Below are 127,077 nucleotides of genomic sequence, written 5' to 3'. Positions count from 1 at the left end.
CGGCTCCACCCCGTGTTGTTCGTCGTCATCTTGCTGTGGATGTAGAGGTTCCTCCGGGAGTGGCGCACGTGGAATGTCAGGCCGCCGGCGCGCGCGAACTGCCTCTGCTGGCCCCGCCCGCTCTCAACGAAGAGCTCACCGCGGAACAGATGGATCCAAAGAACCCAATGCACCTCAATCCCCAGGTACCCCTCGCAGACGGCGACGAAGACCGCCGCCTGCGAGATGGCATTGGGGCAGAAATTGTGCAGCTCCGCTCCGTAATGATCGCACAATGCCCGCATAAACCTGCTGACAGGGACGCCGAAGCCTCGCTCGTGGAGGCGTACGAAGCTCACGACGTAGCCTTGCGGGGGCTTCGACTCGGTCTCGTCCGGGTGCGGGGAGATCCACGCCGGCGCCCCTGAGTTGGTGATCCGTGGCAGCAGTCGGTCGGCCACCAACTGCTCCAGGACCGCCACGGTGGCGGAGGATTTCCCCCATGGCAAAGGCTCCTGGATGTCCGACATGTCTTCAGTCCGAGGGGGAATGCGGGAGAAAAGGCTTTGAAATGGCTATGGTGCGCTTTCTCTCCCTCTCCTTCCTCTTCCTCCTTTCGCTCTTGGCTACGGTCTCAGAAAGCAGGGGAGGCGGAGAAGGCGAAGCGGGGTGAAGGCAAATGGTCAGGTAAGCCCAAACAACTCATTTCTTTTTGTTTTATTTCACCACGACGGGCGCGGCCGCAACCACGGCCCAAATCTACCGCATTGAATGCGGTAGATTTTGCTATCACCGACGGATGGGCCCCACGACCGTGGAGTCTCCCATGCGCGCACACGACAATAAATGCGGCACGGTAACCGGTGGGCGCGGCGCGACTGTTGCGCTATCCCATCCGTCAGCCGCCGCTCATGCCGCTTCGCTTACCCGAGGCGGACGCCTGAAAAGACGCGCCCACACCGTGCCACCTAAATCGGCCACGTCGCCCGCTACCGGCGGAAGACCCGCGTGCGCGTGGCTCGCGGCTCTGCGACGTTTTCAGACCACGACGGAATATTCCTTCATAGGGGTCTCTCTACCCTCGAAGGAATCGCATTTCGAGGCCTTACTGCTCAGGGGGTCGAAGCCTGGCCCTTCAGGGGGTTTGACAGGCGCCCCAGATCACCAGAGTCAGGGACTGCGGGGATGTGCCGTACAAGCTACCCTCGAGTGCGGAGTTCGAGACATCCTACACAGTGTTCAAGGCCAGTCGAGGGTGCCTAGAAGGGGGATCCCATCGAGGGAGAGCATCGAGCCCTCGAACCCTACCGAATGGGTTCGAGCCCCGCCTAGCGAACCCTCGCGAGCGCTTTATGAGACGTGTCTATGGACCACGAGCCGACCCCTATCAAATGGAGCACGGACGTCCGCTTGAACATCCCGCTAATAGCTCACTGAAGCAGCCATAGCTCGCGGCCCGGGCATGGGTAGCATGGTGCGCTTCACCCCTCCTCCCTGCGGAAGGGCGACGAGGGTCGTAGTCGAAGTCGAAGGTTTCCCCTGAACGCCTTCACACGGGCCTAGGCTCGGGGGCTCCTCGCACACCACGGTTCAAAACCACACCCTCGAAAAAATCGACAACATCACTTATGAAGCTCCATGCGTAAACCGAACCCGCCGCTATTATTAGCGTACGTTCCCCTAACGGCTAAAGCTGAACGCCAGATCCCTGTACCAGCACCGAGAGTGCCGAGGCCGGCTAAAAAAGTGCCGATGCCGGCTGAAAAAGACGCTGGACGGCCATCCCAGTAAAGCTACCCAACGGGAAAACGTTTATAGCCCTTGGACGAGCACAAACTCTCCTCCAAGGCCTCGGGGGCTACACCCGCGGGTGCGCTGACGCGCCCCCGCGAAGGTGACTTCACACATTCGAGGGTCGTAACTCTATGTACACCCCTATACCCTCGGTAATCCTCCCCGCAGAGGGGAAAGGTGACTTTATTGCTCAAATGCAAGAAAAGATTACAAAGGGTCACCGGCGCGAAGCCATCGAAAGATACAAACACGTTGCCACCTACGTGGCAATTTTCCCAGTCTTGGGGAGGAGCGAGCGACGAAGAAAGGCACCGAGCCCCTAGCTGACGCAGCAGTGAGGCTGCTAGGGATGCGAGAAGCGGCCCCCAGACCTCACGGGTCCAGCGGGACGCTCTCCTCGCAAGCCTTCTTCTGGCGTCTCCTCCACCGAAGACCATGCGGGGGGTCGAGCTGGCGGACAGCGCCCTCCGCACCGTCTCCCCGAGAGCAACCTTGTCGCCGGGGGGGGGGGGGACGATGCGAAAAACAGCCGCCGGACCTGGCGCCAGCGCCCCGGTCAGGCGTCTCCATCCCCCTTCAGGCTAGGGGACATCACGGAAGCATGACCCCACGAGCCCAATGCTCTTCTGCCGATCCCACTGAACCTGAGGGATGGAGCGCACGCCCACTCCGGTCTTCCCCAACCGCTCACAAGCATCCTTCTAGCGCCAAAAGCCTAAAAAAGCCAGGCCACCCCATCTGGGGGCCGGTCACAAAAGGGCAGAGAAAACATTACAAAATTAGGGTGATACTGGAAGAAAGAGTCGGGAGGCTGGAGAAGAAGGGAAACCCCACGACCCCTATTTATAGCTGCGCCAGGCACAAAGCTTCAAGCTTATCAAAGAGCGGAGGCCTGTATCGCCCGTGACGAAGCGGCGCTCCACGAGCAAAGGATGTCCTCGGTCCCCGCGTCGAGACACGACCGAACGAAATAAAGCGGAGCTGAGCCCCTGAATGCTAAGCGGTGCAGCATCGGCTCTGGCCGGAAGCCCTCGAACGGCGCGCCGTAAAGCAACCAGGAACGCCGGGGCCAAGGCCCTACGTACGGGCCAGCGCGACGGGAGCACCAGCTGCCAAGCAGCGGGCGCTACCATCGCCCTGGCCCCCCTCAGCGCGCGGACACGTCTTGTCCTTCAAACAAACAAACAAAGAGGCGCGCGCCTCGAAGCACTCCCCCCTCGGGCATACTACCCCGACTGGCGTGTTGTCACATCTGCTGGGCTGGCGCTTTGGCGCGCCTGGTGGGTGTGCGACATTGACTGATCACGTCGAAAGGGAAATCACCCTTTGGCCGAATCCATTGACTTGACCAAAGCCTCGGGGGCTACTGTCGGGTGCCACAATTAGGGACACCCTAATCGGGGTACTAAGACCGTTTTTAAAAAACACAAATGCCTGTTAAATCAACTAGGCCCACGGCCTCCTTCCAATCCGGAAGAAAGGAAAAGACTCAATAAAGCCCAGCACGCGGCCCATTCACATCCCCCTCGAACCCGCGGAACGATCTCCGCCTCGCTCGAGGGTCCCTCCCGGGCCCGCTGGACAATCTCCGCCTCGCTCGAGGGTAGCGGACCTACCCTTGAGCGGATGATTCATTCTACGCCTCGCTCGAGGCCCCCCCTGGGGACCCTCGACCGCGCAACGCACTTCCGCCTCGCTCGAGGGTAGCGGATCTACCCTCGAGCGGGTAACTCATCTCCGCCTCGCTCGAGGCCGTCTCTCGGCACAAGGGACAAACGGCCCCGCCGCCCAACCGCCCGCCATACGAAGGCATTAAAGGCCAGCCACTCCGCCATGGCTCAAAGGACGGGCGGCATCAGACCGCCATTCCCACAGTAGATGTGACCGGGGTCCCATCCGCTGACCCTAGTCATCATTCCACCATCCCGGACGCTGTAGCAGCGCCTTGGGACCTGCGACACGGGACAAGACAGGCTCGGTACAACTCCCGCCGACCTTCCGGACCCGCCCCCCACTGAGGAAGGGGTCCGGCGATGGCACGTGTCCCCCGGACCTTCTAGTGTGCACACCCGCACTCCGACAGGGGGTCCGGGGCCGACTCACGACATTACTTCCGCCAAGGCACTGCAGGACGACCGGCGCCGTCCCCGCGGGACCAAGGACGAAATCCAGGACAACAGCAACGTGCGCCGCTGTCACAGAACAATCTAAATAATACCGATCAAGTGCACTAATTAACCATTTAACTTAAACCACCACTACTGCACTTCACCAGTACACTCAGACTGCCTGCTTTAACCAGGATCGATTGCACAGGAACTCTCGTCAAAAGACGAGCACAGGTGATTACAAGCAACAAAAGTTTTCAAACATAACTTGTAACCAGAGTTAAACAACAGTCTCCAAATTAATTTACAATAAAGTTTTACAAGCCAAGGTTACAATTCGAATACAGAGTTCAAACGCAGCGGAAATACAAATAGGTTTGAAACAAGCTTCAAAATACAATACGATAAATAACGTCGATGACCGAAAGACGAACTTCACATCTTGCCCACTGATGTGAGGCTCACCTGCCTTCACTTCACGGAGAAGACGGAACCCACTCGACCGTCCAACCTGGAGGAAGAGGCTGACCACTCCAGGACGCACTAATTTCCTCGAAGTTCTCCGGAATACAACCTGCTCAGAAGGGTTACAACCAAACCCTGAGTATTCTAATACTCAGCAAGGCTTACCCGTCTATGGGTATACTTAGCCCATTACCTAGACATGCATAGCTCTTTGGCTCTGGGTTATTTTGCTAAAAAGCTACTAAAACTGGATCCTTACTTTCGATATTTTAGCTCCAATTGTGTTGATAGCTAGAAACTAGGTTTGCCTAATTCTCTAGAGCACACATGGTTAATCATATTATCTTTTCAAGAATATCAACAAACGTCCAACTTTTCTCTTTCTGTCCTTTCAATCCTTACTACGATGTGACGGTGGAGGGGTAGGGCGGCCACGGAACGGGGCGGCGCGATGCTCAGCGGGATAGGGCGGGGCCAGGGCGCGCGGCAGCATGGCGTAGGGCCGCGCGGACGGGGCCCGCGGCGGGCGGCGGCGGCGGCAGTCGCGGCGACGGCGGCGGCGGCCGTGTTCTGGCACTGGCGATGCACGAAGCAAAGGGGAAAAAGGCCGGGGAGCACGAGTGACTCACCACGAACCCATTCTTGGGGTCGATTCGTGCGGAGGGTGGTCGGAGAAGCGGATCGACGCGAGGGAGGCGGAGCTCGGGTTGCCTCCAATGGCGGCCGGCGGTAGGGCTAGGGTTTTCGGTCAACTCGGCCAGGGAGGAGCTCGGGTGAGGGGCGGGGATGGTGGAGGAGGTAGTGAGGGAGCTCGGGGCGCGAGGAATCGAGAGAGGATCGAGCAGGGGCGACGGACTTCGGCCGGCGAGAGCGAGTGGCGCGAGCTCGGTCGAGCTCTGCTCGAGGAGGAAGAAAGGGCCAAGTGAGGAAGCGAAGATGGACTTGGACGCCGGGGCAAGGATAAGATTGTGGTGCACGACGAGACGGCGGCGACACGGACGCCTAGGATGGCCGGCACGTGGGCACGGCGTCGATCACGGCGTGTCACGCAGCGAACAGGGGAGGAGATGGAGCAAGGGCAATCCTGTAAATAGCTCAAAGTTTCAAATTCCAGTTGGTAAATTTAATTTTTCCTCTTGTTCTTGAACTCAAATGAAAAACTTTTGAATACGAAAGTTGTTCAAAATTTTGAGATCTTCAACTTTTGTTTCTGTCACTTTTTCATTTGAGCAATGGTTTGAAAGATAAAATTTAAACTTGGGTGCATTTGCAAATGTCCTGTTCAAAACAAAATTAAAGATTTTCTTTAAATTTCGTGATGAAACTTGAATTTTGGCCAAAATGAAAGTTGCAGAGGAAGAAAAGTTCTACAACATTGATGTTGGGCAAAAGTTGATTTAGAATTCGGATTAGGGAGAAAAACAAGATCGAACGTAGCTAAGTCGAAAGTTACTATGCGAACTCGATTAGCGCTAAAGACGATGATTAACCATGATTAGCGATTAAGCACAATGTTAGCATCGAAATTAACACCGGGGTGTTACAGCCTTCCCCCTTTAAAGGAATCTCGTCCCGAGATTCACACGCGTAAGTGACCGATAAGGAGGAAAGATGTCCGTTAACTCAGAATATTAGCACTATCCAAAAATTACCTTCCCCAACTGTCTTACCTTCGGAAACTTTCTTGGGGGTAGCGCATTCAGCATGAACTATCTCTTCCTGATGGTACCAAGTGCCGGACTTGTTTCTATCGCATTGCTTATTTGACCTCTGACCTTGGGTAGGTGGTTCGTACTGTGCAGCTAACATCCGAAGTAGATGTCTTGAGTCACCTCCCGACCTACGAACATCGGATAGTATCCTTGTCCAGTTTAGATTATTAGAGGTACTAGCCGAATTCGGTGGATCTTTCCAAGTAGATGAACGGCAATCTCTGATAAAATGGCCGTATTCGCCACACTTGAAACAAGGTTGACACCCGGTGCAACGACATTTCTTCTTTGACCTCATTGATCTCCGAACAGGTGAACGAGTTCTTGCTCTTATGGCTGGGTCGACATCAGTAGTACTCCTAGCTTGCCTCCTACCACGTGGAAGGAATTCTGTGCATGTAATTTCCCATCCACTCAAGTCTATGCTTCCTGCACTGAGCTTGGGAGTCCGACAATCTACCTGGTGATCTTTAAATCCCATCGGAAATTGCGATGGTGGCATTAAGGAGTCCGAATCAACATTCTGCGTCTTTTCTTGCTTCCAATTTATTTCCGGTCTGGGGTTAGTATATTCTTCAAGTACTTCGCTGTGCTGACTTTTCTTTTCTTTGGAGCTGCTTCGTAGACAAGGGCGGTTGTACATCTTGCAACAGTGGCAAGGCTCAAATTGCCTCATTGGTGCTTCGGTTATCACGACGTCGGAGGGTAGAAGGTTGATGTGCCCCTGACCAGGGTACTTCCTACTACTTCCCGCTGCATACTCCATTATTCACCTAAGAAACAGAATAAAGTGGAGACATCTTTAGCAGTAGGACAACTTCTATTTCAGGAGGAACCACACAAACCCAATACACATAAAAAGCTACACACAGCACTGCATACACGAGTTTCTAGCCCAAATTAAGCAAGGTGATTTAGGGAACTCAAGATTACACATGCAGTCCAAAACCAGAATTTTTTTACTAAGGTGAAAGGAACTTCTGCCTTGCATGTAGCTAAGGACGCCTCCTGACGACGATGATTGCTTTTAAGTGAACACCCGAACTCAATTCTTACACAGCTCCTCATCTAAAACGGTTGGTGCAGTCCCGTAAAGCTTTTCAGTCCAGCAGGGAAGAAGTTAACAAAACAAGGTATGGCGATAAGACGAAGTGATCATATTCTCACTGGGCTGAGATCACTACGAGAGGAAAAAGATGTCGGTGAGATTCATCACGAAGCTTACGAATGTCAAATATGAGGATAACACAAAAGAATGGTTTAGGAGGAGATTTTTGAACATCCTTGCTCAGGATTTATTACTTGAAGCAGTTGCACGATACTATTTGTAAAACATTTTTTTTTTGCCAATGCAATCAAGAAATGATATCAAAAATATTCCAACTCAGAGTGTAAATACTCGATAACCATGATAATGATGCACCCATGAAATGTATGATTGCAATAGTGGTGCAATGCAACAATGGGATGTTCCATGCACAATTGAAATGGTGCATGTGATATGATGCAATTGCCATGATGCATACACCATGATGCAAAGATGGCATTGCTCTTTGTTGTATGCACATAAAGAGATGTATAAAGCATGATGCATACACATATGAGTTGATGATTGACACATGCAACACGCGCCTTATGACCATTCCCTCACGACTAACCTTGCGTTAACCCTATATCCTTGAGTAAGGATTAAAAGTTAAGACACTAGTAAGGGTTGCACAAGAAGGGATTGAGGTGAGTTACGTCACATATACCGAGACACCAGCGCGCTCCTAGTGGCTCAATCATGTGGCTGCAGCACACATGAGACCCTAGGTTCCGTCGCGGCATCAGGGTTATATAACGAAACACAACCGCAAGAGAAATCGATAGTAGCAACCCAACAGTGCCAACAGCAAGATAAATTAACGAAACCGAAGACACCCGAAGTGTACTCGGACGCATACCCGTTAGTCAATCTATGGATTATCGACGATGATGCAATACCATGCACTGACCAATGACGTGATGCATGATTGTTGCAAGGACTATATTCAAACAGTTATTTCGTCATGAACCTTTTTAATTTATCCAAAACTACTGAGCAAGAATGGAATGTACAAGGTTCCGGTATTTGAATCAAAATAGCCAACAATATAGATTACGACATCAATGATAGGCCGGTCATTGAACGATGGATTGAAGGACTTTGTTGGCAAATTCAAGGCTTAGCCACGAAAAGGAACAGTGATTTTGTTGAAATAGGTCCAAGACATGGATCAAGAGGTTGACTTGAATGACAAGCTAAGATTTACTGGAAAGGTTCTCACATGATCCAAAGCCACTGAGAAAGATCTTCTCAACCAAGGTCGGACTAGTAGATTGTATAGGTCTCACTACTAACAACACAAAATCTAGGTGAACCTTTAGGTAAAAGCATCACATTTTAGCAAACGACACGGCAAGCATGATAATCAATCAAACTCAAGATTATGCCAAGATGCATGCACGTTCTATCGTTTCTCACCCAAGCAAGTACCAATTATGGTATACGAATACGACTAGTGGCACAATTACGTACTCTCCCTATATATACCAGTCGTTCCTACGATCAAGGATTCATAACGTGCTTACGTAGTTAGTGTTCCTGCAAACAAACCAAAACAACAAGAGAGAGATATAAATATCCATTTCTGGACCCTTCGTGCCAGCACACACGAACGGCCCCCATGTGCCCTACGCCACACGGGTAACGCATATGCAGTTTCCCACATATTCACACACACATTACCATCCACTATAGAGATGGCACCCAAACGTTCGACGCTGAATGGGCAGCGCTGCATACGTCATAACAACGTATTCACTTCCCGTACACTCGCCTTACGGGACATCCAAGGGTAGACGTGTCCCAAGGGTCACGGTCATGGCCAACCGCATGACAGGTTTACATCTCGTAACATTGCCTTACGAGATGGCCGTGATCACAATCACACGGTAAGAAATCCGCACTCCATATCAGGCGGCAGATAGCGACAGGCTCATTTGAATTGAGCCTTATCACCTCCTCGTATGCTCATCATACGGGACCCGCGCACGTATGAAACACGTGGGCTATTCTAAGGACTACCAGAATGCTTACCTTGCTTACCTCAGCGTAGGTGCGTCGTTACAGAATAGTAGTTGTGCACAAAAGTAAGGTTTAACGAGAAGTAAATGCTGGAAGTGCTGGAATGAATAGATACTTAGATGCCTCCTAACTTATAACACATAATTAGGGCATACGAACTATCTATCCTATTCCTTAGCGCATCTAGCGTCAACTTTTCGAAAAACCCAAAAGTTTTGCAGTTAAGCACTCAAGTAATCACCCCCCAGTGCAATTAGCTCTGATGCCAGCTGTCACAGAACAGTCTAAATAATACCGATCAAGTGCACTAATTAACCATTTAACTTAAACCACCACTACTGCACTTCACCAGTACACTCAGACTGCCTGCTTTAACCAGGATCGATTGCACAGGAACTCTCGTCAAAAGACGAGCACAGGTGATTACAAGCAACAAAAGTTTTCAAACATAACTTGTAACCAGAGTTAAACAACAGTCTCCAAATTAATTTACAATAAAGTTTTACAAGCCAAGGTTACAATTCGAATACAGAGTTCAAACGCAGCGGAAATACAAATAGGTTTGAAACAAGCTTCAAAATACAATACGATAAATAACGTCGATGACCGAAAGACGAACTTCACATCTTGCCCACTGATGTGAGGCTCACCTGCCTTCACTTCACGGAGAAGACGGAACCCACTCGACCGTCCAACCTGGAGGAAGAGGCTGACCACTCCAGGACGCACTAATTTCCTCGAAGTTCTCCGGAATACAACCTGCTCAGAAGGGTTACAACCAAACCCTGAGTATTCTAATACTCAGCAAGGCTTACCCGTCTATGGGTATACTTAGCCCATTACCTAGACATGCATAGCTCTTTGGCTCTGGGTTATTTTGCTAAAAAGCTACTAAAACTGGATCCTTACTTTCGATATTTTAGCTCCAATTGTGTTGATAGCTAGAAACTAGGTTTGCCTAATTCTCTAGAGCACACATGGTTAATCATATTATCTTTTCAAGAATATCAACAAACGTCCAACTTTTCTCTTTCTGTCCTTTCAATCCTTACTACGATGTGACGGTGGAGGGGCAGGGCGGCCACGGAACGGGGCGGCGCGATGCTCAGCGGGATAGGGCGGGGCCAGGGCGCGCGGCAGCATGGCGTAGGGCCGCGCGGACGGGGCCCGCGGCGGGCGGCGGCGGCGGCAGTCGCGGCGACGGCGGCGGCGGCCGTGTTCTGGCACTGGCGATGCACGAAGCAAAGGGGAAAAAGGCCGGGGAGCACGAGTGACTCACCACGAACCCATTCTTGGGGTCGATTCGAGCGGAGGGTGGTCGGAGAAGCGGATCGACGCGAGGGAGGCGGAGCTCGGGTTGCCTCCAATGGCGGCCGGCGGTAGGGCTAGGGTTTTCGGTCAACTCGGCCAGGGAGGAGCTCGGGTGAGGGGCGGGGATGGTGGAGGAGGTAGTGAGGGAGCTCGGGGCGCGAGGAATCGAGAGAGGATCGAGCAGGGGCGACGGACTTCGGCCGGCGAGAGCGAGTGGCGCGAGCTCGGTCGAGCTCTGCTCGAGGAGGAAGAAAGGGCCAAGTGAGGAAGCGAAGATGGACTTGGACGCCGGGGCAAGGATAAGATTGTGGTGCACGACGAGACGGCGGCGACACGGACGCCTAGGATGGCCGGCACATGGGCACGGCGTCGATCACGGCGTGTCACGCAGCGAACAGGGGAGGAGATGGAGCAAGGGCAATCCTGTAAATAGCTCAAAGTTTCAAATTCCAGTTGGTAAATTTAATTTTTCCTCTTGTTCTTGAACTCAAATGAAAAACTTTTGAATACGAAAGTTGTTCAAAATTTTGAGATCTTCAACTTTTGTTTCTGGCACTTTTTCATTTGAGCAATGGTTTGAAAGATAAAATTTAAACTTGGGTGCATTTGCAAATGTCCTGTTCAAAACAAAATTAAAGATTTTCTTTAAATTTCGTGATGAAACTTGAATTTTGGCCAAAATGAAAGTTGCAGAGGAAGAAAAGTTCTACAACATTGATGTTGGGCAAAAGTTGATTTAGAATTCGGATTAGGGAGAAAAACAAGATCGAACGTAGCTAAGTCGAAAGTTACTATGCGAACTCGATTAGCGCTAAAGACGATGATTAACCATGATTAGCGATTAAGCACAATGTTAGCATCGAAATTAACACCGGGGTGTTACAGCCGCCTTCCCACAGTGCACTTCCTACAGTGTTCGACCACTGTACCCGCGATTCGGGAGAAAACGACGACTTCCGCGCCCTACACTCGTGTACGCCGCCCCCTCCTTTTAACTATAAAAGGAGGCGGCGGACCCCCTTTAAGGGGGGCTGGGCTCATCTGGACGCGAGACTCTAGCCGGCTGGTCTCTCTGGTTTCTATCTCCCAAGAGAACTCTCAGCACTACTGATCACTCATCTCAACCGACTCCACTCCTAGCAGAGACTTGGGAGCTCCCCTCCCTGTCTCGCCTCGCTTGTTTCCCCTACTACAAGCACCCCGGGTGCAAGATAATACAGTGCCCTCGCACACCCCCTTTGCTGGACGTACGGCCTCGCGGCCGGAACCAGGATAAAACTGTGTGTTACTGTGATTGCCTCTTGCATCATCATCTGGGACGAGGAAACACGCAGCATTTACTAGTTGGGATCCAGGCTCCCGGGTCGGGACACCGATAGCTCGCGAGCCGGCTCGGGCTCGGAGCGGCTCGGCTCGGAGCGGCTCGCGAGCCTGGAACGAGCCGAGCCGAGCCTCTTTTCTCGGCTCGCTAAAATACCGAGCCGAGCCGAGCTAGCTCGCTTTGGCTCGCGAGCTGGCTCGTGAGCTGAGCCACCTATGGACCACTTGTCAATTGTCATGTAATTTAAAATGTTTTCTCTTCATTTTACCTTGTTGTGGCTATGGTACTATTAAAATCTTTATGTGGTACTGTTAAAATCTTGATGTGGTTGCACTCTTGTATGTGATCTGTGAATCTGTGAACTGTGATGCAAATATGCAATAACTAGCTGTGGCTCGCGAGCCGGCTCGAGCCGGCTCGCGAGCCGATAACGAGCCGAGCCGAGCCGAGCCTCTTTCAACGGCTCGTGAAATTACCGAGCCGAGCCAGGCTCGCCTCGCTGGATGACCGAGCCGCGGCGAGCCGAGCCGAGCCTGGCTCGGCTCGGCTCGTTTCCAGCCCTAACGATGGGTGATCCACGTGTCAATCCACTCATGGAAATGACACCAATGGTTATGCGTGTCATCACCAGCGTACTTTTGCAAACAAGAAACGATTCAAAATTAATAAAAATAATAAAAGCATATTTACAAATTAATCTATACCTGTGATGTTGCACCTCTTTTTTGGACTTCCTCGATATTCTTGCAACACCAATATCTCTGGCCAAAAGTCTCGTAATCACGAGATATGTTCGGAACACAACGCATTTGGCAATAGCAGTCTGGTGGCTCTACACCTTTCGGCCATACCTTGCAATCTGTAATACATCTATTGGGATCGTTAGGAGAGGGTCCTAAATTAGCCTCCATTTCCCGACGGAAAGCTGCCCGGGAGAATGAGGAGCTCATAGCTGTTTGGTTGGGCTAATTAAAAAATGTGGAAACTGAATTGCAAGTCTGTGCTCTCAGGAACCACAAGGTGCTCTTTTATAGACGCAGGGCTGCTTGCATGTCCAAGCACTTTGAACACAGATATTATCTCTCACTGCTCCACTGTCGTCCATGGTTCTGCACTCACACGCTCCACAGTGCGCACTCATTCCACTAAAAACAACAACAGGACCTCTCACTGCTCGTACCATCAGTACTCGCACGCTCCACAGCGTTCACCGCTACCACTTTAAACACGGATTATTGCATCACCTACTCATCGCATCGCCCACTTTAAACTCATCGTACTGTCACTGCATCGACCTACTCGTGATTATTGCACTGCCCTGACACATCCCATCGCCCGGAACACTACACGGTACCGGCGTAATCGTCACAATGTTAACCATAGGAATTACATCATAATACAACGTTAATGAAACACACAACAGAAATGCAGTGGCATGGCAGAACCCGTTGCAACTACGGTAAACAGATTCTGATCTAAGCTAACATGCCTTAGGTAATTTAAAAAAACCCAACAAATACAACGATGCAGCATGTCACTTGGACTAGGTAGTCCTAATAGCCGTACCCCCACGTAGCAAACTTCATTGAGCCTTCTCCGCAGTATCCACCCAATGCAGGTTGCGCAGGCGGTGGTGCCGGAGGGGCAGGGCCCTTGTTCTTGTGACAAGGGCAGTTGCAATAAGGAATAGTGCAAGGTTCATCTTGTGAAGCGGCAGCATTGCTGGTATCATCATCTTCATCGTCTTTGTTACCCTCGCTCACTTCCTCGTAATGGTTCACCTTGCACTCCAGATCAAAGATCTTTATCTGGAGGTACTCGATGAACTTCTGAACTGAATCAATTGGTGCAGGATCGACCCACCTGGTAAACCCACAGTTTTCTGGAGCATCTGAAGACTGCAAAATAAATTTCATGTAAGGTGTCTCAATGAAGATAAAGAAATAAAACAACCGAGCATTACCCATGCGTGTGGGCATTTGAAGAAACGCCGACCGCAAATTAACAACTGGTCTTAGACGTACCTAAATCATGTATTGGACGACGAAGAGACGAAGATCCAGCGCCGTAGGGATCCATCGACGGAAACAGCGACGAGCCGGGCGCTACACGAATAAGAAGTACAAGTTAATGAATAAAGTTTTACATGATATGGTATTGTAAGTGACACGAGGTTAGAGTACGATTTACCTGCCGAGTACAAATGTGCCGGTCGCGGCACGTACGTGGGCCGAACTGCAGAAGCCGAAGGTGTCGCCATCGTGTCAGGTGGCGGTGGCGGTGGCGGTGGACCTGACTGTGCCGTGGGTGCAGACCGTCGTGACGATGGACCGGTGACAGGAACCGGCCCCGAACTGCGAGGTGGGAGGAAGGTGCCGTCCTCACGACAGGTCACGGCTCGTCGGAATCGCTTGCACATATCGACGATCTTCTGCAGCGTGCTCTGGTGCTGGGCAGGCGTCATGTCATGGTACTGGCCCTTACTCGACGAAGCCTCGGACTCAATCGCTCGTATGACATCGTACTGTACCGAGAAAGTAGTAACATCATATGCAACCAGTTTTTTTTACTGCAAAATCAATCAGAGAAACGTACCGCTATGGCGAAGTTCTGGTCTCGAACTACGGGGTACGTCTCCGACACCCTTGTGGCCTCGATCGGAGCCTCTGGTGGAACGTGCACGACACGTGTGCGCGTCCTCGGCAGGTACCACCGTAGGTAGTCCACGAACGCCTCGTCGCTGTGCGGCCGATCCTCGAAAACGACGTCGTCGAGGGCCGCGGCCCAAGAGTCGACGTAAGGACGGATCTTGTCGGCCCACCGCGAGCCTAGTGGCTGACCCTGCCATGTCCACCTATAATAGAAAGCTTGAGCGATTCAATGCTAAATGGTAGGTTAAAAAAATGATGAATTATTAACAGAACTATTTATTCGGTACCTGTGGACGTGGGCCTCCACTGAGTGCACAATCGGGACCGGGGTCTGCTGGTAGAGACCGAACTGCCTCATAACCCGGTGAACGTGGTACTCCTCGACGTGGATGTCGTAAAGGATCGGCTTCCTCGTCATCCAGTACTCGTGATCTCGCAGGCATAAGGACGAAAGACCGCTCGGTGCCCGGGCGTAAATGTCGGCTGCAGACCTGCAGTGTACGGAGTCCACCTCACGTCCGTGTCCACAAGAGCGTCAAACTGTCCAACGAAGTCGTGGTACGACTTCCTCGTCTGCACGCCGACCCAAGAAGGCTGCATAATGAAAAAATAAGTTAACCGCTAAATCGTACATTTGTGCATGCATGTAACAATAAGTAAAAGAAACGATGTAACGTACCCTCCTGAGGCACCACAACGAACCCATCGTAGGTCCGTCGACGTCGTCGTGGTCTGCGGACAGCCGGACGTACGGCTCGAAGTCCATCTCTGGCCTACTGACGGGAAAACGCTCGTAAGACCAGAGCTGTAACAGTAGAGGACACCCAACAAAAATGGGCTCCTCTGCTGAGACCTTCGTCACGCTCGTGCAAAGACCCCTGTAACTCGCAGCCAAAACAGCAGAACCCCAGCTGAACTGTGGCATCTCGTGAAGTGGAGCGTCAGCTATCGACCTCGCCAAAGGAATGAGCTGTTTGGGGCACGAGTCACCCTGCGAGCTGCAGAACATGACCCAGCCGAACAGCCATAGTAAGTAGGCCTCGAAGTGCCTGGCAACTGTAAAGTCATTTGCGTCTGCCCTCATGTAGTCCACCTTCAAAATGGTACGAGTCGTCAATGCAAATACGTATCAATATAAGTACGGAAAGAATCAATATTTTTGTACTCACACTAAACTGTAGAAGCCACCTCTTTGTAGGTCCATGTGCGTGGTTCGCAGGCAAGGGCCGGTACGGCAACGCTAGCTCGTTGCGCTGAACCCCGGCGAACCGAGCCAAAAGGTCGTCGCGCCACGAGAGTCCCACGTCCTTTGCACCCACAGCTCGTCCAGCACACAGCAAGCCTAGAAGCATCGCCACGTCCTGAAGAGTAGGGGTCATCTCACCGACCGGGAGGTGAAACGTGTGCATCTCCGGATGCCATCGGTCAAGAAGTGCCGCGAGGAGGGACATGTCGAACTGGAACCGTGGAGCCCTGTCCCTAGGTCGACGTGCAGGGTCCGCCATATCTCCCTCCACAAGTCGCGCAATCGGGAGAAGACCTGAAGCGCGTAACCTGCATCGCGAAAATGAAAATCAAGTTAGAACAAAAGGTTAAGGAAATAATTAAAATATGTGACAAATGTAACCCGTACCTAGGAACCCAGCAACGGTGAATCGACATCGTCAACATGGGCACACGAGCCCGAAACGTCCCTAAGCTGATGCCACAGACCGCAGACATGTACGACCGGTGGCGCTTGTCGACGAGAGCATCTAGCAACTCAGGGGTAGCTCCTTCCTCGTGCGCCATACCTGTATAATGAGATTTATTACAAATAATTTCATAACATAAATAATAATATTAAGCACAATAACATTAACGTAAAAAATACTAAATAAAATTTCAGAACATAAATTAAGTAATACAACAAATTTTTAATAAAATACTAAATAAAACATAACGTAATAAACTTATAAATGATGCACAACAAATTACATATTATATAACTTCAATTTCCAATTACAGCAATAAAGTTGAACATACATTTGCGCCACATATTACAACAAATATTCGTACGCCAAGACGAAATCAGTTTACGACATATTAGCTCTTAATATTACATAATTTAACATCGAACATGATTCAATAGCGAATGACACAAATGACAATCGTCATCGATCACATAAGGCCATCGTTGTTAGGACGGCAGCCACGACGACCCGTTGCCTGCGGTGCCGGATTTGGAGCAGCTTCTGATGGGCCCGCTCCATCTGTGCGGCCACCATAACTCAATGACGTACAATACTTGTACGTATGACCCGTCTCATGGCACTTCGAGCAGAGGCGGACATCTCGACCAGGCTCCGATCGATCCATGTTATTTCTAATGCGTTTCTTCTTGCGTCGGCCCACCCCTTGAAACATTTCTGTATCTGGATCCGGAATGTAAGTTGCATTGTGTCCAGGATCAGTTATGAAGTCTCCAAGGATGCGAAACCCATATATCTCGTACCTCCAAGTCATCCAAATAGTTTCCTTCATGAAGTAATTTAAGACATACATACGAGCCTGTAGTCCACCAGCTTCAAAACAGTCAGCAATGACATGTGTGCACGGCAGGTGCATCAGCTTTGGCTTATGACATGAGCAAATACAAGCATCAGGACGGAGAACACACTCCTGCACATGCTTCTCATGCCGGCCCCCATTCGGCCTTTGTCCCTACACATCACCTCATACCGATGTTCCATAGAGCCAACTGGAGTCACCCGATGTAAACGGGCCTTTTTGAAAGCTTCCTCCATATGCTCCGTAACCTTGTATCCGTAAACTTTGCGATTATCGACCATATCTTTCTGTGCCACAGCGTAACGGTCCCTGAAGTACTCGCAAGTGCGATACAAGAAGAACTCCACAATCCCAACAAGTGGCAATGATCTTACACCACGCAACACCCAATTGTATACCTCCGCTAGGTTCGTAGTCATTAAACCGTACCTAGCACCTCCTTCATCAAATAGTAAAGCCCATTTCTCTTTTGGTTCGTGCTCAATCCACTCAGAGAATGTCTTAATTGCCCTTCTCCTTTTGCGCCTGACATTCAGACCGTCCAAGCCCACATCTTCAAGCGAGACCTGGTCGTCGTCCTCTGTATTGACAGATCTCTTCGCTAGCTCCGCCGTTTGCTTTTTTGTTAGCTCATCCAATTTTTTCCATAGGAAGTTGAATTTCCTTTCCTGATTCTGGCTGCATAACCGTTTGAATAGCTTCATAAGGATTTTGTTCTTGAACTGGGTATGAAAGTTTGCCCCCATATGCCTCATACACCACCTACTCTTTAGGTCCGGCCAAAGTGCAGTCCTACTACGCTCAGTAGAACCATTCTGTATGTCATCGATTGCTTGTAATATACCCTTGTGCCAATCATGAATCAAACACACGTTCTCTACATCTTTGACAATCATCTGCTTCACCCTCTGCAAAAACCAATACCAAGTATCCCCTGATTCTTTCTCCACAAGGGCAATTGCCAAAGGCAATAATTGTCTGTTATCATCAGCTGCAACAGCTATGAGGATTGTGCCTTTATACTTTCCTGTCAAAAATGTCCCATCTATACAAATGACTGGCCGGTAGTGCAGAAACACCTCAATGCAAGCGCCCAAGGCCAAGAACGACCGTTGGAGTACCTGCTTTCCAGGCTTCTGGGCACATGGATACGTTTTCAAGTCGTAGTAGCTACCAGGATTTCTAAGACATATAGTGTGCAGCAATGCCGGCATATTGTGATACGAAGCTTCATACGTCCCCCACCTCATCTGCAGCGCTTTCTGTTTCGCTCTGTAAGCTTTGTTGTAGCTAATTTTATATTTAAACTCCTTCTCAACAGCACAATGATTGACTTAGGTTCATGACTAGGATTGTCCACGATCAAAGGGTACATGTAGTTAGCTATGAAACCTGCACTGAGGTTGCGGTGCTGTGGTTCTAATTGCTCAAGCAGGCATGTGTGCTCCACAATTTTTTTGACCTCCCAGAAATCCTGTCACTTGCCCATAGAAGCATACACCCTGAAAGGACATTCACTTCTCACACAACACACGTCATATGTTCTCGGACTGCTCTTGACAACTTTGAACTGTCTTTGCAAAGAGAGAGTCGACCAACGTTTTATAGCTTCCTTCATGTTGTCACTGTTGGCATACACCGAACCGATGTATACCTCATTTTGCCTGTACTCCCAAGGCACCGCTTCACCTTCATTTACACTTAATTTTGAAAAATCATAACCGGACCGGTTGTGTGGGACATGATAATCTCCGTCATCATCATCATCATCATCATCATCATCATCATCATCCGAGGAGTCATCATTCATTACATTGTGCTGTTCTTCACCCTCCCTCTGAAACTCTTCAACTATCTCTGGAATGTTTTTCCCTTCATCAGCCTGACTAGTTGCTTGACGAGGTTCGTGTGCAGCATGTCTATCATCTTCTAAAATCTCGAGTTCACCACCTTCTTCATGAGATTCATGCATCGTCTCAGTTTCTTCCGATACTATATATCCCTGGCCTTCATGATCCCCGCCCGCTTCAGTTCTAAAACTAGTCTTCTCGAATGCTTGAACAAACAACACAAGCGGTAAGCCTCGGCTACTACTTATATTGACATAGTTCCTCCAGTTTTGCGTCCCTTCAAGCGGCAATAGCTCCCAAAATACTGGTTCTCTTCGACTGACCACTGCCATGACAGAGATCTCATGTTCATCTCGACTAAGTCCGAAAGCTTTAAATAGCCAATTGAATATTGAAATCCATGTCCTCTCTCTAGCTCGGGGTATTTTTTTTGTGATCGAGCTAAACTCTGACAAATCTACCCCTTCAGGACCATATCTAACTTCACCTGACCCATAGAACAATTGAAAATACAAATCATCTGACATGTCTGCCAATATTTACGACAATAATTACTCTTCCTTAGAATTTAATCAACGCTCAAAAATAATTCTGCTATTTTTACATATATTTTCATTATTTCTCTACAATTTTTATTACTGACAACAATTTCTATTTTTCTATAATATAATATTAATTAATAATATTTTTATGAGACAAATATGTATGTTTGAACTCATTAATATTTTCAATTATATTCTTATGTAAACTAATATTTTCAATTGCATGTTGTAGATTTTGTATCGTAATAATTTATTTTCGAATCACTAATATTTCTACACATAAAAAAACAATTTCTACACAAGAAACTATATTCAAATAATTACACGCTAAAAACTATTTCTACACATAAACTTTATTCAAAAACACTAATATTACTAATTCTAATGTACCAACTATTATTACTAAAATTAAATTTTAAAATATACCTGCGATCCGAGTGGCGAGCGCCGCCTCGGTGCGGCGGCCGAGAGAGCGCTCCGAGCCGCGCCACCGGCAAAGCCCGGCGCGCGTGCGGGAGCCGCGCGGGGGCGGGCGTGAGCGCGGGCACCGGGGCGGGCGGGCGGCGGCGCGGGGCAGCGCGCGGGCGGGCGGCTGCGCGGGCGGAGCCGGCGGGCGGCGGCGCTGGCGGCGGCGTGGGCGGAGCGAGCGGGCGGCGGCGCTGGGGGAGCGGGCACGCGCGGTTTAATACGTCGGACCTTACCGCCGGTTGAAACGGCGGTAGGTGGAACCTACCGCCGGATCATCCGGCGGTAGGTTCCACCTACCGCCGTTTCAACCGGCGGTAAGGTCCGGCCCACCACGGCCCACGGCGGAACGATCCTACCGCCGGTAACAACCTTCCGCCGGATGAACCGGCGGCTGGGTGACATTTTTGAAAAAAAAGCATGAAATATATTTTTGATAAATCGAAAAAAAATATAAAAATAAAAAAACTCGAAACATTGGAAGCGCGGCCCCGTCAGGTCCGGCCCATCTAACAACTAAGCACAAACAACAGATACGGCCCTTCGTCTTTAGCATGGCCGAGGCCTGGCAGAGCACCGCTGCAGGCCCAAACACTCCTCCCTCTGTGTTCTCCGCTCGCCGATAATGGCGCACGGCCTCGCCGGCGGCGTTGGATTCGGACCCCTCCGCTGCTGCCCCTCCGCGTCCTCCTCCCCCACCACCGTTCGACCCACCCTGGACGCTCTTCCTCGTCGAAGCCTACGGGTGCGCGCCTCTGCCTCCCCTCCACCGGCGGCGCCGGCCATCGAGGTCCGCGACGTCGGGCTCTCGGTGACGACGCGGCGGGGGAGGGTGTTGCCGGTGCTCAAAGGCTGCTCCCTCCAAGTACCTCCCGGGCAGCTCTGGATGCTCCTCGGCCCCAACGGTTGTGGCAAGTCCACCCTGCTCAAGGTTTTTACTCCGAACCAGGAGACAACATCCTTTTTTTTTTTGCATCCATTGTGTTCATAGACGAATGTGAATTGGGCTCAGAACTGAGTCTCTGCGATTTGCATTAAGCGATAGGTTACCCGGATTGCATATCTGCGTTGGACAATAAAACATGGAATGACTTAGTTGTCTTTAATTTTAAACGAATAGATTTGTGTGCAGTGCCCAATTTACTTGGCAGATAAGAATATGATATGTCTCGATATAATTTTTTTTCTCAATGATAAAGTTTAATAAATCCTTGGTCACGAATGTCAGGAGTTTTGTCTTCACGCTGACAATTTGAACATCACTTTTGAAGTGTGATGCTTCGTCACAAGGCCAGAAAAGGGCATCGAATACTGGAGCAAAGAACTGCAGTCAGGCAGAGTTTTGTACCCGTTTTTTTGTGCTAGAATATAGTTTCCTTGACTTCATTATAAATTAAGGAAAAGGAACTGCTACAAGAGTTGGTTTTACAAGATACCCTTATTTTCTTGTCTTTGTGAAGTTGTTAGCTACCTGTATTGTGCTCGTTCCTAATTACTTCTTCTGTTTATTTTTAGTTGGCATATTGGTATTTTATAAAATCAGAACTTCATAAATTCTGATAAACAATGAGTGAAATCGCACATGCTTAGTGTATAAAGTTATATGAATAGATTTAGATTTCAAATATCTTTCAATATGGCATTGGTTTATAGCCATTGACGATATATTAAGAGCAATTGGTCGTCAAAGTATACCTCTAAAGACTTAATATGCCTACTAAAATGAACGAAAAAAGTAGTAGGTAATGAAACTTTGCCAGTTGGTTCATTAATTTCCTATTAGTGTCACTGGGAATAAATGCTGACAACATGTTTTTCCAGGTTTTAGCAGGTTTTCTAAATCCATCAGCTGGTACAGTGTATATAAATAGGCCATGCAGCTATGTCTTCCAAAATCCTGATCATCAGGTGGTAACTTTTATTCTGCTTGTAGTTTTCTACTAAAATGTTGTCACACTAACTTAAAGGAATCTGAAATAGTGCGGACACAATTACTCGCAGTCGTGTAACATCTATTGATTTTGATTTCAGTGTAGCCAGTATCAGCCTATGTGTTAATTCTGAGTAGCTGTTGGTTATTATATTTTGTATGGACGAGTAAATAAATTATGTCTGATGCTTGTAATTAAACATGTAATCATGTGGCTGAGAACTGTGAACTGTCAGATACACGGATAAAGTGTCAAATAGAAAACTTTTGCATGCATATCCTGCTGGAGCACCAAAATTAACACAATGCCCAGTTGTCTGCAATAAGATACGTACTTGGAGCTTTAATTTTTAGCACTAGTGAATCATGCAAACTGTTGATAACATGACAAGGTCACGGGTAAGAAGTCTTCATGATAGACATATCGTTTAAACATGCAGACAAGTAGGTGTCATCACTTGTAAATCTAGTTCTGTGTTCTTTTTTTATTTGGAACATGATCGCTCAATGCATACACGGGAATCAAATAAGTTCTAGGTTGTACGAAAGACATTTCTAGACTGCTGTGTCATGCCTTCATAAGCAACAACAGTGACTTTCTTAGTTTTTGCTTGCTGTTGAGTTGTATCCTTTGGATGCAGGTTGTGATGCCTACAGTGGACTCTGATGTCGCATTTGGTCTTGGTAAACTCAACCTTCCATTAAATGAAGTCAGGTCAAGGGTTTCAAAATCTTTGGATGCTGTCGGGATGTTGAGCTACTCTCAAGTAGGCAGCTGAAATCCATCTTTTAAATTATAATCCAATGTCCTACAAGGTTCATAAACATCCTTCACCAAAAACAGAGACCAATCCAAACCCTGAGTGGTGGGCAGAAACAGAGAGTTGCAATAGCAGGTGCTTTAGCTGAAGCATCCAAAGTATTACTGCTGGACGAACTGACAACATTCTTAGATGAACATGACCAGGTACTAACCTTCATTTTCTGCTTTTTATGCTGCAGTGAGTGCTACATTGCTATCTCCATCTTCTTTCTGGTACTTTGGCGTTTGTCATCATGCCTTATGTAAAATACGGCTACTTGCACTGTAACTTTTTATGCCAAAGCCTCTGATGAAAAAAATTTACGTTTGTAAATCATTTTTTCTGTTTATGATATGCAGTTAGTGCAGTTCTACTACTACAATTTACAATGAGTGATCTAATCTCCATTTTCTGCAATTGCAGATGGGTGTGATAAAGGCGGTAAGGAACTCTGTGGCTGCTGATGGGGAGGCCGCCGCATTATGGGTGACTCATCGGCTGGAAGAATTGAAATACGCTGATGGTGCTATTTATATGGAAGATGGCCAGATAATCATTCAAGGGGATGTTGCTACCTTATCGAGTTTTATAAAGAAAAAACAGGCACGCTACTTTGGCCATTTTGAGCTCTGATCCCCAAAGCTGTTGAGGAACTTCCTCCTTGTACGAATCGACTGGAGTAATTGCAAAAGAACTTATGCTGTTAGTTATCAAATGTAGTTTTTGCTGGACTCCTGGAACATTGGTTTTAGGCATCTGCACGAGTTTCACTACAGGAATGTGGCTTGGTCCACTTTGCAGGCCTGTGTCTTAGTAAGGCCTGGGAAAAGCCTGGTCCCTTTTGTGCCAGGAATCGCTGGGCAAGCAGTAAGGCAGTACAGCCTGAAAACAGGGTCAGGCTCAGCTGGGCTCCTATTCTGTTACAATGTAGAAACAATGCAAATATAAAAATAAAGCCAAAGTCATAAGTACAGATTGAATTAAAAATCGTCAAAGCTGCCAATGATCCAAATATCCAATAAACCAACACAAAGCAGTACTGCATCGAATATCGTTCCTCCGTTGAAGCATGTCAAGAAGCACATACGAAGTGACGAATCTTCAGCAGACACGCTCTCCACGTAGCAAATTCGCTACAACAACAAATTAGGCATCTAAACGATATACTAGGTGTTTGATCATTTGGCGAGCACCCCCGGCATCGGGATGTGCTCTAGCATCAGCTGCTCATGTCAAGAAGTCAATGCACACACACCATATGTCAGAGGGGTGAACTGTCAAACGTGACCATACAGTGCCTGAAGAACTGAAACATGGCAAGGTCTGAAGAACTCTGAAATCATGCCCGCTCAGGTGCACCGCTACACAATCTACCCGGACCCTGCAACAAGGCCGTGCCTTGAGCAAGTGTGAAATTTGAGAGCGTATTTCTATTTCAGCTACCATGCTTATCGTTATCGTACAGAGAGAAAAACAGAGCCCCAAGATCAAGATGACCATACCCAACCGTGAGAGCAGAAGCACTTCTAGTTTTTGGACGGTGGATAATGCGGCCGGTGGAACTCAGAGTGTACTTAATCGTTTACATCTTGTAACAGTTTGTTTCCGAAGCACGCGCGGAGCCGGAGAGGAAAAAGACTGAGCTACAAGACCAAGATCAACTGTGCCATGTGATAAACTCATGACATGACACAATTCGATGCAATGCAACTTAAAAAGTCCAAATTCTCACTTTCTGCAACATCTTTCATGGGGTTCTCTCAGTACCATACATTACATTCTGTTAGGCAGAAATGAAACGATTGTAAAAACAGGGGCATGGAATTTGAGCACATCAGATAAAAAATCGTCAACAATACGCCGGATTGAACAACGATCCAATAATCCAACACAACACAAAGTAGCAAATCACCAGCTACAAAGTAGCTAATCATCAAATACATTACTTTCATGTCATTACACCAATGATCCAATAATCCAACACAACACAAAGTAGCAAATCACCAGCAACTTTTGTTCTTTGAACAAGTCAGGATTGTTAACTGCTCAAAAAAAAAGTCAGGATTGTTAAATTTAACCAAGGTACAATTACAAACCCAGAGGAAGCTCATCGGAATTGCAGAAGCTTACGCTGTCCACGCTCAAAATCAGCAGTCAGAGCAGTTCGCTATCTCAAGTTACAACTACAGATCATCAGGCAGTTAAACGAACGATCTACGTGTTTGATCATGCTGCTGGCACCATCGGAGATGGGGTCTTCTCTCCAGCATCAGCCGCCCCTGAGAAGAAGTCGAAATCGGGCAGCAAATCACTGAGAGAGAACATGAAGTTCCACTCATCGCCGCCGTCCACCAGCGCAGGCAGGTCCTGATCCGCCGACGACACCGCCGCCGACAATGCGCCGCTCGACCCGTCTTCCGTCCACCCAGAAGGATCCCCGTTGCCAGCGTCCACCACCGCCGCCACGGGAAGAGTGCCGACGGGCTCTGGCTGCGGCAGTGCCGGCGGGTACTCGCCGGCGAACGGAGCACCGGCCTCTGCCGCCGCCGCCACGGGAAGAGTGCCGATGGGCTCGGGCTGCAGCTGTGCCGGCGGGTACTCGCCGGCGAACGGAGCACCGGCCTCTGCCGCCGCGGGAAGGGTGGCGGCGCGTGCCGCGGCGTGGTACTCCTCCCCCGCCTCCTCGTCGTCGCTGCCCCAGTCGAGCTCACTCCTCTTGCGCTTCTGGGCGTTCCTGCCGTGGCCGCTCAAGCGGATGCGGTACACCCTCTGCGGCGACGCGGCGAGGCTGGGCGGCGCGGTGATGGAGTACTCGTGCATGACCCAGCCCGTGCTGCCCTTGACGTCGTCCTCGTGGAAGTTGAGCGCGTACTTCCGCCACTCGATCTCCTCGCCGCCCACGCGCACGCGCTGCCTCTCGCCGTCGCCGCCCTTGGCGCCCTTTCTCCTGCCCTGGCCCTGCCAGGTCCCGCCGCCCGCGCAGCTCCGCTTCTGGCGGCTGCCCCTGCCGTTCATGGCCTGCCCCGCCGCGAAGAAGAAGGCGTCCCGCTTCCGCCCGTGCTTCTCCAGGAGGAACCGCGGCGGCGCGCTCAGCGGATCATCCTCGACGATGTCGCCGACGGGGAGGGGCTGGCCCCGGATGCGACGGAGGAGGTAGTAGACGATGACCTCCTGGTCCGTGGGCACGAAGCGGAAGCCTGGTGGAAGAGCCGGCTTGGAAGCCATGGACGCTGATGCCTGCGCGTTCGCAGCCGGGAACTGTGACAAGGTACGGGGGATCGGAGGAGGATTGGGTGATTATATATACGCAGAGAACAGGAGCAGGAGTCGAGTTGGAGTCGGATTTTCCGCGCCGCTCGGCGGCCCGTGAAGTCGGAGTCGGAGCAATCAATGGTCCGTGAAGTCGGAGTCGGAGCAGTCACCGCGGAACGGGACGACGCGGAACGCCGCTAGGGCGCAGGGTTGTCGGATAGTTCTCCCTTGCTTCCCTCGCCCGTCCAGGGCTCGGTGAACGAAGTCGGACTCACATCAGATTCGGATACGACCTCTTCTACTTCCCTCGCCCGTCGCTCGTGCTCGTGCGTTTCATTCACCTAATCAACATCCATCAGCCTGATCGCCCCGACGAACGATGCCTACTCCGTCGGGCGTCGGGTGCTACGACTACAAGATCCTCACATGGATCGAGGCCACGCTGCAGCTTATCGGGCTCTTCAAGCTGAAGGAGGTGCTCGTGTTCGTGTACTATGATAACAACAATAGAAACCGTGAATGAATGTGAGAAGAACGAATCAAATTGATATGACGGTTATTGTAAACTGATGTGAATAATGGCGGATCTACGGGGAGCTGCGGGGGCTCAAGGCCCCCTACCCCAAGATTAATGGATACCCGCTAAGCTCTTCCTCTATTTTGGAGAAGAAACAATGAAGACAAAAGGGGGGAAGAGAAATGAGAAAGAAGAAGATAAAGAAGATGAGCTCCATCTTCGTATGTTATTAGCTGGATTCGCTCCTGGATGTGAATGAATGTAGGCAATTGTAGTTTTATGAATTCAAAATATTGAAATGTCACTTAATGTTTCCTGCATGATTTGAAAGGTCACTGAATACTTTTCATAATGACCATACTCCCAGAATGTTATGACCGAACATATTTACGGGCTTGCAAAATGCTTAGTGACAACGGTCGGCGAGATTGTTTTAAAAGGTGGAATTGGGCTGTTTATGGGCCGCACAGAGGTTGACTTGCTAGTTCCGTTCGGTGGCTCGTAAACCAATGTTGCTGTGAGTTGTAACTGCCACGCGTCTTAGATTTTTCCAGCTCGTAATAATGATAGTATAAAAGGATTGCTCTCACTTCTGCCTCATAAAAAAAAATCTGATGTGGAGGTATAAGAGCTAGCTCACTCATCCTTATTCCTTGTTCAGGAGATCTTGGAGCTGAAATCATTCAGCCCAGTGAAGACTCTCGCCAAGTGTGCTCTCGAACATTGGGTCCTTCCAGACCACTCAACTGAACACTTCGGAAATGTTTTGGTGTGATAAAAAAGAGTTTAATTTGTCCATGTTGGCTCATCATACTCGTCGGCCGGCACTCATCATCAGTCAGTCGGAGCGTAGGAAAGGCCCAACAGTGAGCAAGGTCCAGTAGGTGAGGCCGTGCATGTGGGTTGCCTACATGTTCGGCCCAAGTAACTAAGAATCTATGAGCTGCACTGCAAGCAAAAAGACAACCGTGGAGATCCTCTCGCCATCTCGTCGTGTGGGCTGCCGATTATTGCATCAGACATCAGGCGCACACTCACATTGACACACGAAGCAAGGAATCAACCTACTCATCGGAAGCATTCGAGAGAGACATCATCATGCCACTCCACTGGATTACCTGTGGAAAACGAGGCGGCTTTACCCTTGTGCGGTCGCTTGAGACCCAAGTCTGCGTCGATGACACTCCGGCGGAAAGCGCAAACCACCCCAAGCCCCCGAGCCCCATTTGATTTAATAGCACTAGGTACTGTAGTTAACTTTGACAATTAATTATAAGTATTAAATAAAGACACTTTACAAAATTAACTCATAATTCTTGTGCTATTTTGCGAGACGAATCTAATAAAGACTTTGACCGCACGATTAGAGGATGTTTACTGTAGCCAATAATAAATTAATTAGTCCCATTAAATTCATCGCGAAAAATTATACCCATCCGTGAAAAAAATTTATAAAAAATTTTTATTTAATACTCTGTGCATACAAGATCCCTCACACCCACCCCACCCACCCCCAACTCCACACCCCTGCTCGAATCCCATCATCACATCTCTTGCTCTTCGAGTTCCCTACCCAACAGTCAGGGCGGGTCCTCGTAGCGCTTCCATTCCAGGTTCCAGCCTTCCAGGTGCTTTCGTTCCGGGGCGCGCGGACAGCAGCGTCGGTTCCTGCAGTCGGCGAACTACTAGTTTATTATCGTGCCAGATTCCTTGTGCCCGGTGCTGACACTCGGCAGGCGTTGAATCTGCGATCACATCTGCGATCCGCGCTGCTCGCCTCCCTCCCGTCTCGCCATCCCCATCCCCAACTGGCTGCTGCTCTGACAGCACCCGGGTTTGTTTAATCGCCCTCTCCTAATCCTAACGTGCAAAGTCAAAGCACCTGAACGAGACGCGCCGGCCGTACACGCAGCCGTCGGCGTCGAGGATCGGACGGCTCCGGCGCCGGCGAGGGGGACGGACGAGCCCAGTTGTGCCCCGCACGCACGCTGCAGACCTGCAGTTGCCGCACTGGCGCCGCGGCCAGAGTGACCGACCACCCATCCCTATCGGGTTTTCCCTCGCTTCCACGCCACCCACAGTCCTGCTGCCCAGGTAGGTGGTAGGCTGCCACTCCCGCCGCCAGCCAACGGACTCGCGGCGGCAAATCCTATCCCCGTTGAGGGCGGTGGTGGATCGCCGATCGCGGCCGTTGCCGTCGGAATTTCGCCCGGAGAGCGACGGCCTCCTCCTCCAGGGCATCCAGCCAGCCACTTGCCGGGGGCAGATCTTTCGAGCGGGAATCCGAAGCGCGCTGGCTGCGACGTTACGTCCCCCCGTTGCCTGGGCGCGCCCCCCGCCCGTGCCGGTCGCCCCGCGCCACAAACACCGTGTTCGGCTGGTGGGGTGGGGGGCTGCTTCCGTCTGCTGCTGCCGTGCTGCTCGCTGCTGCTGGTTGCTGCCGCCGCCGCCAAGAGCAGCCCCCACCCCACCGCAAAGAGGGAACCCACCACCACGCTGACACCGCCGTGCCTGACCCTGATCCTGACCCGGGCCCCACGCTCCCCTCCCCCCACCACCACGGCACCCACCAGCTTAACTCCCCAGTCCGCGGCTGACACCTCACCGTCCCCGCGCGCGCGCACGCACACCCCACACGAGCCGATCCCCGTGACCCCCCTCTCTGGCCTCTCCTCACACTCGCAGCGGCAGTCCAGCCGTGAGCCGTGCCGTGCCGTGCGTGCCGACTACCAGCGAGCAATCCGCCGCGGGGGAGTCCGATTGAGGCCACCCAGGCGGGGGCCGCGCGGCCGACCGGCTCTCACCCGGCGCCGCGCCGACGCCTCCTCTCCGGATCCCGATCTGCGCGGCCGCGTGGGTGCGTCAGGGGATGGAGGAGGGGCGGCAGGAGCATGAGGAGGCGGAGGCGGAGGGGGTGGAGGGCTGCCCGTGCGGCGAGGGCCGGGACCAGTTCGACCGCCTCCACGACGCGGTGCTGCTCGACGTCCTCAACCGCATCGGCGACGTCAAGGCGCTGGGCCGCTGCGCCCTCGTCTCGCGCCGCTTCCACGCGCTCGTCCCGCTCGTCGACTCCGTCTTCGTCCGCGTCGACTGCGTCATCCCCGACGACCCGCCGCCCTCCGCGTCCGCGGGCCCCGGCTCCCCGCAGCAGCAGCACCCCCACCACCAGGCGCCGGCGGCCGCGCGCGGCCGCGGCGCGCTCGCGCCCTTCGCGCGCGTCCTGCTCGGCGGCATCGCCAGGCCCATCCACGCGCTCGGCCAGATCCTCTCCCCCGCCGCGGCCGCCGTCTCCAGGCGCGCCGAGCCGCCGCCCGCCTCCCCGCCCGCGCCCGCCGCGGACGTCTCCCACCACTCGCCCTCCGAGGTGCTCCGCTCCTTCAAGGAGCTGCGCCGCCTCCACATCGAGCTGCCCACGGGCGAGCTCGGCATCGAAGACGGCGTGCTCCTCAAGTGGAAAGCCGATTTCGGGTCCACCCTTGGCCGCTGCGTCATCCTCGGCGCCTCGTCGGTCACGTCCAAGCCGACGTCGCCGTTGGCGCAGCCCGAAACCGCTGCTGACGACAGCACGGCCGCCTCTCCCGATTCCAACAGGGAGACTGAAGAGCTGGGGAGCGTACCTGAGTCGCTCTATACCAATGGAGGCCTCAAGCTTCGCGTCGTCTGGACCATCAGCTCGCTGATTGCTGCGTCGGCGAGGCATTACTTGCTGCAGCCGATAATTTCTAATCATGCAACTCTGGAGAGCTTGAACCTCACTGATGCTGACGGACAGGGGGTGCTCACCATGGACAAGAGGCAGCTTCAGGAGCTGCGAGTGCGGCCAGTCTCGGCATCAGCTAGCTCGCATCGCACACTCATGCCGGCACTCAGCATGCGACTGCACTACGCGCCGCTAATTAAGTTGCCTTGTGGAACGCTGCTGAAGGGTGCGACGCTGGTGGCGATCAGACCAAGCGAAGATGCCCTGAGAGAGGGTCAAGGGGTTGGGGCTGCTGGTTCTGTTGGTACATGTTGGATTTCAGAGGCCTTTGAGGAGCCATATCGGACTGCCGCAAAGGTGCTTCTCAAGAGAAGCCCATATTGCCTTGAAATGAACTCGTTCTGACCACCAGGGATTCAGTTCAAGAGAGTTATACCCTTCTTGCAGGTAAAATGCCACTTTGAAGTTCTAAATATGATAAATTGGTTGAATTTCTGCCAAGAAACTGAGAGATTGCTGATGTGCTTGTATTATATTATCTAAAACAAATCTTGTTTTTGTTAAGTGGTAGCACATGAGGATAATTGTCGCCAAAAATAGAACTGATAAGGTACGAATGCTGTTTTTCAAATTTGGAAACATAATACTAAAAATGAAAGTGATAAACTACAAAGGTGAGTTGGTTAGGCATTAGATTGGAGATTGTAGCATACATTCCTGAAATGCTGCAGTTCTGGATTTGTTAGCTATAAAGTATTGGTTTTTCATTTTAATCATGTTGGTGGTTTCCATTGCATTCTTTGATTGCGTAAACTTCACAATTGGGTTTTTATTCCCATCTTTCATGAACCAAACAAAACTGTGAGCACATTGCTGAAACCCTCACTTGTGGCTCTCTGTTGTCAAACCAATTTGCATTTTCATGTGTGGTGTTATTGTGTTAAACCTAACATCAACCAATTATGATTGATGATCAGTTTTCCTGAATTATGTTGGAGGCCAACTCTGTAGACCCTATTTAATTCTTGGGCTGAACTGAGGTTACCCTATTTCCTTGGCCGCTTGATCGGTCAGTCATTTGTAGTAGTTTTATGAGGAAACCTGTTATGTGATACAATTAGCATTGGAGAGTCATGCCAGATTAAGTGGCCTCCTATTCTGACATGTCTATTTTAGTCCTTTCTTTTTCATACTAGCACGGGAAACCTTCTCAGCAAGGGGCTAGGTTGGTTATGCTTTGATTCCTGGATGATTAGTCATGTTGTTAGTGTCACTGAAGATGATTTTTTTTGGTGCGTGTATTCAGAGTTTATGGACAGAGATGTCATTTGCCTGGTTATGTAAAAAACTGTTACATGTGCTTATAAGCTATACTGTAGTAGCTTCATTTCCATGTGTAAAAACCCGTGCATCATGACTGGATTGAGTTTAAAGTTACTAGTCATGTGTTGGAAGTGATTAAACAACCCTTACCATAATCATGTTTGTTACTAATGTTGACTGAGGAATGTTCCTAATTACCACGAGGGCATGTTTACAATTGATAGCACATGCAATTCTTGTTAAAAATACCTTTGCGCGTTAGACTAAAACTCTATTATTTAACTTTTGGTATTAAGGTTGCTGAGTGTTGCACTGAACTCCCTTTCATCTTTGTTTTCAGGATGGTGGGATGCTTTTTGGATGAATATAGGAGTATTTATAATTCAGTGCAGGAACCGGACAAATACGATCTCCATCTGGTGATTCTGATTCCAGTGTCGTGGTAACTTTGCTTACCTGTAAGTATATATATACATGTCTGTGTTGGGTTACTACAGGCGAAATGGAATGCCATTCGAGTGGAATCTACAGCAATGTACTAAGAAGAGAAGCAATGGAATGTTCCTCACTTGAGCTTGGTGCATGGTGCTCCTAGGCCAAGCTAACATTACGCTTTCCTCAAGGAAGCCCCCAAAGATTTCGTTATTATCAGCACCTTTTTTTTTGTTTAAATCTTGTGGGGTCATGCTTTTGGCACTGTATCAATTATAGACCAGAATATACAGCCCTTTTCAAAGAAGTTAGCCCTGCTGTCCGTTTCTAAGCGTTCTGTGTGCGCGACTACCTTTCATTCTGGCTGATTTTGGATATAGGAATATTTGCAAATTTGCCACTGTATATAAAGAAAAAAGCAATAATGCCTCTAGAATGGCATTTTTGCAATCTTGACTGTCAGGTGTTGCTATGCTGGGATTCAAGGTTTTCTCTCTTGTTTTTAGAAGCCAAATGAATGGCATCTCCTGATGCCAAATAGCTATGTGGTGTCAAAAGTTGCTAGGATGTTCTATAACAATATATTCGATAAATAACAGTCAGAAATACTGAGGTGTTATAAACGCAAATGTAATCTGACCAGAGGGATCGGATACGGGATCAGTTATTGCAGCATTTCTTTGTTCTCGTCGCGGTTCGATGAAGAAGCTCGTTGGCGGTTAAGTGGTTTATGCTGTGTTTAGTTCGCAAAAAAGTTGGATTTTGGTACTGTAGCATATTTCGTTGTTATTTGGTAATTAATGTGCAATCATGTATTATTAGACTTAAAAGATTTGTCTCGTATGAAACAGTTAAACTATGTAATTAGTTATTTTTTTCAACTACCTTTAATGCTTCATGCATGTGTCCGAAGATTCGAGGTGACGCGTACTGTAGGAAATTTTTTTAGAACTAAACAGGGCCTTAATGTTTTGTTTACTGCTATACTGTATTAGCATCTTGTCTCGTAAAATGATAAGCCTATTGTCTTTTCTGTCACAATTTGGCACTGTCAAACTTTCAGACATAACAAGTGTTCGCTATATCTCAGACACAACCAACCATGATCAATCTCATCCACGTTACCTCAGGTAAAAAAAATTCGGCAGCAATTACAAAAGAAAGGTATTACTAAAACTAATTACTACAAAGCGAGATCCTGCTCTCTGAGAGAATTACATATATAACCATAAGTAAATGCCTCGTAGCTTTTAAACTAATCTTTGGTTTCCTTTGTTGGGCCTAGTACTACTTGTTTCATGTTTCGTTGTTTCCTGGGCTGTCTTTCGGCCTCCGTATGCTATCTCACCGAAATATTGCTGAATTGGGCCAGCTAGCCGAGGCACTTGGATTAAGAGAAACTCTTGATCCCGCGAATCACGCAGGGTCCCGCGATCGCGCAGCTGTCCATGCATATCGAATCGCTCTGGTCTATATAATCTCTGCCTCTCTGTTTAGTATGGAAATATATTTTCAAAACAATGGCAACACATTTTTTTTACCCGTACAAATATCAAGGCCCCGCAGCAACTGCTCCCGCCCAACTAACCCATCTCTCCACTCTCGTTTAGTCGATCGATCGATAGTCAACATGAGGGGCGGCGGCGGCGGCGTTGGCCTGGCTTACCTGATTCCCATCCTGTCCATCGTCCTTATTTGGTGCGGAGCAATGCCTATGCAGTGTACGGCCTATACATACATCTATAATCTTATTATCATCATTATATTGCCCTCGTCATGCATCGTCTTGTGCTTTCTCAATAACCTTGCTTGTCATTATGTACGCGCGCGTATTACATACCTCTTCTGACAAAAATAAACTGTTGAATCAGGTCGTCTTCTTCCACATGAGGCGGTACAAGGAAGCTACTACTCAAACGACACAATTTCAGGTGCTTCTGCCGTCAACTACACATCAAGAGACAATGTCAACTCCACATCAAGAGGCGATGACAGTAAGGTCTACTTGAAATTTTGCACCGAGGATTTTTGTAAGTTGAAACTATGCTACTGCTGCCAGCTGATGAGTCAACCGGGCCATATTACTTGTTACGGCACGAGGGATGATTGCACGGCGATGTGCCCTGCGTGCAACCCTAAGTGCCCGCCATAGCTGGAGATCAGAGATCGGCCGACGAATGCCACCTTGTAGGGGTCACATGATAAATGACCTTAAACATTGTTGCACTGTTGCTCGTTTCGGCTTATTATAATAAACTAGTTGAATACCCCGCGCGTTGCTGCGGGATTTCAGGGCAAAAATGTTGAAGTTGAGTGTGTTGAAAAGATAGAGTTATGAAGTTGCAGCCAATTTTAGCATTGCAGATATATGGCATGTTTGTATATAAGAAATGCTTAAATATGGAAGTCGATGTACATATAAGAAGTTCTATAAGTCGATGTGCATAAACCGATAAAAAGAGGAACCATAATAGTTATGATAAGGATACGTAAATTTTATTCCGGGAGGAAATGGAAATATCCGCATCATTTTGTGAAGCAAGAGATTGGACTTTGTATTGACTCTCTTGAATAACTGAAGTTTCTGGATTTTTTTTAAAAAAATTAAGTGTGAGCAACGCAATTGTGTGAAATATTGATAATCGGAAAGAATATATTTTGTTTAATAGTTTTATTAGTACCTATGTTTCATTGGACCAATGTAGATATTTTGAATTGGTTATGGATTCTCCACCATCGTGATCTGTATTACTGTAGTATAATAGGATGTTAGGAATGGGTGTGACAAAAATGCATGAGGGATGTCAGCACTTACATTATTTTTTTTTTAACATTTCATTGCTAATTCTATCATAAAAATTGTTCATATGGCAATATAAAACCAAGTAAAAAGGTAAGAAATCTTAGTGGGTTGCGGAAGGCCAAGATAGGAGCTTTCATTCAGATCCAATGGTTGAAATAAAATGATGATGTGGCTTCACCACAAGTGAGAGAAATAGCTATTAATGACTCTTAGTGGGTTGCACTTATATAAGATATATAGATATTTAGCGTTGCTCTTACCGGCTTGTTTTCAATCAATATATAGTAGGATAGATCCCATGCACCGTACCTCTGCCCAAGGGGAATAAAAATGGGGAAATTCCCTGCAAGGCCCTCAAACAAATCACGCTTCCTTCTATGGCCCTGCAAAATTGCAACTTCCTTATTTGACCCTGATTTCATTTTCCTTCCCTTCCATGGCCCTGCCGTTACATCTGCAGTTAACTCCCAGTTAAGTGACTATGAAAAGACAATAGTACCCCTGGCGCACAAACAACAGATATTGAGATCTCATGGAGAACAGATATTGGAGATGTACAACACGATATTATGCAGCAAATTCTCCACATTTTTAACACACTAGATTCACGTACAATATAATAGATTCACATAATAATGTAAATCACATAGTCAACATACTAATGAGTTCACAGCCACATTTCTTACGTGAGTTCACATATAGTAGGTGCAGACACCTAACAATAGATACTGCATGACATGCATGTTCACATACAGCTCCACAAAACGAGTTCAACAAGTCCAGAATATGGTAAATCACAAACTGAGCTTTCTTTTGCTTCTTGTGCTCATTGCAGGGCTGCAAGAATCAACTTTTTTGCTTCTTGTGCCCATTGCAGGGCTTTCAAATGACACATCGTTCTTCTTTCCTTTGTCTTTAGTTTGCTTCTTGGCTTTGGGCTTCATGAGCTTTCCCTTATCTTTAGCCTTGTTAGCTAGCTTGTTCCCTTTTTCTTTGGCTGCAACAAGTGGATTTCCCCTAGCCATGGGAAACTCAGAGCTAATGGGCTCAGGCTGGTTTGTACTACCTGCACTACCTGCTGACTTGGATCTATATATGTATAACAAATAAAAATTATCAAGTGTTGTAGATAAAATAAGACTGATTTGTATTCAAGGCTGATTGCAGCAAAATAAAATACATCAGAATTAGAAGCATATATTACCTGATTGAGCCTCCAGAATCTAATGTACCTTTTCTAATTTTCTTCTTAGTTGTAGGTTGCACACTTTGGCTATTGGAAACAAAGAGAGATAATTAGATGAATATTAAGATGCACATAAAAAGATTGTGAAAGAGAGAACCTTGGTGGAAAAGTCATAGAGGATGCTGGTGCTTCACCATCAAAAAGTACTATGCTTTCCTCAGTTGATGCCTTAGTAGTCTTTCTCTTCTTCTTTGGTGGTCCTCTACAGAAGTATGGGGTAAACAAAGGTGTCATTTTTAGTCTAGAAATTGGTTTCATGTTAGCCCAATACTAAAACAAAGTATAGTTTATTACCTCACAGCCAGCAGAGCTGCAATATCCTCTGGGTTGCCCTTCTTGCAACTTGGCCAGTGATACCCATAACCTTTACAGATAGGACATTTGTGCTGTCCTTTCTTTGTCTTCTCCGTACAACCTTTGTATCTTTCTGTCTTTCTCCTACCAGCTGTGGCCTTTAACAAGGGTGGATGCATGAAAAACCCATGGCAATATTAAGGCCACTGTGACTTGTCCTCCATAGCTGGGATTAGTTGAGCATAAGCTAATCTAAATTTTTCAACTGAGTAATACATATCCACATGGTTCTCTAGAGGCACATTGCTAAGTGAGGTAATGAATGCAATAGCATGTTTGCAAGGAATGCCAGAAATTTGCCATTGTCTACAAGAACATGTCTTCTCATGTAAGTTCACCACAAACCTAAAGCCACTACCTCCCAATGCAGTAACTTCAGCAACATGTTCAGAGCATTCTATAACCTCTAAGTTTAGTTCTCTACTCTTCTCATTCAAATGCTTAATAATGTGGGGCAGGATCAAGCCTTCGAACTGTCTAGAGATTTTCCTCCTGTGGTTCCATTTCACTATGAGCATTTGCCTAAGCTTGTCTAACAAGTCATCCAAATTCATGGCTTGTGCTCTTTAATTCAGTTATTAAAACACTCAGCCAAGTTGTTGGTCACATAATCTACCTTGCATATGGTTGAGAATTGACTCCGTGTCCACAACTTAGTATGGCAAGTTCTTAGATATACAGTGCAGCTCATGCTCCTAGATGAAGCATGCAGCCTCCAGGGACACTTATCTTCAACTTTCCTTGAACAATATACCGTGCATCTATGCGGTGCACTCTTGACAGTATTATACTCAAATTCATGTTTGATTGCATGCTAAGATAGTGCCACCTTGAATTCATACATATTCGGATAACTGGAGCCTACTATCATTGGAGGGTCTTCTTTGTCATAGGTAATGGGTTCCCCATGAGCTGCTCCAACAAACTCCTCATCATCCTCACTAACCTCATCGTCATCCTCATCCTCATGCTCATCCTCATCCTCGGGAACATAGTCCTGTTTTTTGTTACAAGCAACGACAGTGAGATCAAGTACAGGTTTGATCTTTAGATACAGACCCTCCTCATCAACACCAACATGTTCATTCTCGGTGATTGGGTTTTTTGTAGAAGTTTCCTCATTTGCTTGTGTGCTGCTGCTAGGTATGGTTGGCTCAGGCTCAGAAAATTGATTGCCATTACTAGGATAACCCTCCCACTCAATGATAGGCTCATAGCATCCTGATGGATCACTATATGCAATGAACATGTGCACGCCCTTGCTGTCAATATGTTTCTGAAACATTAACATCAACTCTTGGTCGGTATTAACTACTGGGAAGCTTTTCAAATCTGCATCGTAGTACTGAACATGTGCTACTTCTAGATAACCTGGTGGATACATATCTGTGATCTCATCGACTAAGTCTTTCAAATTTGTTGTATCACTGTCAACAAACCTTGTCAAAGCAAAAACAACGGACATCCTTTCGGACCTTTTTTGGATTGCCAAGAAGCTTAATTTCCAACAAATAAGTTGATTTTGGATCCATCCTGTCAATTATATTATCCTACACACACGAGCAATACTAATATTTCCTAAACCCTAGAAAACGCATGCAGATCTGTCACGAATAGAGGAGATTTACCTTGCCAAAAAGGCTGCCGCCGAGCTCCTGCGCGCGCGAGCCCCTGCGCGCCTGCTCCTGCGCACCTGCGGCGGGAGGCACGCGGCCGCCGCGAGGCGTTGCGCGCGCCCCCCTTGGCGCCTCCGCCGCGTGCGCAGCCCTGGGGTGGGCTCCTCCGCGCGTGCCCCTGGGGAGCCCTCCGCCGCGCCCCTGGGGAGGGCCCCTCCGCGCGCCGCCTCCTGGGGAGAGCCCCTCCGTGTGCCGCCGCTTGGGGAGCTGCTCCTCCGCGCGCCACCTGGAGGCCACGGGAGAGGACGAGGGGCTCACGGGATAGGATGGGGGAGATGGGGTCAGGGGTGTGTGTGGGAATGGCAGGGGTAGTTCAGTCCAAGAAATTTTTGCTTCTCACCTCAAACCTCAAACCCTAACAGATTGGGCTAACGGGTCTAACGGGAGGGCCATGGAAGAGAACGAAAATAAAAAGGAGGCCACAAAAGGGCGTTTCAGTTTTCTAGGGCCATAGAAGGAAGCGTGATTTGTTTCAGGGCCTTCCAGGGAATTTTCTCAATAAAAATAGGATAAGAAACCATTTTTAATCATCATCCCATCCTACAGATCGAAGAAGAGGCAAGTAGTCTTCCCTTTGCACTACATGAACGTCTAGCGCTGGCACAAGACTAAATATGGATCAGATCGGAATAAAAAAAAAACCCTAATAACCTCGATCTGGTCGCAACAGAAGATTTGGGAATTTGCACGGATGATTGCATGCATCGCCCTCTCTGTTTTGCATCCTTAATTACAGCACAAAGTGTGCCCTGCCTGCCCCGTCTTGGATCCCATTTGGATGCAAGTGCCAATGGGTGTGGAAGTGCTAAACTTTAGCACCAACTCATCCAAATGGCAGTGCTAATAATATGGTAAAATGCCACTTTAAAGTTCTACATGCCAAGACACTGAAAGATTGCTGATGTGCAGTATTACGTTACCTAAAACAAATGTTGTTTTTGTTAAGGGGTAACACATGAGGATAATTGTTGCCAAAAATAGAACTGATGAGGTAAAAATGCTGTTTTCCTAATGTGGAAACATAATACAAAAAATGGAAGTGATAAACTACAAAGGTGGATTGGTTAGTCATTAGATTGGAGGTTATAGCATGGGCGTACCCAGTGCAAAACATGATAGGAGGTTGTAGCATACATTCCTGAAATGCTGCAGTTCTTTTTTTTTGTTGAGAATCACACAGTACAACGAAGACGCCCACAACACGCACGCACACTCACACCCTATGAATACACGTACGCAAACTCTACCCCTATGAGCACCTCCGAAGGACTGAGCACCGGCAGATCTAAAGATTCCCGAAGTCACCACTAGCGTCTCGTCGTCGACGGGAATGTCGCTTACCACTTAACGTGTAACACTGGTAAATCCTAGGAAAATTCCAGGAAAAGATGCGAGCACCAGGATTTGAACTCTGGTGGGTAGCGTCCCACTGGACCGTCCTACCATTGGACTACAAGCCAATTCGCGAAATGCTGCAGTTCTGGATTTGTTAGCTATAAAGTATTGGTTTTTCATTTTAATCATGTTGGTGGTTTCCATTGCATTCTTTGATTGCGTAAACAGCACAATTGGGTTTTTGTTCCCGTCTTTCATGAACCAAACAAAATTGTGAGCACTTTGCTGAATCTCTCTCTTGTGGCTCTCTGTTGTCAAACCAATTTGCATTTCCATGTGTGTATTGTGAAATATTAGTGGATTGCCCACCTCTTCTCAAGAGCTTAAGCTTTTGGGTTCATCTGGTTGGTGCATGAAACCTAACATGGTATCAAAGCCAAAGGTCTCGAGTTCGAGTCTTGGTAGAGGCATCTTTTAAGTCCTTCACTCCCTTTTTTATTTCTATATTTGCGCCTTATTCCGGCTGCATGTGAGTGGGAGTGTTGTGAAGTATTAGTGGATTGCCCACCTCTTCCCAAGAGCTTAAGCTTTTGGCTTCATCTGGTTGGTGCATGAAACCTAACAGTGTGGTGTTACTGTGTTACACCCAACTTCAACCAATTATGGTTGGTGATCAGTTTTCCTGAATTATGTTGAGGCCAACTCTGTAGACCCTATTTAATTCTTGGCCTGAAACTGAAGTTACCCTATTTCGTTTGCCTGCTTGATTGGTCAGTCATTTTTAATTTTTTTATGAGGAAACCTGTTATGTGATACAATTAGCATTGGAGTCATATGTCAGATTAAGTGGCCTCCTATTCTGACATGTCTATTTTAGTTCCTTTCTTTTTCTTACTAGCATGGGAAACCTTCTCAGGAAGGGGTTAGGTTGGCTATGCTTTGATTCTTGAATGATTAGTCATGTCATTAGTGGCACTGAAGATGATTTATTTTTTGGTGCGTGTATTCAGATTTTATGGGACATAGATATCATTTGTCTGGTTATGTCAAAAACTGTTACATGTGCTTATAAGCTATACTGTAGTAGCTTCATTTCTATGTGTAAAAACCCATCCACCATGACTGGGTTGAGTTTAAAGTTACTAGTCATGTTTTGGAAGTGATTAAACAACCGTTACCATATAATCATGTTTGTTATTAATGTTGACTGAGGAGTGTTCCTAATTACCATGAGGGCTTGGTTACAATTGATAACATTGTTTCCTCACTGCATTTGGTGTGCAGCATGTTTTTCATCCGTCAAAAGCACAGGCCATTCTTGTTAAAAAAGAACACAGCATTTCCTTTTGCATGTTAGACTGAAACTCTAATATTAACTTTTGGACTTTTGGTATTAAGGTTGCTGAGTGTTGCACTGAGTCCCTTTCATCTTCGTTTTCAGGATGGTTGGGATCCTTTTCGGATGAATATAGGAGTATTTATAATTCAGTGCAGGAACTGGACAAAGCCGCTCCCCATCTGTTGATTCTGATTCCAGTGTAGTGGTAACTTTGCTTACCTGTAAGTGTTAGAGTATATTAGGAAACTCCGGATATGGTTAGTTTAGAATTGATTGTAATCTCGGGATAACTTTTTTTATCTATAGGAGATGCTACTTGCCCTCCAAGCCATGTACTCCTATATATTCGTCCTAGAGGCTCAATGTAATACATCGACCACATTATACGCATCCTACCTTTCCTAAATGGTACCAGAGGGTCATGATCATGTGACCTAACTAGGCTTCCGCCGCCGCCCCGCCCCCGGGGAGATCAATCTCCGCCGGGGGCGGCTGTAGGGTCGAGATGGCGGACTAGAGGGGGGTGAATAGTCCTTTCTAAATTTAATCGCGCTGGCTAACCGAAACAAATGCGGAATTGAAACTATTCGCTTAGCCAAGACTTCACCCCTATAACTATGACTCTAAGACACCTCCAAAAAAATCCTACACAAAGCAGCAAATGGAGTGTCAAGCTAGTAAGAACTCTCCTGATAATTCTAATACCAAGCCACACAAGCCTAAGCACTAGTACTTCACAAACCGGGAGAGCTCTTACACAATTCTAATGAGCAAAAGCACAAAGCCAAACCTAAGCTCACTAGATGCTCAAGTACAAGGATACACAATCCAAATCCAAGAGCTCAACTTGCTTAGCTACACAATCTAAGCAAAAGCAACTAATTAAGCTACACAAGTTAACTAGTTACACTAGAATCTCTACTTCTAGCTACACAAGCAAAAAGATGATTAGCAAGCTATACAAGCTAACTAATCACTAGAGAGCAACTACACAAGCACATTATATAGAAGAATGTAAATACAAAGCTTGTGATTTGGAGAATGCAAATCACCGAAAAGAGTAGACAAAATTGACACGGTGATTTTTATCCCGAGGTTCACTTGGTTGCCACCAAGCTAATCCTCATTGAGACAAGCTCCAAGGTTGCCACCGATCCTCTTGCTAGTGGTGACTCTCAAGTCACACTCTCCCACGTGGAGTGCTCACACCGAGCTCTAAGCACATAATCCGGCCGAAACCACTTGTTGCTCTTCACGTCTCGCTCAACTAGAGTTGCTCTTCGCGGCTTCCCGCGGGGTGAGCATAATACCCCTCACAATCTCTTCTCCGGAGCACCGCACAATCTTCTTGCGGGCTTCAACGGAGCCTCTTGCCACCAAGCCGTCTATGAGGTGGCAACCTCCAAGAGTAACAAGCACACCTGGCTTGCAACACGATCACCTAGTGCCACTCGATGCAATCTCTCAAAGCAATAGCACTAGAATCGCTTCTCTCACTCGATCGGATGATTACTATCAAGTTAGAGTGAGTAGAGGGCTCTCAAGCACTCTCACACATGGACACCAAGTCCCCAAGGTTCTCAGCAACCTCAAATGGCCGGCCAGACCCTCTATTTATAGAGGGAGGCCCCAAACTAGCCAGTTACACTCAAAATCCCGTGAAAATAGAGTTTTCGCGGACTGTCCGCCTCACAGAGACCGGATCGTCCGCCATTCAAAACCAACGGCTAGAACTGCAATAATTATGTGTCAGAGTCGACCGTTAGAGCCCCGTGCGGACTATCCACACCCCTGGGGCGGACCGTACGCGGTTCAAAACTTCGAACCAACCGATTTGCAAACGTCTCTGACTAAATCTTGAAGTGACCGGAGGACTGTCCGCTCCCCAGGGGCGGACCGTCCGCCGTTCAAAAAGTGAGCACACACAGAAAACCGTAGTGTTTTCTGTCCCAGAATTTTCAGTAGGAGGCGGACCGTCCGCCTCCAAGGGCCTGGACCGTCCGCAGTACAATTTGGACACCCAAGACAGAACTACCAAGTTTCTGCACCCGTTTTAGTTTTTAAAGGCGGACCGTCCGCCCCCATGGATCGGATGGTCCGCAGTTCATTTTGGACCACCAACAGAGACAAAAACGGTTCTGTTCGACCTCATCCGAGATAACGGCGGACCGTCCGCCCCCAGGAGCGGACCGTCCGCAGGTCTATTTGCTAGTAGAAATGTACCTCGGTAAAACGGCCATAACTCTTAGCTCCGATGTCCAAATTTGGTGATCTTGGACTCTATGGAAACCTTATTCAGAGGGCTACACAACCCAACTGAATATTTGATTCCAAAACACAATGGATCAAAGCAGTATTTCACTCCAAGTGTCAACCTAATCTCCGAAGAACACCAAAAAGCCTTTCTTGCTTCCCCAAGTTGATAAACATCAACTCCAACTCTTTCTCCTTTACAAATGTGCCAACAACACCACGTGAACAACACCATGTGCATGTGTGTTAGCATTTCACAAATATTTTCAAAGGATTTTCACTTGATCTCACCACGCCACTCGATCCTAGCAACATCGCAATGTTAGATCGCTCAAGTGGCACTAGATGACCGGTGTGCAAACAAGCTTGCCCCTCTTGATAGTACGGCCATCTATCCTAAATCCGGTCATGCACTTATCTACACAATCTTTGACCGGTGAAATGAAATGCCCTACAAGTCATACCTTTGCCTTGCACATTCCTATTTCATCTTCCTAAATGTTGATGCCACACAAGTATCAAACTCCATCAAGCCTTTTGATCATCATCATGAGTCAACACTTGGCTTGATCTTCTTTGAATGATATGATCCACTCCATATCATCACATGACCTCTTTGGTCCATCGATCTTTACCTTGCTCACTCTTCACCGTTGCCTCGGTCCATCGGCGCCAAATCTTGCCCAAGCTTCACCGCCTCGCGGTCCCTCGCTTCAAAGCCTTGACTTGTCCTTCTCCATTGCAACCGATTCATCAAGCCAAGCCTTGTTTTGATTTTCTCCACTTTGGTCACATAACTCCATGTCATGTCTCTTATGCAATGAGTTCCTCCATCACACTATATGAGCATATCACCAACCCTTAGCCATTTCTCCTCCATGGCACATGTCGCTCATACTAGTGTCTTTCTGTGGACTAATCTCCTGTGTATCTCGACATAAACACTTATTAGTCCACCTAAATTGTCACTCAATTACCAAAACCAAACAAGGGCCTTTCAGCAACGCCCTCGTAGGATGCTCGGTGGATCCCTCTGATCTGTCGTGCCTGTCGTCGTCAAGCACAACAAGGGGACCTACCTCGCCGCTAGGATTTGTCGCCAGCGCCGCCGTCTTCGCCTCCCCCGCCGAGCGCCCCGCCGGCCACATGCCACCATCTACTCCTCCAACGCCGTCGCCACCCCTGCCCTAAGCGCGACCTCGCTGCAACTTGTGCTGTCGCCACCCCTGTTCTGAGCGCGACTTGGCTGCACCAGCACGAGTCCATGGCTGCAGAGCTACGGAGGAGAACCGTGGGGGCGCTGCCACCGCCGTCGCAAGATCAGGGATGTCTGATGGTCGTGCACTGCCCTTCTCCCGCCGGTCCAGCCGCGCCGCCTACGACCGCGGATGGACCCGCCAGGGTGGCGGCTCGACTTTGATGCCTTCGTCATCGTCGTCGAGCTCTGGTGGCGCACCTGCCTGGTACCCACGTTCCTCCTGCTGCTGTTTTTCTTTTCCGATCTAAGATTGGTTTGCGTCGCCCTGACGTTCGTCGCTGCATCGTCGTCGACGCTCCCGAGAATGAGGTTGCTGTTGCGTGCCCTCACAGGCTGCAACATTGACGCTCGTGGTCAAGCCCCCCGACCGACGGGGCCACAGAAGATGAAGGAGAGTGCCGAGAAGATTCAACTTATTCAAGATTAAAAGCAGCTCAGGACCAGGTACGCCGACCACGATATTTGTAGTTTGCAGTAGGTGATCATGCTATCATCGCCGGTGTCACCGCCCTTTCAGGCGATGGCACCATCCGCTGCCGGTCCTCGTCAAGCTGGCACTCGATCCAAGTCCGCGCCTACTGCCGTTCTCGCACGGACACCGCCGTCGATGTTGCTGAAGGAAGACCCCCGTGCGCTTTTCAGCTGCCTGGTCTACCATCGCCATCCGCCGCTTACTGTCCTGCTGCTGTCCTTGGCCAGAAGCTGCTGATCTTATGTACTCGGGTGCCTCGATGATGCTTCGGACCCACGCCCTCATCCATGGTTTCGATCACGTCCATCTCGACCTCGGCTACTTCGGCACTAAGGGGCTATCATCTGCATGAGTCTCCAGTCAAAGCTTTCGCACCGGCGTTCCGACTGCAGGAGGGATACGTCTCCATTGTTCTCCAGTCTGACCGTTCGTGTTGCTACCGCTACGACTACGAGGGGATGTTAGAGTATATTAGGCAACTACGGATATAGTTAGTTTAGCATTGATTGTAATCCCGGGATAACCTTACTTATCTCTAGGAGAGGCTACTTCCCCTCCAAACCATGTATTCCTATATATTCGTCCTAGAGGCTCAATGCAATACATTGACCACATTATACGCATCCTACCCTACAGTAAGTACATATATACATGTCTGTGTTGCGTTACTACAGGCGAAATGGAATGCCATTCGTGTGGAATCTACAGCAATGTGCTAAGAAGAGAAGCCACGGAATGTTCCTCACTTGAGTTTGGTGCTCCTAGGCCAAGCTGACATTACACTTCCCTCAAGGAAGCCCCCAAAGATTTCGTTATTATCAGCTCTTTCTTTGTGGCTCAAATCTTGTGGAGGTCATGCTTTTGGCACTGTATCAATTATAGACTGGAATATACGGTCCTTTTGAAAGAAGTTAGCCCTGCTGCCCGTTTCTAAGTGTTTTGTGTGCGTTACTACCTTTCATTCTGGCTGATTTTGGATATAGCCATATAGGAGTATTTGCAAATTTGGAACTGTTTATTTTAAGAAAAAGCAATAATGCCTCTAGAATGACATTTTTGCAATCTTGATTGTCAGGTGTTGCTATGCTGGGATTCAAGGTTTTCTCTTCTTTTTTTCTTCTTTTGGATCTTGTCAAATGAATGACATCTCCTGCCAAATAGCTATGTGGTGTCAAAAGTTGATAGGGTGTTCTATAACAATATATTGGATAAATAACAGTCAGAAATGCTGAGGTGTTGTAATCAAGCATTCAGGCCAGAGGGATCAGAGACGGGATCAATTATTGCAGCATTTCTTTGTTCTCGTCGCGATTCGATGAAGAAGCTCGTCGGCGGTTAAGTGGTTTAATGTTTTGTTAACTGCTATAACTTTATTAGCATCTTGTCTTGTAAAATGATATGCCCATTGTCTTTTCTGCCACAATTTGCCGCATTTAGGCTGTCAAACATTGAAAAGACATAACGAGTGTTCGCTATCTCGGACACAAAACCAACTGTGATCGATCTCATCCACGTTACCTCAGGTAAGAACTTCGGCAGCAATACAAAAGAAAGGTACTACTAAAATTAATTGCTACAAAGCGAGATCCTGCTCTCTGGGAGAATTACATAACCACAAGTAAATGTCTACAACTACTTGTTGGGCCTAGTACTACTTGTTTCATGTTTCGTTGTTTCCTTGGCTGTCTTTCGGCCTCCGTATGCTATATCACCGAAATATTGCTGATTTGGGCTAGCTGGCCTAGAACACTTGGATTAAGAGACAGACCAACCGCAACCGGCGGGCGGGGTAGGCCCAGAACACCCCGGTAAACACTTTGCCTGTCTAACTAATCACGGGCCATCCTCTCAAAAAAAAAAACACAAGTAGAGGTGGTAAATGGTCTTAATTTTTTATCTATTAAGAGCCGAGTTCTAATCTTATGTAATTTTAAATTAAAAATATTAAAGATAAAATTGGGCCGTGGCCTCGCTACTTCCGCTAATCCTGCAGCAGCGCGAGTGGAACCGAGGCGATCCCTGCAAACAAATCATTGGCAGAATACCTCGCACCTGCACAACAGGTCAGCAGCTACCCGCAACCACAAAACCACAACCTGCCAACCATGCGTGCACTAGCTGCTCCGATCAGTCAAGATTTGCGGCTCGCTAGTCATCTGCATACTGGATTGAAAGATGACAGAATTTATACCGTGATAACGCTACTCTGCCTGCAAGCAGATCCGTTGCCATTGCTCCCCGGTAGACTTCTAACGCTCCACGCCCATGAGGCACCAGGATCCCTTCCCTTCCGGCCTTTTCCTTTTTGAAATGGTTGCAATCTTCTGAAACGGCCGCCACTGGCGTCTGTTGCTCGACGCATCCTTTCTTTCTTTCTTTTTTTTTTGAACTTAACGACGCATCCTTTCTGCTTTCAGGATCCTAATCGACTGTTGTACTTGTAACTAGTCGTGAAGTTGGCGACATGACTGCGCATCCGAATATCCTTACCGCTTGGTGCGAGTCGGTGCGGCCTCCTCTGACAAAAAACTTGGTTAATGTATGATGGGATTCTGAAAGTGATCGATCCTGAATGCGAGTCAACAGTGCAGCAGTCATATCCCGTTCCCATCTTGGTCGTGGGCGGATGCGAGTTCGGAAGCTCGGCAGCAGCCCTCAGGGCACGCACTCGGTCGGAGGAACCTGGAGGCACGGTGCTGTTCATCTGTCCCTGTCCCTCCCTCTCCCTAGGCTCCTGGCCCGGCTCCGGCAAAGCTGTGCGAACCTGCACTGCAACAAGCTAAGTATAGGTTGGGTCTAGAGTTGTAAATTGGTGGTCTTTAGGTGCACATTCAACTAGTTCACAATTTTGTACTGATTTTTTAAAATAAGATCTAATTTTAGATAAATAGTATAAAATTTTGAATAGAAAATTGGAGATGCACCTAAGGTCACTAATTAACACCCCTGGATGGGTTAGCTGATCGTCGCTAGGATGGGTTTATTGCCTGTCAGTCTTTGAACACCCATGAACCAGCGGTTGGATGTTGCTACCTCGGACGCATACATTTTTTTTTCTGCGTCCACCTGGGAACAGCACTAATTCTAGAACAACCGTTACAACCGATTCAATTACTGCCGCGTTGGACTTAATCCCTACACTCCTACAGTAGGCAGCTAGCCACACCCAACAGCAAACCACCGTCAGCGTAAATGCAGTAGCCGTCAGGGCAATTCATGTCACCTCCTGTTGCCGGATTGGGGCTTGATAAAGTTCGGCTGATTGGACATTGGAGCATCGTTTCGCCCGCTCCGGTCCTACAGGTCGTACATTCTCCGGTCTCCGCGCACATGGCGCCGCCCGCGCAGTGTCACGTCGACACCAGCAATGGCGTCCACCACAACGGCGGCGACGCCGTTCCGGTGGAAACGGAGACGGCGGTGCCGCAGCCGCCGCTGCAGGGCTCCCGGCAGCTCGACGCCGAAGAGTTCCGGCGGCAGGGACACCAGGTCGTGGACTTCATCGCGGACTACTACGCCCGCATGGGCGACTACCCCGTGCACCCCGGCGTCACGCCGGGCTTCCTGCGCCGGCAGCTCCCCTCGGAGGCGCCGCCGCGCCCGGAGCCCGGCGCGTTCGCCGCGGCGCTGCGGGACGTCCGCGACCTCGTGCTGCCCGGCATGACGCACTGGCAGAGCCCGCGCCACTTCGCGCACTTCCCGGCGTCGAGCAGCACCGTGGGCGCGCTCGGCGAGGCCCTCGCCGCGGGCATCAACGCCGTGCCCTTCACGTGGGCCGCCTCGCCGGCCGCTACCGAGCTTGAGATGGTGGTCGTGGACTGGCTCGGCAAGGCGTTGCACCTGCCCGAGGGCCTGCTGTTCCGCGGCGGCGGCGGGGGCACGCTCCTGGGCACCTCGTGCGAGGCCATCCTCTGCGCCCTCGTCGCCGCACGGGAGCGGAAGCTCGCGGAGGTCGGCGCCACGAGGATCGGGGACCTCGTCGTCTACTGCTCCGACCAGACCCACTTCGCCTTCCGCAAGGCCGCTCGCATCGCCGGCATCCGCCGCGACCGCTGCCGTGAGGTCGCGACGCGCCGCGACGACATGTTCGCGCTCTCGCCGACCGAGCTGCGTGCCGCCATGCGCGCCGACGTGGACGCCGGGCTGGTCCCGCTCTTCCTGTGCGCCACCATCGGGACCACACAGACGACCGCCGTGGACCCCGTGCGGGAGCTGTGCGCCGTCGCGGCGGCGCACGGCGTGTGGGTGCACGTGGACGCGGCGTACGCGGGCTCGGCGCTCGTCTGCCCGGAGTTCCGGCACGTGATGCGCGGAGGCGAGGCCGTGGACTCGTTCAGCATGAACGCCCACAAGTGGCTCCTGGCCAACACCGACTGCTGCGCGCTGTGGGCGCGCGCGCCGTCGCTGCTCACGGCGGCGCTGGGCACCGAGCAGGAGTCCTACTACATCCTCAGGGACGCCGCCGCGGAGGGGCACGACGTCGTGGACTACAAGGACTGGTCCGTGACGCTGACGCGGCGGTTCCGCGCGCTCAAGCTGTGGCTCGTGCTCCGCTGCTACGGCGTGGAGGGCCTGCGCGACCACATCCGGGCCCACGTCCGCATGGCCGCGTCGTTCGAGGGCATGGTGAGGGCCGACGCCCGGTTCGAGGTGGTGGCGCCGCGGCAGTTCGCGCTGGTGTGCTTCCGGCTCCGGTCGCCGGAGAAGCTGGGCGGCGAGAAGACGGCCAACGAGCTCAACAGTAGGCTCCTCGAGGAGGTGAACGGGACGAGCTCGGGACCCTACATGAGCTCCGCCAAGGTGGGCGGCGTCTACATGCTGAGGTGCGCGATCGGGAGCACGCTCACGGAGGAACGCCACGTCCGCGACGCGTGGAAGGTGGTGCAGGATCGAGCTGCCTCTCTGCTCCGTAAAATTAATGGAGATAATTTACGGCGTGCTCGCCTGAGCTCAGAGTTAAGCGAGTTAGATCCCAGTCTAATTAATCTACTTTGATCGCTAAAGTGAAATCCAAGCATGTTCCCATGCAGCGAAAAACACCTAATTCTCCATGCACATGATAAAAAAAACCTAATGCATGGTTTCTATGTCATTCAAGCATAAAATGATTTTCGTTACACGTAATTAATTATTCTAATTATGTACCGAATTTTACACAGTTTATGATAACTCAAAAGAATAAATGCAAACTTTGTATTCGAGCAAAATTGACTATCTAAATATGATGATTCACAAGTACAGCTAGGGGTGGTAAAGGGCCCAACATTTTGAACTAGAAAATCTAAGGATCGGGCTCTAAAAGGGCCGGGCTCTAAACATATGTATTTTTGAACTAAAAATTTTAAGGACTTTATTGGGCTGTGAAGAGACCATTAGGGCCATGGCCCATTACCACCCCTAAGTACAGCGCATTGTGCCAAAATTATTAGTATGAGCAAAGATGATCTGGATGTGAAACATGGGATTTTAATCCAAAATCGATTGGAATCTCTTTGATCATCAATATTATTGAGAGAACCTAAGATGATAAGAAGAAAATTCCGAAACATTTTCTGGGACATAAGAGTATACATATTGATCTGACTAGCTACCGCCGCCACCGACACGAGACATCACAAGCTAAGTTTGTGACATATACTTCAAAAGTGAACAGTGGTATGTTGGATAAATGCATCTTTTGGTGCATTTCATATTACCTAATTTTCCATAGACATGGGGGCCTACGCCATCCTCCCCTTCTCCCATGGTTGGTGAACTCTAAAATTTTAGAAATAATCCCTGATAATTCATTTAATTTGTTACTGCATAGTGACTCGTATCATCGTTTGACTCCATCCCTAGCATCTCATGTATACGAAAACAACATACAAACAACACAATACTTTTTGTTTTTGAAAGATAACACAATACTTTTTCAAAACCATATATCAGCTACTACTTGACACAAATATCACGAAGGGATAGCGCTTCGTTTAATAACTAGGAATGTTCCATATCGAGGCCAAGCCAGCCAGACAACAGGCCAAACACAAGGATGCTATATCCAAACTTTCCTTATTACTACCTCGCTTCATTCCAAATTATAATTTATTTTATTAGTTTTTTCATACATAAACTTTTATATATTTTTCTATATATTTAGATGTACACTATGTCTAGATATGTAATGAAAACTATGGAGTATCTCCAAAAGCTAAAATGAATGGTAATCTAGGACGGAGTGAGTAGTATCTTTGGATTAAGAGAAGACAGTAATTTCTTTTCAAAAAAGAGAAGATACTAATTAACTAACTGCTTAGATTACAATGCGGGCCGCCGTTGCTGTTATTAGGAATGTCCCGTTCGTTTCGCTGGCCTGGTGCTCCGGCCACCATCACGATCGAGCAGTTGGGACAGAGCGCCATCGGAGATTGAAGAGGGGTGTGCCTAGGGGTGGTAATGGGCCATGGCTTTAATGGCCTCTTCACAGCCCAATAAAGCCATTAAAATTTTTAGTTCAAAAATACATATGTTTAGAGCCCGATCCTTTTAGGACCCGATCCTTAGATTTTCTAGTTCAAAATGTTGGGCCCTTTACCACCCCTAGGTGTGACTGGTGGCATGGCATCGGGAAGAAACGCCTGCCGTGTCACCAACATGCCCGATCCTTCTGGTGATCAGAGACTAACCATGCATAAAAGCTAGCTGCTTGCCCAATTAATGGCGAGCGAGACGGCCCGGTCGAGCCCTCTCGGAAGCCGGTCGAGTGAATGGGAGAAAGATCAGTGTGAGCTACCGGTTGTCAGTTCACCACAAATACCCTTGATGCCATACTGATACACCGATGATACCGTTCCCATTGAAAGTGTAGGTATACTTGCTACCTCCGTTCCAAATTGTAAGTTACTTTAATTTTTTAGAGAGTTCGACTAAATTTACATGATAAAATACTAGCATTTAAATATCATTAGATTCTTCATTAAATGTATTTTCATAGTAGTATGTTCGGTGCTATAAATCTTTATAATTCTTTTCCTATAATTCTGATCAAATATAAAAATAGTTTGGCTCTCCAAAAACATGAACCAACTTACATTTTGAAACGGAGGAAATAGAGGGAGTAGTTGCTTCGTGTCATTCCTATCTTTAATAAATGTTTAAGCATCGAGCAGCCTTGTTTGGTTGCGTGCTCGAATAGACGCCGATAGAGTTTTCTTCATTTTTTATCCAAGTGAAATTGTAATCACTAATCAGTGCAAGATTCTGGTGGCGCCGACACTATAGATGTGGAGCCGAAAACAACGGCGCCTACTGACCAGGGTGAACACCTATCATTGACCAGACCAGCTACAGGGCAACGTGTCGCTTAACTTCACCGTTGCCTTCTGTTTTGACAAAGGCTGAGAACATTTTGCCGACTTTTGTCAAACACATTTAGGCTGTGTTTTCCAAAATTTCTCTCTCCAAACTTCACTATTCACCTATCACATCAAATCTTTTGACTCATACATGGAGCATTAAATGTAGATAAATAAAAAAATCAATTGCATAGTTTTGATGTACACGACGAGACGAATCTTTTGAGCCTAGTTAGATCATAGTAGGACAACAATTACCACAAACAAACGAAAATACTATCCGATGTGATTTTTTTTACCACCATTTTACGGATTTAAACACAGCGAGTTCCGTTGGCAGTTGCATGTCGTCGTACTGGGTAGGCCACTGTAAGCGTCGAGGCAGCTATCAGCCAGAGCCAGCTAGGCCAGCCAGCACGTTGATTCGCTCGTCGCTAGCTCCTACGGATCACATCAATATTCCTATATATCCATCACGCCACTGACCATCTTGTGTGGGAAGCCCATGCCCATGCAAAACAGCCGCAGCAGTGCACACCACACCAGGGGCCGGATCAGACGTCGTCCACCATGCGGAAGAATCCGCTCTCGGTTGACACGGCCGGGAGCAACGGCACGGCCGCCGCCACCGGGGCCCGGGAGCACGGGGAGCTCGTGAGCCCCTCCGCGAGGCTGGTGGAGGACTTCTACATCGTCGTCGTTATCGGGGTCGCCACGCCCGTGAACCTCCCCGCCGCCCGCGCCGGCATCGAGGCCCAGCTCGCGCGCTACCCGCGCTTCCGCAGCATCCAGGTACGCGCATGCTCACTTGGAAGCTAGGCAGGTTCAGGTTCATCAGGTCCTTAACGTACGTGCGTGCTGTGTCGTCGCTAGGTGAAGGACGGGTCCGGGCGCCCGCGGTGGGTGCCGACGACGGTGAACCTGGATGACCACATCGTCTACCCGAGGCTGGACGCCGCGGCGGTGGCGCGCGACCCGGACAGGGCCGTGGAGGACTACGTGGCGACGCTGTCGACGCTGCCCATGGACGAGTCCCGCCCGCTCTGGGAGTTCCACGTCCTCGACTTCCCGACCTCCGAGGCCGCCGCCACCACGGCGATCCGCGTGCACCACTCGCTCGGCGACGGCATGTCGCTGCTCACGCTGTTCATGGCCTGCACCCGGAGCGCCGCCGACCCGGCGAGGCTGCCGGCCATGCCGCCGACGCCCGCGCGCACGGGCGCCATCTGGGAGCAGCCCCGGCCCCCGGCGTCCGCGGGCGCCCTGGCGCTCGCGGCCTGGGCCTGGTCCTTCGCCGTGCTCGCCTGGCACACCGCCGTAGACGTCGCGAGCTTCTTCGCCACCATCCTCTTCCTCAGGGACCCGCACACGCTGTTCAAGCGCGTCAACCACGCGGCGCACCAGCGCAAGCGCCTCGTGCACCGCGGCCTCAGCCTCGACGACGTCAAATTCGTCAAGAACACCATGAACTGCGTAGGAACAACCCCCCCCCCCCCCCCTATTTCTTAGGCTGATCTGATCTGAGAGAAGCAGTATGACTGAGATGTTGCGTGTGGCTGCACAGACAGTGAACGATGTGCTTGTTGGAGTGACCTACGCTGCCCTGTCGCGGTACTACTTCCGGAAGACAGGTAACGACTGGCAACCGTACGAGGACGCCCCTGTTCCTACCAGATTGCTGCTCTAACAGTCGCATTGCTCATCCCTTGTTCTTCAGGTGACGCTGACACCAGCAAGGAGATCCGCGTGCGATCAATTCTACTTGTCAATTTGAGGCCAACAACCAGCCTGCAGGTAAGAAATCAACTGGACGCATGAATGCATGATCAAACAATTTTTCACCTATATACCATGACTTTGTTGAGAGAAAAAAGTGGTGATAGTTCTGGCCTTCTTTTTCTTTGCAACGAGAAGGCATGCCTAAACATGATAGAGTCCGGCAAGGGAAGCGACGTGAAATGGGGGAATGAGCTTGGCTTCATCATCCTTCCATTTCACATTGGTTTGCACGACGATCCGTTACAGTACGTGTGCAAGGCGAAGAAGATTGTGGATAGGAAAAAGAGCTCTTTGGAAGTGGTGTTCACGCATTTAGCAGCAGAAGTTATCCTCAAAATCTTTGGACTCAAGGTACATATGCCATCCTGATACTACTTATTTTCGTACCGCCAGAACATTGTCAACTCATGTGATCAAGCCATCTCATACTGGCAAAACACTGGTTAATCCGTTAGTGGTTACTAACTGATAAATTTATCACAGTAAGAAAAATACAAGGTAACTGAAGCCTGGTTGAAACATCCCTCTTATTTACTGTGTAACCAGGCTAACATAGATCCAACATCCAAATGGCTAAGCTCATATCGATGGCGAAATGATTAGTTCTCAGTTACTCTGTTATCTAGAGAGTTAGCATGGTACAGATTGGAGTCACTGTCATCTCTCTAGTTTCTTTTATGAGCAAGCAAATGGTTGTTGATTTCCGAGCGACATGCCAGAACGTTGTATCTGCACTTCTTGTTTCTGATAGCATTGCAACACTGCGAATTAAAACAGGCAGCTGGAGCTATCTTCCATCGTATGATCTCTCATACAACCATATCGTTCTCCAACATGATTGGTCCAGTCGAGCAGGTAGAGTTTTGTGGACATCCGGTTGTCTTCATCGCCCCTAGTGGATATGGCCCCCCGGAAGTAAGTACTCGAGAATCTAATTATGCAATAGTCATTTATTAAATGCATGAACATGCCACATCCACAAATTTTAAAGAAACATTGGTTAGTAAGATCATTAGTAGTTCAAGGGCATGTTCATAGGCAAATATAACATATATATATATATATATATATATATATATGTATATATATATATATATATATATATATATATTAGTGGGCAATCTAATTGTGAACAAATTTTAACTCTTGATATGCACAGATATGTACAAGTGAATTAACAAATGATCACCTAGAAGGGGAGTAACAAATGATCACTTAGAAGAGGAGTAACAAATGATCATTTATAAGAAACAAGTGTCTTTAAAACCCCATCCACTTTATGGTCAACTGAATCTGGGTAAGAGATGTCTAAGACAAATTAAAGCTAAATTTTTATTTTTCTTTGTCTTTGTTTGTACAGGCCCTAACAGTGAATTTCCAAAGTTATGTTAACACTATGATGGTAAATCTAGCAGTGGACGAGGCACAGTTTCCAGATTGTCATGAACTGCTGGATGACTTTGTCGAATCCCTCAGGCTAGTTAGAGGTGCAGCTTCAAGCCTAGGGAAGAATAACAAGAATGATTAAGGGACTATTCGACCAATGCTTCTTTCTTTCTCCAGTCCTATAATAATTTTAGTATTACTGCTAAACTATTTTTAGTTTTGTGTTATCCTGTAGAACATAAACTCAACCAAATTGATGAAGTACATCACATCGGTTGAGATAATGGTTTTCTGGAGAAAAATAGCATCATATGTTTTAGAACAAAAGGTTATAAAATTGTAATAGTGAATGGTACTTTAGTATGCTTCACTTTTTACTTACCTGTGATGCACAGAATAGGAAAATGCCCAGAGTGTTACTCATCTTCCTCAAAGTCCATAAGAAAGTCAGTTAGGTTCTCAGAATCATCAATGGCTTCTTTTAGTGACATTTCACCGTTCTTTGATTTTTTTCTGCAAGGCAGCAAGGAGCTGGCATAATTTTTGTGTACTATATATCCATCAGGAAAGACAGCACAAAAGATGCAGGTTCCTATATGGATAGAACATGTATACACGTTATATAATCTCCACATGTCTAACCATATATAATCAATCACCATCACAAACCTTTCAGTCCGTTCTATGTACCAAAAATTGATTAATTAACAGGTCCCGTTCCGACATAAATATATCTGGAAGTTGAAAATCCCGCTAAAGATTAAGATCTTCCTTTGGTACCTCTTGAAAGGGGTGTTGTTGACAAAGGATAACTTAGCTAAAAAGAATTGGGATGGTAGTCACAAATGTTACTTTTGTAATTGTAACGAGACGATCCAACACCTTTTATTTGATTGTCATCACGCCAAAATTCTTTGGAGAGTGGTGGCAGTAGCCACAGGCTTACCTCCTCCTAGTTCAGTTGCGCATATGTCGTCTACCTGGTTGTTAGACATAGGTGCTAAACAGCGCAAACTTATCTTAGTGGGGGTTGCTGCCCTTTTTGTTGGGCAATTTGGCGCTGCAGGAATGACATTTATTTTAATAATGTTAGATATACTTCTTTTCTGCATGCTTTATTCAGAGGAGCATACTGGTTGCGGTTCTGGGCGCTCTTGCAACCGGCAGGAACACAGGATTATCCGATCTGTGAGCAAAAATTTAGAGACGACGGCGTTGGAGTTGTTTTCTAGATTTGGTTGGAAGTTTAATAACAGACTGGGTTCCTAGTAGTCTTTTTTATTTGCTCCTTTGGTGTCAGTCGGCCGACTGACATTTATGTAATAAGTTCAAAATATTGGCTGTGTGCGGTTGTAGAGGCCGGAATGTGGTTTCCATTATCTAAAAAATCACAAACCTTTCATGGATTGACACAGTATAGACTAACAACTAAGTAACAGGTTGTTGTATTCATGAATGCTATAAAAGATTCCTGCATTATTTTTTCTGATTAGACAGCAGAACATATAATATGTACCTCGAGCTTTTCAGCCTGCCCAGTAGACTTTAGAACACTCCAATTCTGGCTCACTTTTTCTTCTTCCTCAGCATCATCTTCCTCGTCCTATTTGTAGAGGAAAAAGTTTAAATAGGATTAGTTCTGATAAGTATATCATCAATAACCCAAATTCTTCTTTTGGCGATCACCCAATATTTTGGTGTAAAAATCCATCTCAACTGTCGTTCCCATTACCCATTGCTCGTAATTCCTCGATCCTGTCATCCTGAGAGCTTGGTGATTATGCTTTCGGCTTCCTCCCCATCACCGTGGGAGGACACCGCTGGCGCGTCCGATACTACCCATTAGAGACGCACGCGGTTATCTTTAAGAAACCCACGATTCCACACATCCGTCCAGACATGATTCACATCCATTATGCTCCCTGTTCTTCTGCTCCCTGTCCTGATGAGCTTCCATCTTCCGCCTTGGTAGCACCAATCCGATCGACATGGCGACCCTGGTCCCGTCGCCGCTTCCACCTCCAGATCATCCCGCCAAGAGCGATGACGGCGACGACACTTCCCTTAAGGTTGTGCTTATAGTGTCGGTCACCATCGGAGTGATGCTTGTAATCGCTATCCTCATATGGTGGATCGTGGCGGCTGAGAAGAGGCGCCGACAGCGACGGACGGCAGCGCAGAATCCACCACCACAGCCCTGATCTCTCTCTCTCTCTCCATCCCTCCCTCCCCCCACACGTCAGTCAACGGTACTCTGAAGTACTACAGGGGAACCTCACGGCATCAAGGATCTGCACCAACCTGCAACCACTAGTGGCGGATCTAGGGGACTAGGGGGGGCGCCAACCCCCCCTACCGCTTCAAGATCAATGCGCCATAGGACACCAAATCTTTTGGCGATCTGCAGAGCCAGAGGGCGCATTCGCACTCGCACTCACACACTCGCTACTCTCTCTGGCTTGGCCCCTTCAGTTCGTCTCTCCCCTCGCTCCCGTCCCGAATCAAACATCTTCCGCCATGGCGACCCTGTCCCCCCGCCACCGCCTCCACCTCCACCCACCAAGAACGACGGTGATGAAGAAATTTCCCTTAGCGTTGTCCTTGAAGTCTCAGTCACCATCGGAGTCATGATACTAGTGGCTATTGTCATATGGTGTCTAGTCATGGCTGAAAAGCGGCGACACCGGCGACGGATGGCGGTGCAGCAGCCCTGATATCTCTCTCTCTCTCTCTCTCTTTCTCTTTCTCTCTTCCCCCACACGTTAGCCAACGGTACTTTGAAGTACTGCAGAGGAGCCTCACTACATCAAGGACTCTGCACCAACCTGCAACCACTAGTGGTGGATCTAGGGGACTAGGGCCCCCCTACCGCTTCAAGATCAATGCACACCCCCCCTAAACCTCTCGTGAGCCCCTCCACAAGGCTGGTGGAGGACTTCTACATCGTCGTCGTGATCGGGGTCGCCATGCCCGTGGACCTCCCCACCACCCGCGCCGGCATTGAGGCCCAGCTCGCGCGTTACCCGCGCTTCCGCAGCATCCAAGTCTAGCCAAGGATGGATGCCGCGGCGGTGGCGCGCGACCCGGACCGGGCCGTGGAGGACTACGTGGCAACGCTATTGACGCTGCCAGGGCCGGTCCTAAGAATTTGGGAACGTATTAGGTGCAAACCAATCTCTCCGTGCAAACTATGGAAACTTCAATTTGGACCATCGAATCAACATCCAAGGGGCATGGGGGTTGGGTAAATTTCCAATCTGGACCCGCCCTTGGATTGGGTAATCATACTTTTGCAAATCCCCCCTCCCACCCTCCTGCGCCCCTCCCCTTAGATGTTGATCTGATGGCCCAGATTGAAGTTTCCATAGTTTGCACGGAGAGGTTGGTTTGCACCTAATATATTCTCTAAGAATTTAGGGGTCTGAGGCGAGAGACTGGGGTCAGGTTCTCTAAAGAATAGTTATAATAATAATAGCGATAATAATACATATAACTTTTGCCAATAAGCTAGATGCATCCAAAATAGATTTATGTAAAAAAAATTTATACATATTAATATTAAATGATATTGTCGTAAAAATATGTTCTAGCAATTCTATCTGCAAAATCATTAACAAAGGTATAAATCAATATTACCCATATAGTTTTTGAAGCTTGAAAATTAAAAACAAATAGCAATTGAAACTTGAAAACTAGCGTAGGAAAGAGTGTTCGATAGTTGCCTGGCATTCCGTGTTCGAGAGTCGTCGTGACGCTGCCTAGCAAAGCATGACTTGCGGGATATCGGCGCAGGCTCTACAGGGAGTGATGCATAGGCGGCATAACGCAGTCATAAATTTCAGTGGCGGCGGCGGCCTCGTTCTTCCACAGAGCACTAGAGTTGTGGAGCCTCTAGTGTGGTCGCGTGGATGTTGATTGTGTAATCTTCAATGCAGCTGCTAATCAATGTTAGGTAATTGCATTGCAAGGAATAAGTAGGTTGCGTAGCACGGTGCATGGAGTCGTCAGTCGTGGAGGGTCACCAGTTGCGAGGAATCTCGTGAGATGGGTCATTTCATTTAGAGCAAGTATTTGAAGGTGATGTAGGTGGACTAAATGAAGTGTTATATCATATTTGTGTTGAGTTGGAGGGGAGAGAAGGGGAGAGAGAGGTGGGCTGCAAGAGCCGGCTGTAACATTGACTACGATAAATTTGGTGAGAAAATGAGAGGAGAAAGATGAATCAAATATTAATAGTGTAGTCCACCTATACATCTAACTATTATATGGACTAGATATTAGATTGGTTTAAGATGACATAACAATAACTTCCACAATTGGCTAAATTATTAATCTTGCTCTTATTCATCTATTTAGCGTTGTAGTTATACATATGATACATAATTCACCAACTAATCACCTAGGGTCCCTAAATTTCGGGGACCGCCGCTCGTGCCCCCACCCCAAGGCCGGGCCTGGACGCTGCCCATGGACGCATCCAGCCCGCTCTGGGAGTTCCACGTCCTCGACTTCCGCCCATGGACGACCACATCAACTGGACGCATGAATACATGGTCAAAAAAAATTCACCTATGCAGACCAGGAACCCCCCCCCCCCCCCCCCACAGCCCCCCCCCCCCAAAAAAAAAAAAAATAGCACCATTGATGAAGGGGAGGGAGGAGCTCAAAGTAAAAAAAGGTCATCAGCGTCCCCTATTCCCTATTCCTCATTCCTGGATTCGCCCCTGCCTATATATCATGACTTTGTTAGTGAAAAAAAGTGGTGATAATTCTGGTATGGTTTTTTTTTCTTTACTACGAGAAGGCATGTCTAAACATGATAGAATCTGGCAAGGGAAGCGACGTGAAATGGGGGAATGAGCTTGGCTTCATCATCCTTCCATTTCACATCTGCTTGCACGACGATCCGTTACAGTACGTGCGCAAGGCGAAGAAGATTGTGGATAGGAAAAAGAGCTCGTTGGAAGTGGTGCTCACACATTTAGCAGCAGAAGTTATCCTCAAAATCATTGGTCTCAAGGTACATATGCCATCCTGGTACTTATTTTTTCGTACCGCCAGAACATTGTTAACTCATGTGATCAAGCCATCTCATACAGACAAAGCACTGGTTACTAACTGATAAATTTATCGAAGTAAAGAAAAAAAATACAAGGTAGCTGAAGCCTGGTTGAAACATCTTATTTACTGTGTAACCAGGCTAATATAGATCCAACATCCAAATGATCATCTCTCAGTTACTCGTTATCTCGAGAGTTAGCACGGTACAGATTGGTCATATCGATGGCGAAATGATTATTTCTCAGTTACTCGTTATCTCGAGAGTTAGCACGGTACAGATTGGTGTCACTGTCATCTCTCTAGTTTCTTATATGAGCAAGCAAATGTTGCTGATTTCCGAGCGATATGCCAGAACGTTGTACCTGCACTTCTTGTTTCTGATAGCATTGCAACACTGTGAATTAAAACAGGCAGCAGGAGCTATCTTCCATCGTATGATCTCTCATACAACCATATCCTTCTCCAACATGATTGATCCAGTTGAGCAGGTAGAGTTTTGTGGACATCCGGTTGTCTTCATCGCCCCAAGTGGATTTGGGCCCCCGGAAGTAAGTACTTGAGAATCTAATTATGCAATGGCCATTTAGTAAATGCATGAACTTGCCACATCCACAAATTTCAAAGAAACATTGGTTAGCAAGATCACTAGTAGGCAAACATAATATATATTTGAGGGCAATCTAATTGTGACAAATTTTAACTCTTGATATACACAGATATGTGCAGTGTGAAGTAACAAATGATCACCTAGAAAAGGAGTAGAAAATGACCATTTAGAAGAAACAAGTGTCTTTAAAACCCCATCCACTTTATGGTCAACTGAGTCTGGGTAAGGGATGTCTAAGACAAGTTAAAGCTATTTTTTTGTTTTTGTTTGCCTTTATTTGTGCAGGACCTAACAGTGAATTTTCAAAGTTACGTTAACACTATGATGGTAAATCTGGCAGTGGACGAGGCACAATTTCCAGATTGTCATGAGCTGCTGGATGACTTTGTTGAATCCCTCAGGCTAATTAGAGGTGCAGCTTCAAACTTTGTGAAGAATCACAAGAAAGGTTAAGGGACTATTCGACCAATGCTTATTTCATTCCTCCAGTCCCAATAATAATTTAAGTATTACTGCTAAATTATTTGTAGTTTTGTGTTATCCTGGAATTTAAACTCAACCAAATTGATAAAGTGCATCACATGGGTTGAGCTAATGGTTTTCTGGAGAAAAATGGCATCATTCATATGTTTTATAACAAAAAGTTATAAAATTGTAACAGTGAATGGTACTTTAGTATCCTTCACTTCTTACTCACCTGTGATGGGCAGAATAGCAAAATGCAGAGTGTTACTCGTCTTCCTCAAAGTCCATAAGAAAGTCAGTTAGGTTCTCAGAATCATCAATGGCTTCTTTTAGTGACATTTCACCGTTCTTTGATTTTTCCTGCAAGGCAGCAAGAGCAGGCACAATTTTTTTGTACTATATATCCATCAGGAAAGACAGCACAAAAGATGCAGGTTCATATATGGATGTACTATATATCCGTCAGGAAAGACAGCACAAAAGATGCAGGTTCATATATGGATAGAACATGTATACGTGTTATATAATCTCCATATGTCTAACCATATAATCAATCACCATGACAAACCTTTCATGGATTGACACAAAAGTAACTAGTTGTTGTATTCATGAATGCTAAAAGATTCCTGCATTATTTTTTTTCTGACCAGAAAACAGAACATGTAATATGTACCTTTGGCTTTTCAGCCTGTCCAGTAGACTTTAGAACACTCCAATTCTGGCTCACTTTCTCTTCTCCTTCCTCAGCATCATCTTCCCCGTCCTGTTTGTAGAGAAAAAAGGTTTAAATCGGATTAGTTCTGATAAGTATATCATCAATAACCCTAATTCTTCTTTTGGCGACCACCCAATATTTTGGTGCTACAGTATAATAAGGCCACATTTAACCTCCCATAAGAAAATTCAAGAACTGAGATTCCCGTATTTTGCCCGTGCCAGAAGGAAGAATGTAAAGTTATGTGTATGGTGGTAACAGGTAAGGTACCTCTAGTGATTCAGGCTGTGCAGCAGCTTTGTCAACATCCTCGTCCTCATCATCACTGTCTTCATTAAACTGTTCGAAAGTACAAAAACATAGTGAAACAAGCACTATTTTAAATGCATAAGCTATTCTTACACCTTACAGAATTCATAATCCATTTGCCTTTTTCTAAAGTATAAATGGCATGAGAAGATCTGGCAAACTTTTTTCTTAGAAAAAAAATAAAGATGTTCAGAGAGGCTACTTACAGAATGCTCTCCTATATCAACAGCAGTAGCCATAGGATCTTTGACTTCAGGAATATACTGCCATCATAAAATAGATATGTAAAGCAGCATTAGCCCTATCTGCACACTATATCAGTTGAAATTAAATGGTACTTTATGGAAAATACCGTTATATCTTGATTGATGTCATCTCTCTCTTCATTCAGACGTGCATACAGCTCTTCCTTTGTGATCATTATCCCATGCTGAGAGGGGGTTAGAAAGATATCAAATAAGAATTCAACTCCTGTTAGCAACACATGATCGACATTTTTCTTGCTAGTCATAATACTAAATGCACTTAAAAGCAAAGGCCATAATTCTGGTTATGGCTTTGTCAAATGATAACATTAATATGGATCTGGAGATCCTAGCCAGCACAATGCAAATAGCAAATAATACAAGTTTAGTAGAAGAGCTATGATACCTCCATAAGGTAAGGTACAACTTCAGGGGTAGGCTCATGAAATTCCGGACCTCTGTAATCAATCACTTCTTCAGGATCCTGAACATAATTAATTGTAGGATAGACAGGATCGCCGCCCCAAACTGCACATTAAAATATGGAAACTAAGTCCTGGTAAATATATGCCTCAATACAGTGCATCAAGTAAACCTTCCCATTCAAACTATCTGTTCTTTCAATTTGTCAGAGAAGAGTAACTTTAAGATGGCCACTCAATGATCCACTATTATATATAAGAAACACGAGCACAGTAGTTAAAGAAATGCACTCTCAGATAGTGGATGGGATTATATAAATCACCCAGAAAGTTCTGCAATACAGGCATACCTCTGAGGTGTATGTAACAGTTATTGATACTTGCTTCTAATAATATTTATGTAATAATTCCTAGTAATTTGCAGTCCACATAGTACTGTACTAAAATAGAACATCTCTTTGGAGGGATAAAACAAAGAAGCTAATGTAAGACGAATCGCACATAATCATCCAGCAACAATTAAAAAAACTTCAAAGATGTCCACAAGACACAAAAAGGAGGAGGATTTTAGCAAAGAAATACTCTGTTTGATCTGGTCTTCCCGCATCCTCATGGCCAAAGGGTCTCGCTGAATACGCACATCGGTGCCCATCATGATACGATATTCCCCAGCAGTCTGGTGTTGGAACATTTTTATAAGTTGAGCATTCTCATCTTCACCAGTTTCCTCAAAGTGCTTCTGTATGGCTTCGCGTGATGTATCCTTGTTTTTATAAGCTTCAACCCATTCTGAATAGTATGCTATCGGGCCTATTTCTTCTAGTCTCCTTCGCTCTGCTTCTAACCTGTTTTTATTGCAACCAAATGTAAAAGATATTAACAGGCATGGTAGCCATGTTGAACCACAGAAATTTGCTCCTCAGCATCTTTAAGAATGTAATGTACAACCAGCGGATAGTATGAAATTATGCATAGCTAAGTCAGTTTCCACATCTTTGTTATATGTTATATAACTCAAAGAAGGTGAAAATTCAATAGGAGTTAAATATATTTGGAAAGCTTATATGATGAGACCATGCACAAGTATAGTGATACTAACAACTCGAATGCCGTGAAGGAAATTAGTACTAGAAACAAGGTGCGCATAAGTATTCTAAAATCATCTAACAAAGATGTACTACATGTCAAAATAGTTCCAGTATCACATGGCTGTAAGTCAACCTTTCCTCTTTGTACAAATGTCTTCTTGTCTTTGCAAGAGCAGCTTCTGTTCGGGAAGGGTGGTCCCCAAAAATTTTAATTTGCCCAGTCTCCGCCATTGCCTTTGCAAAAACCTAAAATGACAGAGCATACACTAAAACTTACAACGTGGGTCGAGCTCACATCTGTCATGGAAACATAAGTTGGTTGAAACACCAATCAAGATAAAGAAGTGTAAAGCCTCAACCTGTCACGCAAGATGGACAACCCAACCCCTGCACATAGATATACAAACATGGATTGAATGCCATAAGCACAAGCCTCATCCATACATCTTTGGCACTCTTCTCACGTTCACAGTACAAACTAGAAGAACTGAAGACCCATAGGAGATCTATGGCACTCTTCTCACGTTCACGTTACCACAGGAGATCTATGGCACTCTTCTCATCCATACATCTATGTCGCTCTTCTCGCGTTCACGTTCACAGTACACTTGACAGTAATTAGCACTACAGATAGAACACGTAAAATGACACTGAAAGATCATAGAGAGGTTCTGCTGTCCTGCATCTGTGCTATCTGAACTCTGAATAAGCCATAGAGATACTAGCGAGCAACATTACATATAATCAAAATTGTACAGCAGCAGAAGAATATTTGCAGTAACTATGTACCTTACCATGTTGGGCATTGGTGGACGGTCTCAATAAAAGAAAACATCAATGCCAGCTATTTACCAAGTTCGATCAAGTGAGGAACTAACCGTGTCAACATCTGGACGCCTCCTCTGCCATCTTGACCACATTTCCTCCTTCTGAGATTTCCTCCTCCAGTTCCACCAGAGCTCTTCACTGGTTTTGGGCTCCCCTAACGACATCGCCTTTGCTGGGTCAATGAACGGATGTGGCCGCCCCATCATCTTGTCCATGTCGTACTCACTCAACTCCTCTTCCTCCGGTGTCTCATAAATGACATACTCATCCACCGAATCCTTTGGCTCTTCGGACGCATCATCCCCAGAGTCTACAATGGCCACAACAGGCTCACCATCATCTTTGTCATCGTCGGTCTGCGCACCCTCCGTTCCCGACGCTGACGTCACCTGCTCTTTGTACCCTCTCCTCCTGCTCCCGGGCTTCGTGCCAAACGAAGGCGCCCCAGCCGACTCCCCGACCGGGGCAGGCGCACGCGCGGCTCGCACGCGGGCCGCGGTGCCCTCGGGCCAGTACTCCTTCCCGGGTATGCTCGCGCGGGCGCCGGACGCCGGCTCGAGCTGGCCGGACGTGGAATCGAAGTAGCTGGAGTACGGCGGTGGCTCGATCTTGGACGGGTCGAAATGGATTGAATCGTCCTTCACGCACCTGATCCTGGCCCGTCGCGTCCCAAGGAAGAGCGGCCTCCTCCGTTGCGGTAAACCGGCAAACACCTTCTGCGCACGCACCGAATGAGCATGACCCAGGCGCGGAGGGCAAAATTATGCGAAACAATTGAAGTCATTGAGGCGTTCAAGAAGTTACCGAGCACTTTCGGGAGCGAGGACGGGTCGGCGCTGAGATGGGGCCGGCCGCCACCGCCGGCGACATGCCTTTGTGATTCCACGCCAGAGCGGTTGTGGTGAGATGATTTGCTTCGAGGAAAGCTGTACGCGCGAAACTGGAACGGGGGAGGAGAGGCTACCTGGGAAGAGCCGCCACGGATGGGAGCAGGACGCCATGGTCGGCAACCTTCCAATGCCGCCTAACGGCGGTGGGCACCTGCCGGAGCTGCGAGCGCGAGGGTGCGGTGGGAAGCCCGGCGCCGAGGTTTTGGTCGGGGCTTTGGAGTTGGAGGTCGAGGGGGTTCAGGATAACGAAGCAGGAACAGAGACTGAGACTGATTTTGGTTTTTTTTTTAAAAAAAAAAGAGAAGATAAAAGGAGCGAAAACTATTTTTTGAAACTACAAAAAAAATAAAAAAAAGCCAAGCTCAGTTAAGCTATCTTCATCTGGTGGTCAGATGATTGTGACGACCCATCACTCGGCTATATTTGGGGTGAGGGAGGCTCGAACAACTCTCGACCTCAGGATAACTCAAACAAGCTATGAGACCTACGCGCTAGCCAACTGCGCCACCAGCCCACCACCCCGTTGATGTCAGCTGCGGGAAATAACGATATTTAAATCAATGCTCTACGCACGATCCACATCACGTCCTCGCCCGTATTAGTTGCGTTCTCACCGAGAGGCCTACAACTAGGTGACAACGGTAGGTGATGCAGGAGCCAGGCATGTATCGCAAAATTGGGGCGTCATGTTGATATGTCGGGATGTGCCATCCATGATCCATTCGACAGGAAAATGAGCCAGTGAGGGTTTGACGGATCATCCAGGAATGTTATCACGAACACCGTTCAATGAATCAAACGCCAGCAGAATGCTACAAGTACTATCATTCTGTTGCAAGAGGATTTCCACATTCATGGCAATAGGTTATTCTGGTACATTCTCTTTACAGTTACTGGTTAACCACTCAGCTACTTACATCAAACATGCTTCAGAATGTACACACCACAACAAAGAAAGAATCCCTAGTCAAGGTAAGCTCCACTCCACCCCCCAGCAGTCAAGTCTTCACTGCATATGTTGAATCAGTCAGGCCCTGGTTTGCTTTGCATCCACAGGATCAGCTCAGCTCGTCAGTCATCAGGAACTGTATACAACCTTGGAGATCACCGAGAACGGGATGATCGCCTGATGGCCTTTGTCACCGTAGAACCCAACGCTCCCGAAGCTCGCAGTGGAGCTGTTCATGGTGGCGTTCACAACAAAGGTCACGAGCTGCTTCTGCCCGCTCGGAGTGACGAACTGCGCCGGTGCCACGGAGACCACGGTTCCGTAGGGAGCACTGTAGCTGACCGTGTAGCTCTCATCAGCCGCCACATTTGTCACCGTTCTAGTTATGGTTCTTGTCTGGTTGAGCACAGCTATGGTGATTGAGGGAAGGTTTAGATCTGCTCCTGTCATGGTGGAAGCTGCGCAGCTGTTGCCTGTGTAGTTTGTCACTACTGGGCTGGACCCATTTATGCCACAGAGAAAGGAGAAGAAATCATTGTAACCTGTAATTTTTCAGAAGGAATAGCTTACAAATTAGCCATATAGATTGTTCTCAGAAACAGAAAGACTTTTGATGTGTTAATGGAAAATGAACCATTTTGAAGGAGGAAACTGGTGCTAATTTTGCCTCAGCTAGGCTCAAGTGAAGATAGTGTGGTATCATAACCAGAATGGATACAAGTGTAGAACTTACCACAATCAAATATTATCCCCGGGTCTAAAGCAGCAGTAGCATTGACAAATCCATTCCCCATATCAAAAGCTGTAGCAGGAGATTGTGTTGAGTCTGGGTTGCTGTATGTTCGCTGTGCCATGATTGGTTTCCCTTGCCTGTCACTAAGAGTTGTAGTCGTAGACAATGCAGAAGCTATAGCTGCTGGGCTAAAAGAAGGAAACTTCTGCTTTATTAGAGCAGCAAGGCCGGCAACATGTGGTGCAGCCATACTTGTGCCCGAGAGCATTGCAAAACTTTCACCTAAAAGAGTAAATCAGAAAATAATCAAGATTTTGACATTTTTTGTGAAATTTTTTGACAAGATTTAATGATTTATAAGGGGTGGTAAAGGGCCTTAAAACTTGACTTAGATTATCTAAGGGCCGGGCTCTAATCTTATACAATTTTAAGCTAAAAATATATAAGAGCCAACTTGGATTGTGAAGGGACCATTAGGGCCATGACCTGTTACCACCCCTATTGTTGGCCTCTAATGCAAAGGCAGGCAACTTTTTTTAAAGGGCTATCATGACAAAACTGAACAGTACTTGTGCAATCCCTTCTTTGTGGCCAGCAGAAATGGTCATATAATCATCTAAACCTCCTATCATCCTTTTTTATTTTGGCAAAAATAATTAGTCAATCTGTAACCCTTTCGTTCAACATTATTTTGTATCCTTCTTCATCTTGAACAAAATGTGCCATTTCAACAAGGTTAAGGGCATAAACTGATCAAATTGTGCCATTTCATTAAAAATTTCAGAAAAAGAAGAATGCTGTAAAGAAATAATTTCTCCAGTTACCAGCAAATTCAGCAGAATCCAATCCAAGGGAACTCCAAGCACCCCAAATGGAACTTCCAGGTGCTATCAGATTTGGTTTCAAGATATCAGCATTTGACAGTGAGTTGTCCTCAGGATCAGGACCCCTAGCAGAATAGAACATTACTTTCGGTGCAGAATTTCCATAATTCGGATTTAGACCCCCTAATATTTTTGCAACTGCGTCAAATCTGACAATTCGGCCTGATGTCTCATCTCTCACTAAGGAATCATTGTAGTAAGTGAGAAATACCTACAATATTGTGTTATAGTTAGTCAGCACAGGAAAAGCATTGCACCTACAAGTTTTTGCTGAAAAGGAGACAAGGAGTAACTACAAAATGACAACATAATGATCTATTATCTTATTATTTGGCCAACAAACGGAACCTCCACATTCGCTCTCAAAGCCTAGAAATTCTCACGTTAATCGGAGAAAAATAGAAAAATAAAATTACCCACCACTGCCATTATGATAAAAATTAGCCTAAAATACCCATGTGCCTAATTAAAATCACCCACCGATGCCATTATGAAAAATTAAATATAAAATATCATTTAGCTATGTATCAGTTACAAACATATACTATTAATAAAAACTAAAGCTAACAACAATCAATCAAAATAAAAATAAAAATAAGAATAATTATATGCATAATATTATTAAAGCTCAAAAAATCAAATTGTTATTATAGGTAGATCATATTTGAATTGTTTTAACCAACAATAAGACATAATTTACGATAATGAACAGGATGATGTATGGTAATAAAAAGTATAATCATTTAAGTAAGGATACAACGACATGCCAATTTTTTAATTTTCAATACTAGCCGCGCATTTTGCTATATGCCTAGTTCTGTATCAACTATCAACTTCTGTTTGCATTGACTTATGACAGACAATATGAAGCCCAAAATAGATTCAATAAAAGCAACGAGCTAATTAAGCTTCACCACACCATTGCTGAAAGAGGTTTGAATAAAAGTGAATAAAAATAAGAATAATTGGGATGCAGCATTAGCTTTTAGGCTGCCCTACCTTAGAGTCATCAGATGATGGTATTATAAGTCCCGGCATGCGCATTGGAGTTGGGTTCAACTGGAACCCAAGAACAAATGGGTCCAAATAGAATATAACTCCTGCAGCACTGACATTGTTGGCTGTATCTAAAGCTTGTTTCACTGAAGAAAGACCAAGTACAAATCTTATAGAATAGCTGCACACTAGTATCTTTCCTTTTATCAAATCGGCATCTAGGCGACTTGAATCTTGGCACTCCCCGAGCGACATCTCAGTAGGACTGACTGTATTGTTTTTCAGTGCATGAGGTGCAGCAATTAGAGAGTACATGCTATCACCATCCGTTCCAGCTGTATGTAAAATTAATTAGCACAGGTTACAGTCATATAAATGTAATTATTATGTGCACACAGAAAACGACTTCAGAGGGACTTACGAGCAAGTCCGACTCCTTGAATGGTTAAATTGTTGCCAAGTACAACATAGTTGTTATATACCCTGTCATGGGCAGAAGCTCCTACAGTAAATATCCAAGGGCTGTAGGAAGACATGCTCTTAGGGGAAGGGCCAGTATTTCCTGCAGCCTGCACCACAAATATGCCAGCTTTTACAGCTGACAGAAGTGCCATATCTATTGGGTTGAAGAATGTAGCCAGTCCGGGAGGTCTCCGATTAGGAGTAATGGATAAGCTGATGATGTCAACATTATCTTCAGCTGCCTGCAAACACAACGTAGAGAGATGTTTGTCAATCAAGTGCAGTTTTCTTTACTTCAGCATTTTGCAATGCTTTTAGTGGGATGGTAGGTCTTTTACAATGATGCAGCATTGAAACCTTTTCAAGATACAGTGGAAACTTCAACATAAATATTTTCCTAAAACCTGCAAGACTTTTTAGTTGGACATATTAACTTGGTAGCTGCATTGCTTGAACTCTACAGATAGATTTGTCCTTTTCACGGTAGTGTTGTCTCATGCCTAAGTAACTAGCATAAGTTTGCAAGATGATTATTTCTATTTCATATCTTCAGTAAAAGGTTATATTGTCAGATGGAACAGTGTTTTGTGCTTGAACCAACAGATGATAAGAAGCTCAACAGCAGAACGTTACCTGATCTATTGCAGCCACTACATCAGCAGCAAAACCTCCAAAGCTTTTGTAAAGAGCTTTATAGACTGCAATGCTGATGAAACAATTTATTATATTAGTTTGGGGAAATTAATCATATGTACCATTATAAAGCAGAGGACAATAATCTTACTGCGCACGAGGAGCCATGCCACTTGCATTTCCAAATTGATGTCCAGCCACCACAACAGGAATTCCGTGATTACCAGCAGCAATGGATGCTGTGTGCCTGTAGGAACAAATCTTAAAATTATAAGAAAAAATATCCAGGAAAGTAAAAATAAGTCCGACCAAGGCATGACTCCCATATGCAGCAAGAATTGAAAAAAAAAATGCAATGACAGTACATAACCATCTCTAGAAGAATTTCTCCATCTTATTCCATATTTATCTCTTATAACATGATCTAATCAATCACTAACAAGAGTTCCTGTTCAATATGCACATAATTACATATGATTATGAAGAGTTGACAATGGCATGCGTAGTCTAGTATTTAGATCTATCATCATAAATTAGACATGCAGTCTGATAAGTGATAAACAAACAATCAAATCAGTAAATATAAGATGGCATTACTCACGTCCCATGGCCATCACTATCAGATGGTGAAGCAAGATCTTGAGAAGCATTGAAGACTCCTCTTGTTATTGCAGATGCTGCAAAATGCCGAGCACCTACCAGCTTTCTGTTGCAGGATCCAGATGGAAAATCATTTGTAACCTCACAAATGCCCGAGTAGTGAGCAGGAACTGGATAACTATCAGTTGAAAGATCATCTGCGAAGCTAGGGTGGGTTGGATCTATTCCTGTGTCAATGAGGCCAACAACAACACCCTGACCAGCGAATTGTGGACCACCTTCTTGAACCCAGGCTCCTTGTGGCAGTCCAAGAAATTCAGGGGTGTGAGTTGTTGCTGTCCTAACTGAGTAATCCAACATCACATTTGCTACTTCGTTTCTCCTCGATAGCTTGTCTGCCTTTGGGTACAAGCAGATTAGCAGAAAACCAGTTAAACACACATAAGAAGGGGACAAATCTAAAAAATATTCTAATGAACTGGCAGTTCCCTAAAACAATAAGAATTACGAAATGGCCCAAAAAAAGATGTGTAAGGAGCAAATACAGTTTGTCGATACCTGTTACCTCCTCTCGAACCATAACAGACCCAAAAAAAGATGTGTAAGGAGCAAATACAGTTTGTCGATAGTCGTAAGTGAAAATGTTTTTGAAGATTGAAATGCCGCCAATCAAGGTAGCATGGCAAATATCAATACTATCTAGATTGCCATATTTTGCCCTATTTTTATCATCTGGATGCAAAATCCTATCCAAAAGTTGTGATCTGCTTGATACTTCAGTTTCGGTGCTTTCTCCAAATAGACAAGAAATAATGACGGTACGAGTAAAAAAGTAGCACAAGGAACAAAATACAAGAAATAGGGTACCTGCTGAGGAGAGATGACAACAGCAAAACCATTAACCAAGTAGTGGTAGCTGTACAGCTTTATGTAGTGTTCTCCTCTTAGCGTCCTCTTCAATAGTAAATTTTGAAGGCGAATGAGGTATGAGCCATAATTCATAGGCTTGGCTGAACCGTGTCTACATGAGCAAAAATAACATTAGTGAGTGTTTCACAACATGCCACAATCTTCTTTGGCAAAGTGCAACCCATTGATGGACAAACTTCTAGTTTAGTATATGCCAAGCAAAAGAAAGGGAGAGACACGAGACAACTTTCTTTTTCTACAAGTATGAGAATTTTGCCCGCTGATGGTAGACAAAAAGAACACATAATTAATGCCTAAATAATCAGTCAGACGGTAAAATTACTGGACTTTTTCTAATTTAAACTGCACATGCTCATTATGTCTGAAAAGTTTACTGATGATTTCCCCTAAAACACTGTAGTATCTACATCAATGCAATTTACTGCATCAACAAAAAAAAAGTAGCGGCCAAAAATCATCGGGATGGCAAAAGTTCCAACTTGTGCCAAGGTCCACACTCCACAGTCATTAAAAAAACTAAGGGCTAAACTTAATCAGCCTAAAAAAGGGGCGTAAACTGGCAGAAATTGCAACCAGTAGTGCTTACTTTGTAGAATAAACAACGATAAAATCAGTAAAGTTCGATTAATATGGTGCCCACCTCGGCCTCCTGAGCACGCTGGTGCTCGGGGTGTCCCCAGCTCCACCTCCGCCTCCGCTTCCTCCTCCTCCGGCATTGGCAACTCTGCTGCTCCCGAACTTCTCCAAGTTAAGGCGCCTGTGGAACACCGGCGCCTGCTTCATGGTCACAATGTACACCGCCGTGCCGTCCTCGAAGGCGCGGACGCCGGCGCCACCCGCCAACACCCCGAGAACCACCACCGCGAACAGCAACGCGGCGGCAGCCGCCCGGTGCTCCTTCCTCCGCGCCACCTCCATTCCCTCCAAACCCTCCTCGGCGCTCACCCCCACAAGGCCGCAAGAAGCGCCAATAAAGAAAGGCTACTTGCGCGCACCACCGCCCATGGGGGCGAAAGACCGAACCTTGAGGCGGAGCGGGGCGCTACCGGTACCGGGATTGCAGGCAGCACATTAATGGCGAGGAAAAGAGGGAGAGGGAGGTGCGCTGCACGCCAGCGGCTGCGCCTGCGCCTGCGCCGCCCAAGGAGCCAAGGAGGAGGGGAGAGCGCCGCCCAATAAAGATTGTGCGACTTAGCCTTCCTCCAACGGGGCACCGTAAAGCGCCCCCCCACCCTACGTAGGGGGGCTTTGGGGGAGCGAGCGGTCCAACGGCTCCCCACAGCTCCCCCTATATACGAGGGGAGTTAAAACTCCCTCCATATATCTTTAATCACACCGTTTCTTCATGATATTAATCTCGTTTGAGCCCCGTAACATTATGATAATGTGTATTATGACAGTACAAATATTGTATGATTTTTTTAAATTCAAAAACAATAAATAAATAGTTAATTAATGAGTGATAGTATATAGAGGGAATAGATATGGAGGAATTGTTGGAGAGAAGGAGTTATAGGGGGAGGAATCTTTTGGAGGGAGTTAGTAAAATATAATAAATAGTATGTTTGGGGGGAGTTGGATGGGGGGGAATGGTTGGAGATAGCCTTAGCGAGGCTAGAGAAGAAGAAAGGGGTGCATCAAGACGGAGAAGAAATAGAAATGCTCCCCCATTAAAACCCAAACTGCTCGGCTGTATTCAAGCCTCTCTCTTCTGTATTCAAGCCTTCAAGGTGTAGGGGCCGGACAGTGCCGCAGCTGTGTGTACGCTCTCAGCTCAGCTGCTCGGCTGTGCTCGCGCTACAGTTTCATGTGTGCTGTGTTGTGCTGGTGGTGCTGTGCGGTCACTGTTGTGTTGTGGAGTACCACTATTTTAATTGCGGCCATTGTATGAAGCACAGTTTGGATGTTTAGTTCCCAAAAATTTTCACCCAAAAATTTTCACCTCCCCTTTAAATATACTCCCTCCATACCCATAATTCTTGACGTTCTAGCCTACATGCGCGTTTTCTCAAAAGTTGACGTTCTGGCCGCGCGGGAGACTGGTTTGACGCGATTGCCCCTGTCCATTCGGTTCCACTCCCGCATGCATGCCGTCCGCTCCACTCCCGCATGGCAGTAGCATTGATATCGCGCGTGGGCCGGCTCTCCTCGTTTCTCTCCCGCGCGCATTGATCGCGCGCCTCCCTCGCGCTCCGTCTCCACGCGCAGCCAGGAATATCCCTCGCTCCATCTCATTTGGCCAAGTGCCGCCATGGATTCCAGCCGGAAGCTCGATCACGGCTCGGCGTCGGTGTCCGCAGACTCGGATGAGACGTTCGCCGAGGACGTGTTCGTCGCCGAGGAGGTCCAGCCGGTCTCCGCGGACGTCGAGGTCGCCGCGGACTCCGTCGAGGTCGCCGCGGACTCCGTCGAGCTCGTCGCGGACTCCGTCCTGGAGGTCGTGGACTCCGTCGAGTTGGTGCTGGCCTCCGTCGAGCTCGTCGCGGACTCCGTTTTGGAGGTCGCTGACTCCGTCAAGTCACCGCCGTCGTCGTCAACTTCATCAATGCCGCCGCCGCCGTCTTCCAGCGCCGGCAAGGGTGCGGTGTCGTCGTCATCTACAACATGTTCTACTTACCGATCGAAAAGCAAGGAAGCAAGGATGCAAAGAAACAAGAAAGCAAAGAAGCAAACTTACCGATGTCCTCCAGTAGAGGCTCGTTGAGGTCCAGTACAGGCACGTTTAGATCGAAGGCTATTTGTGCGGGTGTTTTGTTTGTGTTGCAATCCGGCCAGGCGTATAAATATACGGACCCAATCGTCGTCCAAGCCGAAAACAAGGAGCGGCACCAAAAACTTCCAGCGAAAACGCGAGCGCGAAAACATCCACCGAGCAAAAATCGCGAAAACAAGGAGCGGCAAAACGTCCAGCGAGCGCCACACCGAAAACGTGAGCGCGAACGGCAAAAATCGCAGGTCCAGCGACAGCCCCGCACAGAGCCACACCGAAAACGTGAGCGCGAACAGCAAAAATCGCAGGTCCAGCGACAGCCCCGCACAGAGCCATGCAGTCCCATGAAAAACCCAAGGCCGCGGGGAATCGAACCTGCGCCACGCCGGTGAAAGCAGCCACCACGCTGGGCTAGCCTGTCCGCCCTTGGTTTGTTTCTCGGGTGAAGCATACCGGAACTATATTTAATAGGGGTAGACAGGGAAAAATTACCTCTAATTGATGACTCCTTGGTTACCACAATCATGTCCTAAACGTCAAGAATTATGGGTATGGAGGAGTATGTATGAAGCACTAAATGTAATTAAATAACAAAACTAATTACACAGTTTGAATGTACACGACGAGACGAATCTTTTAAGCCTAATTATTGCATGATTAGCCATAAGTGCTACAGTAACCCATATGTTCTAATGATGCGATCAAATGCCTCAAAAGATTCGTCTCGCGGTTTCCAAGTGAGTTCTGAAATTAGTTTTTTAATTAGTATCCAAAAAATCCTCCCAACATCTGGTCAAACAGTCGATTTGATATCCAAAAATTTTCACCCCGGGAACTAAACGGCCCCATTCACAACAGCTCACTGGGGAGGAGGAGGTCGGGGACAGGGAAGACCTCGGCTTTCTACAGCCCCGATAATCGTGCGTGGATCCAGCGGCCTTCGCACCCAAGCCATTGGCCTTGTTTTTGGAAGTGCAAGAATTCTAACGCCCACAATTCTCGAGAAAAAAAATCTCATATGTATAGTGTACTAAACGAAGTCTATTTGTAAAAATTATTTAAGAATGGATGTAACTTTTCGCGACGAATCTAATGACGGTAATTAATCTATAATTAGCTACAGCGATGCTACAGTAAGCATCCTCTAGTCGTGCATCAAATGCCTCGTTAGATTCTTCAGGGTCACTAGCGCGGGGTTCTGAAGTTGTTTTTTTAAACTGACTTTGTTTGACACTGTAATTACTGATCAAAATTGTTACTATTCCTAGTGCGCTACAATTCTAGCACGAACCAAACAGGACCATTCTTGCTCCCGTACACTCTGTTCGCTGGGCTGGAGCTAGAGCTGGTGGTTGGAGTGGTGTGAGAGAAAAATACTGTTAGCTGGCTGGTGGCTGGAAGCTGGTGCTGGAGCTGGACGAGAGAAAAATACTGCTGGAGGCTGCTGGAGCTGCCGAACAGATTTGTAGTGTGTACACAAAACTTGAGCCCCATCACTGTTCCTCGTTTCACTGTTCGAGTTGAACGAAGCAGTGTACTCCAATCAACTGCTTGCTCTTCAGAAAAAAAGAGAGAGAGTTACATATTACATCCTACCGGTACCTGGCATATGTAAAGAAATGTTAGAAATTTGATGTAAGCTAACTTTTTCCTATATTTGAATCCATAGAACAGCAGTTCTAGCGAATCAAAACAAACCGACTAACCGAGCCGCCATGGAAGTAGGGCTGGAAAAAAAAAGCTTGTTAAGTTGGCTCGGTGGCTCGTTTCAAAATTGCTCCGATTACATTCATTCTTTTTTTAAAATAAAAATTAGTTGATTTGGAACAAAAGTCAATTTTGGCAGGCTCGGCTCGGCTCGTTATGTTCAATTTGAAGTTGCATATCAAACAACGCGGGAGACTATAATAAATACGAATATATTGATTTCGAAGAAAACTCGAAAAAAATCGAGACTCGGCTCGATTCCACCCCTACATGAAGTGTACGCACAGGCGCAGCACAAGCCTTGCATGATGGGATTGGTCCAGATCAAGCGATACAGTATTTTAAAGCTTATCTTGCTGCGACTTCCTGCACCTGTATTCATTCAGAGACATCCAAGTACTACGCTGCTACTGCGATGTACATACTCCTTGACTTGGAAAAATGAGTTGGCCCATGCATGGCTAATCAGCATGAAATGAATGCATACCGAACGGTCGATTCTCGTACGATGAATACTGGTTTTTTCTGGATGTAGAATCATACGGTTCTGTCTTGGTCGCTACGGGGTGCCGCTACTAGCACCACGATGCAACCGGTGAACAGTCATGCTCTATATCCATACTATAAAATTGAAACATTTGAAAAAAAAATTCACTAAAGTTAGGCCCACTGTACCGTTCACAGAGGTCCTATTTATCAGGTCAAAAGTTTTGACCAAAGGAGGTGGAGTCCCAATTTTTTATAGATAGAAAATGTTTCTACCTAAAAGTCTTGTTTTTTTCACCTAAAGTTTTACCATACCCACCACTGTTTTTTGGAAGTAAAAAAGATATAGGATGCTGTTTTTTGGAAATAAAAAGAGAGAGAATGGCTGATTTTGGGGGGATGCTGTTTTTTTGGAAGTAGAGAGGATCGTTGATTTTTTGGAAGTAAAAAGAGAGAGGACAACTAATTACCATACTCACCACTATTTTTTGGAAGTAAAAAGAGAGATGATGTTGTTTTTTTGGAAGTAAAAATATAGAGAATCGTTGATTTTTGGGGATGCTGTTTTTTTTAAGTAAAAAGAGAGAGGATGCTGTTATTTTTTTTGGAAGTAAAAAGGGAGAGAATCGCTGATTTTTGGAGATGATGTTTTTTTGGAAGTAAAAGAGAGAGGATCGCCGATTTTTTGGAAGTAAAAAAGAGAGGATCGCTGATTTTCTGGAAGCAAAAGAGATCTTGTCTCGTTCGTCCCGTTCTGGCCGCCGCTTTCATCGCACAGCACCATGTTCTAGGTGCCGGCTGCTCGGCGCTCTGCATGCCCGCCCGTTCCTCCGCCGCTCTAATCGCATGTCACCGCACGCTGCCTGCCCATTTGCTCGGCGTGCTTGCAAGTCACCGCGTGTTGCCTGCCCGGCCTTGCCCTCGCCTCCTCGGCGCCCTCCTTTTGCCCCACGTTGCTTCGTCGCAGCCGTGGCCTCGCTTGCTCGGAGTGCTCCATCCTCTCCACGTTGCCACGCTCTGCCGCGTTCCTAACTTCCCGCCTGCTTGGCGCGTGGGGTTCAGCAGCTGCAGGCACCGGCGCCCTCTTGCGTGTTTGGTTGATCGTCGCCACCGGTGCCCCTATCCACCGAGAAGGGTGCCATTGAGGTGCGAGACTCCACTGGTTGGCGCCATATGCAGCTCTGGTCATCACCCTCCGACAGCCCTGTTAGCCAAGAAGGGAGCATAGAGGTTTGAGGTTTGATTCACAATTGTTCTCCAAACGTCTCCCCCCTCCTGCAAGTTTTCTCACAGAGGTGATTCTTCGTTTGATTAACCAGCACCGAGATGATTCTTTATTTGTTTTTTGTTGTGACATATTTTGATCGGTTGAAGCAAATGGATGGCCGTCGACCATTTGGAGATATCAAAAATACCTTGAATCGTCGTAAGCGACATTCACATGATCAACATGATAACCAAGCTGTGCAAAATGGTATGTTCATGTGATCTTGTTATAACTGTTTCATTTTAGTTTTGCCCATAATTCATAAACCATAACATTTGGAATTTCAGTTGATTGCACCGAGCAAAGGGAAGTTAAGCGGCAAAAGGCTAGGGAGAAATATGCAAGCATGCCGGTTGATAAAAAAAGCCGAGTTGAATGCTAAGAGGCGAGAAAGTTATCATTAGAAAAAGGACAAAAGAGAAGCTGCTCGGAATGATACAGAGAATCTCGGTATAATTCTTACAACCCGACACATCAGTATGTGAGTCTGCTAACTCAAAATGTATTTACCATATATAGGTGTTGCTCCATTGATTAATGAAACAAATACGTCCAATGGCGTTGTTGAGCAACCGATTTCTGAGTTAGACGGAACAACCACAACAGATATATTTAAAATAAATTGTACCCATCAGTGTGTGAGTCTGCTAACTCAAATGCATTTACCTTATGAAAGTGCATCTCGGCCCCTAGTGTGTTTTGGTGGATTGATTGACACCACGATTAAAGGGCTAACTATCTTGTTGAGTATATGAGCAGGAATTGATTATCACAATTGTAATCCATGTGATGAGATGAATCAAGATTCAAGACACATGCTCATATAACAAGATGAATGACATGTTCTAGTATGAGAATATTAACAAACAACAGCTACCATGGAAATTGGGATATGTATCAACGATAAAGAATTTATTCGTATATCCAAATGAAGCTTGTTGATGTAAGTGGAATTCAAAATGACAAGCCAAGGTATTGTGAATGAGACAAAGGTATATGCTTAGGCATAGTCTCACAATTGGAGAAACTTGTCATAAGGAATGTATGATATAGTTGATGATCAAGCAAGCATGAAAGAAATGATGTTCATTGTAATGGCAAAATCAATATGAGTTCAAGAGGGCTCTTGAGGATAAATGGATGGGATTGAAAGGCGTGTTTCTAGAGGCTATGTAAGCAAAGGTTTGGCATGAGCAAAAAACCCGATAATGATCAAGTCCAAGAATTCTAAGAGACATGGAGAATTTCATATTGACAAGTGTCATTCATTAGAGAAGAAAAATTGCTTGTGGATCAAAATAGATTTCACTGTAAGTTAAATGTGATACAAGCCTACATGAAGCTATATGTGATGCAAGGATGAAGAGTTGGAATTCGGGAATGAGTTTCTAGGTACTAAGCTTGGAGAAGGGCAATTGTGGTTGTGCCGAGGAACCAATGCTAGGGTGACGAAACGTTCTTTGGGTTCAACTTGGAGAATCTTGGTCATGTGTGGTGTTCATGTTTGGAAGTATCAATCTTTCTAGAATCTTATTGTGAAGACCGTGACTTGAACTAGAGGTGGATTTCATTCGAAGATAATGGTTCAAGGTCACTAGCTCAAGGAAGATGTGCTCAAAGTAAAGAAGCCAAGTTGGATGCACACCTCAGATTGTGATTGATCAACACACGGCTTAGGATGAAAAAGAGAAGCTCAAAAAGTTGAAATGTAATTAATCTTTGATCTTGAGTTTAGGTATGTCGTACTATCAAGAGGGATGCATCGCAATGGTCTTTGGTTTAGTCTCAGTGCTCAAGTAACCCATGTGAGTTGAGAGAGACACAAAAGCCTCACGTATACATATTAACTTTGCTGCCATAGCAAATCCGGAAGTTCCGGATTTGTAATCCGGAAGTTCCGGATTTGTAATCCGGAAGTTCCGGATTTGGCACACGTAGTACTAACGGCTAGTTGGTTTGAAAACCCGGAGGTTCCGGGTTATAGAATCCGGAAGTTCCGGGTTGTAACTGTCACATAACGGCTAATTTTGTTGGGACCGGCTATTTATACCCTTTAGCCATCTCCTTGGTGGGCTGCTGTTCCAGGCTCTATTCTGTTCATTGCTGGTCGTCCCAAGAAGCTTGGTAGCCATAGTTGAGCTCTCCCCAACCTCTCTTTGTGAGATTGTGTGATTAGTGTATATTCTTGAGTTGGGTTGAGAGAGTGAATGCTTGAGAGCACTAGAGAGCACAACAAACCTTGAGCATTTGAGATTAGCCGTGATTTGTGTGATTCACATTTGTTACTCTTGGAGGTGAAGCCTCCTAGACGGCTAGGCGTCGCCGGTTAGCTCCCAAGGATTGTGGTGAGCAGCGGCAAGTTTGTTGCAGCACCGATCTTGTGCCACAAGGGCGCATAGTCATATAGTGGAAGGAGGAGATAGCTTGACCTTTGGGTCGATATAAGCTTCCTCAACGGAGACTAGGATTCACACGTGGGTGCACGGGGTGAATCTGAACTTCGGTAAAACAATTTCTTGTGTTCATTGCATTTACATTTGTTTTGTGGATTTAAGGAGTTCTCCATTAGACACTTGTGTCTTGGAGAAATTGTTGTTTTGTGTGTGCAGGATCTGTGTGAACCTGCTAAAGGAACTTAACTGGGCAGACTCTACATTTGGGGTTTGAATTTATTTTCATTTACTAGCACTACTTCTATTGTGTTCACTCTGTTCTGAGTGAACTCGGAAGTTCCGGATTGACAAACTCGGAAGTTTCGAGTTCACCCTACTGTCTAGCCCAAATCCGGAAGTTCCGGATTTGAAACCCGGAAGTTCCGAATTTGGCAGACAGACAATTTTATCCGCTGCGTTTGAGTGAAAATTTGTAGGTGCGCCTATTCACCCCCCCTCTAGGCGACATCACGGTCCTTTCACCTTATGTAGGTGTTGCCTATGTGATTAATGAAATGAATACGTCTAATGGCGTTGTTGAGCATCTAACTTCTAAGTTAAACGAGAGAACTACAGGTGATTTTGATGATTCATGATTGCATCACAATGAAACTTTCCAAACAATTCCAATGGAAGGTACAAACACTCTATACAGAGCATATGGTATTGTTAATTATTCGTATTATAGCTAGATCATATGCATAGTATCAATTCACAAACATTCTTACATTTTTCAAACCATGTGATAGTTCTTCCGGAATTATCTCTGGTTGAGCGGCGGAAGGCGAAACTGCGAAAGACATAGAAAGGTGGAGCAAAAAGTACCTTAATATGACAGATGATCAGAAGGCTAAGAAAAATGCACTATGATTATGACCTCCCGGATTATCTGAATGTTTTTAGCTGCTACAATGCACTATGATTGAATAAATATTTGGTGTACGCGTGTAAACATACCTTTTTTTAATCTTGATATGTGACATGTCTATCATGAGATTATTTTTATATATATTCTTGTTAGAATTTTGTTGAGTGTGAATAAGATTTATATATATATATATATTGTGAAGTACTTTTAAATTTTATTATTCTAAAATAATATTTATGTCTCAGTTAACAATTACTCTATATTGGTATTACTACTTATTATTTTGTACTCTATAACATAATAGCAACTGTATACTAATATATTTAAATATAATTATTTCTTAAACATGTGATATTTTTAAATATAATTATTCTTTAAACACGTGCTTGTGGCATGTGCACATCCACTAGTATAAGCTAAAACCGTTTTCTTTTCTGTAACTATGGCCCTGTTTAAATACTAAAACGCAAAATACAAAATTTTTGTAAATCGCTTGCATGGTGTACTAAATATAGTCAAAAAATAAATCGTATTACACAAATGGACTGTAAATCGCGAGACGAATCTAATGAGACTAATTAGGACGTGATTAGGCACTAAATTACTATAGTAATGCTATAGTAAACATGCTTTAATGATGGATTAATTAGACTCATTAGATTCGTCTCGTAGTTTACAAACGAGATATGTAATTAGTTTTGTGATTAGTCTATATTTAATACTTCAAATGTTGAAGATTTCCTTCTAAAAATGCAAAATACAAAGTGATCTAAACACACCCTATATAGCATCAGGCACAAAACAAACCACTACAAAAAAAAAACTGGTTGAAAACAAAGCACCAGCAAAAAGGTAGGTCAATGATGGTTCCATTGCTTCCTTTTTCTGTTTTTTCCCCTTTGGAACGTGATGAGCATTAAGTCACCTTCTTTTTTAGAAGGTTTTAAGTGTAGCATTGATTCTTTTAAGCAGTGTACAATTACTGATCAAAGTTACAAGCTGTACTGCGTTTCAGCTGAAACTGAACTTTCCTCCTGTCCTCACCCAGTAAAGTCTCTGATTGTATCTATCTAAACACATAAATACTCACTACTTATAGTGAGACCATTGTTGCTGCTCAAGGTTTTAGCTCAAAGTACATGCTCGTCATCTTGCAAGAGCTGCAATAATGCCATGCTCATAAGAGCAAGGCTAATAATACAGTCAATAAGCTGGCTGTAAGGATTCTTGCAGCATTCTCTCAGCCCACATATACAATAGTTAGTTCTTCACAATTAATATGTGGCCCACTTGTCTCTCTCACAGATTTTCTTGGTTCTTGTACCCAAACCGGCTGTAAGCTTACAGCCCGCTTCTCCTCTCTCTTCTCTCCTTTTTCCTCCACCTCATCATTTAGCCGGCTTACAGCCAGCTATAATACTTGCTCTAAAATATTCTACTAACTGCAAAAACCTATTTTATTTCTCCCTTTTTCCAGCCCTCATGGCTGATGGTACAGACAGTATAGCTGCAGGAACACCACTAGAAACTGCAACCACATTGGATCTAGGGCGCTTGGGACATCGGTCTCAGTTTTTCATCTTTCCCCGGCCGCTTTGAGCTTTGGAGCACAAGACCGAGCGTGTCCATTTGATAATGCCCACTTTGACTGAGCTTTCTCGGGAAACAAAATTGCTCCTGCTCCACCTCCTACAAAAATCTCGGTGTGCTTCAGCAACCGCCGGCAGTGCATGCTCTCGCTTTCACTCACATGGATCCTCCGTTCCAAAGGTGGCGCATCCAGTGATCATTGGGGAGCACCAAAAGTTTCATGGATCCAAAGCGCAAAACCGAAACCCTAAAATCGAAGGCTCAACCTGACAGGGTACTCCTCTCTGAACTCATGAGCAAGCATTTTCAGTACGAATTTAATAGCAGAAAGTTTGCATCGTAAAATGTATTAATAGAGTATTTTTCATAGGCTTATCCAAGTGAAACGAAATAACTTCACAAAAAAATCATAAGGGGTGTGAAAACTTTTGGTAAATGGGGTTGGGACTCTGGATGTCTAAAAACAAATGCAATTCGGTTCAGAGAGCAAGAAGTGACGAACTGCAGGTACTTCTCCAAAATGTCATATAATTCTGACGGGGGAGTACCTACTCTTCTTTTCTGAGAGATGGAAGATATGTACTGCTACTGCAACAAGCACGATGATGCCCACCGATGCCACACGGATGGTGACCCAACACGCGGCAACTGAACTGCAAGAATCTGCACGCCCCGGGGCAGTGCTCGTCAGGCAGGCCGCATCCAGTCAGCCAGATAAAACCGAGGAAAGCGAGCGAGCAAGGTGTGGTCCTAGCCTCTGAACACTGATTCGTATAGCAACTTGGAAAGCGCAGCGCTCACCTCCCTCCAAGGCTCGCTTAGGCCAATTTCAGTGCGAAGGTTATGTGAGTGTCATCAATATTAAATTTACTGATGTGCCGGATGATAGAAAACCTCCGGCTCAGATATCTAGTTTATATATATATATAGTCTAGGTAATCGTGCGATGACACTTTTCATTGAAACTGGCTTTAGAGCAAGTATAGTAACTGACCGGGAGCGGGCGGATGTCTACGTGAAGCTGAGAGAAACGAGGAGAGAGAATGGGGTGGGCGTCCCACGACTCGCCGGCTGATGCGGGCTAAGGCTCTGTTTAGTTCCCACCCCATAAATCCCGTAAACACAAAAAAAACACCACATCGAATGTTTCGACACCTGCATGAAGTACTAAATGAAGTCTATTTACAAATTTTTTTGCATGGATGGGCTGTAAATCGCGAGACGAATCTAATGAGCCTACTTAATCCATGATTTGCAACAGTGATGCTACAGTAATCATCCACTAATTATAAATTAATCATAGATTAATTAATATCATTAGATTCGTCTCGCGATTTACAACCCATCTGTGCAAAAAAATTTGTAAATAGACTTCATTTAGTACTTCAAATTAGTATGATTTCATCGCAATTTTTTTTGCAAAACATCTAAACACGGCCTAAGAAGCGCTGTGATCTCTGTTATTGGCTGATGGGTGTTACATAGCATTAAATGTTGGTGGGGTCCGCCACACCATGCGCCACGTCACTCTACTTTGTAACCGGCAGCGGGCGGGTCCAGTATCCTTGCTCTTAGCCCTTTGTGTTAGGCCTTGTTTAGTTTATTTTGTATTTTACAATTTTATATTTTTGGAAAGAAATTTTCAACATTCGAAGTATTAAATGTAGAATAATTACAAAACTAATTATAGATCTCGTCTATAAACTACGAGACAAATTTAATGAGCCTAATTAATTTATCATTAGAGCATGTTACTGTAGCAATTTAGTGTCTAATCACGTCCTAATTAGGCTCATTAGATTTGTCTCGCGATTTACAATCCATTTGTGTAATGCGATTTATTTTTCAACTACATTTAGTACACCATACAAGCGATTTACAAAAATTTTACATTTTGCATTTTGGGATTTAAACAGGGCCTTAGTTCCCTTCAAAATTCCAAAACTTTACAAGATTCTCTATCACATCGAATCTTTGAACACATGCATGAAATATTAAATGTAGCTAAACAAAATAACTAATTACACAGTTTGTTTGTAATTTGCGAGACGAATCTTTTGAACCTAGTTAATACATGGCGGGACAATATTTACCAAATACAAACTAAAATGCTACAACACTTTACAGATTCACTTTTATGCAACTAAATAAGGCGTTAGTCGCTTTTCCTACTTTTGGTTTCTGTCTCCTCTGCTTTTTCTCGCCTGGCCACAGCTCGCCGGAGACGATGATAACATGAGCTGGTCCACCACCTCGTCTCCTGGCCGGCCAACCGGGCCCGGTCCGGCCGCCCGAGCGCGCCTGCAATGATCGCCGCCGTTCGGAGTCGCCGAGACGTGCTTCGTGACGAAGAGGACGAGCATGGAGGCAGGAGGATAGGCGGAGAGAAAAGGGAGGGGAAAAGGGCGCGAGATCATCGCGTCGCGTCGGCTAGCCCCCTAATCATGCCCGGCAAGTGTTCATGGCATGAATCATGCAGGCTATACAGGTAAACGGCTAGACGCCTAGACCCGTGCCACTCCCACTCGCAATGCAAAGGCGACCGGAACCGAACGAGAAGGCAATCACACGCTGAAGATTCCGGGGAGGCACGAGCTCGGACGAATGATTCGGCCGCGAGGGACGGGCACGGTCGCAGTCTTGGAATTCCAGCCTGCTGATCAACGGACGACTCGTGGTAGCGGTGTGGGTAGGACGTGGCCACGTGGGAGACCGTTAGGGGTCAGGTCAGGTAGATAGCCGTTGGTTTGGGTAGGTAGGTTAGGTTCGCGGTTCGCCCCGTCGTCCTGGCCATCCCCGCGGCGGAGGAACCGGCCACTCCCTCGTTTTTCTTTCTCCGGCCAATGGGATTGGGCGACGGACGGTCAGATCCAGACACCGGCGGACAGAGACGGGAGGGAGCTAAGTAGCACTCTAGAACCAGTACGGCAACCGGAGATACACGGCGGTCTCGTGACAAACCGTGGCCGCAGAAGCGAAGTCGTGACAGTGAGGACGTGCCCCGGTGGACACAGGGGTCCGTGTTCGTACGCTGCGTGCGAGCTCTCAACTACTGCAGTGCAAGTCTGCGAGCAAGCACCACGCGACAATGGTGGGGTTTGGTGGGCACTGGGCAAGGCGCCCCGGCAAAATCCTGCGTCCTTGGCTTCTCCCACGGCCATGGCCACGGGTTGCGCCGCCTAGCGCCCGTGAGCGCGGGCAGGGTCTGGGCGACGGACGGACCGGCCAGATTTTGCCGCGGATCTTGTTGGCATCCGGGGCTGCCACCGAGGGGGAGAGAGAGGACCGCGTACATGTGGGGGCGCCGCGCTATCCGGCTCGGCCGCGTACACTTGCAAATCTTGGGTCCTGCGGCGCGGCCGAAGGGAAAGCTGCCGGCCGGCCGTCGGCGGCGTGATAGCGATTTCTCAGGCGAAACAGACGGATTCTGGCATGCCATCGCATCACGGGCTAGCTGACGGCTTGGACGGTGTGGACCATCGCCCGGGCCGCCCCGATCTTTTGGTTGGTAAAATGTGTCGTGGTCCTGTCGATTTGGAGTGCCCGGGCTCGCAGGCGGACGAGCGGGAAGGGTAAGGTCAATGACCGGATCCGCGTACCTTTAATGTTACTGAACTATATGATTTCCTGCATGTTGCTGTAGAATTTTAGAGAGTTTTTTTTATAAACTATAATTAAAAAATACAGTAATTTTTTAAATAAAATACTATGAAGAGCATGCAGTAAGACAAATAAACACTTAGATTGAGTTTGCTAAAAAAATAAAAAAAATATATTTCTTTAATAAAGAAAAACTCGTATAAATGGTGCATTTGTAGAGAATGCGTTGAAAGCTATGCGAGAAATTTCTTGGATGAAAAATAATAGATTTTTGAGTTATTATTTGGTTAGAGAAGAAAGAAACGAATAATACATGCATTTCCCGGATATAAGGTGTGCACGAAGTTGATTGGATGATTACAACAATGAAGGTAATGTGGCCGATTTTGAGAACAGAGAAATAATAAATTTTTATGGATTCCAATAGTGATGCACATGTTGACGTGGCTAAATGAAGTAATTATATATATTCTAATTACTTTTTATAAATGAATAAGAAATTATTAATTAATGTTATTGGATTGCATGATATGTTGATATGGATAACAAAATACTAGTGTAGTAGGTTTTAATAGCATGTGATACTGTATTACTGAGATAGATAGCTTACATATCCGTCTGCGAGCCCGGATAACAACAGTCGTGGGACCAGCCAGGATAACAACAGTCAACATATCCATGTGAAGTTGACAGGTCGTGAGGAGTGGGCACCGACCATTCAGGATTCATGGCTCACGACTTCACGAGTAAAGCTGACGAGATGAAGCAGGTAGTGGCGGAGCCAGCCCGAGCAGCTAGGGGGACTCCTTCTACTTCCTCCCTCTTCTTCCTCCTCCTTTCCCCTCTATCCTCCTCCTCCTTCCTCTTTACTCCAATAGAGTTCTTGAGGTAGGGGGGACTCCTTCCACTTCCTCCCTCTTCTTCCTCCTTCTTTCCCCTCTATCCTCCTCCTTTCTCTTTACTCCAATAGAGTTCTTGAGGTAGGGGGGGGGGGCTTGAGCCCCCGCCCCACACTAGCTCCGCCCCTAGAAGCAGGTGACCGGAACTGCTCGAGAAGTTTCACCGGTGTTTGTACACACGGTGGTCCATGGTTCGTGGGCGCCACGACATAGGATTGTTTTCCCATACTCCGCCTTTTGTTCTCCACACCAGCACCGGATGCTACCAGAGGCTCCGCGAATTCGTCGTGCCTATGAGACCATGCCCCCGTGGGACTGTGGGAGGCTGGAGCGGCTGTCCACTGACACAGATATGGAGTGTACCGGAGCCAACCAAACACTATTGTATCATCCAGCCAGCAGTATTTTTTTTATAACAAATCAACACCAGCCAGCCAGTGACGGAGCCAGCCCCAGCACCTAGCTAGGGGGGCTCCTTCCTCTTCCTCTCTCTTCTTCCTTCTCCTTTCCCCTCTCTTCCTCCTCCTTCCCCTTTGCCTCCAATGGAGTTCTTGGGGTAGGGGGTGATGAAGCTCCCCTCTGCCCCCACGCTGCCTCCGCCCTTGTAGCCAACACGCCGCCTTCGCCCCTGCAACCAATTAGCAATATTTGACTCCTATAAAAAATCAGCACCAGCCACCGGCCACAGCCAACCAAATAGAACGAATAATATTACATGTGCAGCTGCGCCTCTTTCCCGGTTATTCGCACGCCTGTCGCGCGTGGCTGGGCGAGGAGTGGCTGTTACGGCTGTTTGCTTCTTTTGCTCCAGGATCTGGAGTTTGCTGTGCAGATCGAGCGCTTTCCTCGCCTTCCAATCTTGTACTGTATTTCGTTTCTTCCTTTGCAACTGAATCTAACTCCTGTAATGCTCCTGGCTGTCGGCGTATTCTCATCTTGTTTTAAGCTCAGAAAGTCAGAAACCGTGCGGCTTTCATCGCACTGGAGCGCATGATGCGCAGCACCGAGTGCGGAAGGAGATGCAGAGCATCTCATGAGTTCCAGCAGCTCGGCAAGTTTATCATGAGTCGCAGCTCATCTGCTTGTCATGATTCGAGTAGGGAAGCCGTGGACATGAGAATAAAGAGATACCCCTCTCTTTTTCTTCAGCTTTTCCTTCTTTTCTTTTTTGAGCAAATGATGGACAAAGCATTGTGTCATCCACAACTAGGAGACAGTCTCATATGGACTATTTTCGAACAGCTTTTCGTATAAGGTGTCAAAGTAAATGATACAGAAAAGATTCGGTATCCTCGTTTTTCTCCATTCAACAGGGGCAACTACGGCAGCGAGCAAAAGTGTATGCAACATCCCGAAAGAAAAGAAAACAAAAACCGGGGCTCAGCTTTCATGAGAATCGAATGATTCTGCCCGTCCTACTCTTGTTTTGCTGCTCTTAAGTCCAGTATGTATGGATCCCATGGATTGCTTCAGCAGAAGATATTTGGTTAAGACGAGGAAGATACAGTTTTGCTATTTCTGACCAAATTTTGGACAAAGAGCTCTCCTGCACGGTATGAAGACCGAACCTGATAGAAGTCACGTGACATATAGTGAGTTATTGCAAGTTGCTGGTATCAGCAGTAACAAACAACAGCGTGGTAAATGTTCCACGCAAATTAATGATCTCAAAACTTAGCCGCAAACTATATTCTTGATTCATTGTTATGATTGGGAAATCAAACATATATTGTTCCGCAGAACTTCAAATATGCAATATAGTCCCATTTGGCTCAGAGTAGTGGCATATACAGCCATATTGGTAGGATTTATTTGCCATATGCAGGGAACAACTGAAGAGAGTAACCAGAACATATGCATCACTTACCAAGGGTCCGCTGGCAACATAACGGAAACCCACTGATACTCCATACTCCTTCCAAAACTGGAACTTCTCAGGAGTCACATACTCTCTTACTGTTAAATGTCTTTCTGTTGGCTGTTACGTCAAGTCTTGCCAACATTAATCACAGGAAGAAGGAATAACTGGACTCAATGGAAATGTGCTGTGAGTATTGGGCTAACCTGTAAATACTGGCCCAAAGTAAGAATATCAACACCAATGGCCCGTAAGTCCATCATGGTTTGTCTCACCTCCTCATCAGTCTCTCCAAGACCAAGCATGATTGAAGACTTTGTAATCATGCCTTCCCTGCAACTTTTTGCATGCTCGAGAACTGCCATGCTCTGATCATATCTGCAAAAAATGAGAAGGCAGAAGAAATGCTAACAATCTTAGAGAACATGGTACATCATATAGCACAGCCAGAAGATACTAATTTCCACTACTTCTGTGAATAATGCCATCAGCATTATCGTTGACATCTTCAATAGATTCTGTGACTCAAATGAGACACATCAGGTCAGGAAAAACACAATGAAATTCAGGCCCTTAAGAGCATTGTAGTTAAAAGAAAGAAAATCAACTTCAAAGATTAAAATCTGACCAAGATTACTAACCTGAAAACTTAGCAGAATAGACTTTTAAAACTCTGATCCTAATTTAAGCTCGCAAGGAGATTTTAGAGAAAATTATATCTACATATTTCTTTTTGTATATTGTGCAACACACCACCTTCACACAACAACACATTTATGGCTCTAGTAGCATCAGTTGCGATCTAATAATTCCAGTATTACTCAGGTTGGTGGAGCTGGGAAGAGTTAGATCCATGGTTGCTCAGAGAACAATTTTAACTATTTAAGATCGACCATGAATTAAAACACATAAATTGCCTGAATCTGGTCACATTGCAAATGTACAGTCATGTTATCAATTGATGGAAGTGCTAGAATCCTGCAACGAAAAGGCAAACGTCCATTTGCCTTTGTTAGGCCAGTTTCAGACAAGACTCCACAGACTATTCTCATAAGAAACATCAGATGTTGAAATTACTATGCCATTCCGCTGAATCAAATAAAACAGTTGATGGTGAAAGGAAATTGCAATGATTAGAAGATTGGTTGATCATTGAGTTCTCAAAGTTTGCATCACTCAAGGCACCTTGATGGTGATCATAGTACATGCACCCGTATGTACAAGTGGAAAAAACGTATTGAGTTGCCCTTTTTGGGATAGAATTCTCAACCGAGCACAGCACATTATTGAATTACTAAGTATGGAACTAGTGCCTGTTTGAAATATAGATGTGCCTTCTAGTCAAGAATAGCACAGCGGTAATTGTTAACGCCTAGAAGTCTAAAACTTGTGTTTGAACTTTAGATATTTCAGAATGTTCAATGGATAGTAATCTGATAATCTAAAAAGTGATTTGTGGAAATTGAGTCACGGGTGTTTCTATGACGCGGCATTCTAACTAGTCTGCATTATGCCACTAAAGTCAGTTTAAGTACATTACCCTGCTCGAGGATCCCTCACAATTCGCTGTAGACTCCTCACTGTTTCAATGTTGTGTGCATAGACATCTAGACCAGAGTTTGCCAAAGATGAGACAGCTTCCAGGTCACCTCGGAAATCCGAGGTTAAGCACTCCACCAGTATCCCAGGTTTGAGCTCCTGAATAGAAGACTCAGAAAACATCAGCACATTACTTTTATCCAAGTTCAACATCTAACAAATTAATTTGCACCAAAATATATGGGATAAGGCGGACCTTTAAAGCTTTCACTGTCTGAGCAAAATGGCTACTTCCACCATCAGGTAAGTCATCTCTATCGACACTGGTTAGCACAACATAATCTACTCTGGAAAGAACAGAATTCCTCAGATCAATAATGTAGTCGTAGCACATAAGCACCATATTATGAGCAGTGTTTAATATCTAACTGTAATGCTCTGTCAGTTCTCCTTTGATACTTCTAGTTACAATTGCATCAATCAGTAGCTCAAACATTCGAGATGCCAACGGTTTCTAATTTACTGATATGAACCAGGCAGGGCTACTAGAGATCATACCCCCAGCTTGCAACAGCCAAAGCCGTGTTCAGAGGCTCCAGGGGATCGGGGGGTGGTGGCTTGTTGCTGGTCTTCACAGCGCAGAACCGGCAGCCGCGCGTGCAAGTGTCGCCGAGCACCATGATCGTGGCCGTCGCGATGCCATCCCCTTCCCCGCCGGCCCCTCCGCCTCCGTTCCAACACTGCGCTCCAAAAGCAACTGGTACAGTCAAGCCCAGTGCCCAACACAGAACACCAAAACACTCCTCTCGCAGAAATCGCTGGCGAGGATCAGCTCAAACTAGGCTCGCTGATACGATCGAGTTACGTAAAAGCGAAGCGTGGGTGCGCGATCGTACCTCGCCGATGTTGGGGCACTGCGCCTCGACGCAGACGGTGTTGAGCTTGAGCTCGCCGATGGACTCCCGCAGGCGCGCGTACTTCTCCCCCTGCGCCGCCCGCTGCCGCAGCCACGCGGGCTTCTTCACCTCGGGGTCCCTCCCGGTGTACGGCCCCACCGGCGCCTTAGCCGCCGTGCCCACCGGCGGCGGCGCCTCGGCGCGGCACCGCACCACGGAGACCGAGCCGCGAGGGTCGCCGCTCCCACCGCGGCCAGCCCATACCGGCGGACGCAGCGGCCGCGCGAGCGAGCTCTGCATCGCGGCCGGCGGAATCGGGGGCGCCAGATTTCGCGGCCTCGTGGTGGTGTGGGGGCGTAGCGGCCGCGGTGGCGATGGGAGAGGTTTTAGTGTCGCCGTTTTACCCCTGGTTCGAGGGCGAACCAACTGGATGGTTTCGGAAGGCAGGGGTAAAATGGGAATCAAATATTAGGGAGGCGATGATACCAAGGATGATGGTTTTGGTCGGTTTTCTCAGCTCGCCTGCCTGCCAGCTGCTTGTTCCGAGCCTTTGATATGCAAGGAATTCAACAAAAAGTCTACATTGCGTTGGTCAAAAACTGGAAGAAAAGAAACGGGTTATGGTTGTTGAACAAAGTTAGTCGAAATGCGTTGTTCTTGGCTGAGTTACCATCTGATCGAGCTTGGCGCCGTATGGAACGCAGGGTTTCGCCCCGACTTTGTCAGAGATGCAGGAGTTAACCACAGGATCACTGGTTTCTGTAGGGATCGTACATGCTTCTTCTGGAATTCCAGACAGAGAGGCCTTCACAAGTCACAGCGTTAACCTTACCGACTGGTCCGGCCAAACCGGCGCGGTCCGGTACCGATATACCGGTTCGGTTTGGCCGGAAACCAGTCGGTACCGGTGGAATTCAAATTCAAATTTCGCAGTTCAACCGGTTCGTACCGGTCGGTTTGACTGGTAACCGGCCAAATTCATTTTTTTCTTTTTTGGTTTAAATTCAAATGCCCGCAAAGTATACTAAATGAATGTTTGTATAACATATTTTAGTCTAAATGAACCCTCCAATCCTTTTTTTACTACTTTTACATTGTATTTGTATACTTTTGTATGCACATTTTTTTTATTTAACTTCAAATCCCCGCAAACTATACTAAATGAACAAATTTTTGAGAAAATTTGACACCATTAGATTCATCGCACCTTGAAATATTTTTAGATTTTTTTTTGAGACTTTTTTCATTTTTTTGAATTTAAATTTGAATTTTGAATTTAGACCGGTTTGGTACCGGTCCAAACAAGAACCGGGCCGGACCGGTTTGACCGGTAACCGGTCAAACCGGACCGGTTCCCACCGGTTTGGTGAACCCTGGTCACAACTGGTGGCCAGATGACTGATCACATGTGAACCGAGCTCAAGCACAAGCACAAGCCTAAGATCACTTTTGGCATCAGCATACCAACGATCTTCTGTAGGAGGCAATTCCCTTTGTCCTCTTCAGAAAGAAAATGTAAACGCAACAACATTATGCTGCACGCCAGGACGAGACAAGAGTCAGATAGCAATGCAAAATCCCACAATCCTAGTTCGGAAAGTAGCATGAGGGCTACTGCAACTCACTGGCTCATTACAATGATTATGCATTACGAACAGCTCCTCCGCTAGAAAAATAGCAGAACACAATGAAAGCATAATCAACAAAGAAAACCCAAAAGTATGCATTTGCATCCAGAATAGCAGCGAAATACTCCCATGCCAACTCCGTCACGTCAGAAGAAAAAACTGGGGTAGCTTAATAGTAGAATCAATACAAAGCAAATGAGCAAACGAGTTCAATTACCTATGAAGAACATTAACTGTAGAAATTTAGTAAGGGTACACTTGGTCCCAGAGTTCCACTACAACAATATCAGTGGGTATCTGGATCACACACTATCCTGAAACCTTAGAAGTAAGGATGAAGGGCAGCTAGAAGAGAGTAAATTTTCAGAAGTCTAAGAGTACTCCATTATTCGAACACATTTTGGCCTAACTTAAGTAAATAAGACACCAGACGACAATATGACACCTGATACTGGGCACCTTCCACTCGTAAAAAAGAACAGGCAGAAAGCCCCTGACAACCCAACCTGTACAACCACTGCTAGACAGAGGGATGCAGCAAATGCGCCTGCCAGCCGGATGTCTTCTTCGCAGGCTAAAAACTACGCCCACTACTGGTCTTCTTCGCTGGAGCAGATAAATGTTAAAAACTAAATTGCCCCATATGACCACCAGTTTCAACACTGCACAGAGTTACAACAGTATAGGTACGTACATGCATAGTTATAATCATCAGGTGGGTGCTATATTAAATGACCCACAGAAGGGAGATTATCGGTCTATTTGATTACTCTGAAACCTAAACTTACGTCACAACCTGAAGTGAAGGCTAATTTCCTGAGCCAATGAAACTTCTCCAAGCTTGCTCACAACTTATGATGGGGCATGCATGTCTTCAGATACAAGAATTACCATCTGAAGAGCATTGCATCAATGTTTTGCAGCATTGACTCTTTGGCCTTGCGGTATCTCTTTCAGTTACATCAACCAGGAACAGATTCTGAAGTGATGTGTCCACCTCTAGGACCCGGGGGATTGAAACCCGTTACCGGCATGGATCTTTGAGCAAAATCAAGAAGCCTCCGGCGTTGCTGCTCATTTGTATGAGGAAGGCTTGCACGAAGTAGCTCAACAGGCATCTCCATACTAGTAGCTTTGGATGCCTCAGGTCCAATTACTGGGCTTGGTGCCTGCATGACAAACATCTGCTGAATACTTTCGAACTTACTGACACAGTATTTTGTTAGAAGCCCAAAGAAAGCATCAAATGATGCCTGCCAGAGAGTCCGGTTTGGCACAGTGTAGCTTGCTGCGGCATGATGATCAGTCAGCAACTCGGTTGCTCGATCCAGAACTGATTTGATAATTAGAGAAGCCCCGTCACCAGCAGAGCTACCAAGAGGGCGGAGAGGTGGCTGTTCTGATGAGCAGACAACAGCAGCAAGGCACGCACTAAGAGCACCAAGTTCCATGTGATGCACACAAGACGAAACAGTCTTTGCAAGAGCAGTTGTAGTTTCTGCTGCACTAGAGTCTGATGGCAAACCCCCAAACAAGAACCTCAGATGGCGAAAAATAGCCATGCATACTATCCGGGTCAGCTCGCTGCCAGGGACAAGAAGCCGAAGGTAACGTGCTAAAAATTTACGTCCTTTGGGCAGAGAAACAATACGAAGAAAAACAACATCATCCTTCAGGGCTAACCCAGATGAATGACTAGATTTGCTGGGTCCGAGAGGGTCAACAAGCTGAAGTGATGCAGCTAGACCTTCAAGGAGGACTTGCCGTCTTCGCTTCAGTTGGAAACTGTTGTCCTGTGACTGGCTAGACTGCAACAGCCGGTCAATGTCATCCACCTCAAGAAGAAGGCAAAGGGCATCTTCCACAATCACTCTTGCTGCTAGCATTGGTTCTTTCTCCAGGGGCCTCATAGTGGACTTCTGATCATGAGAGCCATCACCGGATGAAGGGTGGTCAACTTCAAGAAGAGACCGAGGCCTACGTATGGAAGAGAAAGACACTCTTCCAAGAGCATCAACCTGAAGATATGTGTGCTGATCACTGCTGGATCGAGACTTGGATGGTAAATCTTTCATTGATGCTGGGGAGAAGTTATTCTTTTGCTTAGAAGTGGCACCCCTTTTAGCCATACAAGCTTGATGGTAGTAATCAACAACATAAGGATCACTGCTGTGACTTGCAGAATGCTGCATTCTCAGAATTGATTCGATCTCTTCAGATGACATGTACTTGGATCTAAACTTTATACCTCCACTATCACCATTCTGGCTACCAGTATCAGATGGTGGTTGAGAGAAGCGAATATTATGTTTTCCCCTTCCCGACCTTGATCTCTTGTCTCTTGATGAATGAGAACTGCCAATAGAATCAAACCTGCCTGTTACCTCTGCAGAGTGGTGGGGGTACAACAGGTGTGGTGGTATATTGAGGTAATTCTGATGGGATGATTGGACCTGTGCCAATCTCTGCTGATGCTGAGAAAATAGGAGTGACGACATTGGGCTATTAGGAAGCGATAATTGTTTATGTAATAAGTTGGGCAGTAGATTAAGATGCTCCCCAGTGAAAGGGTTAGCTTGGTTTGACCAATCATTTTGCATTGGATTGTTTACAGGCAGGTTAAGACCTCCATAAGGCATGCCTCCTGTGTATGGTAGTCCATGAGATGGTCCAACCATATGATATGGAGAAGCAGAAAGTGACATGCTCGGCGAACCCATTTGGAGCCCAGCACCAATTGATGGAATACTCCCATGACGTGTAAGGCCTTGAGCAGGGTAAGGTGATCTACTACCACCACCAACTGGTGGTGGAAAGGAGGTGAATGAAGTGGTTTTCGGGAGAACAATAGGTTCACTTGACCGGTGCTGCAGTGGCTGCTGAGGGTAGGAAGATGTTCGACTTAGTGGCCTGGAGTTGGAGTCCCCTTGCTGAACTGAAGAATTCGATGACCACCATCTTTTACTTTCCTGGAATTCCTCATTTTCAAATACATCCTGATCTACCCAGTTTGAATACTCTGCATCCTCTGCCCAATCAACAGTTAAAGAACCTGAAAAAGTTATTGCATGGTTCAGTGAAAAGTTGAAACATAGGCATACATTGAACTTTGAGGATACATGAAATCTTAAACAAAATTCACACTGACAGATAATTCTACAAAAAAAATTCTGAAGGCTAGGATTATATCAGACTCTTGACATTATATACTCTCAAATTCCCAAATACCCATGTTAGGAAAAATACACCGAGAAAATATTTAATATTTATATAAATCTGGTGACGACACATACATAAGTCAACAATGAACTGATGATTCTGAAACCACTAAAGTTTGAGCATCAGGCTTCATACCCGATCATACCACAAATAAACCCCAGAAACCCACAGTATTAAACTTCAGACCAGAATGTTCTAAGGGAAGAAATATCACTCACTTCCTCTTGAAATGGATCGCCTGTCCCCGATGACACCAGGATTCCGGGTTCCACTAATGGTTCGGTTCAACTGCCAGTGAAACATGTGAATTCTCAGTGTACGTCAAGTAACAGAAACAAAGCATAACAGTAAGCAACCACAGAAGTAAAGGCTAAGACAAAGCCATCCTTATACAAGATTATCCTTCGAAAACAATAACAGCCTCCAGAAACATGTTCCATCGCCACAGCCTAGGAATTTAGGGGCAAAAAGACCTTAAGTGGGACCTAAGCTTTGATCGTAGATCATGATTCGTGTCATTGTCATGCCAAAAGAACTACATATCTGTGTTTAAGCTGTGTCATTATCTGATGGATAAGTCTTTGTGCTGGATGGATAAGGCATAGGGTCCTTGCAAGGACCAGAGCATCTATTCCTTTAGCATATTTCAGTTTGCTAGGACAGTCAGTTTGCTAGGACAGCATCTAGCTTTAGTTCTTTTGACTAGCATCTTAGCATCTTTTGCTTGACTGCTGCCTCGCTGCAGCAATCTTGGCTGCCTGCCCTGGCTGCCTATAAGTATGTATCCCCAGCCCCTTGGGTTGGCATGGCTTTGAGTTTGTGAATATGAGAAAACCAGAAAATTGCCCCAAATTCATTGTCATCCTCTCAGCTCAATGAGAGTTAGAATTGAGCTTCTAACATCTGGTATCCGAGCCGTACTTTCCTGTAGGTTAGACATCTCCTGCTCTTCTCCCTCCCAAGCAGCAGTTCAGCCACCACCACCAGCAGCTAGCGCAGCAGCACCTGCTGCACCCTCCGTTCCACCTTCCTCACCCGAGCAGACGTCTGAGGCTTCGTCTTCTCCACGCAGCAGCCCCTTGGAGGTGCGCCATGTCCGACGCACCGTCTCAGCGCTCGGTCGCCTCAAGCGCACGGCGTCAGCGAGATGCCGAGCTCGCCGCGGCAGAGGAGCGCAGGCGAGCGACGGCACAAGCCGCTGCAGCAGCGGCGAGGGCGGCCAGGCTGGCTGCAGCGGAGCTGGCGGCGGCCAGGGCGGAGGTGGAAGCAGAGGCGGCGGAGGATGCAGCGCGTGCGGCGGAGGTCGAGGTTGAGACCTTGCGTGGCAGCCTCAGCGGCTCCATCGCCGGCGACGCCACCGCCGACGAGGACCTTGAGGAGTTGGAGAGGGAGAGAGCGCGGGACCGGACCGCGCGGTGGACAGCAGCCCACCCCGGCGGCAGACTGGACGGCGGAGCGCCCGGCGACGGTCCAGGGGCCCGCGCGCCCGGCGGTGGCCTGGACGGCGGCGCGCCCGGCGGCGGCCCAGGGGCCCGCGCGCCCGGCGGCGGCCTGGACGGCGGCGCGCCCGGCGACGGTCCAGGGGGCCGTGCACCCGGCGGCGGAGGCCGCGCCCCTGGCGGCGGCGTGCAGGGCGGTGGCGGCGCTCCTGGCTGGGGTGCGCGCGGCGGCGCCCCCGGCTACCACGGCCTCCAGGCGGTGGTCAGGGACGTCGGTCCTGGCGGTGGGTGGCCCACCCTCACCAAGACCAACTACGTCGAGTGGGCCGCGGTCATGGAGGTGAAGCTCCAGGTACGGCATATGTGGGAGGCAGTCCGGTACGGCGACGTCGACTACGATGAGGATCGACGGGCGCTGGATGCTCTCATCGCAGCAGCCCCGCCGGAGATGCAGTTCACGCTTTCCAAGAAGCGAACTGCCAAGGAGGCCTGGGACTCCATCACTGCGGCACGTATCGGCAGCGACCGCGCCCGCAAGACCACTCTCCAGGCACTTCGCAAGGAGTGGGAGAACCTGACCTTCAAGCCAGGTGAGGATGTTGATGACTTCGCCCTCCGTCTCAACACTCTGCTGCAGAAGGTGGTGCAGTTCGGCGACGACACCTACGACGAGGAGAGAGCCGTCGAGAAGCTCTTCCGCTGCGTCCCCGAGAGGTACATGCAGACCGCTCGCTCGATCGAGTCTCTGCTGGACCTCTCCACCATGACGATCGAGGAGATGATAGGTCGCCTCAAGGTCGTCGACAGCGACGAGCCACAGCCTCCCTCGGGAGGCATCTCCATCAGTGGGAAGCTCCACCTCACTCAGGAGCAGTGGGAGGCTCGACGCGGTGACAGGAGGAGGGGGGAGCCCTCTTCCTCGACTGGTGGCCACAAGCGCGGCAAGCTGCGAAAGGGGCGCGGAGGTGCCCAAGCCGGGGCACGAGGGCGCGCCGAGGGTGGCGCCCGCGGAGATGCTCAGGGCGGCGCCGCTGACAGGCCCAAGGCGGCGCCGCTGACAGGCCCAAGGCGGCACGAGACGACGCCTGCCACAACTGTGGCAGGCCCGGCCACTGGGCCAGGGACTGCCCGCAGCGGAGGCGTGGGGGCCAAGCCCACGTCGCGGAGGCCCAGCCGAATGACGAGCCGGCTCTGTTCCTACTCCACGGGGACATGGAGCCGCATCCGGCGGCACCACCTGTCACCGCTCTACTCCACCTCGACGAGCCGCGTGCCCGAGTTCTCCTCGGCAACGGCTCCGACGACGACAGGGTCGATGGCTGGTACCTCGACTCCGGCGCCACGCACCACATGACCGGGCGGCGGGAGTTCTTCTCCGACCTGGACGTCGATGTAGGTGGCTCCGTCAGGTTCGGGGACTCCTCCGCCGTGGAGATCAAGGGCGTGGGCTCCGTGATCTTCACCGCCAAGACCGGAGAGCACCGGATGCTCACCGGAGTCTACTACATCCCGGCGCTGCGGAACTCCATTATCAGCCTTGGGCAGCTCGATGAGAGCGGCTCCCGCGTGGTGATCGACAGCGGGGTCCTCCGCATCTGAGACCACCGTCGCCAGCTTCTCGCCAGGGTGGTTCGAGAGAAGAACCGCCTCTACATCCTCCATGTCGGGGTGGCCCAGCCTCTTTGTCTTGCAGCTCGCAGGGACGACGAGGCATGGCAGTGGCACGAGCGCTTTGGGCACCTCCACTTTGAGGCCCTGAAGCGGCTCGACGCCAAGGAGATGGTGCGAGGCCTCCCGTGCCTCGACCACGTGGAGCAGCTCTGCGACGTCTGCGTGCTGACGAAGCAGAGGCGGCACTCCTTCCCCCAGCAGGCGAGCTTCCGAGCCAAGGAGCGGCTCGAGCTCGTACACGGGGACTTGTGTGGCCCGATGACACCAGTCACACCAAGAGGACGGCGCTACTTCCTGCTGCTCGTCGACGACCTCTCCCGCTTCATGTGGGTGATGATCCTCGGCAGCAAGGGAGAGGCTGCGGACGCCATCAGGCGTGCTCAGGCTGCTGCGGAGGCGGAGAGCGGCCGCAAGTTGGGCGTGCTGCACACCGACAACGGCGGCGAGTTCACGGCGGCCGAGTTCACGGCGTACTGCGCGGATGAGGGCATCCAGCGCCACTACTCTGCGCCGTACAGCCCGCAGCAGAATGGCGTCGTCGAGCGGCGCAACCAGACGGTGGTGGGGATGGCCCGGGCCCTCCTCAAGCAGAGGGGCATGCCGGCCGACTTCTGGGGAGAGGCGGTGGTGACGGCCGTCTACATCCTCAACCGCTCGCCCACCAAGGCACTCGACGGCATGACGCCGTATGAGGCTTGGCATGGGCGTAAGCCAGCGGTTTCCCACCTGCGGGTCTTCGGCTGCCTCGCGTTCGCCAAGGAGCTTGGCCACATCGGCAAGCTCGACGACAGGAGCACTCCGGGAGTGTTCATCGGCTACACAGAGGGTTCGAAGGCCTACCGCATTCTCGACCCGGAGACACAGCGTGTGCGCACGGCGCGCGACGTTGTGTTCGACGAAGGGCGAGGATGGGCGTGGGACAAGGCGGTGGACGACGGCTCGGCTCCGACGTACGACGACTTCACCGTCGAGTACGTCCACTTCGAGGGAGCCGGGGGAGTAGGCAGCTCCTCTTCGCCGAGCGTGCCTACCCCGGTCCCCGAGCCTCCACCGACTCCGGCGCCCGCCACACCACGCTCTTCAGCTACGACTCCGGCTGCACCAAGTTCCTCGGCTGCACCACCACAGCCGGCGACGCCGCGCACTCCAGCACCGACAGCCACTCCTCCGGGCACGCCTACTACAGCACTGCTCATGCTGAGCACAGCCCGGTGGAGTTCGCTACTCCGCTCTCTCACGACGAGGAGCGCATCGACGCGTACCACGACGGTGAGCCACTGCGGTACCGTACGATGGAGGACCTTCTCGGCGATCAGCCGGTGCCGGGACTGGTGCCTCACGACCTGGAGGCGCAGTTGCACCTCGCGTGCGACGACGGCGAGCCTCGGTCTTTCGCAGAGGCCGAGGGACACGCGGCATGGCGTGCCGCGATGCAGTCGGAGATGGACGCGGTTGAGAAGAACCGCACTTGGGAGCTTGCTGATCTCCCTCGTGGTCACCGCACGATCACCCTTAAGTGGGTGTTCAAGCTGAAGAGGGATGAGGCCGGCACCGTCGTCAAGCACAAGGCTCGCCTGGTGGCACGAGGTTTCGTGCAGCAGGAGGGAGTCGACTTCGACGATGCCTTCGCTCCCGTGGCACGGATGGAGTCCGTGCGACTTCTCCTTGCGCTGGCTGCCCAGGAGGGCTGGCACGTCCATCACATGGACGTCAAGTCGGCGTTTCTCAACGGCGACTTGAAGGAGGAGGTCTACGTGCACCAGCCGCCGGGGTTTGCGATCCCCGGCAAGGAGGGTAAGGTGCTACGTCTGCGCAAGGCCCTCTATGGCTTGCGGCAGGCCCCGAGGGCGTAGAACGCCAAGCTGGACTCCACGCTCAAGGGGATGGGCTTCGAGCAAAGCCCGCACGAGGCGGCCATCTACCGGCGGGGCAATGGAGGCAATGCCCTGCTGGTGGGTGTCTACGTCGACGACTTGGTGATCACCGGCACCAAGGATGAGGAGGTGGTGGCGTTCAAGGAGGAGATGAAGGCCACCTTTCAGATGAGCGACCTGGGGCCTCCTTCTACCTGGGGATCGAGGTGCACCAGGACGACTCCGGGATCACACTTCGACAGACCGCCTACGCCAAGCGCGTCGTCGAGCTCGCCGGGCTCACCGACTGCAACCCAGCTCTCACTCTAATGGAGGAGAGGCTGAAGCTGAGCCGTGACAGCACGACAGAGGAGGTGGACGCTTCTCAGTACCGGCGCCTTGTGGGGAGCCTCCGCTATCTCGCCCACACGCGGCCGGACTTGGCATTCTCCGTCGGCTACGTTAGTCGGTTCATGCAGCGACCGACGACGGAGCACCAGCAGGCCGTGAAGAAGATCATCCGCTATGTTGCGGGGACTCTCGACCACGGTCTCCACTACCCGAGGTGCCCTGGAGCGGCACACTTCGTCGGGTACAGCGACAGCGACCACGCCGGCGACAGCGACACCAGCAAGAGCACGAGCGGGATCCTCTTCTTCCTCGGCGAGTGCCTTGTTAGCTGGCAGTCGGTCAAGCAGCAGGTGGTGGCCTTGTCCAGTTGCGAGGCCGAGTACATAGCGGCCTCCACCGCGTCGACTCAGGCGCTCTGGCTCGCTCGACTGCTTGGTGATCTACTCGGCAGAGACATTGGAGCGGTGGAGCTCAGGGTGGACAGCAAGTCCGCCCTGGCCTTGGCGAAGAACCCCGTTTTCCATGAACGGAGCAAGCACATCCGGGTGAGGTACCACTTCATCCGAGGCTGCTTGGAGGACAGGAGCATCAAGGCAAGCTACATCAACACCAAGGACCAGCTTGCAGACCTGCTCACCAAGCCCCTTGGGAGGATCAAGTTCCTTGAGCTCTGCTCCAGGACCGGGATGGTCCAATCCTCCCACAAGACGACGCACAAGACTTAGGGGGAGAATGATGGATAAGTCTTTGTGCTGGATGGATAAGGCATAGGGTCCTTGCAAGGACCAGAGCATCTATTCCTTTAGCATATTTCAGTTTGCTAGGACAGTCAGTTTGCTAGGACAGCATCTAGCTTTAGTTCTTTTGACTAGCATCTTAGCATCTTTTGCTTGACTGCTGCCTCGCTGCAGCAATCTTGGCTGCCTGCCCTGGCTGCCTATAAGTATGTATCCCCAGCCCCTTGGGTTGGCATGGCTTTGAGTTTGTGAATATGAGAAAACCAGAAAATTGCCCCAAGTTCATTGTCATCCTCTCAGCTCAATGAGAGTTAGAATTGAGCTTCTAACATTATCCAGCATAGCTGGGGGTCCTGCCTCACTGGAACGCTGCCTAATAAACATTTGCCTGCTATGGTGATAGCGAAAACTTTAATGAATACCATTAAGCACAATAGTTGCTTTTGAATTGTGCTTTCAAGTTACAATGAGAACTCAAGTCGATTCTATTAATAAAATATTTACATTTGTTCTCCTAACATCGTTTCAATAACCTCGATGACATTTAGAATCGTGAAAGAATGAAGGCTGTCTACTTGTGTAAGTATGACAAAGTACAATTCGCCCAGAAAAAAATCTGCTACGTAAAAATGAGCAACAGCCGCAGCACATCAAAGCAAACATGCAAAGACCTCTATTCCAGACTCCAGAGGAAAGTTAGCAAGTACATCAAAGCCAGAAAAAGGATAAGTTTCAAAGCAGGAATCTCAAAATGAATCACTGAAGCAACAACCAACAAGTAACATACCTTAGCAAAGGTGCTTGCAAGATCATCAATGTCGGACAAGTTACTGAGATCGTCCACCTACATAGTACAATAGTTGGAATTAAAACACTTTGAGAGAATATGAATATTGAGCTTCAGAGTTCAGAATGAGGAGAAATGAAACCACTAAAAGATGTGTATATGGAGTGATCCAGTTACACATGCATGTGACCCACCAACAAGATCATCATATGACTCAAAGTAACAGTTTAGATGTGCTCGTTAACTCGAAAAAAATAACTCCTACCAACAGTAAGCCATGTTACCAACATAGCATGTAGATTGTCCAACAGCAACATTATCAGAAACTAACTAATTGATTGTGTAACGAGTCATTATGGTTATCTTTGCAATCTACTATGGATCCTAAAATGCAGAAATATGTGCCCTTAAAAAGTATCTAGGGGTCGAGCAACACAATGAAAAGCATTCGAGAAGCTCAACCACACCGAAATCTCGAACACTTGTGACTCATAGGCAACAATTGACTTAAAAGTCACAAAGGTGCCGAAAATAGGCGTGAACACTATTTATCTCATCATTGGCACTTTATCCAAATAGATAATCAGTATCGCTACCCTTTCTCCTGAAAAAAAACATTTATAATATTCTTTTTTATCCTACATTTACAATGTTCAAAATGACACTAGGCAGTGTCTTAACAATTTAACAAAAGAATGTGTGCAAGAATACTCTACTTCCATCTCTGATCCATCCTAACAAGTACTCCTAACAACGAAGCTCTTGCACTACCAAGCAAACTCCAAATGATTCCTTCCACACATCAAGGGTGCTACAATCAAGTATGCAATTTTCCACTACAATCACTCAAGTGCCCAATATCGGGAGCACTACTGATGAGATCCTAAATTCCACTATGTTTTGCCCTTTTGCGGCCCACAGGAATATATTCCGGATTGCTCCCCTCACTAATCCTCCACTATCTGCCGGGTCCATGCAAAATTGACGTGTTACCGAGAAAGAGGTAAAGCATACATGGGAACCAAACGCAGAAACCAGTAACGAGAGACAGATAATTTATAACAAAACATGGACGCTATGTGGACATGATGGCTCCCGAATCCGCACCTCTTCTCCAACAGAGGAGAGTCGATACAGCCCCTCTTCTGGCCCACCGAATCCACCACCATTGCCATCGCCGCCAGCGTCCTCCAAGCCGCCGAGCTCGAACCCCTCCAGTGGCTCCTTCCCGAAGAAGTCGTACTGCCCGGCGTCAAAATTCTCTGCAGCAAGAAACGGCAGATCATCTCAGAATCGGAAAGGGACAATTTTTTCAACCCAGATTACGAGCGATAACCACGAACTAAACGATTCCAGCAAACAAATAGATTTTTTCTCAAGCTTCCTGAACCCAGAGGCCTCACGGGAATAATTCTCCATCAGAGCCCGAAGATTCGCACCAGAAACGCAGCAACAGAGGCGCCGACCAGAGCACCCACCAAATCGCCCCGAACAGCACCAACAACCAGCCAACCAACAACAACAACCGAACAAACCGGGGAACAGATCAAACGCGGCAAGAAACCCACCAGCGCAGCAAATTCAGCGGCGAGAAGCCTCACCTGCAACGGAGGACGCGCCGCCGCCGCGGCCGCCGCCGTCGGGCTCGACGCCCAGCATCTCCGCAGGAATAATCCTAGAAGCAGTAGCAGCAGCAGCGCCGGCAGCAGCAGGCCGAGGCGCGCATCTAGGGCTAAGGCTTGTTGGCGCGATTTCCTTCCGGCTTTGGATCTGAGAGCTGGGTGAGGGAAAGAGAGAGATAGCTCGGCCTCGGCTGCTGCTTACTTCTCCCCTCCCTCCTTCCTTCTCTCTCCTGCCTTAAATAAAAATATTTCCGAAATGCTAGAAGCGGCAGGTGAATTTATGACTCTCAGAGAAAACCTAAAAGAAAACAAATGGATTCCCCTCTTCGAGGTTGTAGTACTAGCAGGGCTTAAGAAAATCGGGTCTCAAATTCCAAGACACATCGAGAGAGAGAGAGGGGCAATGCTGAGATGAGATGCTAAAGAAGCAGGGAGGGATAAAAGGGAGGAAGAGGACTTTGGCTTTGGCTTGTATGCCACTCTATCTCATTCTCACATATTTGTCTCTTTTTTATTTGAGTGTGAATGGTGCTTTTTTTTCCTCTTTCTCTTTTCTTCAGGGTGTTTTTTTATTTCACGAGATAGCTTAGACCCTGTTTGCTTCCAGGGATCTTTTTTAAGTCTCTACAACTTTTTAGTATTTAGAAGTATTAAATAAATGTTAATTATAAAACTAACTGCAGAACCCTGTGGCTAAACTGCGAGACGAATCTAATAAGGTATATTAATCTATAATTAGCTAATGGTTACTGTAGCATCACTTAGCAAATTATGAATTAATTAGGCTCATTAGATTCGTCTCGCGAATTAGCACTCATCTGTCAAAAAACATTTATAAATAGATTTTATTTAATACTATAAAATAGTAATATTCTTTTTGATGTGATAAGGACTTATAAAAAAGTCTGGGAGCCAAACAGAGCCTTAATCTATTTTATTTTGGTGTGGCCGCTGATCTAGCTCTGCTGCTCCAGTGCCATGCTTTCTCTCTCCTCTATGATTGTTTGTCTCACTAATGGTGGTATTTGGGTGTGGATTTTGACATTGGGTTAGCGATTGGTTAGTGGTGAAAGGTAGGAGGAGCCATTGTTAGGCCTTGTTTAGATCTCAAAACGTAAAATACAAATTTCTATAAATTGCTTGTATGATGTATTAAATATAGTCGAAAAATAAATCGCATTACACAAATAAATTGTAAATCGCGAGACGAATCTAATAAGGATAATTAGGACGTGATTAGACACTAAATTGCTACAGTAATGCTGCAGTAAATATGCTCTAATGATGAATTAATTATGCTCATTAGATTCGTCTCGTAGTTTACAGACGAGATCTGTAATTAGTTTTGTGATTAGTCTATATTTAATATTTCAAATGTTGAATTTTTTTATAAAAATAAAAAAATGTAAAATGAACTAAACAAAGCCTTAATAGATTGTGAAAGTAGGTCCTGATGCTCTGTACTAGCGGCCTCTTGATGAGCGCTCCTCCTCGGATTTGATTCTCTTTGGTGATCTTGCCCTTTGTTTAATACTGGATAACTTTGAGAATGAAGAAAAACATGAGGACGGAAGCGATACCAATCGCAATACAAAATGGTTCGACTACATCTACTGCAAAGTGTCGAAGAAAAAAGAATTACTGTTTGGGGCATTGGGATGTTCTCAAGCATATATAAAGCTGTATAGAGTTGCTAAATTGCGATCATGGATTAAGCCGGACAGTATGTGAGTCATGTATACACTCCATTGTAAGTGTTGGCCACTGTAGATGTCCATGCAGTCCGCAGTCCGATGGCCCGGCCCAAACACGGCCCGGCCCGCTCCCCACCATGTCCGGGCTTGGGCCGTCACCCCAGCCCATGAGCTGGCACGACCCGGCACGGAGTTAGCAGGCCGGCCCGATAGCGACCCGCAAACTCCAACAATGGAGCCCAGTCCACAGGCCAAAGCCAGCGGAAGGGGGAGTACTCCCGGCCTTCCAGGCGCAGGCGCCCCCCACCCCCTACTCCCCCCGCACCCCGCACCCGGCTCCCCCAACATAGCACCGTTTCTTCTGTCCTCCCCCTTGCCCCGTAACCCTAGATCTAACGCCGCCGGATCGGGAGCTCCACTCACGCCGCCGTAACCCCTCCCTACCTCGACGCCGCCGCACTTCCTCTCCTCGCCGTCGCCCCGTTCCGCTCTCTTCTATGCCTTTCAGCCGCACCTCGCCAGTCCGCCGCGCCTCCTCCCGCGGCCAAGGACCGCCCCCATCATGGGTCGCGGGGGGGGGGGCTCGAGCCCGACAAACAGGCCGGGCTCCACGAGCGGGCCCAGCACAAAACAGGCCTGTAGGCCCGTGCCTGTGCCGTCGGTGCAGCCCGTGGGCTAGCACGGCACGGCCCGCTGGGATATCGGGCCGGGTTAGACACGGCCCGAGAAAAAGCGGGCTAGGGCGGGCCCGGGCCGGGCCGGGTGGCCCGAATGGCCATCTATATTGGCCACTAAGATCTTTTTTCCCTCAAAATCTTTTCTCCGAAAGACACCATTTGTGTGTTCTTAATCTACTGTTCATAGTTTTCAGCTCGAAATTTCAGATGCAATTTACTTGTCAGCTCTATTTAAGACTTCTTGTCACAGACGGAAACTAGTAGAATCCGGTTTTGAAAGCATCTAGGCCCTCAAGGTATATTTCGGTGATTAATGACAACCATTATTGTGACTAATGAGTTTATGCAGTTTAATGAAATCTTATCGCTCATTGGATCATATGTTAAAGAGGCCCCTAAATTTCATTATTCAAAAAGGTGATCTCGGTATTCAACTCAAGTATATAACAAGACTAAGGATCTTTCTAGTCCTAAGTGTCGCAAGGTTGAGAAGGACACTTAGGTTAGTATAGGTTTTATAGTTTGTAAAGCTCGCACTATTAAGAGGGATTAAGGCCAAGTAACTTGAGCATGGACATAGTCAATCAAAAAAATGGATGCACACATTGGTCCCTTAGGTTCTTGGGAGCTCAAACAAGTGCTACTCAAATCATATCTCAAGCAAAGATGGATTTCATTCAAGACTCAAATCAAAACAGACAAAATCAGGAAAAAGTCTTATCACCGATTTAACCGACGCCTTCAAGTTTCTATACGTCGGTTAAACGCTGTCACTGAAGCATGGACACTGAGTACACCGGTTAAACCGACGATATTTGAAATTAACGTCGGTGCAGTTGTCTAGAATGTTTGTTTTCCAGGGGTTTCTGAGCTTATACTCACCGGTTAAACCGACGATGGATTTGAGCTAACGTCGGTGTAGTTGTCCAGAGAGTTGGTTTTTCAGTTAATCATGCGACAGCTACATTCACTAGTTAAACCGATGATACGTCGGTTAAATTGCCAGAGCAGTAACGGCTAGTTTTTCAAAATGACAGTTCACATTCATCGGTTCAACCGACGATGACTTTTGGAGGGCCGTCGGATTAACCGGCGTTGCGTACTTTTCTGGCAGCTTTTATCCAACGGCTCTATCCACGTGAGCTGCCTATATATACCCCTCCAATGGATCATTTTACAAACTCTTGACACCAGACAACCCTCATACACTCATTCTTTTGTTGAGAGCCACCTTGAGCTTCACATTCCACTCATTTGATCATTCAATCATCTAAGAAACAAGGCTAAGGACTTGAGTAGAGAGAAACTTGTGTGCATCCGTTCTTGGTGATCGGTTGTTGCTCAAGTGAAGGCCCTAAATTGTTACTCTTGGTGATTGGCATCACCTAGGCATTCTTGGTGATTGAGGTGCTTCTTACGGAGCTTGCCAAGTTGATTGTGGGAGCCCAAAGAAGATTGTACGTGGCTTGAGCTCCACCACGCCGGGATGGTGAACGAAGACTCTTAGTGAGCACTCTTGTCTTGGTGACATGGGAGGTGACAAGACTCTTAGTGAGTGTCACAACGTGGATTAGGGGTGTGTGCCAACACATCGACACTACGGGAAAAAATCCGATCGTCTCTTACCAACTATTTACATTCAAGCACTTACTTTCATGCAATTTATTCATGTGCTTAACTCTCGAGATCATAACTTAGCTCTACCTTGCTTAGCTTTATATCTTGTTGTATCCTTTATAGCTTGTGTAGGTTGCTTAGTTAGCCGGTTGGTGAATTGAGCCTTACTAGCATTGCATAGGTTAATGTTGCTTTATTTTGTTTTAGAAATTTGAAAAAGGCCCGATCCACCCCCCTCTTGGTCCATCGATCCTTACAATTGGTATCAGAGCCTCGTTGTTCATTTGAATCATTAGGCTTCGCCGCCTAGAGATATGGCCAAGATGGGTGGTACGGCTCCTCACTTCGAGGGCAAGAACTTTGCTTATTGGAAAGTTCGCATGGCCGCATACCTTGATGCGATTGCCCCCGAAGTGTGGTTAACAATAAAGACCGGGTTCACCGGAACTCCCACCTCGGAACAACTCAAGTGGAATGCTAAGGCTAGAAATGCAATTTTCGAAGCCGTTAGTGAGGAAGTCATTGGTAGAGTTAATGGCATGGACTTGACAAATGATATTTGGAAGGAGCTCATTGAAATTCATGAACGCTCCACTAAAGTTCGTGAGTAAAAATATCACTTGTTTAGAGCTAAGTATTATTCTTTTAAAATACTAGCTCATGAAAATTGAAATGATATGTATTCTCGCTTGAATATCATTGTCAAGAACATTAATGCGCTTGAAATATCTAAAATTGACAGTGGCTTCATCAACCGCAAGATACTCATGCTCCTTCCGAAGCCCAAGTACAACATCATCAATGCTATGCTTCAAAAGGAGAATCTTGATACAATGGAAGTGGGAGAACTTGTGGGCGAAATTCGCGCTCATGAAATGGGTATTCTTGGTTTGTCCGAAGAGCCAACTTCAAGCAAATCAATTACTCTCAAGACCAAGGCCAACAAGCACCGCAAGCTCAAGATGATCAAGCAAGAATCAAGCCCAAGCGATGAAGAAGATCATCATCAAGAAAGCACATCAGATGATGAAGATGATGATGGAGAACTTGCCCTCATGATGAGAAAGGTCACACGCTTGAGTGACAAGATCAACAAGAGGGGTTACAATTTTGACCCTAAAAGAAAAAATATTCCGGCCAAGAGGAGATTCGAAGAGCAAAACTTGTTACAATTGTGGAGAAAATGGTCACATCTCTCCAAATTGCCCCAAGCCAGACAAAAGAAAGAAAGAAAGCAAGAACAAGCATCGCCATGATTCGAGCGATGATGAAGAAGATGAGATGAAGATCAAGAACAAGAAATATGGGAAGAAGAAGAGCCATGAGAAGACGACCAAGCTCTTCCCAAAGAAGAAAGGCAACACCAAGAGAAGCTTCTTGGTGGAAAAAAAAGAATGGGTGACCGATGTCTCATCAAGTGAAGAATAAAGTGATGATGAAGATATCGTCACCATTGCTCTCACAAATAAAGAACCATTGTTACCTCCACCTCCTATGTGCCTCATGACAAAAGGTAACATAAAGGTATGTGAGGAGGATAGTGATAGTGATGATGAGCTTGATCTAAATGAATTTGCTAACCTCATCAATGAGTATACATCCGTCATCAAGAGGGAAAAGGGCAAGGTCAAGCACCTTGAGAGCACTCATGCCAAGCTAGAGTTAGCTCACTCTGATTTGCTTGGCAAGTACAATGACTTGCTTAAAGAGCATAATGAGTCACTAGCACTTGCTAAGCAAGTTGAAGAGAGCCACAAGAAACTCAAGCAAGAGCATAGGGAGTTGGCTCACAAATATCAAGAGCTTGAGTTTTCCTATGAAGCAATTGACCCGAGTCTTGAGAACTCTATCAATGAAAATGTTGAAAAGGTCAATGCTTCTACTTCATGTGATAATCTACTCATTGTTGCAAATGCTACTAATGTTTTGCCCAAGCTTGCTCCCTCTAGGGAAAATGAATTGATGGATCAAGTGGCAAGCTCTCACGAGGAGAATACATCCACAAGAAAATTCTCTTCAACAATGCTCGTGACTATGGCAAGAGAAGTCTTGGTTCATTTCCGGAACCAAACCAAGGCACTACTCCTTCTCCGGAGATCAAGACTAGCTTCATTAAAGAAGTCGGATCATGTTGTCAACATTGCCAAGTCACCGGGCACCACACTAGGGAGTGTCCCTTGCCATCACGTCCTCTCCCTACTTTACCTAAAAATTACTCATCTATGCATCAAAATAACCATTTTCTTTTGAGTAAGGTAAAGGGCAAGGTGAATGCCAAATTCATTGGCAAGGTCACAAAGGAAGTAAAGAAGAAGCTCCCCAAGCAACTTTGGGTCCCCAAAACTCTTGTCACACATGTGCAAGGCCCAAAGCTCGTTTGGGTTCCAAAAACTCAAAAATGATTCTCATTTGTGTAGGTGAACTACAAAGCCGGTGGAAAATATTAGGTACTTAATAGCGGTTGCTCTCAACACATGATCGGCAATGATAGCATGTTCACCTCTCTTGAAGATCCCGGCTATCATGAACATGTCACCTATGGTGATAACTCAAGGGGGGAATTTTAGGTTTGGGTAGAATAGTAATTTCTAAAGATTTATCCATTTCCAATGTCTTATTTGTAGAATCACTTAGTTTTAATCTTATTCAATTGCTCAATTATGTGATCTTGGACTAAAGTGTACCTTTGACAAGAATGGTGTTGTAGTAACCTTTGAAGAAGATAAGTCTTTGGTATTTATGGGGTTTAGGCATGTCAACATTTACTTGGTGGATTTCTCTTCAAAGCAAACAAGCCCCATGACATGCCTCTTCACCAAGTTCAAGAATATGAAGATTGAAGAATGGTGCGATGAAGAGGGTATCAAGCATGAGTTTTCCGCCACCTACACGCCTCAACAAAATGGAGTGGGGGAAAGAAAGAACAAAACACTAATCACTCTAACAAGAGCAATGTTGGATGATTATGGCACGTCCGTGAGGTTTTGGGCAGAAGCAATCAATACGGCTTGGTATGCATCCAACCGGGTGTATCTCCACCAACTCATCAAGAAAACGCCATATGAACTCATCACCAGAAAGAAACCAAACATCTCCTACTTTCGAGTCTTTGGTTGCAAATGCTTCATTTATAAGAAGAAAAGGCTCGGTAAGTTTGAGAGTAGATGTGATGAAGGATTCTTTCTTGGTTATGCATCAAACTCCAAAGCATATAGAGTATTCAATCAAACCTCTGGGTTAGTTGAAGAAACATGTGATGTGGAGTTTGATGAATCTAATGGCTCCCAAGAGGAGATTATTGGCTATGACAATGTAGGTGATGAGGAGATTGAAGTAGCTTTGAAGAAGATGTCCATTGGGGACATCAAGCCGGAAGAGGTGCATGAATGCAATGATCAAGGGGGAGGACCTTCCTCGTCTACACCAAGCACCTCCATGGCACCCCAAGTGGATGAAGATAAAGAAAAAGATGATCTACAATCTCAAGAAAGTGTTCCAACGCCAACACCCCAAGTGCAAGAACAAGAAGAGCAAAATATTCCACCACAAGCACAAGTCATCCATGATACACCTCAACAAACATCCACGCATGTACCGCTAGTGAAGTGTGGTCGTATCTCCAAAGATCATCCAATTGATCAAATCATTGATAGTCCTTCCAAGGGAGTAAGAACTGGTTCTAAGCATGCTTCATTTTGCAAAAATTACTCGTTTATTTCTTGTATTGAACCCACTAGCATAGAGGAAGCGTTTGAGGACTCGGATTGGGTGATGACCATGCAAGAAGAATTGAACAACTTCACCCGCAATGAAGTTTGGGTCCTCGAAGCTCCTCCGAAAAACAAGAACATCATCGGCACTAAGTGGGTCTTCCGAAACAAGCAAGATAAACATGGGGTGGTGGTACGCAATAAAGCAAGACTTGTGACAAAAGGGTTTTCTCAAGTCGAATGTTTGGATTTTGGTGAAACTTTTGCTCCGGTTGCAAGACTTGAAGCTATCCGCATCCTTCTTGCTTAATCTTCTCATCATAATATCAAATTATATCAAATGGATGTGAAAAGTGCATTCTTAAATGGCTTTATTAACGAACTTGTTTATGTTGAGTAATCTCCGGGGTTTGAAGATCCGAGGAATCTTAACCATGTTTATAGGTTGCACAAGGTACTCTATGGGCTCAAACAAGCTCCAAGGGCTTGGTATGAGAGGCTTCGTGACTTCCTAATCATGCAAGGCTTTAAGATCGGGAGGGTGGACACCACATTGTTCACAAAAGACATCAACGGGGATCTTTTCATTTGTCAAATTTATGTTGACGATATTATCTTTAGCTCAACTAATGATTTACTAAGCCATGAGTTTGCTACCATGATGTCTAGGGAATTCGAGATATCCATAATCGGCGAATTGACCTTCTTCCTTGGTTTTCAAGTCAAACAATTGAAGGAAGGGATATTCATCTCTCAATAAAAATATACTAAAGATATCTTGAAGAAGTTCAAGATGGATGAATGCAAGCCGATCAAGACACCCATGGCAACCAATGGGCATCTCGACTTGGATGTGGACGGTAAACCAGTTGATCAATCCCTCATCGTTCTATGATAGGATCTTTGCTTTATCTTACCGTATCTAGACCCAATATAATGTTTAGTGTGTGCTTGTATGCCCGCTTTCAAGCAAACCCAAAGGAATCACACCTCTCGGCTGTGAATAGGATTCTTCGGTATCTCAAGCACACCCCAAGCATAGGCTTGTGGTACCCCAAGGGCGCTAGCTTAGATCTCTTGGGATACTCGGACTCGGATTTTGCCGGAAGCCGTGTGGATCGCAAGAGTACCTCCGGGGGTTGCCACTTGCTTGGGCGTTCTCTAATTTCTTGGTCCAGTAAGAAGCAAAATTTCGTGGTTTTGTCCACCGCGGAAGCGGAATATATAGCGGCCGGTGCATGTTGTGCCCAAATCCTATATATGAAGCAAACCCTTTTGGACTTTGGTGTGAACCTAGATAGGATTCCACTCCTTTGTGACAATAAAAGTGCCATAAAAATTGCCAAAAATCCGGTTCATCACTCTCGCACAAAGCACATTGATATTCGCCATCACTTCTTGCGTGATCACGAAGCTAAAGGAGACATATCTCTTCAAGGTGTGAGATCCGAGGAGCAATTGACAGATATTTTCACAAAACCTTTAGACGAGAGTACATTTGTTAGGCTAAGAAATGAGTTAAATGTTTTAGATGCGGCAAACATCATGTAAAGTTGCTATGCCATATAAAATGCATAAATATTTATAGGACACTTGTCTAACCATGGTAAGATAGTGATGAGCATGGATTTAGCTAGAGGTGGTGGTTCACTTGTTTTCCTCTAGGCTTGTAGAAAGGCTCATCATGAAGAAGTTTCCCATGGGTTCAAACTTGACAAGTAGAACTTAAATTCTTATTATGTATTTCTTGTCATATAAATGTGCACTTCATGTTTACCTTTCTCTCGCATGTGGTTATAGCTTGCACCATCATTGCATACGTAAGGGTCACAAAGGATATCACTTCATGAAAATGAGACTTGTTTCATATGCAAGATCTCAATTCATAAGAAGTGAATAGAGCAAAGTGTTAGGTGCGTTATTGCCTAGTGAGTCATGTCATGATGAGTTTGAAGCTCTCTATCTTCAATATTCCTATGACATGGCTCATACATTTTATTTGGTGATTTGTCTCGATTCGCGGCTTTTCCTTGTGTTTGAAAAGAAAAACTATCAGGCTTGTATGCTATCCTAAATATTTTGAGGGGTAAAGTCGCCTATGCAAGTCCATTAACTTGAGTTTAGTTATTTTTTATAAGTTCATTGGACTTAGCATAGAAGAGTGAACTGAGTGAAGGTTCTTCGGGTTCACCGGTTAAACCGACATTTAGTGGATCTACACCATCGGTTTAACCGGCGTTACTAAGTTCTGTCTCATCTTAGTCAAATCCAGGCGTTCAACCGGCGTATGAAGATGTCACAGCATCGGATCAACCGGTGAACATAACACAGTTCTGACCTAGCAATCAACAGATTATTTCAGTGTTCAACCGGCGGGTTCAAACTTCACATAATCGGTTCAACCGGTGTTCAGATGCAGATTTGCTGGAGTCTCGGGTGAACTAAACCGACGCAATCAACCGGCGTTCAAAACCTAAGCGTCGGATCGACCGGTGTTAAAGAAAATTGTCGGGCCCACATATCACATATCTCTCTTGCCCGCGCCGCCGGCTTCACTTCCGCCCGCTTCCTTCTCGTCTCCACGCACTACAACGCCGCTGCCGCTCCTCCAGCGCCGCCCGCGTCCATGCCGCCAGCCCGCGCACCTCCACGCTCCACATCGGGCCACCTCACCTCCGGCCCGTGCCGCCCGCGCGCCTGCGCAGCACCCGCGCACGCACTGCCTGCGCTGCCGCCAAGCACCGCCGCCGCAAAACCGCGCCACCACCACAGCTCCTCGCCACCACAGTTCCACGCAAGCAAGCCCAAGCCGCTCCACGTCGCACCACACAGTGCCCACACGCCGCACGCCAATCTCCATTGTTTTCCACACCACGCACGCCAACTGCTTGATGAATTGTCCGAGCCATTTTTGCGTCGCCTCACGCTTACCTTAGCACACCTGCAGCCGCGTTCTCACCACTACTCACCGAGATGGGCCGCGATAAGAGGAAGGGCAAGGAGATCGTGGTCGAGAAGCCGGTCCACAAGCGGACCCGTGCAGAGAGGGAGGCCGAGAGGGCCGAGATAGTGGCCAAGGCCGCCGAGGAGCAGGCTTCGGGGCGTGCTCGTTCGTTCCGGATCAGGGAGCAGCTGTAGCAGCACCGTTCAAATTAAACCGGCTTAAATGCACCAACCATCATCTTAATACTTAATCAAGTTACTGTGCACTTAAAACGGTGTAACCTGACAGGCTATCGGGTAAAATCCCGATTAAACTACTGTACTCCAGGATCACAATTGCACTTAGACCCGTACGAAGACGAGCACAGGTGTTACCAGCATACAGAAATCTTCAAATTAATTTACAACACCAGTTTTACATAAAAGTCTTAAATACAAACAACAGAGTTCAAACGCACAGCGGAAGTTTAAAACTGAGTTCGAAATACAAAACGATAGCTACGACGACGATAAAAGGTGAGCTCCACATCCTGCCCACCGATGTGACGCCAACCTGCCCAATCTTCATGGGGAAGACGGGGCCCACTCGACGGTCCAACCTGGAGGAAGCGGCTGTCCAATCCAGGACGCACAGATCTCCTCGAAGTCCGCCGGGACACAACCTGCTCAGAGGGGTTACAACAACAACCCTGAGTATACTAATACTCAGCAAGGCTTACCCGACTCTGGGTATACTTAGCCCATTACCTAGACATGCAAAGCTTTTTGGCTCTGGAGTTCTTTTGCTGAAAAGCTACTAGAAGTGAATCCTTACTTTCAATATTTTAGCTCCATTTAGTATACCAAGTATTACTAAGTTCGCCTATTCATCTAAAACACACATGGTGTAACAGATTATCTTTTAGTAACTTCCAAACCAGTCTTTTCCATTCCGTTTTCATTCCACTTTCTTACTACGATGTGACAAAGAGATCAAGGCTCTCATAACCGCGAGTCACGGCGAATCGATCCGATTTAACCTTGCAAGGTGGACCTAACTCACACGACACAGGTAAGCCCCGTCGGGCCACGCGCGTCAACTGTTTCCACATTACCACGGCATCTGAACTACGCCTGCTAAAACCCAGGTGATGGGCCCCTCGCAGTGAACTCCCGGAGAACCCGGAGGCGGCATCCTATCCAACACCCGCCAACTCCCACGCCCAGCGTAGCATGGCGGAATTCAAATTACCGCTGTAAGGTGGTACACAGCTTACCGGTTTCGACTACCTCCTACTTCCGGTATGTGGTTAGTACTGTTCAATCCTCGATCAGCACTGCCAACAACGGAACGGTCCTCAATCGACACAGGCGGAGCTTACTTTCCATCCATTCCATACCAAAACCAACTCATTTCCGCCCAGTCTCCATTTCTCTTTACTCAACAATTCATTTCAAGCCAAAGCTAAGGGATCAAGATCCTAAACTCGCGAGTGACAGTAATCACTCGACTTCTACCGAAAACCTATTTAGCAAAGCATTTCTATCGACACCTGCATACTAGTATAGGCCCACGGTACCTAGGGAAACATGCATATTATGGTTCCATTCAACTCCTAGAACATAAATGCACAATACTTAAATAAACATTGAATAATTTAAATTATGGTTATGCTCCGGGGCTTGCCTTGCAGGTCAGCGGGGTTAACAAAGTCAGCTGGAGCGTGCTCAACGACGACCTCCTGCTGCTCTCCTGCTCATGGCTCCTGGACCGGCTCAGCAACTAGCTCGTGGACAGCGTCGTTCGTGGCGTCTACACGAATAAAATATGTCATGCAACAATTAGAACACAGTGCAATGCATGAGCACATAATGCGATGAAACGATTAACTCAAATTAGCCTGAAGTGTTTCCTTTCAAAAACAATTACTGACTTTGCTTAGAGCAGCAAGGATTAAAACCGGAGTTTATTTTGTTAAGGTACACATGCATGGAATTAATCAATTACCAAAAGGATAAAGGAAAAAAAATGAAGCTAGGAACTAATTAAAGATCAAAACTTAACACGCCACAGAGATCTATTAGCTAACTTTGATAACAAGAAAAGCTGCTGATACGAGGTGCGTAAATAAAATACTAACACTTGCAGATGAAGAAAAGCATTTCTTTTAGCCCTAGAAAAGGAAAACAAGCAATAATAGCTCCACAAACGTGCACAAAGGTTATGCACCTGAAACTTTTTCAGTGACCCACGCATACCAAGAGTAAGCTACTGCAAATTTTTCATAATTTTTTAGAGCCATGGAACTACCTACAATAATTAAACTAGGTTTAACGCAAACTGAATTTTCACCACAGCAAAAGTGACAAAACACAGGCACAAGTATTTTTCCTCAGAAGCTTGTGATTTTAGAATCCTAACAAAATTTGTTTGGAATTTTTCGCATTTTTCTGTGATTTTCTACGCAACTATGAACTTTCAGCTAAAAAGAATAACAGGAAAACATAAAAGGGGGGCTCACAGCCGGGCCCCACAAGTCAGGGAGCCAGGCCCGCCCCCTCCCCTGCTTTTGCCCGCACGCGAGCGCCAGGGCGCCGGTCGGCGCGGCCGCGGCCGCGGCGCAGCCGCCAGCCCGGCCGCGACCAGGGCATCCCGGCGGCGGGGCCGGCGCCGGGCGGAGCAAGGGCGGCGCAGGGGGCTAGAGCGGCGGCTCGCGGCGGCGCAAGCGGGCAGGAGCGGCGGCTCGCGGCGGCGCAAGCGGGCAGGAGCGGCGGCGCGGGGTCGGCGGCGATGTTCCGGTCCGGTCGGCGGCGGTCGGCGGCAGAGGCGGGCGGCTTGAGCTCCGGGGAGGCTAGGCGGCCCTAGGGCGCGCGGCAGCGGTGAGGGGCGGTGCCCAGGGAGGTCCGGCGGCGTGCGCGTGGAGGCGGCGGCGCGTTCCGCGGCGGCGAAACGGCGGCGGCGCAGAGTGGATTCGGGTGGGGAAGGCGTCGGAGAGGGAGAGGAGGTTGCCCGGAAGCTCACCACGGTTCGATTTGATGCGGAGGATGGTCGGAGGAGCGGCTCGACGGTGAGGGGGCGGAGCTCGATGAGGACAACAATGGTGGCCGCGACGGAAACGCCCGATTCGGCCGGGGAACGACTCGAGCAGGCACGGGATGGGGCGGAGTGGGGTCGGGGCGAGGTTGCTCAGCTCGGGGTGCGACGAATCGAGGCGGGGCGGCGAGCCATGGCCGGCGCGACGAACGGCGGCGACTCTGCTCGGTTCTGCCCGCTTGAGCTCGACCTAGCTCCGAGGAAGGAGAATGGGGAACGGAACGGGAAGCTTCGGGCGTCCACGAGGATAAGAGCGCCGATGCCGAGGTCAGGCACGATTGCCGACGCGTGGATGCGCTCGCCGGCGACCACGGCGGCGGTATGGGCGTCGGGGCACAGTGTCGAGCACAGGAGGAGCACTGTTTGCTCGCTTAAAAGATTTTAGCCCGAGTTTGACCAGTTGAAACTCAAATTTTTATATAAGAACTTGAAATTTGGCCAAAATAAAAGTTGTAGAGGATTAAAAGATCTACAACTTTCGTTTTGGGCGAAAGTTGAATTGGAGCTCAGATCAAGGACAAAAACGAGATCGAACACGGCTAAATAGATGTTTACTAAGCGAACACGATTAGCGTTAACGACGAATTTGAGTCCACACTTAGCGAGTTAACTCATGATTAGCGAGACGATTAACACAGGGGTGTTACAGCAGCCTAGCAGGGGCAGAGGCAGAGTAGGCAGGGCCACCAGGGCCACAGCACATAAGACATAGAGAGATTCATCTGAGGGGGAGCCATCAGCTGAGTCAGAGGGGCAGAGTTCTCCTACTCCACGACGTTCTGGCCGCACTCGGCAGACGTCAGCAGTGGCAGAAGAGTCGCCAGCGACCGAGCATCGCACCGGACCTAGGACACGAGGTGGACACCAGCATCAGCCACCTCGGAGGTCCGCCGCAGCAGCAACAGCAGCACGCAGAGCCGAGGCCCTAGTGGCCGAGCGCACAGTGTTCCGTATGGACACGGTCGTGTGTCTGGAGCCTGGGGTCCTGCTCCAGAACTTCACCAGAGCCAATGCGGCTAAGGTCAAGAGGCTCAGGTGGAGCGTTGAGGAGGAGGATTGGTTCCCAGTTGGCCGTGACAGCCGTGTTGACAGGAGGTTCTGGACCTTGTTGCAGGCCAGTTTTTACGAGACCTATCAGAGGAGGGGCCACCGGATCTTCCCTCGCCGTGTGCTTGACTGGGTCTCTCTGAGGACAGCAGCAGGAGGGGCAGATGTCAGAGAGCACTTTTCTCACTTCAGAGGGCTGCCTAGACTGCTTGAGATGGGGCAGAACAGGTACATTGAGGACTGGGTCCGAGTGTTCTATGCCACAGCCTGGATTGCTTCCGAGCGTAGAGCCGTGCATTTCATGTTTGGAGGCCAGGTCTTTGGTTTGACAAGGGCAATGATTGCAGAAGTCCTTGGAGTTGACTTGGTCGATGTCTCCCTACACGAGAGAGTCTACGGGGACGCAGATCCACCTCGCAGGGCGTTGATTGGCGGGATAGCACCTTCTCACGAGGCGATCTCTCGGTGTTTCCGTCAGCCATTCCCTGCTTCCTATGCTAGGGTCCCCTGCCTGCTGACAGCCGAGGCTTACTTAGTACACATGGCTCTCCGGAGGACCTTGTTACCGAGGAGTGGCTACCCAGAGGGGTTCACATGACTGCAGCAGCTACTATTACTCCACATCCTCACTCATGAGCCTTTTAACATTGTGGACTTTATTTTGGCTGAGATCGAGGATGTGATCACTGACGGGATGGGGGTCGTGCGGCAGTATCCTTATGCACACTGGATCAGTTATATTTGTTCTATGATCGTGCCCGCTGACTCACCGATCAGTGCTGTCTACCGCCAGGATGAGGCTCCCCGGTTCCCAGTCTACCATCCCACTGCTCCACAGGACCGGAGGAGGGGTAGACAGGCAGACAGAGCTGCAATGGCACAGCTACCAGTTGAGGTGCAGACCCGAGTGGCAGAGGAGGACGAGGCACTACTAGCAGCAGAGGCACAACTTCCCGGAGGAGATGATGGGATTCACTGGTCTGACATTGAGACAGACTCCTCCGAGGACGACGAGTACTTCCCTCCTGCACCAGCTACTCACGATCACGAGGCAGGAGGATCCAGAGAGCCAGCTGTGCCAGCAGTCACTACTGTCTCCGAGTCTCATGTGACTCAGCCGTCCGAGCTCACCTCTCTACTCCAGCAGCTAGTGAGTCAGCAGAGAGAGGGTCGGCTCGTGACAGAGGCCCGGCTCACTTCCATCCAGAGGGAGGCTGCTCTAGAGCGCGCTGCATCTGAGGAACGGTTTGTCGGCCTACTTCACAGAGTTACTCAGAGGACAGACGCTCAGTTTCAGCAGATGCAGCAGGGCATGATGGCTACGTTTGGCATGATCACACAACTATACTCTCACTCCGGACTAGCCTCTCAACAGCCAGGTTTTCAAGGTATGGGAGCACCTACACTTACAGTCACTCTAACTCCAGCCTCCACTGCAGCTCCAGCTTCTTCGACGACACTGGAGACCACATTCTCGTTGTCCGCACTTCTTGGGTCTGCCGGTTGTCAGATCTTCTCGCCACTGCCAGCGACTACGCTTTTTCAGGACTCACCGTCAGCGGTTCAGTCAGTCTCCCTCCCCATTGTATCACAGGCACTACCTTCAGGGGGAGTTGGAGGAGAGGAGTCCCTACTTCCACAGTTGACGCAGCCAGCAGCCTCAGCAGTCACGTCTTCAGATGCTGACACCTCTTCTGCTGACCCGATTACGACTTCTACGGATCCTCTCCCAGGCAGTGCCAGCACGAGAGCCTCCACGATAGCTACACCTCCAGTCAGCTCGGACCCGCAGCTCCCGTCTGTCACCGAGGGTTCTCCGTCCGACAACGACGACGACCTGGACCGCTTCCTCACCGTGCCGCGATAGCAGGACCCGTAGCTCGCCTTTTTGGTGCTTTGATGCCAAAGGGAGAGAGAGTTAGGGGGAGTCACAGAGGAGTTGGAGTCAGGGGAGGGTAGAGCTAGCAGAGTGCTCGTAGATGCCAGGATTTGATTGGTGTATCTTCATTGGCTTTTGGTTCATGGACATGTATTTTAGGCTCTTGTGTGTGTTGCTCTTTATGACATGTCTATGGATTCTGTGCTTTTCTTTTCGCGCGTTAACCTTTCTTGCTTTACTTGTTTAAGTTATTATTTGTGTTGTCATCAATCACCAAAAAGGGGGAGATTGAAAGCATCTAGACCCTAAAGGTATGTTTCGGTGATTAATGACAACCATTATTGTGACTAATGAGTTTGTGCAGCTTAATAAAATCTTATCGCTCATTAGATCATATGTTAAAGAGGCCCCTAAATTTCATTATTCAAAAAGGCGATCTCGGTATTCAACTCAAGTATATAACAAGACTAAGGATCTTTCTAGTCCTAAGTGTCGCAAGGTTGAGAAGGACACTTAGGTTAGTATAGGTTTTATAGTTTTGTAGAGGTCGCACTATTAAGAGGGTTAAGGCCAAGTAACTTGAGCATGCACATGGTCAATCAAAAAAATGGATGCACACATTGGTTACTCAGGTTCTTGGGAGCTCAAACAAGTGCTACTCAACTCATATCTCAAGCAAAGATGGATTTCATTCAAGACTCAAATCAAAACAGACAAAATCAGGAAAAAGTCTTATCACCGGTTTAACCGACGCCTTCAAGTTTCTATACGTCGGTTAAACGCTGTCACTGAAGCATGGACACTGAGTACACCGGTTAAACCGACGATATTTGAAATTAACGTCGGTGCAGTTGTCCAGAACGTTGGATTTCCAAGGGTTTCTGAGCTTATACTCACCGGTTAAACCGACGATGGATTTGAGCTAACGTCGGTGTAGTTGTCCAGAGGGTTGGTTTTTCAGTTAATCATGGGACAACTACATTCACCGGTTAAACCGATGATACGTCGGTTAAATTGCCAGAGCAGTAACGGCTAGTTTTTCAAAATGACAGTTTACATTCATCGGTTAAACCGACGATGACTTTTGGAGGGTCGTCGGATTAACCGGCGTTGCGTACTTTTCTGGCAGCTTTTATCCAACGGCTCTATCCACGTGAGCTGCCTATATATACCCCTCCAATGGGTCATTTTACAAACTCTTGACACCAGGCAACACTCATACACTCATTCTTTTGTTGAGAGCCACCTTGAGCTTCACATTCCACTCATTTGATCATTCAATCATCCAAGAAACAAGGCTAAGGACTTGAGTAGAGTGAAGCTTGTGTGCATCCATTCTTGGTGATCGGTTCTTGCTCAAGTGAAGGCCCTAGCTTGTTACTCTTGGTAATTGGCATCACCTAGGCGATCTTGGTGATTGAGGTGCTTCTTGCGGAGCTTGCCAAGTTGATTGTGGGAGCCCGAAGAAGATTGTACGTGGCTTGAGCTCCACCACGCCGGGATGGTGAACAGAGACTCTTAGTGAGTACCCTCGTATTGGTGACATGTGAGGTGACAAGACTCTTAGTGAGTGTCACAACGTGGATTAGGGGTGTGTGCCAACACATCGACACCACGGGAAAAAAATCCAGTCGTATCTTGCCAACTCTTTACATTCAATCACTTACTTTCATGCAATTTATTCATGTGCTTGACCCTAGAGATCATAACTTAGTTTTACCTTGTTTAGCTTTATATCTTGTTGTATCCTTTATAACTTGTGTAGGTTGCTTAGTTAGCCGGTTGGTGAATCAAGCCTTACTAGCATTGCATAGGTTAAGGTTGCTTTATTTTGTTTTAGAAATTTAAAAAAGACCCAATTCACCCACCTCTTGGTCCATCGATCCTTACAGGTCTCTTGCTAGGGGTATTAATTGGTGACTTTAGGTACATCTTCAACCCTTTCTAGTTTAAAATTTTGTACTATTTCTTTAAAATGAGATCCAATTTTAGAAAAGTAGTACGAAATTTTGAACTAAAGAGGGTTGGAGGTGCACCTAAGGTGCTGTTTGATTCCTCAGCTTTTTTTTAGCCCCTATCACATCAAAAGAAATCTTACCATTTAGAAGTATCAAATAAAATATGTTTATAAAATTATTTTGACAAATAGGTGCTAATTCGCGAGACGAATCTAATGAGCCTAATTAATCTATGCTTTGTTATAGTAATGCTGCAGTAACCATCCGTTAATTATGGATTAATATACCTCATTAGAATTGTCTCGCAGTTTAGCCATAGGGTTCTGCAATTAATTTTGTAATTAGACTTCATTTAATACTTCTAAACACTAAAATTCTTTTTGATGTGACATGATCTAAAGTTTAGCTCTTGGAACCAAACAAACCCCTGAAGATCACCCATTAACACCCCTATTTCTTGTTACTCCGTCTTTTCACTGTACAGATATTTGTTCTCTGACTGATATATTAGTAGGAATATATAATTTGACAGTGAAAGCACCTTGTCTTTAATTTTCCTCCATGCATGATTGTCGTGCCACGATAGGAAAAAGACAATCATGTGGTTTTGCGCCCCACTTGTCAACCTCGAGTCGAATGACACTTTTCAGTTTAAAAATACCTTTTTTGCATTATTATCGTGGTAGCAATCGTCCAAGCGGAAAATTACAAGGGAACCTCAAGGTAGTTAGATCTAGTCACCTAGACCTAACCCAATCGAAAATGGCAATGAGCTCAGCCAAATCCTGAACCTGTTTAAACAATTCAGATTTTCGTCACAGGATTTCAAATTAACATCTCTATGAAATGGGGCAATTACCTTGCTCACGTTGGTGCCGCTTAGTTTTCAAGCATGCTTCCCTCTGAAAATTTCAGAATATAAGGCTTCAACCAAAGGGAACACCAGGAGACAGCAAGCATGGTGCAAGTGGCTGCTTGTTTACTGTCTCATCTGAGCAGCTGCAAGTTGCATTCGCAACCAAATTCGGCCACTGGATTGTCGCGTGAGGTTGACGCTGCTCTCGTAACTATTTCAGCAACCCCCATCAGCACAAGCCTCCAGACTTCCAGTCCAGCACTGAGCACAGTGGCCTTTTCGTTTTCTATAGTATTCTCTCTTTTTTTTTCAGTGCCCCTTGAGACATGTCATGACTCATGAGCCCTCTGTTGGCCTCCAACTGCTCAGCCTTTTTACAGAAGAGCTTTCCGTGCCGAAGCTGGAACAGCATCTAGAAGGAAGTTGTCAAGTAAAGCGTTGGTACCAAACATGATTCTCCAAAGGCAGCACGCGCCTTTTTTTTTTTGAAGGGGCGAAAGCTGAGATATGTGGACGGCGGTGTTGCAGCATGCTCTCTTTTGAATGGTGCAGCAGCCATCAGGGGGTCCTTTTCCCTTCTTTTTCTTATTTTTTTTCTTAGGGATGAGAATTATTGATAAGTGGAATATTCCTTGTCACGGGGATGATTGGGAGGCATATGTTCCGAGGAGCCTGATTTAATCACCAAAAGCTCCAAACGCTACCTGCACTGCATGGCTACACACAACCCTCAGGTTTCTTATGAAAAAAGAAAAAGAAAAAGCTCAGGTTGGCTAGGAATCAGTGGAATTAATATGAAAAGTATGAACTTTGAAGGGTTTAGTAACTAGTTATTTCTAAGATGAGTCTGTTTCGCAAATTTTTCAAGTTACTACACCAATTAATTTTGCATCTGCATTGTTACACAAATTCATGTCTTCTGCAAAAATAAATGCATCTTGAAAAGAACACTGTTTCCTGCAAAAATCTTATAATTAATTTCAGGGTTTTTTTTCTCTCGTGAAAGATGAAAGATCCAGTATATCCTATTATTATCCTGCTCAATCCCCAGCTGCTGAATATCCACAACAGTTTTGGTACACTGTTTTTTTTCGCGAACGTGCCTTAGCACGTATTTCATTAAGAGGGAAGCAGGTTACAGACATAACTTGATGCTGGCCAAACAGGAGTTGATCTGCACAAGCGCACAAAGGATTAACAATAGAGAAAAAATTGAAACAAGGCCAACGAAGACAAACGGACACAAAACTAGCAGAACGATGACCGCAGAACAGAAGAGAAAACCTCACCAACCCGCCAAGACCATCCAAGTGACCTAACACAGATGAGCCTACATAGAGAACAACATCACCAAGGCCGCCGACTGAGACCATGAAAACAACCAGAGGGTGGCCAAGTATCCACCAGAAGAAGCAGCTCCACGGCGGTGAAGCATCCGCCGATGACGACCAATAAGCAGCACAAACGCGGCGGCAAAGCATCCGCCAGACCAAGCAAATCAGGGGCGGCAAAGCATCCGCCATCACAACGACGGCAAATCATCCGTCAAGATAGTCGCAGCACAAGTAGACCATGGTGATGATACGTCAAAGTAGCACAAGTTGGTAACACCCAAGAGGCCGACCACCAAAGGCGTGGAGAAGTCCCAAGACGACGCCCTCAAGAGGGACCATGACGCGCCAGACGCCAACGTCGCCGGTCCGAGCACTGGACATGGTTTTCACCAGGGAACCAACCTCCATGCTAGGGACCACCGAAGAGTCGAAAGCACGGATCGCTGCAAGAGCGGCCGACACAATGGCGCAGATAGCCCAAGGCAGACCCGAAGGCGGCGGCAGAGACGCGGAGGCCAAGACCAGCAGAGGAGGCCTAGAGGTGTCCCAAGACGACGCCCCCAACAGGGACATGACGCACAAGGCGCCATCGTCGCCGGTCCGCAGCACGGACATGGTTTTCACCGGGAGCACAAAAACCTCCATGCCAGGGCCAGTGGGGGCACACTCGCGGCGGCGAGCGACTGCACGACGCGGTCACACGCGGCGCCAATCGCCAGCACAGCCGCGCCTCTGCGGCCCCACGCGGCGACGAGCGCACACGGCCGCGACCACCACAGCCCCCGCGGCGGCGAGCGCCCACCACGGCCACCGAGCCACCGGAGCAGAGCCGGCCGGAGAGGAGGCAGGGGGCGGCGACACGGCCGGAACCGACCTCCAGACCCCGGATCCGGCGAGGGGGTGACCGGATCCGGCCCCGGCGGCTGGCGGCGGAGCACCAGTCGGCGAGAATCCAAGGGCGGCGGCACCTGGACCACAAGGGGCGCGACGCCCCGGGGCCAGCGACGGCGGCAGATCCGGCCTCGCAAGGCCCGGATCCGGCAAGGAGAAGGCCGGATCCGGCCCCAGTTGCCGGCGGCGGCGAAGGACACCGGGGGTGCAGGCTTGGGAGGGGGAGGGGGGAGCAGGGGGTGTCGTGGGAGGAATCCCCCCGCCGCCGTCCTTGAGCACTGGCGGACTTCCGCACGGGTGCTCTCCGGCGGCGGCGAGGTGGAGGGAGGGAGGGAGGAGGGCCCGAGGGGCGGGGGCGCGGCGGTCCGCC

At 47.6% G+C, this 127,077-nt stretch overlaps 10 protein-coding genes, 1 long non-coding RNA gene and 1 pseudogene across 17 annotated transcripts; 5 read left to right on the top strand and 7 right to left on the bottom strand.

The window, feature by feature from the left end:
• Positions 1-20,410: 20,410 nt before the first annotated feature.
• LOC120674994 (ABC transporter I family member 10-like) lies at positions 20,411-23,345 on the top strand. Of its 2 annotated transcripts, XM_039956084.1 has the most exons (5): positions 20,412-20,788; positions 21,679-21,765; positions 22,429-22,554; positions 22,632-22,754; positions 23,014-23,345. In XM_039956084.1, the coding sequence occupies exons 1-5, from the start codon at positions 20,483-20,485 to the stop codon at positions 23,221-23,223; spliced, it is 852 nt and encodes a 283-aa protein (XP_039812018.1). In that variant the 5' UTR covers positions 20,412-20,482; the 3' UTR covers positions 23,224-23,345. The 2 variants fall into 2 exon arrangements, with proteins under 2 accessions (XP_039812019.1, XP_039812018.1); XM_039956085.1 differs by lacking the exon at positions 21,679-21,765 and having other exon boundaries at positions 20,411-20,788.
• Positions 23,346-24,816: 1,471 nt separating this feature from the next.
• On the bottom strand, positions 24,817-26,024 carry LOC120674996 (NAC domain-containing protein 41-like). The gene has a single exon (XM_039956087.1). The coding sequence runs from the start codon at positions 25,813-25,815 to the stop codon at positions 24,817-24,819; it is 999 nt and encodes a 332-aa protein (XP_039812021.1). The 5' UTR covers positions 25,816-26,024.
• A 2,957-nt stretch (positions 26,025-28,981) lies between these two features.
• Positions 28,982-32,264, top strand: LOC120673557 (F-box protein At5g46170-like). The gene is made up of 2 exons (XM_039954449.1): positions 28,982-30,506; positions 31,723-32,264. Exon 1 carries the CDS (start codon positions 29,229-29,231, stop codon positions 30,462-30,464), a length of 1,236 nt encoding a protein of 411 aa, XP_039810383.1. The 5' UTR covers positions 28,982-29,228; the 3' UTR covers positions 30,465-30,506; positions 31,723-32,264.
• Positions 32,265-34,288: 2,024 nt separating this feature from the next.
• LOC120676772 lies at positions 34,289-34,633 on the bottom strand. Its single transcript, XR_005675981.1, has 2 exons — positions 34,496-34,633; positions 34,289-34,398 (listed from the first exon to the last, which is right to left on the bottom strand). It is a non-coding gene; the product is annotated as an uncharacterized LOC120676772 (long non-coding RNA).
• Positions 34,634-35,262: 629 nt separating this feature from the next.
• On the bottom strand, positions 35,263-36,028 carry LOC120672131. The gene is made up of 3 exons (XM_039952429.1): positions 35,961-36,028; positions 35,822-35,890; positions 35,263-35,706 (listed from the first exon to the last, which is right to left on the bottom strand). The coding sequence occupies exons 1-3, from the start codon at positions 35,975-35,977 to the stop codon at positions 35,412-35,414; spliced, it is 381 nt and encodes a 126-aa protein (XP_039808363.1). The 5' UTR covers positions 35,978-36,028; the 3' UTR covers positions 35,263-35,411.
• Positions 36,029-47,650: 11,622 nt separating this feature from the next.
• On the top strand, positions 47,651-49,785 carry LOC120676978 (annotated as a pseudogene).
• Positions 49,786-52,231: 2,446 nt separating this feature from the next.
• Positions 52,232-55,524, top strand: LOC120674995 (O-acyltransferase WSD1-like). The gene is made up of 8 exons (XM_039956086.1): positions 52,232-52,246; positions 52,326-52,679; positions 52,761-53,360; positions 53,452-53,518; positions 53,605-53,681; positions 53,802-54,017; positions 54,444-54,581; positions 55,027-55,524. Exons 1-8 carry the CDS (start codon positions 52,232-52,234, stop codon positions 55,192-55,194), a joined length of 1,635 nt encoding a protein of 544 aa, XP_039812020.1. The 3' UTR covers positions 55,195-55,524.
• Positions 55,525-59,808: 4,284 nt separating this feature from the next.
• LOC120674993 (O-acyltransferase WSD1-like) lies at positions 59,809-61,435 on the top strand (the record flags this gene model as incomplete). The annotated part of the gene is made up of 3 exons (XM_039956083.1): positions 59,809-60,072; positions 60,524-60,661; positions 61,006-61,435. Coding segments are annotated over 3 exons (570 nt in total), but the record flags the coding sequence as incomplete, so codon positions are not given.
• Positions 60,034-66,198, bottom strand: LOC120673693 (protein PLASTID TRANSCRIPTIONALLY ACTIVE 12, chloroplastic). 3 transcript variants are annotated; one of them, XM_039954660.1, is made up of 12 exons: positions 65,757-65,975; positions 65,597-65,664; positions 64,843-65,505; positions 64,098-64,210; positions 63,459-63,721; positions 62,861-62,982; positions 62,562-62,639; positions 62,416-62,472; positions 62,171-62,239; positions 61,859-61,948; positions 61,418-61,581; positions 60,034-60,677 (listed from the first exon to the last, which is right to left on the bottom strand). In XM_039954660.1, exons 1-11 carry the CDS (start codon positions 65,791-65,793, stop codon positions 61,450-61,452), a joined length of 1,692 nt encoding a protein of 563 aa, XP_039810594.1. In that variant the 5' UTR covers positions 65,794-65,975; the 3' UTR covers positions 60,034-60,677; positions 61,418-61,449. The 3 variants fall into 3 exon arrangements, with proteins under 3 accessions (XP_039810594.1, XP_039810593.1, XP_039810595.1); XM_039954659.1 differs by having other exon boundaries at positions 64,843-65,508; positions 65,757-65,973; XM_039954661.1 differs by having other exon boundaries at positions 60,062-60,677; positions 61,418-61,545; positions 64,843-65,508; positions 65,757-66,198.
• A 274-nt stretch (positions 66,199-66,472) lies between these two features.
• Positions 66,473-73,704, bottom strand: LOC120673692 (subtilisin-like protease SBT2.2). Of its 2 annotated transcripts, XM_039954657.1 has the most exons (11): positions 73,480-73,704; positions 72,510-73,065; positions 71,807-71,960; positions 70,941-71,338; positions 70,491-70,586; positions 70,340-70,412; positions 69,666-69,948; positions 69,248-69,579; positions 68,189-68,459; positions 67,365-67,646; positions 66,473-67,173 (listed from the first exon to the last, which is right to left on the bottom strand). In XM_039954657.1, the coding sequence occupies exons 2-11, from the start codon at positions 72,785-72,787 to the stop codon at positions 66,761-66,763; spliced, it is 2,580 nt and encodes an 859-aa protein (XP_039810591.1). In that variant the 5' UTR covers positions 72,788-73,065; positions 73,480-73,704; the 3' UTR covers positions 66,473-66,760. The 2 variants fall into 2 exon arrangements, with proteins under 2 accessions (XP_039810591.1, XP_039810592.1); XM_039954658.1 differs by lacking the exons at positions 72,510-73,065; positions 73,480-73,704 and having other exon boundaries at positions 66,761-67,173; positions 70,941-71,334; positions 71,807-71,950.
• A 14,946-nt stretch (positions 73,705-88,650) lies between these two features.
• Positions 88,651-92,106, bottom strand: LOC120673579 (lipoyl synthase 1, chloroplastic-like). The gene is made up of 7 exons (XM_039954486.1): positions 91,722-92,106; positions 91,384-91,565; positions 91,082-91,172; positions 90,827-90,984; positions 89,493-89,664; positions 89,296-89,406; positions 88,651-88,996 (listed from the first exon to the last, which is right to left on the bottom strand). The coding sequence occupies exons 1-7, from the start codon at positions 92,019-92,021 to the stop codon at positions 88,916-88,918; spliced, it is 1,095 nt and encodes a 364-aa protein (XP_039810420.1). The 5' UTR covers positions 92,022-92,106; the 3' UTR covers positions 88,651-88,915.
• A 1,408-nt stretch (positions 92,107-93,514) lies between these two features.
• LOC120673578 (protein PAT1 homolog 1-like) lies at positions 93,515-105,592 on the bottom strand. Of its 3 annotated transcripts, XR_005674690.1 has the most exons (6): positions 105,008-105,507; positions 104,514-104,668; positions 103,407-103,463; positions 96,787-96,856; positions 94,197-96,401; positions 93,515-94,150 (listed from the first exon to the last, which is right to left on the bottom strand). XR_005674690.1 is itself a non-coding variant. In XM_039954483.1 (5 exons), the coding sequence occupies exons 1-5, from the start codon at positions 105,063-105,065 to the stop codon at positions 94,312-94,314; spliced, it is 2,430 nt and encodes an 809-aa protein (XP_039810417.1). In that variant the 5' UTR covers positions 105,066-105,592; the 3' UTR covers positions 93,515-94,311. The 3 variants fall into 3 exon arrangements, 2 of the variants coding, with proteins under 2 accessions (XP_039810417.1, XP_039810419.1); XM_039954483.1 differs by having other exon boundaries at positions 93,515-96,401; positions 105,008-105,592; XM_039954485.1 differs by lacking the exon at positions 105,008-105,507 and adding an exon at positions 104,810-104,942 and having other exon boundaries at positions 93,515-96,401.
• Positions 105,593-127,077: the final 21,485 nt, after the last annotated feature.

This window comes from Panicum virgatum, chromosome 5N (genome assembly GCF_016808335.1).
Source record: "Panicum virgatum strain AP13 chromosome 5N, P.virgatum_v5, whole genome shotgun sequence".
In the NCBI taxonomy this organism is placed as follows: Eukaryota; Viridiplantae; Streptophyta; class Magnoliopsida; order Poales; family Poaceae; genus Panicum; species Panicum virgatum.
Note: the sequence above shows the minus strand (reverse complement) of the source record. Positions and strands in the feature narration are given on the sequence as shown.

What these genes read in the sequence shown, in the direction of transcription:
- LOC120674994 (XM_039956084.1), top strand. Translation starts at nt 20,483, where the DNA reads ATGGCGCACGGCCTCGCCGGCGGCGTTGGATTCGGACCCCTCCGCTGC. An exon ending in GCAAGTCCACCCTGCTCAAG is followed by an intron (nt 20,789 to 21,678) that starts GTTTTTACTCCG and finishes ATGTTTTTCCAG; the next exon opens with GTTTTAGCAGGTTTTCTAAA. An exon ending in GGATGTTGAGCTACTCTCAA is followed by an intron (nt 22,555 to 22,631) that starts GTAGGCAGCTGA and finishes CACCAAAAACAG; the next exon opens with AGACCAATCCAAACCCTGAG.
- LOC120674996 (XM_039956087.1), bottom strand. Translation starts at nt 25,815, where the DNA reads ATGGCTTCCAAGCCGGCTCTTCCACCAGGCTTCCGCTTCGTGCCCACG.
- LOC120673557 (XM_039954449.1), top strand. Translation starts at nt 29,229, where the DNA reads ATGGAGGAGGGGCGGCAGGAGCATGAGGAGGCGGAGGCGGAGGGGGTG.
- LOC120672131 (XM_039952429.1), bottom strand. An exon ending in GATTCTGGAGGCTCAATCAG is followed by an intron (nt 35,707 to 35,821) that starts GTAATATATGCT and finishes ATACATATATAG; the next exon opens with ATCCAAGTCAGCAGGTAGTG.
- LOC120674995 (XM_039956086.1), top strand. An exon ending in GGCCAACAACCAGCCTGCAG is followed by an intron (nt 53,682 to 53,801) that starts GTAAGAAATCAA and finishes TGCAACGAGAAG; the next exon opens with GCATGCCTAAACATGATAGA. An exon ending in TCAAAATCTTTGGACTCAAG is followed by an intron (nt 54,018 to 54,443) that starts GTACATATGCCA and finishes GAATTAAAACAG; the next exon opens with GCAGCTGGAGCTATCTTCCA.
- LOC120673693 (XM_039954659.1), bottom strand. Translation starts at nt 65,793, where the DNA reads ATGGCGTCCTGCTCCCATCCGTGGCGGCTCTTCCCAG. An exon ending in GGAAGACCAGATCAAACAGA is followed by an intron (nt 62,983 to 63,458) that starts GTATTTCTTTGC and finishes TTTAATGTGCAG; the next exon opens with TTTGGGGCGGCGATCCTGTC. An exon ending in CACAGCCTGAATCACTAGAG is followed by an intron (nt 61,949 to 62,170) that starts GTACCTTACCTG and finishes CTCTACAAACAG; the next exon opens with GACGGGGAAGATGATGCTGA.
- LOC120673692 (XM_039954657.1), bottom strand. Translation starts at nt 72,787, where the DNA reads ATGGAGGTGGCGCGGAGGAAGGAGCACCGGGCGGCTGCCGCCGCGTTG. An exon ending in GGCATGGCTCCTCGTGCGCA is followed by an intron (nt 70,413 to 70,490) that starts GTAAGATTATTG and finishes TTGTTTCATCAG; the next exon opens with CATTGCAGTCTATAAAGCTC. An exon ending in GGGGATAATATTTGATTGTG is followed by an intron (nt 67,174 to 67,364) that starts GTAAGTTCTACA and finishes GAAAAATTACAG; the next exon opens with GTTACAATGATTTCTTCTCC.
- LOC120673579 (XM_039954486.1), bottom strand. Translation starts at nt 92,021, where the DNA reads ATGCAGAGCTCGCTCGCGCGGCCGCTGCGTCCGCCGGTATGGGCTGGC. An exon ending in TTGGCTGTTGCAAGCTGGGG is followed by an intron (nt 91,173 to 91,383) that starts GTATGATCTCTA and finishes TGTTCTTTCCAG; the next exon opens with AGTAGATTATGTTGTGCTAA. An exon ending in CTTTGGGCCAGTATTTACAG is followed by an intron (nt 89,407 to 89,492) that starts GTTAGCCCAATA and finishes TTGACGTAACAG; the next exon opens with CCAACAGAAAGACATTTAAC.
- LOC120673578 (XM_039954483.1), bottom strand. Translation starts at nt 105,065, where the DNA reads ATGCTGGGCGTCGAGCCCGACGGCGGCGGCCGCGGCGGCGGCGCGTCC. An exon ending in TCTCCTCTGTTGGAGAAGAG is followed by an intron (nt 103,464 to 104,513) that starts GTGCGGATTCGG and finishes TGTACTATGTAG; the next exon opens with GTGGACGATCTCAGTAACTT. An exon ending in GCGATCCATTTCAAGAGGAA is followed by an intron (nt 96,402 to 96,786) that starts GTGAGTGATATT and finishes TAACTTTTTCAG; the next exon opens with GTTCTTTAACTGTTGATTGG.